Source organism: Phragmites australis, chromosome 13 (genome assembly GCF_958298935.1).
Source record: "Phragmites australis chromosome 13, lpPhrAust1.1, whole genome shotgun sequence".
Lineage (NCBI taxonomy): Eukaryota > Viridiplantae > Streptophyta > Magnoliopsida > Poales > Poaceae > Phragmites > Phragmites australis.
The window spans coordinates 20,039,249-20,161,815 of NC_084933.1; the positions used below are offsets into that span (position 1 = coordinate 20,039,249).

Consider the following 122,567-nt stretch of genomic DNA (forward strand, 5'->3'; position numbering starts at 1 on the left):
TTCCCTTCTTAAATATCATTCTAATGTTTTTACTTCTGCTGAGATTTTGAAGTGTGTTGGGTGATTAAATAAGAGAAAATTATTAGTTTTGAAATAAATTTGTTGAGACGTCTATTCACATCACTCCAATCGCCAATCTCGATCCTGCACTTGCCAATGTTAAATTTCCAAAAAAAAAAAGTGTTTTCTTACATGCACAACAGAACTATTTATCTGCATCTCCCATGAAAATTGAAGAATTTCATTCAAAGTAAATAAAATATAGTGATGGTGTTTGGATTTTATTAATGCTTTAAAGCAATTTCATAATATAAGATAGTCTCCTTTGCATTTTGAGAGTTCCAGTGCATTTTTTTTCTCATGTCTCTACTTTCTCTCTTGCTAGCAAATATTTCCTTCTAAAATTACCGTACTTCCCCCATGAACGTTCAAACATCTCTTATAATCGACCAACTCCTATAGAACTTTAAGTCATAATACATCCATTTCATGTGTTTTCCCCATTCTAGTGTTTTTTTTTTTGGGGCTTCAAAAGGACCTTGATACATTTAAACACAACTATTCCATGGTGGTGCGGTGCGTAGTGGTGTTTTTTAAAGGTGCAAAGAGGATGCACATTATTCACTCACTTCACATATACACCACACACACGCACATGTGTGTGTTCATACACACTGAGAAGTGATTAGAAGGCTTGAGTCTTCATGTGCATGAGAATGTGCATGAGAATGTGCATGAGGACTGAACGCACATGCATGTGTGAACCCTACTAGGAAAAAACCCCAACGAGGCAACCAAATCCGATCAAGAATCGAACCCAGTGGTAGCGTGCACAACTACACCACTACCACCGCGCTACACGCGTGTTCTCATGCATAGTGGTGTTTCCAAAATGAATCAAGATATTCTCCCTTGAAGGCGCATCTAGTTAAATAATAACTCAACAAAAACCTGAAAGAGCATGACCTTATTTTTCCCTTAATAATGTGATGTGTCTTTTTCAAGTCACTAATAATGGGATATGAATCCCCAAGCACCAACCAGTGTGGTCAAAACCGAGCATGGGCTTAGTAATTAGTGAAGGTGAGTGTACCTTCTATTTATCATAGATTAAATTTCAAATTTATTTCTTATATATCTTTTAGTAGTTGACGATGTACTTATCAATAGTGAGATGTATGTGATGACTTCATTAATATTTAAGTTTTATATTTTTATCTTCAGTAAGTACTATGTGAATATATATATGATAATATAAATATGTGTATATGTCATATAGTACGGGTTTCTTATAAAAGAAACATCTAGGAGGGAAAAATCAACAAAATGTTAATCATAGCCCATGGCCCCGCAGTGGACCCAAAGAAAGATTATAAACGCTGGGAGGGCGGGCCCACCCGCAATGATATTTTTTTTAGTCCCGCAATGAATTGGGACAATGAAAGGTCGTCCTCACCCGACCCAACGCCCCCCTTGCGTGGGAAAGCTCTCGCCGTTTTTTCCTCTCTTTCATCTGCTGCCTTCCCTTCTCTCGTCTCCTCCAACTGGCGTCAAAACGCATCGTTTCGAGCGGGTTTTGGCCTCGGAGGAACGAAGCCGTCCCGGTGCAAGGTGTTGAAAGACCTCCCCGGATCCGGCGCGCCGGATGTGGACGGGTAACCGCATCCACCGCGTGCGCGCGTTGCCGCTTCGCGTAGTGGTGGCCTCGGGTATGGGCCAAGGATTGTGGCCTGCTGCCATGTCTCGTCAGCTATGGTTGCTTGCCAGTAGGCCATGTCCTGGGCATCCTTGTACGATAAATGCCTAATTCGTCGAGCTAATTGCTCCTGGAAATTCGCGAAGTCTTTGTCAGGGGTGCTTGATTGTCATATATACTAGATCAAACCAGGTGACCTCGCTTGACTAGGCCTACTCTGTAGATTCACCTTTTTTTTTTTTAAAAAGGGCTTAGATTCAGCATGAGATGTCTAAGATAGTTCTAAAATCAGCATCTCCAGTGAACAAAATCAAACTGATCTACAATTTTAAAACGCTCAGTTTAACAAGTTAGAAGGTCAGTTTAACAAACTTGGGTTTGGAGCTGTTCATTATGGAGTAACAACAATCAACAAACTGCTGTCCGGACCACACTACAGAGAGAGCCGGCCGGGCTGGTTCAGAGAATCATAGTACATGCATGCAGGTGTTCACAGTACACTGATCAGATCAGACCACGAATTACAAGAGCAAATACAATGTATCGCCATTACCAGTCCACGTACAGAGTAGTAAGTGAGAAGCTACGAAATAAAATAATTAAAATTGCAACTGCTTAGCGACTCTTAAGACCGATTGCTTCGATCTTCTTCGTCCTGATGCCATAGGCTTTGAAACCGAAGGAGATGGTGCCCTCTTTTTTTAAGAGGGAGCATATATCCAAATGACTTTTGCCTTCTTTTCTGAAAGGGTGGAAACGGACGGGCGAGGACGGGGACAAGGCAGACCGGACCAGTGGGTAGCAGCGCCACCCCAGCTGCCTCGGCGGGATTCGTAGGAAGCGCTCGCCGGAGCTCGGGGGGGATTGCAGCCAAACGGTCCGACGTTGTCTCTTCGCCTTGTCAAGTGGGAGGCCGCGGTGACGTGCCAAACGATGTTTGGTTGTAGTTTCCTTAGACTCTAGGTTGACTGTCTTGGTATTTAGAGCATGTTTAGATTGTAATTATATTTATTACGTTTAAGTTTAGTTATGTGTGGTTTGATAAAAAAAAAGTATGGTTAATAAAGTTTTAGCTATAGATATGGCAAACTTAGTTAAAAAAATTAAGTATATGATATATGGGTTAAAAGACTAACAAAGTGTGATTTGATACGGTTGTCGCAGTTAATCAAATAGTTATCTAAAAATATATAATATAACTAAACTTAGACATTCAAGATTAAACTCAAACCAAATATACCCTTAATTTTTTTAAACACAAGTACAATTTATAGATACACACTTATATCATAACGTGTACGTACGGCTACTGAAAATTAAAGATGTAAATCATAGAGATTGACAAAATCACTATAGACGCTTTACTATCGATGAACAAGTTATCTACTACTGAAAGATTAGCAAAGTCATCGTAGACATTTCAAAGAGAGAAGACTTAACGGAAAAGAAAAAGGGATGGTAAGTCGCGAGGAGAGGGTTTCCTCTTATTTCCCGATCGTAGCAAGGATCACTGTTGTACTCGACCATGTCTTGGTAAATTTGAACTGTTAGAATGCCTCTAGCACCGTTTTATCTCAGAAGCAAGACTTAAGGAGTACAAATCACCTAAACTAATTTCTCGGAAAGTTTAACTTGAATTCAACCTAAAATGTCACCTATCATGCACGGATTATCTTGAATTCTGACATTCTGTATAGACCGAATAGCATATTATTATTACGATGAGAAAAAAAGAAGAAGAAAGATAACACCGGGACATCTTTTGTGTGGTGAAAAGTGGAATTGTGCTCGGGTTGATACCCAATTTACCCATCTATATATGCACTGCATCTACAAAAGAGCAGACCATCTCCTTTCCAGAACGTAACGGTCCAATTTTTTTTATAGTGTTGCTATTTATCGTATGTCTGAAATTTAGCTTTTGTTCAGTGATGAATATGAGCTCTAAGATCTTTATTCAACGGTATCCAAAGCACGCTACAGTTCTTTTTCTTCTCTATTGCCTCCCGCCTCTTCTTCTCCGATATGCTAGCGATACACTCCCTCACCTCCCGCTCTGTCTCCATCCATCTCTGAAGGTGTAGCGTCACCGCCACCACCATTTGTCTCGCTAACCTATCTCTACTCACCCCCACCCCACACCACCCAATAACCATCCTTTACCACCCACAATCAACATCTCGTCACTCCATTCTCACACCCACCTTCTCCATATAGTCGACCTTCCGCCCCAAACCTTCTCTAAACCTGGCAACCAAGAAAGTCCCCCAATCAACCCCGCTAAAAATTGTTCCTGCCTCGGAAAGATGCCGTCACCGAGCATGCCTCCTAAATTTTAGATGGGTTTTTTATTTTATTTAAGGGACGAAAACCGCAAGTCCGTTTCGCTTTCTGCCCCTGTGGTTGCGTGACGTGTGGCGCGCACTCGAGGTCGAGGAGAGCAGAGCAGAGCAGAGCAGAGTGCCTACACTGCTGCACCGTACACGTCAGTGAGTCGGATCGTGATCGACATGTCAGGCACGTCCGTTCCGTTTCTTCCTCAAATCTCGATGGCTCGAGAAGACGGCCCAAAATTGAATACAGCCCAACGATGACCGTCTATGCTTGGGCCCTTCCCGGCTCAAGAATCAGAATCAGAATCAGCAGTGCATTGGGAATTTCACAAGTACTTTGTGCGAACTTCACAGAAATCAATGTGAAACCCTCGTAGATCTTTTGAAATTTCCGCGTTCCAAGCATGAATATATCTTTGCGGACAACTCAGGAGCAAGATTAGGATGAACATCACAACAATGACACACTTGTTTTTCACCAGCAGCTACGCACTGCATGGACTGAATAGAGGCACCAAATGCTGTTGCTTAACAAGAGCTTTTGAAACTAACTGAGCATAAACAAGCAGATGCAGTGGTAATGATCACCTGAAGGAAGATGAAATGGTCGGGTGAAGAAACGGAAGAAAGAAGCAAGGAAAGGTGTTTGTTTCCACGGTATGCTTATCATCAACTCATCCTAATACGACTGACAATTAACTTACGAATCATGTAACCTTTTATTATCTACACCTGATGGCCCAGGGACAGCCTGCTGCGCATCAGCTGCTGGTACACGGACGCGGTTGCACCGGGGCCGTTGCCGCCGGCGCCGTGAGCCTCGCCCTTCACCTCCCCCTTGGGCACCACGAGCCCGGCGGGCTCCATCGTCTGCCGGTGCCTCAGGAACGGGTGCAGCGGCGGCGCCAGCATCGGGAGCTTCAGCCCCTCGACGGCCTCGAGCCCCGGGGGCATCGGCAGGCTCGGCAGCGACGCGGCCGCCGTGGGGCCGAGGGTGGAGTACGGGTAGTTGCCCATCGGCGCGAGCGGGTCCCTCGGCGGCAGGCCGAACGGCACGCCGCAGCCGCCCAGACGCATCAAGCAGTCCTGCACCGAGAGGTGCTCTGGCCTGCGCGCGCCGGCGTGGGCCTGGCCGGGCGCGGCCATCGCCGCGCCGGGCGCCGCGGAGCTCGGGTGGCCGCTGTTCCTCGCGGCGGGGACTTCGTGGTTGTGCTTGCCCTCGTACGTGGTGATCACGGACTCGAGGTCGTGCGACGCGCGCTCCACGTGCTTCCGCACCAAGCACCCCGGGTGCGTGCACTTGTAGTAGCTCCTGAACACGATCGATGCAAAGTGAGACAAGCAAGCAGAGAGCAAGAGCAATTCATGGAGCCCTGAAGAACTGTTCATGTTTCAGACAAACCTTGGGTTTGGGTTACCCTTGACGACCTTCTGCCCGTACTTGCGCCAGCGGTAGCCGTCGTCTAGGATGTCGACCTCGCTGGTCGTCTGGATCACGACTCGGGGCTCGCGGACAGCCCTCGATGCAGTGCTCATATCAATGGCATATGACTCCAGCTTCCTGAAACATTCAGAATAGACAAGTTTAGAGTGAGCACTGCTACTAAGCACGTACATCTGCAAGCTGAAATGCACACTTCCCCAGAGAGGGCCAACTACCAAGCTACTGACCTTCGTTTGGATTCCAGTTCGTCGCCCTCTGCGTCAGCACCGCCCTGGGACAAACTGCCATGAGTCACCCTGTCATCCCCGTCCACCTCGTCAGACACTGCAGACGTCACATCCACACCCTCCGGGGGCTCAAACCGGGCGCTGACCTGCATTGACGCCGACGAGTCACAGAGCTCACCCGGAACAGAGGGGGACGACGTCGCGTCCAGGCCGTCGCCACGCAAGTCCTGAACACTCGCATTGTTATGCCACAGCGGCCTCGCCTCCACTGCGTTTGGCTGTGATCCTGGGTTGTCGGTCCCGTCCGTTTGCGTGTCGCCGAAAGGGTGGACGGGCGGGACGCCCGGCCGGCGGCTCTGCGCAGGCTTCGGGTGGTTGTGCGTGCCCTTGTAGATGATCTCCGTGATGTGCCCCTCGTGCGAGCGCTCCACCTTCTTCTTGACCTGACAATTCGGATGCGTGCACTTGTAGTAGCTCCGCGGGTACTCGCTGTGCTTCACCTGCTTCTGCCCATACTTTCTCCAGCTGTAACCGTCCTCCGCCGGCGCGGCGGTGACCATTGCCGGATAGTCTCCCCTCGCGTCTCCTTCCTCCGTCGGCTGGCCGTGATCCGGAGGTGATGCGCGTTCATTGCCTGCAGCGGTGTCAGGTGCAAGACTACTGAGCTTGGAGTCTTGAGAACCATTCTTCACAGTGGTCTGACCATTGAGCTTCTGTTGGTTTACTTGGCCCAGCAAATTGGCCTCTTGTACCGTCTGAATCTTAGTTTCAGTCTTGACAGAAACATGCGTGCTTGGTATTGATGGACGTTGATTGTTGCATAGAAATTCCTGAAGGAACAAAGATGTATTAGCTCCAAGAAAAGGCAATTGAAGATGTTGTCGGATTGGAACAAAGAAAATAAGACGGCTCATTGACATTTTGAAAAAAAAAATGTCATCACTGCTTTTTTTCTAATCCTGATAGAACAGAGAACAAAGAAAAGCGGTTAAACAGCAAGGAGCAAAAACATCTACCGCAGAGCCACCGACTTAACCGTTTAGTTGAAAGGAATGAAAAACCATTTACATCGAACTTGTAAATTTATCTAGTTCCACCAGAATCTGGCTGGTCCCCCTGTTGTCTTACTCCATTTAGTATCAACAATAATGGGCAGGAGAGTAGTAACAGCATTACCAGCCACCTTGCTATATCAGGTGTTTCAAATGCTGACAAGAATCCACAAGATACAGTGCCCCAACCATTTCAAAATATTACACTCTGTGTGCCAATCTGTTACGTATGCAACCAATAAAAGACTTCCAGAACAAAATCAAAATTATTAAACCAAGCATTCATCTAAACTTGCAGCAAAATTTTGGAATTAGTCATCACTGCCAACCGCATGGTTATATGAATATTATTAAGTACAGAAATACTTTCATCATTAGCACAGAAGCAGAATGCAATTTTTTGGAATTAGTCACACTGCCAAATGCATCAGGAATCTCTCAAGCACAGAAATATTTTACAGGACTAACCTATAAACTACTCAAATAGCAACTGACCTTCTTTTCTTCAGCAGTGTAGTGTGAAGATTTCGTCTCCAAAGGCTTGAAAGAAAATGCATCAGGACCATAGCCGAGTAGAGGACCTTCAAATCTAATAGGATCAGTGTCATTTTTACCACCAAGCATGAGTAACTTCCCCGTGGTTGGCGACGCTTGGCCCTGAAACAATGCAAGGAAGAAAACCATTGTTGTCAGGTAAGTACTAGCTTCAGTACCATTTTTTAAATTAATCACCATGATGCATTATTATTTATATATAGTTGTGCCAGTCGATCTCTCTGAAGACAACATATGTTTAGTTCATTTATATATGAATAAGGACAGTAACACACAAATTTCCTATCTCAGCTTCGATAGCAGTAGCAACCATTATGTTGGGCTTCCAAGTAGGGACATAGGGGAAGAAAATTTGGCTCTGTAATGTGGGGTGTGCATTGCTAGATTACTATGAAATGATTGGAGATTGGACATACTATTTCTGCTTTCAAGAAAACTATGGAAAGATTTGGATGATATTATACTATTTTTTTTGCTTTTGAAAAAACAATTGCAGCATGCTTAGAAAGAAGAGAATATGGATGCTGGAAAACCAAGCAGCACTGATCGTGGAGCCGAAGTAGAATTTTCACAAACTTCCAAAGAGGTCAAAAGTTCAGTAAAGCAAACATTCTTGAACTGCCAATTTAGCATCCCATAGACGAAAGCAATAACATTTCTGGTGCGCCTTCACACTGAAATCGTAACCTAGAGAGAACAACACATACCATGGCATTGGAAAGGAAGACTGGTGACTCCAACAGTGTTGCCGGACTCAGGCCAGGCGGGATCGTGAGATAGGGTGATGGAGCTCCTGTCATTGAATTATCAGCTCCAACTGCTGTGTTGAACGGCATGCTGAGCTTCGGCACGCTGAATCCAGCTCTTGCTTGCATCCTCTCGGCGAGGCTGCTGCCGGCACCAGACTTCTGGCCAAACTGCGGGGTCATTGGCAGTGACTGCCCTTCCTCCAGGGGTGAGCTTGTGGCGACTGACAGACCATGCTTCTCAAATCCAGCCTTAGCATCCTCGTTGCCTTTTCCTCCTTTGGTGTCTGGTGGAAATGCTCCAGTCAGGACGCTCGGCATCAAGGATTCTGGGCCTGGTTTGAGATCCTTCCACTCCATGGCTACATGGCCATCCATCTTAGCTTTGATTGCTCAACCTGATGGTTGAGAAATAATTACATTTTACAGAGCTAGGCAACATCAGGAAGGACATATTCAATGACGACATTCAGGAATCTGCTAACGGTAGCGATCTTTGTTTTGATGAATAGATATGCAGAAACATTGTCAATTGAAACAAGACCAAAGGAAATTAGTGAACCGAATCAGTTAATCTCACAAAAGTCTTAGGAGCAAGCACCACAAGCCACATGCATCAAGAATTGGGCTTAAGGAGCGAAAGAGGTGCAACCGGACTGCCTGCAACAACGATTTTATAGGGGGGGAAAACTCAAGTTCAGTGAACGAGCCAATAAGCACCAGAACTTTCTCAAAGATGGCAACCATCTCCAACTGGAAATAAGAATTAGTTCCCCTGAAAGAATAACAACCCTACATTTTCTATCAAAAACACAAATTCGTCTTCTACATATAATCACATACTTTGAAACATGTCTTTACAACCCCAATTTTTCTCTCTAAAGCTGATTCCAAAACTGAAACCGTGTCCACGCCAAACGAAAGGTAAGGCTGATGCGACCGGCACAGTCTTCCACAAACAAATAGAAAATAAAAAAGAAATCAAAAATAAAAAGGGGACGTGCCTGTTCCATCCTACCCACTTCAAGTGCAGGAAACGAGAAGGTCGTGGACCCGAAAAATCAATTATGTTCCTGGCAACTCTTGTGCCTAGTATCCTGTCCGTCCAAGCCACATTGAGATTAGTTCCAGCTGAGTCCTGCCCTTTGTATTTTGGTTATATTGTTTTTTTTTGTTTTTAACTGTATCATGGCAAATACGATAGGACATAAAGTAAGTGAGCAGGTGGGGGAGTAGGTGGAGGCCGGCTTCTTGCCAGTATATTCAATGTATTTTTGAATTTTGAATCGCAGCCGCGTCCTAACATAGGGAACGAAGCGATGGAAGATGTGAACATGTTGCTTCACGCGTCTAAACCAAATCAAGGTACTAGGTAGTCCACTTTTGTATTTTGAATCACGGCCATGACAAGTCCTGTCATTCATGCCTTTATTGACATTTTTGCTCCACTAGTACTATCCAACCTATGATATAATACCATGTCCAATGTACTTTTATCATACAAATTATATAATCTTTTGAATTTTGAATCTTTTGCCGCCGGAGAGAGCTATTGTTAAGGTACAAAACCGTGCCATTGAACATGTCCAAGCTTGTGTTCAGGTACAGAATCGTGCTATTTAACATGTCCAAGCTTGTGTTCAGGTACAGAATCGTGTCATTGAACATGTACAAGCTTAAATTTAAAATGAGACGAACATGTATTGATCATGACCATAACAAACAAGATTATACATGTAACGAAGTTATCTGAACCTGAATGCTCAACAAACACAATATGTACCATAGAAAACTAAAAGCCTCGTTATTTCCATTAACACATAACCCTTTATTGATCTTTTTTTTGTCACATGAGTTTTTAAATGTAAGTCGTTCTGGTACATGATGCATGAAGTCTTGGTTTCACACATACACGGTACATGGCGCATAAAGACTTTGAATACATAATACTAATATGTCTTGCATTATTGAAATTTGAAGAAATAAGGTATGGAGCACCTATTAATATTTAAAGAAATGGGTCATGTACCACCTATATACCAGTTCCACCTAATTGTCCCTCTATTAATACTTATAAAAAATACAAAAACTTATTAAATCAGTGAATATCGAGGGCTTGTACCTCCTAGGTACCATTAGGAACAAGGTACACCTAACCCAAATCAAGCACTAACAAGGTACACCTAACCCAAATCTATAGCTTGCAGGAAGCTACGGTGGAACTCAACGGTCCACCTCATCCTAGGCTCCTTGGATCTGATGTAACGCCTCACACCGCCAATCCTACCATCGTTGCCCATCTCTGAACTAGCAAAGGACCTCGCCCTGAGGGCTAGAGCTCACCAGACCCAAGCAAGGAGAAGCTAGCAACGCAAAAGAAAGAAACAAAGTTTCACTTTTGTTCCCCTCTTCCAGGGCTCCTGGGTCCCTCCCGGCAAGTGGAGGCAGCCATGGTGGAGCAGCTTGCCATGCCGCAGGCCACCGCCATGGATCTAGTCGAAGTGGAACTAGCCGCCATAGATCTGGTCACCGTGGTGGAGCAGGTCGCCGTGGTGGAGGAGCTCGTCGTGGGGTAAATCGTTGTGGTGGATGATCTCTCCGTGGATCTCCTATCCCGCATAGATCCAGCGAGGAGGCAACTGATCCATCCCTCATGATGCCGTCTCGCACGGATCCGATGAGGGGAGGTGCAGATCCGACGACAGGAGGAGTGGATCCGTCCCTTGTGAGGTCGTCCTGCACGAATCCGGTGAGGGGACGGTAGGATCCAGTCGTCTTGAGGTTGTCCCGCACGGATCTGGTGAGGCACATCGCGAGGGGAGGGGCGGATCTGGCAGCTTGCACCAACGAGGCACACCGCCATTGCCGTCCGTCTGTTGCGCTGCTGTCGCATGGTTGGAGACAACCTCCCGGTCTCTACCATCGTGCATGGCCAAGGGCAGCTGTCGGTGTTTCAGGAACCGGAGGTCCTCGAATCCCGAGACCAAGCCAATAATCCGCCATGTGGCACCATTCCGCGAAGTCTCTCCCCAGGGGTGAAAGAGATTGAGTCCCGGGGAGAGAGTGCTCGGGGAGGTGTACGGCGACCCCCAAGCACCCTAGTCCCCCAGCGACCAGGAGAGCTAAGTGCCGGGAGGAGCGAGCCCGGGGTCACTAGCGGTGACCCCTGGGCACCCAGGAACCCCGAGGACCCGTCGAAGGAAATTCCGGGAGAGAGTGCTCGGGGCTGCGGGCAGCGGTCCCCGAGCACTCGGTTCCCAAGGATCCGTTCAGAAGTGCCCGGGAGAGAGTGCTCGGGGAGGTGAACAGTACCCCCGAGCACTCGGTCCCCCGAGGGCAAGAAAGGGCGTTCTCGGGAGAGAGTGCTCGGGGAGGTGAACAGTACCCTCGAGCACTCGGTCCCCCGAAGGCAAGAAAGGGCGTTCTCGGGAGAGAGTGCTCAGGGAGGTGAATAGTACCCCCGAGCCCTCGGTACCCCGACAACCCAGAAAGGCCCCCGAGGGGCCCACCGATAAGGTGTTAGCCAGTCAAAGGCCCGAGGCCGTATTTAAAGAGCGTGCGTGGCCTGTCACCTCCAACTGCTTCCGCCGCGCTCGGCGTCAGTTCCTGCCACGTTCTGGCAGAGAGGCGTGGGGTTATTAATTGCACGGGTCCCGTCCCGTGCCATCCGGCCCGTCTCAGGATAACGTCGTGAGGGCCGAGGCGTTCCGTTTGCCGCGCTGCTGTGGCAGGGGAACAAGACAGGGCGGGCATGCTGGGCCGCTCTGCGGCTGCCCGGTGGGCCCTCTCCACGGCGCTCGTTGCCAGGTCATTTATGGTGACGGATGACCGGACGTGTACTGCATTTTTCACCCCCGGTCACGTCGCCTAGAGGAAATGATGCCCATTCCATTTGTGGCGCCTTGGAGTTCGCGCCCTCTCGTGCGGGGCATATCGCCGTTGGCAGGTATTTGAAGGGGCCGGCGGCACAGCAGAAAAGAAGAGAAAAAGAAAGGAAAGAAGAGGCAACGGATAGAAAAAACAAGAGAAGGGAAGACCAGAGAAGGCTGAGCTCAATCCCAGCCGAAGAATAAGGAGCCCTAGGCTTTAGAATAGGAGACTCTCCTTGTAACCAGCAACATCCTTGAGGGACTTCCTCGAGACATTCATAGAGTTCATACAGGAATAGGGTGTTACGCCCCCGTGCGGTCCGAGCTTGTCTAAATTCCGGTGCATTTACTTCTTCTTGCACTAAGCCACATCACCACCACCGGCCGTTGCATTCATTCCCATTTATTTCTCCGACGAACAGACTCAGGATCATCCCCCCGGTCGAATCTCTAAAAAGGGGTCTCTCGGGATCCCTACGACTGGAGTTAATCCTCCGACATCAGCCTCCCGACCTCTGCTGCCACGCACGGTGTACCTCAGCCCCAGTGCGCCTCCTCTTGCATGGCTCTGTACCAGCTCACCAGCGGCGAGCTCAGCACCATGGAGAGGACAACGAGACCATAGAAGGAGGTGAGAGGGAGGAGAGAGACGGTGTGAAAAATGAGTCAGGAGAGAGGGCCTGTCCCTTTATTCGGTACCCGACCAATATATGTATGGTGGGTCATACGTATTAGTACAAGTTATTATGTATATTTGTTTCCTTCTAACATCTGGCTCACATCTCGATGCAACTTCGAACCGCCAGGATACTAACAACCCTAGTTGCCGGGACTATATAATCCTTATCCGTCGTGGACTCGGAGCTCAAGACGCATAACAACACGGAACTACTTTCCCTATGGACTGTTCAGAATTGCTAGTAGTTCTTTTTTTTTTTTTTTTTTTTTTGCAAGGATGCTAGTAGTTCTATTAACTGACGAAATTTTAGGTAAAATAAGAGGATCAGATTTTGTTAACAACGATGAACATCTACTCTAAGAGAAAGTAGGCATGGATAATAAGAACACCAGCTGTGGGGAAAAACAGATACATAAATATTCAAGAACGTGCCGATGACCCAAAACGGCGTAGAACAAAGAAAGATTGTTTTTTTTGTAGTCAAAACTGAATGGCTCAGCTCATACTTCTCCAGAACATTCATTTTGGAAGAAAAATGAAGGAATGTTTCGTTTTGGAATCTGCAGGAGATGGATGCATCAGTGATTACGCGAGAAACACGGAGCTGGAGGAAGAGGGACCAAACCAGAGATCGGAGAGGAAAGGGAAAAGCCAACATTCAATCTCATTTCCAACAGGTCGATCGGCGCACAGCTTCTGCCGGTATGGCGAAATGGAACGACGGGGAAGACAAGCCCTCGCGTTCAAAAAATAAGACAGGCCCGCATCAGGATTCAGGAACAACACACATTGCGAAGAGAGAAATGAACCGGCCAAGAACAATCCAACGACGCCGAATTCGGCCAAACCTTGTCTCGACAAACCCAAATGTCAAATTTCCTTTCCCCCAAATCAGGATAGAATGGCAGGATCTTTATCATAAGAACAGAAAAATTCAGATCACACACGAAATTCAGAGAGGACTCCGTAGGATACAATCGAATCCCATCACGACAGCAGGCCTGCATTTCCTCGCAGACGGCAGGATAATAACCGAAGAGTTTATTAGAGGAGCACTCGAGAGGAATGGGACAAGAACCTGTGATCGAAGGGCAATGGCAATGGAAGAGGATCGCAGGGGCCCAATGGCGAGGCTCCCCTTTCTGGCCTTCTCCCCCCTCCCGACGGCTCAGTCCACCAAGGACCAAGAAAAGCGCAACCGGAACGAAGCACAAGGATCCGGGACAATGATGAGCTGCAGCCGCAGGGAGTCAGGAAAAGAAGGTTCCTCCTGCCATTACGACTCGGCTCCCTCACCCTCTCTCTCTCTCTCTCTTCGGTTCCACGCAATTCTTTTATGCTAGAGAGAGAAGAACGGGGAAACAAAAGGAGCGGAGAAGAAACAGAAACATAGGAGAGAGAAGAGGATGGGCGGTTTGACCGAGAGAGGGTGGGAGATGTGCGGAAGGATCCGTTGGAAGTCGAGACGGATGAGAGGGAATTTTTTAATAATATTATTTTATTTAAAAATTGTAAAAATAATAGTTAAATTTAAAAAACTTAAGGATAGATATCGGTCGGCACGCGTAGTATCGATAATGAACCTATCAATATTTCGTATGCCGATAGCCTATATGACACTAGGTCTGGGGGCCTGTCAGCCCGTAGAATGCTGACAGGTTGCGGATCCAACTAAAAAGGTATGCTGCGTACGATGTTCATGCAGCGTATTGATTTGTTGTCATTCTGCGTACCAATAAGTGACGCGTTATGATCTGTCGGTACATAGAATAACGACAGATGGCACGTTAGTCCTATTAATATTTCGTGTGCCGATAGACCTTTATATAATCTACGGTCGTCGATTCCTCTCCCACTGGTCATCGCGGGCGGCGTGCAGCCGAGCGACAGAGGGCAGAGGTGTCCGACGGGTAGCGACGGACGGTGAGAGCAATGGTGGCTGTCACGCAGCTTCAAGCGATGAGCAGTGGGAAGAAGTGGTGTTTAGTAAGGGTTTTTTTTTCTTTTTTTTGAGTTAGAATTAGTTAGAAATTTATTAGTATTTAGAAAGTATATGTAGTTAGAAAAATTAGAATACTTAGAAAATTAGAAAAATTTAGAGTAGCTAAAATAGAGTAAGGAAAATTAGTACACAATAGTTAGAATAGAATAGGAAAAAACTTGAATAAAGTAGAAAAATTAGAAAAGTTAGGATACAAAATTTAGAATCGAGTAGATCTAGTTTAGAATTTTGCAATAGTTAGAAAATTAGTATAGTTAGGTAGAAAATTTAGTATAGCTTGAAAATTTAGGTTAGAATAGTTTGAGGTAGTTCAACAATATACAATATTTAGAAAAGTTTGAATATTTAGATAAGTTAATGTTAGAAATACTTAGAAAAATAATCAGAGAAATGCCGAGTAGAGTAGACTTCTTTTATATGATCCACATTGAATTCTAGCTGTGCCTCATTAAATACATAGCATTCTCCTAATTATTAATAAAAATTATTCAATAAATATATTATATTTTCTTAATTATTAATAAAAATTAATTAAAAAAGATTGTTGTCAGGCTATCGGCAAATTGAGTGCCAACATGCCTATTCGTATTTCATTTGCCGATAGCCCTATCGGCTATCCAGTACCATGACACCCTTGTCATGTCTACCCGGATGTCTATCACCATATGGAATGCTAACATGCTTTTGGTCCGTATTCTACGTGCCGACAGGCCTCTGGACCTAGTGTCACATAGCATGTTGGTATGCGGAATATCGATAGGTATCTGTTCTTGTAATTTTTTGAATTTAGCGATTATTTTTGCAATTTTTCAATAAAATAATATTATTTAAAAAATTCAGAAACATACGCTGATCGGTGATGACATGCTCGTCGTTTCTCTCTCTTGCAAAATGCCTTTCCTTGCCTCTCCCGTTTTGATTTTTCGATCTGGTTCGTGTTTTCGTTTTTGGAGTTTGGGTTTGTTTGTTTGGCGTGGAGCTTTTGTTGTTTTCGAATTTATGAATCTTATTTGAGGTACGTTTGTAGTACTCTTTATCGCAGGGAAATGACTTATGCATACAAGATAGTGCGGTAGATACTTAGAGCATGTATAACTAGTGTCCGGAGTAGGTGCTTCTTGAACAAAATCAGATTTTTTTTTTCTCAACTAGATTGGTACATGTGTTTAGGTTAAGAGTAATGTACTTACTTAAATACGATTGTTTATATTAGTACTAATAAGATAATTAATCATGTTTAAGTAACTACAGTCTTTATTTGTATTGGAAATTGTAATTTTTATGTAGTTACTTAACAATCTCTTTTCTTAAGCACTTAAGCATAAGCAACTACTATTGTTCATACATTATGCCATGCGCTTAGTGATTAACAGCTTGATTCAAGAGTTTACAACAACATTTGTTTTGAAAATTCAAATTTTCGTGCAATCTATTCGTGTATTTGGCGGCCCAGTCACGAATATAATTGTGCATGTTCCTTACACAAATCTTACCCCGGGGGGGGGGGGGGATCAATAGTAAGAAAAATCAAGGGAAACTTAGAATTTTGGATTAAAAACGTCTTACAAAACTACAGAACTTTAGTATTTCAATCTATTATTACAAGTGTTTAGGGACAACTGGAGGTATATTCTGGCTCATGCTCATTGTGTAAAATCATGGGGAAAATTCGATTGAAGAAAATCCGAGGGAGGACTATGATTTCCTGCTAAAGTTCGCTCAAAGCTTATGGATCTAACATTAGACCTGGGGGGGGGGGTACGGGAATCCTAAAAAAATAAGAGAATAAGACAGAAATAGTGTACACACCATGGTGATTCGCCCTAACAACATGCCCATCACAATTTCTCTCGAAGGGGTGACTTATATTAAAAAGATAGCATAATACATCCCCATTTTACAGTAAGAACCTTGAAGAAATATAAAATTACAAAGAAGTATACCAAGGTCTTGTTCACCTTCTTCTCTGATTGCCTGCGCCGTCGAAGAATGTCGTAACTAGAGCCAAATCCTCGCACCCAACCATCAAGGGGCTTCAAACCTTGGATCTATCGCAATATCCAGCACCCTAGACCACCTCTCACGATGCATATAAGCCACTTAATGAAGAGCATCGGCCACTACCTCGCCTAAAGAAGTGGAGAATCAAATATGGTGCTGGCTCGTTCGAAACCCGAAACAAACCGCCCAGAGATACCAATCCTGGCACCACCACCCATGAACTTGCCGTAGCTAGAAGCTCAAAAGACATGCCCGCTATTGTCATACCAAGATCTAGCAACTCAGACACAAAAACACACCACAAAAGGGATAAAAAAAAACATCCCACACCATCGCAAATAGGCAAACATACTCGTACCTTGCAAAGGTTTCGCTAGAGGGCGCGTTGAAGGTGACGACATCGCCGGAGATAACATTGAGGATCAAAAACCATCATGGAGTTGTCATCGATGATTCGATCGGAGACCTAAACTTACAGACCGAACCATCACGAGTTTGATTCCCCTCGCCCTATGGTGCCGGGGAGGCCACCAAAGGAGAGGGGAACTGACGGAGTGGCACGAGAATTGTAACACCCAGTTTTCAAAAAATTTGGATTTCAAAACAAATCCAAATAAAAAATCAAACCCTTTTCTTTTTCTCCTCTCCCTGGGCTCAAATCCGATCGGCCCGTTATTTTTCCTTCTCCCGTGGCCCAGCTCCTCTCCGAGTCGCTCTCTCCCTTCCTCTCTGCCTCTCCCGTGAGCCAACCCGGCCCAACCCATCAGCGTCATCATCTTCCTCCCCCTGCACGAGTTGCACGCGCACGCTCTCGCTTGAGTTCACCGGTCGCTAGACCCTACACGCCTGAGCCGACTACTACAACCGCCTCGACAGGATACCGTGGTGCCCTTGCCGCCCTAAATCCCATATCCTCTCTTTGTGAAGTCACCGCGCACAACACCAGTGACGAATACACAGCGCACTCATGGACCGCAGTGTACATGTCTCTACAAGTCACAGTCAACCAACGACCCCACCGTCCCGTCCGCTCCCTCTCTCCCACTCTCTCTGTACTAGCACGCGTGTAAGGACACCCATGCACTAGAACTCGTCGACGCTGACCCCACCTTTGCCAAAAGTCGCACGGCTTTCGTCATGTTTGTTGGCCGCGTGCTACAGCAATCTCCCCCCCCCCCTCCTATAAAAGGGTGTGCCCGAGCCTTGCCGCACTCCGTCGTAGCCCAATTGAGCCATAGGTGATCTTCTCTCTCTCTCTCTCTCTCTCTCTCTCTCTCTCTCTCTCTCTCCCTTCCACCGACAGCGCTCGCCATCGATCCACTAGTCGGAGTTGCCGTTGGCCAAGTGGACCTCATGACGAGCTCCACCCGACCACCCTCTACCCCCTAGCTCCTCGGCCTGACCTCTCCCTCTCCTGCCCAAGCTCTCACAGAGCCGCCATGGCTGTTGAAGCTCCATCTCTGTCACCGGCCACCGTTGATGGCCCACCGGCCAAACCAAGCACATCTAACCCTTCCCCACACCACACACATACTCCCAACGCCCAAAAACCCGAGCCAAATTGCCTCTACGTGGGTTTGTCCCATCGGCTGTGAAAGTGCCTAGAGGGGGGGGTGAATAGGCTTTTCTGAAATTTAAAACTAAAAACAGTGGATTAAACTGCCGGATACTCCGGTGAAGTCCGGATACTCCGGTATGGTCCGGAGTATCCGGTCTAGTCCGGAGTCTCCGGCCTGACAGGAAAACTTAGAATAAATTTGCACTGAGGATCACAGCTAGATTCTATGAGATGCACTAGGTCAAGAAGATGTTACTGAGCTAGAACAACAAATAAAACTAGCAAGATTGATACTATAGCAATTTAAATGACAAATGATTAAATGTGCACGATCAAGTGAGTTTCACAAAATAGAACACGAGAATATATCCCGGAGTTCGGCCACCTCACAAAGAAGTGCCTACGTCTCCGTTGAGGAGCTCACAAAGAGCCGGGTCTTCTCCAACCCTATCCTCTTCTAGCGACCACAAAGATCAAGCTAGAAATTCTTACTCAATATGAAGGTGCTTACAAACTTCCCGAGGCACACCACAAGTTTTGGGTGCTCTTCGGGTAACTCCTTTCCTTTTAGAAACCCAAAGCTTCAAAGGAAATGATCGCAGAAAATTGCTCGATGAAGAACTCAATGCTCAAGTGGCTTGAACTCTCTCCAAAACCACACTCTCAAATTTTTGCAAATTTGGCTCTAGAGATGATTGGAGAGGCTTTGAATGCTCTTAAAGTGCTCAAGAGGTCTCAAGGAAACCAGCCACAGCAAGCTCTAAATGCTATGGAGAGATGGGGCATTTATAGCACTCTCTCACAGACTAGCCGTTACTGTTTTTGTCAGAGCTTACCGGAGTATCCGGTGTACACCGGAGTCTCCGGTCCTAAATCCAAAAACGGCGTCAGAACGGTCACCGAACGTGTCAGAACTAGCCGTTACGGTTCTGTTTAATTGCCGGAGTCTCCGGTGAACACCGGAGTCTCCGGTCCTGACAGTTTTTCCAAAAAGATTAAGTCCGGAGACTAGCCGGACCCTCCGGCAACTCCAGGTACCGGAGTATCCGGTGAACACCGGAGACTCCGGTCTTTTCTATTAAATATCAAAAAGATTAAAAGCTAACCGAGAGCCTCTGCCGGAGTCTACCTCGGAGACTCCGACTGCAAACAAAACATTTTACCGGAGTATCCGGTGAACACCGGAGACTCCGGTCTTTTTCTTGGAAAGATTAACCCGAAGCCGAGACTCTCTGCCGGAGGCTAGCACGGAGACTCCGGCTGAGCGCTGAGTACCGGAGTATCCGGTGAACACCGGAGACTCCGGACTCAGAGAATTTTCAGAAAGAGTTTCGTGTCCGTGAGTGAATGTGTCTCTCAATTTGGTGATTCTAAAGGATCTCTTGAGCATTGAGACACTAATCAAGCAGAATAAATTCATCCATCTAGGAAAAAATCTATCCTAGACTCAATTGCAAAAGTAAAAAGAATTTAAGCCCTATTTAATATCCTTCGATGATTCTTCAATTGTTTCGACGGGCGACAAACGTTACTTGCCTTCACAACTAATGCTCATACATGTTCAATACTTACAAAGCACGTTAGTTCTTTAATCGTTTTGTCATCAATAAGCCAAAACCCACTTAGGGGGCCTAGATGCACTTTCAATCTCCCCCTTTTTGGTGATTGATGACAACCCGATTAAAGGATACACAAGGATATATGAAAAGGTTTTAAATTCTAGAAGATATGGTAAGCTCCCCCTAAATGTATGCATTGTTCTAAGCAAAGTTAAGCAACAATGCATTTATTTAGGAAGTGGAACACAAGAGCTCCCCCTATATCCTAGAATCCGTGGGAAGCAAAAGGTTATGAAAAGACATAGAGCACACAAAACTAATGAAAGAGCAACAATCATCATACTAACATAAAGGTCTTATGAAATTAAATAGCACAAGGTTCATCACAAACCAGAATCCAATTGTCCAACAGCGAAAGAGATTTAAAGGAGACCAAAACTAAAGAAACTAAGATAAAGGATAACTATCTCTCCCCCTTTGGCATCAAGCACCAAAAAGAGAGAGAAAGAGCCTACTCGCTGCTACCATCTTCCTCATCATCGTCTTCCTCGTCTTCACTTCCTTTGTTGCCGTCAGAAGAATCGTCTTGAGCTTGTTGTTGAGAACTTTCGGCTGCTGCTTGAGCTTCATCATACCATGCCCAAGGGTTCTCAACCTCAAAAGGTGCACTCTCCGCTTCATCTGACTCAATAGGAGAGCAAGGGGGTTGGAGATTCATGGATGTGTACATTTGTTTCTGACGATTCTCCATTTTCTTTAAGCGAGAAGCTTGATTCTTGATTTCAGTGGCATTGTGAGTGCAAATCTTGAAAATTGCTTTGAGAGCACTCTTGATGAAGGAAGACCCTCGAGGAGGAGCACGTCTAGAGGCAAACGGTCTTGAGCTAGGAGGAGCATGAGGAGGAGATGGAGAAGGAGATGGAGCTTGAATGTTCAAAGGCCTCATTCTGTATGGTTCATGCTTGATCTCCTTGACAAAAGTCTTTTTGGATATCCTTTCAATGATAAACATGAGATAAGGGGCATATCCACAACTTTTTATAGGCGACTTGGATGTAAAAACAATTTCCTCCCATAGAAAGTGAGCCACGCTGAACGGAGCATGATCATTTGACATGGCTGCAAGGAGATTTCTGGAGATACTTTGAACTGAAGTTGCATCCCCACTCTTGGGTGCCAAGGTGAGCCGGAATAGGGAGTTCAAACATCGATAGAAAGGCCTCATCCCTGTGAGTTTCCCAAACTCAACTCGTCCATGATTTAGATACATGAACCCAATTTCTTCTAGTGTCAGTTGATTCTCATTGTGAATCTGATCCCTGGAAGTATCTCTGACATCTAGATGGAAGCAGTGAGCGAAGCCTCTGAAACTGATCCTGTATTTGACTCCCTCTGTCATCCAGTGCATAATGGGATTTTCACATCCCTCAAACCACACTGTGGCATAGAATTGTGCAATAACCTCCTCGCACCAATCATATCTGAAAGCCATGATATCTTTCACCCTTTTGCTCTCACAGGCTGCAATCACTTCAGTGAACACTGGGTTGTGCTTCCTGGCCATATAATCCCAATCAATCCATTGCATGGGAGTAATAGGCTTCTTCTTGGCCAAAATTACCGTTTCATAAAAGTCTGCCTGAAAGTCATTCCAGAAACGATAATTGGCAACATTCTTCTCAAAATCATATGGGTTGTTTAACCTTTCACTAACAACCCTTGATACATTCTTCATGTAGTTTACTGTCCTTTTTGGAGCATCAACAACAGAAGCTGTTCTCCGAGGTCTGTGAAGCTTTAAGGGACCAATGACTTCATCAGCTTGTTCTTCTTCATTATCCTCGGATTCAGATGGGCTATCTTGTGCAACACCTTTGCCTCTTTCTTCAGTAGAAGGCATCGTTCCTCGACCTCTTCCTGCAGTTACTTTGGCTAGCCCCTTTCCCCTTGCAGACTCTCGGCCTCGCATAGCTTGAGATTTGGTTCGGCAGATGGTCACATGGTCCCTGTCACCACTTCCAGCAGCTATGCCTTCCTCGATGTGAATACCACCACTTGCGGCTATTTTGCGAACTCTTTCACCACTAGCATGGCCGCTTCCACTATCTTCTGATTGGGCAGGAGCACTTGATTCTTGAGCGCGGGGATCACTTCTTTGTTTCTTCTTCCTCTCAAAAGTGCGACCCTTCTCAAAACGGTCTCCGGCCATTGCAAGAGCACCTAGAAGCAATGGAATGAATAAACAATTTGAGGAATAAAAGATTGGACAGGAAAAGCTGAACTTTCGGGCGGACACCGGAGTATCCGGTGTACACCGGAGACTCCGGTCTGCCCCGACAGAAGTCCTAACAGGCTAGGGTTTTGAAGATATGGCCAACTAGAGATGAAACAAGTTTGGGAATGGGTTCTATAGGGAACTAGAAACTATTCTACCAAAGGAAAACAACTCTAGACAAGAGCATTGAGAGATCGGGAAGATTGATGAAAACGGTACCTTTGAGCTCAAATCCTCCGGGGATTTTTGAGAAATATAGATTTCCGGAGATTCCGACCTTGAATCCAAGAGAGAATCGTAGCAGGACTTGAAGATCCTTGAGTTCCTCTCAAAATCGCCGGAGAGAAGGTCGTTTGGAGAGAGGACAAGAGAATAGATGAGAAGAGGTAACTGTTCGGGCTGGGGAAATATATAGAATTCTGGAGACACCGGAGACTCCGGTGTAGACCGGAGACTCCGGTCCTGACACAAGTACCGGAGACTCCGGTGAACACCGGACTGTCCGGTAACTGGAAACAGAACGAAATAACGCTGAGTCTGTGAACAGTGTCAGGTCCGGATACTCCGGTGAACACCGGACATTCCGGGACCTGGAACTGTCACAGCAGATTTTAGAGCTGAATAACATTTAAAGGGATTTACTGGAAGGAAAAAGTTGGACAAGAGGATTAATTTGTCAAATGTGATCAGCCAATCAAGCATCATTACATAACTATGATCACAAGTTACAAATTATGATCGGAAGATCAAAAAATCCAAATAGTTTTGAGAAAAACACTCAAAATGCAGTTTTTGCAAACTCTTAACTAGAAAAGCTATAAATCTACAACAAGCAAGTGTATGCAACAGTTCAAGCCACGTTCCGAGAATCTAGGACATTTAATTCACTTCTCAACTCACAAAACCTTTGCTCATCAAGTGGTTTAGTGAGGATATCGGCTAATTGTTTTTCGGTTCTCACATGGCGAATGTCAATATCCCCTTTTGTTGCATGATCTCTCAAGAAATGATGTCTAATATCTATGTGCTTGGTTCTTGAGTGTTGTACGGGATTGTTGGCTATTTTGATGGCACTCTCATTATCACATAAAAGTGGGATTTTGGGAGTTTTGTGGCCATAGTCTCTTAGAGTTTGCTTCATCCATAGGAGTTGAGCACAACATGCTCCCGCGGCAACATATTCAGCTTCAGCAGTGGATAGAGCTACGGAGTTTTGTTTCTTGGATGACCATGACACTAAGGACCTACCCAAGAATTGGCAAGTACCCGAAGTACTCTTCCTATCCACCTTACAACCGGCATAATCGGAGTCCGAATAGCCGATAAGGTCAAAGGATGACCCTTTTGGATACCAAAGCCCAAGGTATGGAGTATGAACTAAATATCGAAGAATCCTCTTAACGGCCATCAAATGGCACTCTTTGGGAGCGGCTTGAAATCTTGCACACATGCACACACTAAGCATAATATCGGGCCTAGATGCACATAAATAAAGCAAAGATCCAATCATGGAACGATATACCTTTTGATCCACACTTTTACCTTCTGCATTGAGGTCAAGATGTCCATTAGCTTACATGGGCGTTTTGATTGGTTTGGCATTCTCCATGTCAAATTTCTTGAGCATATCTTTGATGTACTTGGTTTGGCAAATGAATGTTCCTTCTTTGAGTTGCTTGATTTGAAAACCGAGAAAGAACTTCAATTCTCCCATCATGGACATCTCAAACCTTCTTGTCATGATCCTACTAAAGTCTTCACAAAATTGTTGATTAGTAGAACCAAATATAATGTCATCGACATATATTTGACAAACAAATAAATCATTATCAATATTCTTAGTAAAGAGAGTGGAGTCGGCTTTGCCTATTTCAAAGCCCTTTTTGACAAGAAAATCCCTAAGGCATTCATACCATGCTCTAGGGGCTTGTTTTAGCCCATAAAGCGCCTTATGGAGTTTAAAGACATACTCGGGATGTTTGGGATCTTCAAAGCCGGGCGGTTGCTCCACATATACCAATTCGGGGATTGGTCCATTTAGAAATGCGCTCTTCACGTCCATTTGATATAACTTGAAATCATGGTGAGTAGCATAGGTTAATAAAATACGAATTGACTCTAGCCTAGCTACGGGAGCGTATGTCTCACCAAAATCCAAACCTTCGATTTGAGTGAATCCTTGAGCAACCAAACGAGCTTTGTTCCTTGTTACTATCCCATTTTCATCTTGTTTGTTGCGGAAGACCCATTTTGTCCCAATCACATTTTGTTTTGGCCTTTCCACCAAAGACCAAACTTCATTTCTTTTAAAGTTGTTCAATTCTTCTTGCATAGCCATTATCCAATCCAAATCTTCAAGCGCTTCTTCTACCTTCAAAGGTTCCAAAGAGGAAACAAAAGAGTAAAATTCACAAAAGTTTGCAATTCTTGAACGAGTAGTTACCCCCTTTTGTATGTCACCAAGGATGTTGTCCACGGGGTGATCTCTTTGGATACTTTGATGAACATGTGGATGTGGCATTTGAGATTGATGTTGGATGTCTTCCACTTCATTATTCAAGAAATTGTTCGGATCTTCATGGTCTTGATGTTGATCTTGTGATCTCTTGTCGTCTTGATCTTGGGTTGACATTGATGGTTCAACTTGCATTGAAGAAGATGGTTGATCCCTATCTATTTGAGCTTCTTGAGTCTTTTCTTGTTCTAGGGGCTTGATTTCGCCAATTGCCATCTTCTTGATTGCTTCGCTTGGTATTTCTTCATCACCTAAGACATTTGTATCGACTTGCTCCACTTGGGAGCCATTAGATTCATCGAATGTTACGTCTCTCGCAATTTCAACACATCCGGTGGTTTTGTTGAAAATGCGGTAGGCGTAAGCATTTGAACCATAACCAAGCATAAACCCTTCATCTACTTTTGGAGCAAATTTAGAACTTCTAGATTTCTTGTTTAGAATAAAGCATTTGCTACCAAAGACTTTAAAATAGGAAACATTTGGCTTGTTACCGGTTAGAAGCTCGTATGAGGTTTTGTTCAACAACTTGTGTAAATATAACCGGTTGATGGCATGGCATGCGGTGTTGATTGCTTCCGCCCAAAATTGATCCGATACTTTGTATTCATCAAGCATTGTTCTTGCGGATTCAATTAGAGTCATATTCTTCCTTTCGACCACTCCATTTTGTTGAGGGGAGTATGGAGCCGAGAACTCATGCTTGATTCCTTCTTCATCAAGAAACTCTTCAACTTGTATGTTCTTGAATTCGCTTCCATTGTCGCTTCTAACTCTCTTGATCTTTACTTCGAATTCATTTTGTGCTCTTCTCACAAACTTCTTGAGAATGGCTTGAGTTTCGCTTTTATCATGCAAGAAGAATACCCAAGTGAAACGTGAAAAATCATCAACAATAACTAAGCCATATTTGTTACCTCCGATGCTTATATAAGTGATTGGCCCAAATAAGTCCATGTGAAGAAGTTCCAATGGTCTTGAAGTGGTCATCACATTTTTCAAGGGATGAGATGCTCCAACTTGCTTTCCCGCTTGGCATGCACTACAAACTCTATTTTTCTCAAAGGTCACATTTGTTAGTCCTAGAATGTGTTCACCCCTTTGAAGTTTGGACAAATTCCTCATGCCAACATGAGCAAGTCGGCGATGCCAAAGCCAACCCATGCTAGACTTAGCCATCAAGCAAGTTTTGGGCATCACTCCATCCGTTGAAAAATCAACAAGATAGAGTTTACCCTTCAACTTGCCCGTGAAGACTATAGAGGCGTCCTCCCTTCTAGAGACGACCACACCCTCATTTGTAAAAAGACAATTGTAACCAATTTCACATAATTGAGATACGGATAATAAGTTGTAATTGAGTGATTTTACTAGCAAGACATTTGAAATGGAAGTATCATTTGAGATAGCAATTTTACCTAGTCCCATTACCTCTCCTTTTCCATTATCACCAAAAATGATGTTTTCATGAGGTCCTCCATTTTCTTCAAAGGAGAAGAACATACTCTTTTCTCCGGTCATATGATTGGTACAACCGCTATCAATGACCCAACTTGATCCGCCGGAGGAGTATGCCTACAAAACAAAGTTATGCCTTTATTTTAGGTACCCAAATTTGTTTGGGTCCTTTAGCGTTAGTCACAAGCACTTTTGGCACCCACACATTCCTTTTTACAATTCTATCTCTTGTGCGGGGACCAACATAGAGAGCAACCACTTTACCATGGTGGTCTCTCTTTAGCATGTATGAAGCATAAAAAGAACATTGGGGGGCATAAGCCTTCGATTGCCTTGTTTGAGTAGGTTGATCAACTTGTTTGCCTCATTTGACAAACTTGAGGCATTCCACTCCATTCAATACCACACGATCATTTGGCTTGCTTGTATATTGGTCAAAACCAAGACCTCTCTTTTGCTTATTGTCTTTGGCTTGGATAGTCTTGTAAAGTGCATCCTTTGACTTATAAGTTTTGATGCACCCATATTTGACCAAAGCATTTAGCCTCTCATTTTCCTTTTGTAATGCTTGCAAGGATTCAATATTAGTTGTACAAGCATTTATTTCAAGGTTAGAACAACGAGAACATCCATTGCTAGTAGATGCATTAGATAGTAAAATTGCTTCACTAGAGTTAGAAGAGCCTTTCTTAAGAATATCAATTTGTGTTTCAAGAGTTCTATAATTTTCATCTAAACAAGATAATTTCTCTAGAAGCACGAAATTGTTACTCTTAAGATCGGCAATTGAAGAATTGGCTAAATCACAATCTTTAGACAATTTCTCAACTTTTTCTTTCTCTTTAGCAAAGAGCTCCTCGAGTTCAAGGTTTCTCTCCTTTTCAAGGATGAGCAAGTCTTCTTGCCTCTCAAGGGTCTCTTCATGACTATCTATTGTATCCATTAGCTCCTTTATTTTAGCCATGACATTTTTATTCAAACCTTTGAACAAATTGTCACAATCACTATCATACTCACTATCACTATCTAGGAGCTTGGATTGAGATTTTACCTTGCGGTTCTTGGCCATGAAGCATTTTGGGGAGTCTCCATCATCGTCATCATCATCATCATCACTCATTAAGAGTGATTTTCTTGGTGTAAGCTCATGAATAGCAATGGTGGCGACTCCTTCATTATCGGAGTCCGAGTCGGAGTTGGAATCCCACTCTTCTCCAATATGTGCTTGACCCGAATATTTCTTCTTGTACATCTTGTTCTTGTCTTTCTTGTATGACTTGACTTTATTGTCTTCTTTGTCCTTTCCCTTCTTCTTGTTTGGACAATCGGCTATAAAGTGACCAATTTCGCCACATTCATAGCATGCCCTTCTTGATGTTCTTTTCTTGGGCATGTCTCTCTTGTACTTTGAATAGCCTCCTTTTCTCATGAATTTCTTGAACCTCTTCACAAAGAATGCCATTTCTTCATCTTCGGAGCTTTCATCATCACTTGTGCTTGATTCTTGAACTTGCTTGCTCTTGCTTGCCTTGAGTGCAATTTCTTTATGCCTTGAGGTTGAGCTTTGTCTAGCATGAATCTTCACTTCATTTGCTTCTTCTTCCATAAGCTCATGAGCAAGAATCCTTCCAAGCACATCACTTGGTGTGAGTCTCTTGTAATCTCTTCTCTCGCGGAGGAGCGTCACCAAAGTGGGATTTCTAGGAGCGAATGCCCTAAGAAGTCTCTTGACCACTTTGTGATCATCAATGTCCTCGCTTCTAAGTCCTCTTAGCTTGTTCACAAGCACCATCATCCGATCATACATTGCTTGAGGAGTTTCATGATCCTCCATCACAAATCTTCCTAGCTTTCCCTCAAGCAATTCTATTTTAGATTCTCTCACACTTGTAGTCCCTTCATGAGCAACTTGAAGTGTGTCCCAAATTTGCTTAGCTTCCTCAAGTCCATCTACTTTGTTGAATTCCTCCGGACTCAAGGCACTAAGCAACACACTTGTAGCTTGAGCATTGCGATGCATATTTTGTTCTTCACTTGAGGTGAGCTCTTGGTCTTCCTCCGGCAGCTCAAAACCTGTGCAAACAATCTTCCAAATACTTGGATGAAGAGAAATTAAGTGCATTTTCATTTTGTGCCTCCAAGCGGCATAATGTGTACCATCGAAAAATGGTGCACGTCCGGAAGGCACGGAAATGTAATTGCTAGAAGAATTCAAACGATCATAATTGAAAGGAACTTCACTTCCCTTTCCTTTACCATTACCATCATCACTTCTTGATGGATCATCTTTCGGACCCCTCGGACTTCCGAATGTCGACATGATAATTCCCTCCAAGCGGTGAAGCCTTGTAGGAGGTTAGGCTCTGATACCAATTGAAAGTGCCTAGAGGGGGGGGGTGAATAGGCTTTTCTGAAATTTAAAACTAAAAACAGTGGATTAAACTGCCGGATACTCCGGTGAAGTCCGGATACTCCGGTATGGTCCGGAGTATCCGGTCTAGTCCGGAGTCTCCGACCTGACAGGAAAACTTAGAATAAATTTGCACTGAGGATCACAGCTAGATTCTATGAGATGCACTAGGTCAAGAAGATGTTACTGAGCTAGAACAACAAATAAAACTAGCAAGATTGATACTATAGCAATTTAAATGACAAATGATTAAATGTGCACGATCAAGTGAGTTTCACAAAATAGAACACGAGAATATATCCCGGAGTTCGGCCACCTCACAAAGAAGTGCCTACGTCTCCGTTGAGGAGCTCACAAAGAGCCGGGTCTTCTCCAACCCTATCCTCTTCTAGCGACCACAAAGATCAAGCTAGAAATTCTTACTCAATATGAAGGTGCTTACAAACTTCCCGAGGCACACCACAAGTTTTGGGTGCTCTTCGGGCAACTCCTTTCCTTTTAGAAACCCAAAGCTTCAAAGGAAATGATCGCAGAAAATTGCTCGATGAAGAACTCAATGCTCAAGTGGCTTGAACTCTCTCCAAAACCACACTCTCAAATTTTTGCAAATTTGGCTCTAGAGATGATTGGAGAGGCTTTGAATGCTCTTAAAGTAAATAAATTCATCCATCTAGGAAAAAATCTATCCTAGACTCAATTGCAAAAGTAAAAAGAATTTAAGCCCTATTTAATATCCTTCGATGATTCTTCAATTGTTTCGACGGGCGACAAACGTTACTTGCCTTCACAACTAATGCTTATACCTGTTCAATACTTACAAAGCACGTTAGTTCTTTAATCGTTTTGTCATCAATAAGCCAAAACCCACTTAGGGGGCCTAGATGCACTTTCAGGCTGTAGCTGTTCCCAACTCGGGTGAGTCGCTGGCCCTGTTTCGGACGCTGTCCGCCATCGATATGCCCCTCACCGGATCCGTCGTGTTGAGCTGGTCCTCATGGACCATTTCTCGGCCCAAAACAAGGTTGGGAACCGCCGACGGTGAACTCTTCGACGAGCCCCATCACGGATCCCTTCAGCATCACTGTCTTTGTGCCGCCCCGGTGTCCACCTGCCCTATGCCACCGCGTTGCAGCCACCGCAGCCAACACTACTCCTTTAGCCACATCAGTCGCCACGTCAGCACGTCCATGCCCCCGGTCCACCGTAGACCCTAGACTTGTTTCCCCTCCGATCCACAAACCCATGAACAGAGTTCACAACACAGTAGCATTTTCTTTTCTTTTTTCCCAAAAATCCAATTTTTCGTGGAATATTTTAGAAAATATTCTCCCCTTTTCTTTTTCCTAATTTTAAATTATCGGTCAACTTTCAAAGCCCATATCTCCTCCGTTTCAACTCTGATTTCAACGATTCTTCCACTGATATTCATCTAAATTCAAATATTATCTTTTCATGTTAGTTTCTTATTTATTTCAAATTTATTTGTATTTTATTATGTGTTTGTGTGTCACATTTTAGAGACCAGAGAATTCGAGGAGGAGGAGGAGCCGAGAACGCAAGATTTCGAGCAGACCCTCGAGGACTTCAATCGGGGCAAGTTCTAATCCGTTTCTCTTGTTGATCATAATAAACCCAGATTTTGTCACACAATTTGTAGCAGTCGTTTTCCATCGAATAATTGCATTAAGTATTATTCATCGTTTTAATTTATACTATTGATCTAGTTATGACATATTGTAGATTAGCTGACCTAATTATCATCAACCTGAGTATAATCTTGGTAACCCTACGATATTTGTCTCGGTTCCTTTATTTGCGATAGATGATCGTCTTGTTACTAGTATGCTTAGAATTGTAATCGTTACTGTTAATTCATAAGTAATCACATTTAGTTTTACAAAATGTGTGAAACTTGGTGCTTGGTGTTGTGTGAGTTGTTGGGATGAGAAAGTTCACCGGGTAACGATAACACATGAGAACCTGTTAGAGCTGGGGCAGGGGTTGGGACTTGCTGAGTACGTTTGTATACCATATTCATGTAGTTATACCCTTTGATGTAGGGTGGGGGTTGGAACTTGTTGAGTACGTTTGTATTCATCCTTGCTCGTGTCTTCATAGGAAGATTCAGACTTCATCGACGCTGACGGTGAGGCTGATGAGTAGGTTCTAATCACGTTCGCACCTGAGTTACCTGTGGAGTGTCATAGTCACCATGCTGGCCCTCATGTGCACTCTGATGTCGTGGATTGTGTTTCTCATAGGCCTTAGTATAATATTTTATGTATTATTAGTTTGGTGTAGTTATTTCACCACACCCTTTATTGTATGACTATAGTTCTACCGGTTATAAGATTTGTATTTACTAACAATTGATATAGAGACTGATATAATAAAGTTTTAAGCATCGGAACGATCTAGGCGTTTCAAGAGTAGACCTATGCTTGAATCGCTTTCCTTTGGTCTCGCTCACTTTTGCCTTGTTGAGTTGCTATTGTTCATGACCTCAAATTCGAACTCCAAAACCAAGATTTGTAGCTAGTTTATGGGTTGCAAAAGGTGATCGAGTTTGCTGGTTAGTTTTTGCCACTAACCGTGGTTGACATGGTTGTGTCTTGATAGCTGTATGATGGAAGGTTTTAGTCGCATTTACTAGTTTTGTTGACACATACAACCTAGGCAACCAACGGAACATGTAAGTCTATTAGCTCATAAATTCTTCTGTATTTGAGGACCCGTACATGGTACCATGTAGGTGGTGTTTGGATCGGGAGGCTGCTCTAAAAGAATTCATATTTACAACTATTTTAATCCATATAGTCCACATATCCAAATAGGTTCTACTAGCTTTTTAGTTTGTGATGGTGCTCTGCAGTTTCAAGGCCGGAATATAAATGCAGTGATTAAGTTATACTAGTATGGAGCAGTAAGATTCATATCTGACTCAGAGAGACGAAGGGATGCAGAAGTAAAAGATGGAGTTCGCAGCCGGGCCTTTTCTTCTCTGCACGCGATGCAGACATGAATTGATAGAGCTGTCCCCGACGAGTAAAGGCAGCGATGGCTGTACGACATGCCTGTCATAACTCGAGAGCCTCCCGTACCGGCCGTACGCGCAACACCTCTTGCCAAGGATCCAAACGCGCCCTGTTCAAAAGAAGGTAGCTAGTCATTGGCAGGTTCGAAAATTTGCTGAAAACTGCTCAAATATCACGAATATTAGCCAATATAGTCTGCACCATATTTAGAAATAGACTAGTTTTCGAATTTAAATTCAAAAAATTCAAAAAATAAAAAAAATAAAAAAAATCATAAAAATTCTAAAAATACTAGAGACAATTCTAAAATCTTATGTAAAAAATTTAAAAATAATGTAGTTTGCATCATATTTTATGAAGAGGGGGTTTAAAAAAAGAAAAACACTGAAATGAGTTGTATGAACAGGATGATTTAGTCTATCACGTTAAGGATAAGCTTAATATGCAAACACATATTTTTTATGTATGATGTATTTTAAGATAATATTTAAAATTAGTTTCACTTCATTTAGAGCTTTATTAATTTCTCTATTATTTTTACAAAGTTTAGAAGCATAAAGTGAACATATTAAGAAACAACACAATAAATAACCTTTTCATGTCTACAATTATTATTTTTATATAAAGCATAGTATAAGTAAACTAATAAAAGTGATTTCATTAATTTTGAAGGTGTGATGGGTTAGTTATAAATTAATCTAGTTGCAACACATTTATATAATTATGCATGTTACAATAACTATTGATGAGTTCATGTATTTTTAAAAGACATAGTATCATGTAAGAAGACTAAAAAATCAGTTTCATGGTTTTTGGATTAGCAAAGAATTATCTATGCATTTAACTAGGTTTAGCAAATACATTTTCTCACAGAAAATATTCAATTTTTTATGAGTATAAATACTTTAACCATGTAGACCATGTTACATGGAAACTAACAAAATTTGTTTTACTTAATTTGAAGTACAGATGAATTAGTTATTGATTTTACAAGGTTGAGTTATTTTTTAGATTTTTTGTTGAACTTCACTGTAATTTGGAAAATATGCTCGGTAAATCGGTAAAACCAAACGATTTTCGACAAATTCGTTTGAAATGCATTCAATGCGGATAATGCGGCGGTTTTCGTGTAAAGCGGTTGGTTTTCGGTCCAAATCGAGTGGTTACCAAATATTGATTCGGTCGATTTTTCTCCGATTACAAATTTGACTGAGTGAATTCGATCAAATTCTCATCAAATTTTAAGCAGTTTTCGTAATATTCGTAAATTTTAAAAATTCTCTGGGGTCCAATTTCCAAATGTCAAACGAATTAGTGAACATTGGTCGGTACTCCTCCTACTTAAGTTTATGGCGGCTGGAACAAGAAAGCAAAGGATTCTGGGAATCAAAATCCATGGCAACTGTCGATTCGATCAGTGGCTGGCGCCCATTGAATGCGAGCGAGATCCCAAGTTGCATTGCATGCTCCAAATGCAGGGGGTACCGCACGTACCCGTTTTTAAAACCGAACCAACGACTCTCTCCAACGACACGTCCGGATCGCACGTACCGCCGGCTCCTGCACCGCGCGCCTTGGATCACCACTTCTCTCGATCTCGAAGACGACGGGCTGCAGAGTAGGAGCGGTAACTCTTTGCCGAGAGACGCAGCAAATCCTGCCGAGTTGAAAAAACTAAAGAGTGGCCGGCTGTTCTGTGGATAGACTCGAGACGCAGCCTCTATCGGATACGGACCTCTACATTAATAATGATTAATACAGAAACATTACGATTTGAACAGTAAATAAATCTATTTCTACTGTCCTCTACATTGCTGACGGCTCTAAGTGAGAATTAATTTAGAGAACTATTTATCCTCCGTATTGGCTTATCTACTGTAGCATTTTGCAGCACCCATGTATCGCATCACGTATCCAGTCCATCCGTACCTACGTCAGAATCTCGCATACCCAGGGAGAGAGCGAGGAGAGAGGGAAAGAAATTTTATAAGACGATCCTTCGTCTCACCAGTATCTATGCGGGGCCTCATAAAATTTCTTTCCAGAAGAGAGGGGCCTGGCCGTGCCTGACTGCACTGCCCCGCGCTCCTCTGAACTGAACGTGCCTGCAGCAGCCCTACACTGGACCATCCCTTGCTCCCCTTGGCCGGCAGCAGCAAACTGCACGTGATCTCCGCGGGGGCCACGAGGATATCTGGAGCCCTAGCAAAACCGCCACGGGCCCGGGGGGCTTGTTCGTGCTCATGCGTGCCGCATTTTTTGGAGCATCCCCTCCCCTCGCTGGCCTCTGCCCATGCCTCGGCTGCCGATCGGGTTCGTGGCAACAGCAAAGTGAGCCACTCCGGAGCCATTGATTTCGATATTAACCGTTCATATCTTCTGCTACAGTATTCATACAGTACCATGCTACAGTAGAGAGTACATATTACTGTATTACTGCATAGAGCGTACCGAGTGCTACAGTTGTTTGCATAAGCCTCAGCACCGGAGAGGATTCGAATTCCTCGGCTGCTGCTTCCTGCTTCAGATTTAAGCTCTGTAAATATGTAATAGCACCGCTCAAAAAAGGAAGTCGTATAAGTTCTGCAGTACATGCATTTGCGGTTGCTCTATAAAATTCCCGTCAGATCATGTGTTTCAAACATAACATAAACCACCGTTCTCCAGACTTAGTACTGCTACCATGGATTTAGGTCGTTGACAGGCGTGTCAGATGTAGTTGCAGGCGGCCGGTTCTTGCCGTCAAGGAATCCAATGTTAGGGAAGAGCCGATTTGAAACGTCCGTGCTGATCTTGCCAGTTAACGTCTTGTTCGAGACAAGGACTTGCTCGATGAGGAGATGTTCAAACCACCAATGCATGAGGTCGCCAATGAACTGGATCTCTTTCTTCTTGTGTGCAAATGCAATGCGGAGCAGACCTCTGCTTCTGGTGCACTACATATCACAGTATCGAGTCAGTCGCTCATTCTGAGTCAAACCATTTTGCTAATCTCGATCGCTTACTTCAGTTCACGGCCATGGATCACATAGAAAAACGTGGTGATCAAGGTTTTCCCTGCGCTAGCTTGGCGCTTTGCTTCCTAGGATTGAGGGGCGTGCAAGATTCGGGGAGATTAAACAATATTGACGCGGTGTCGGGTAAAAACAGACCAAACTTGCTTTGTGGATGGGGAAAGGGTAGGGAGCTAGCACTTGGATTCTTGATCGGTGCCCTCGTTGGTCTTGCCAATGATTAAAGCTGGTTCTCCCTGAAATCTGATTAGTGTTGATGGAGTTCTTCACCACCTAATCCCGTCATTTGGCAAGCTTGGGTATCTGTCGTGCGCACAAAACGAACTCCTCCCACAGCAACAAGCATTCACCGTACGTGCGCACGAACACAAAGAATTCGCCGTCTACATCATCAGAAACCCGAAAACCATGAGAGCCATGTAGCCGACAAAAACGCGCCCTGCACCGACCCGGCAGGACAAACTCTTGGCGCCATGCTCGGCAGCAGCCGGCGCGCCGTCTGTCGCATTGGCATTGCCCCCGTGCGCCGCCGGTGCGGGCGCTGGGGCTGGCACGGGCGCCACAGTCGGCTCGGTCGGGAACACCTGCTCCGGAAGCAGCACCCTGTCCAGCGAGTACACGGCGACCGGCGACGTCGAGTACGCGCTGCTGACGAGCTTCGCCCTGGCCCAGCTGGACACGACGTGGATCGTCCCGGCGGCGTCGGTGACGTTCACCGCGCACTGCCCGCCCGCGAACGTGGGAACGGGGCTCGACGCGGCCAGCGCCGAGAAGGCCGAGAGCGGGTAGAACCTGGGCATCGCGTGGCACAGCATGAGCGACCGAAGCTGGTCGGTGGTGAGGTTGGCCAGCGCGGCCCCGTCGACGGCCTTGAACGCCGAGTCCTCGGGCGCGAAGATGGTGACGCCCTGGTCGGTGACGTTGGCCTGGCTCTGGAAGGTCCGGATCACGTCGGTCCTGGTGAGGTGGTCCAGGAACGTGCCGTACGGGCCGGCGAGGGAGAGCAGGTCAGTGAGGTTGACATGCCGCGGCGCCGGCGTCTCAACCGGTGCCGTCGTCTTAGACAATGCGGCTTGGGGCAGTGCGAGGCACAGCATCGCAATGGCAAGAACGGCTGATGTGAGCTCCATTTCTGCGGAACACTGCGTACTACACCTGCATAGTGTACGCAAGATGGAGACTTTGTGAAATGCAGATGAAGTTCAGATAAGTATAAGAAATGATGAAAGTACATGGCGTGGCATTTGGTTGGCAGTCGGTAGGCAGTCAGTTGTCACCAACACTGGTCAGCCGAAGATCTGAACAATTTCATACGTGTTGGGAATGGGTCTATCGAGTCTTCGTTCCTCCAACATCTATCGAGTCCTTTATTAGCTGCTAAATAACTACTTGACTAATACAAAACGGGAGAAGAGATCAATACTGTAACTTCAGATCATTTCAATCAAGGCATTATTCCATATGGAGAAGACTAAAAGAACCGCTAATACTATATATGCACCGACAGGAAGCACCGAATTCTTTTTTAGGTCACGGGGAACTGATCCCGATTAAAACAAAGTGCCGTTGACGATTCGAAAACAGATTCAACGGCTGCTTACGTTAAAAAGAAGTACGATTTGAATTGATCCGTAGCACAACTCCGCCGGCCAACGTGCGCTTATGCTTCCCGCGCACAGGCGCAAACGGCGAAGTCTTCCTCTCGGCTGGGCGCCGGCCAGGGGACGTGCGCGCCCCGCCGCAAATATCTGGGCGACCACTTTCGGCGGTGTGCCTCGCCGCCGCCGACACTCGTATGGACATGGAACCGGGACGGCTAAAGAAAAGCACACGACGCCATACGTGCGCGTCACGGCGGATAAAATCAAGTGCTGCGAGTACCGTACCGCGGTGGCCATTCTCGCGAGCTCGGCGATGCACGACGCCGCGACGTGCGCAACACCGCAGCATCGCCTGCCTGGCCTGGTGTTATCTCCCGTTGGTGCGTGGCGTCTGCCATGAATGAATGGGGGAAAATGGAAGTGAGATTGAGACGAAGTGGTGGTCTCTGCCTCTGCACACGACGACGCTAGGAGAGTCCACACGAATTTTGGCAAAAGAAATAAGGCACGCTTCTTTCTATCCAAAAGCCAGACGCCACTTTCATAAACCAGCTCACCCGGCCCAACTTGATCGGGCCACTTTCATAAACCAGCTCACCCGGCCCAACTTGATCGGGCCACTTTCATAAACCAGCTCACTCGGCCCAACTTGATCGGGCCACCTTCATAAACCAGCTCACCCGGCCCAATGATACGCCCTTCAGAAAATCTACCTTTCCTTCTCCGTCTTTTTTAAAACTAAGTGCGTCAATGTTACAGTAAAAATATAAATATTAAATTTAATAGCATCAATTACAAACTCAAATGATGAAGATGTGAATGCGTCATAGAAGTGTCGTTGAACAAATACATCGAAAATAGTACCATAGTTTGATTTTAAAAGAGATTATCCGCTAATTTCGCTAATAATTTCTTTATTTCATATCTGTAGTTAGTAAAAGACTAGAGAAATTGGATAGACAGTAAAAATGAGTAATGATTTTATTAGATAGGAGGGTAGTAGAGGGAGGGGTGATATGGAAACCACTCGTGTATTATATATTAGAGATAATCTAATAGAATTATCCTGTCTCTGCCTTTCCTTCTCCGTCTACTCCAGCGAAGTGCAATGAACGAAGGAACCGTATGATGCATGGCGTTCCAGTGCTGCTGTACACACGTAGTCTACATGAACTGAGAGAAAATGGGAAGAAACATGGATGGCGAAGCATCCATCCACTTTGTCTGTGGGCCTTGGCAATGAACGGATCTTTTTCATGTGCTTGAGATATCTTCTTTGCGCTGAGAAGATTCCTACTAGATCATACTAACAGCCATGCTTTCCGCAACAAGATCTTCCCGAGACGAAACAGGGCGGGCGGCCCACAGCTGCACGTGCCCAGCGAATCATCATCTTTCCCCTCTGCAACTAGGATGATGTTGGGTTCCTCCCTTTGCCGTGCAATTTTAATTTAAGGCATATCTCACTTTTTAGAAGAAAAAAAATCAAGGTACACCGTGCCCTCTGAATCTTTGATCGAAAGAACCATGTCTTCATTCATCAGGAGTCATGGTCTTTCCTATCCAGAAACTTACACGAGAACCAAGGTTGGCTTAGATAGTCAATAAAGACAGTTGTGCTCTCTGCTCATCAGATATAAAACCACGTGTTTGCTTCTTACGTGTCTTATTATGATTTAATTTTTTTTATAGGTAACGTACGGATCGATAGCGAGATATTTATATTAACTTTATCAATTAGTTTTGTATCTTTTGTTTTTAGTAGGCGTTGTGTAAGTATATACGTATGTCTACGAGCTGTACTGATATTTTAAAAAAGAGTAAATTTTAAAAACATATCATTATTTTGATATATATTGCAAAAACTACAATTTCTAGTATCCATTTAAAAAACCTACAATTCTTTTAACACATGTTAAAAAAGCTATAACTTTCTCACTATAAACTCATATGTCATCCTCTATATTACGTAATATGAGGAATAATCGTGAGCACACTTGTTACCAAAGGATGACAGTTAAGTCTATGGTGAGTAAGTTGTAATTTTTTATAACATGTGTTAAAATAATTATAGTTTTTTAAATAAGCACTCGAAGTTGTAGCTTTTTTATAACATATGTCAGAATAGTGATAGATTTTTTAAATTTACTTTTTAAAAGAAAATTGCACTAACTCGTGCTATGGTAAAAATCCAAAATTAGGCAACATACATGAGCATATTTACTAAAATAGATAATATATTATCGTATTTATAATTTTAGTACTTGTATTTGGCACATCATTTACCGAAAATAGAATTTCGGAACATCATACGTCGAAAAACCGCAGGCTCAGTTATATTCGACACACTGTGTGCCAAATATAGCACTGTAGCACATATTTAGCACATCATGTATAGAATATCAACCGTACTCGGTACACCATATGCCGAATACGGGCTACAATGCCGTATTCGGTACACCATGTGCTGAATATGGCTTTGATTGCCGTGCGGTCATTAATTTAGCACACGGTCATATTTGTCATATCGTGTGGTGAATACGGCACTGTAGCCCATATTCGTCCTACCGTGTGCTAAATACCAACCGTATTCGGCACATGGTACGGTCAATACGGGCTACTGTGCCATATTTGCCACACGGTGTGCTGAATATGGTTTTTTCGACGTATGGGGTACCGAAAATCTATTTTCAGTAAATAATGTGCCGAATACAGATGCTAAATTTATAAATACAACATGTTGCTTATTTTGGCAAATAAGTTTATGTTGTTGTCTAAATTTGGATTTTTACCGGCCGATTTCGCGTGGTAAAGGAATGGATTGCATTGGCCCGTACTGTAGTTTGTAGCTCTAAACACCGTGGCGAAGCTCGGAGACTGCGCTGAACAATCTGAAGATAAACTTCCCGAAATTTACTGCTCCATGTGGAGGTCGATTACGGTTAAATACTTACTTCTCCAGTGCTAGGATCATCAAAAATTGCTAAACTTTCGGGAGACAGTTCCAAGAATGTCATGTATCATCCACTTCAGATGGACAAGGACGCCGGCCCATGCTATGATTGACACACGAACCAATCTCGCGCCATTCTCGGCACTGGAACCTAATGATTTCGTTACCGCGTTCCGGATTTTCTTTATAGACGGAGCATAGCTCTGCGACAGCCTAGCACAAGTTTCTCCACGCGAAAACATCTATGTGTTGACTCAAGGAAACATTGTGTATTGGTCTCATGGTCTGAAGTCTGAACTTACATTTGTATACAGTCAGATCCTTGGATTCATCTGATGGCATATCAAGTATTAAACCACTTCCAGTTCCACGCAAACCTTGCGCAGTTGTGCTACTCAAATATCATCTGAACGTTCAAGCCTTCAAATCTGTGTGGGGGTTAGGTAGTGGTGCTGATTTACCGATTTATAATACTCCATCAGATGATAAATACATATCGTTTTAAGAAAAATTCAATCAAATCTTTAAAATTTTAACTAATAATAACTTTTTAAATATTTAATTGGAAAATCTTAAAATCGTATGCGTAAACTTATCTTAAAAAAATACTTTCATAATATTACAAATTTAATATATTTTATAAATATTTTGATTAAAAATAGTGATCAAATCTATATATTAAAAATCATATTTTATCTAAAATGATATGTATTTATAAGTGGAGGGAGTATATATTACTAATCTCAACGACACAGTCGCCATCAGTCCATGCTCTCCATGATCGGCACATGCAATTGGCAGATTGGAGACGATCGGCCGAGCACTTTGGCTACGAATCGTTCTCCGGCACACGCTCCTCAAATAATTTACTTGGCTGGCCGCAGTTGGGTCAGACAGGACTCGGTGGCGAAACGCGTGTTTTTGCGTGCGTTGCAGGAGGATACCCTTCCACGGGGGAAGAGGGTGGTCAGAAACACGACGCGGGCAAACAGGATCGATCCAACTACCCGCGCTGTTGTTCTACCCGCGCTTGGGGGCTGGCCGGCGATCTTTTGTGATCGACGCTCGTCTTCATCACGGTGACCCTGCGTGCGCCGGTGAAAAAGGTGAAACAACTGGGCGACCCCATCGCCGAATGCATGTACGAACAAAGGGATTGTTAAATCCACCTGATCGCCAAGCATCGGGTCGACCGAGTAAGAAATCATCGTTTGACCCCGTGTCTCGTGACTTCGTGAGTCGTGAGAAACGTGCCTCCGACGAACCGGTTCGGCCGTGGGTCGCGAAGGAGCTCTACAATCGTTCAAAAGAGGAGAGGAGAGGAGAGGCAATCCGGTTATTCTTATTCCCCGTGGCTGGAGAGTGAATAATAAAATAAAAAGAATTAAAAGAGACTAAAATGGCAAAAAAAAATTTGACGTTTTGGCGAAGCCCACATCAAGTATGTCAGTTTGGAAAAGACTACTGTAGAGAGAGCAAAAAAATAAAATAAAAACTCTTTTTAGCCAGCATATAAACACTGCTAGTACCAAAAAGACGACTTCCCAATGGTCCCAAATCCCAGTGAGTCCATCTGGGATCGTGCTTCCGCGCATAAATGACCAGGAAAAATGGTAGAGTAATGAACAAACAGTCCTGGGGGCATCAATGGAGGCTGGACTCCGGTGTCTGGAGACAGGTGGTCTCATTATTTTACCACCACCACTCGACTCCCACCACCTACCCCGTTGCCACCTTCTTCTGCCGGCCTGGTCCCCTCTCTCCTCTCCCAGCGCAGCTCAAGCACCACCTCCCCCATCTCTATTTCCTCGCCTCTCTCGGGGCTTAAATCCAGCTCGTCCATCAGGGCTCAAGGATTTCGTGGTTCCTGCAATCTTGCTGCCTTCTCCGGGTTGGCATTCTCGCTTGGAGCGTTGTTTCGGAGCTCGTGCACGCGCTGAGGGCGGTGCTCTCCGGCGGCGGCGATGAGGGGCAGCAATGTCTGCTCCGTGCTTCCGTCGCTCGTGCTTCTGTGGGTGGGCGTCGCCGCTGCGCAGAAGGCCTCTTCTTGGAAGACACTGAGCGGTACATTCTACTGGCTCCCCTTCTGTGCATGTGTGCTCTGAGCCGTGTCGATTTATCCGTCAACCATTTCGGGTTGGACCTTAGATGCGTGGCCATTTTTGCTCAAGTTTAATTTTTTTCATCCATTTCGCCATCGTTGCAAGTTGCAAAAACTTAGCTACGGGCTTTAAATTTCGGATTATGAGATTGGGACCGACCAAGATGCCTTTTTCAGCTGTAGTCATGTTGGTAGGGATAGGGGCCTGGCAGCAGCTTTGGAGATTAAGGATTGTTAGCCTTTCGTAGTGGTCCGATGAAGCGTAGGGTATTGTGTCCTTTGAGAATTTACTCTAGCTGCATGTCCATTCCATTTTGCAGATCCTTTCCTTTTTATTTTGGTTTTTATGATGCTAGGATCCGACCATTTCAGGCATCCAGAAGGCTAACAATAAGCTCATTGTTTCAGGCGACGCTCCAGCAATCATAGCCAAGGGTGGATTTTCAGGCTTGTTCCCTGATTCAAGCGAATATGCGTATCGATTTGCACTGATTGCGAGCTCGCCAGATACAATCCTGTATTGTGATGTTCGGTTGACCAAGGATGGCCTTGGCATCTGCCTGCCGGACATAAAGATGGAAAATTGCACCAATATTCCAGATTTCTATGCACAGGGTAAGAAGAGCTACCTTGTTAATGGTGTGCCAATGACGGGATGGTTCTCCGTGGACTACAATGGTACCGAGCTCGGACAAGTGTCCCGTAAGTGCCATCATACTGTTCTAAGTTACCAAATACTGAAGTTTTTTTTGCATAATCATATTAGTATTAGACGAGAACAGGGGAAACACCTCTTCTTGTGACTTTCTATGATTTGAGTAACGTGGCTGGTTTACTTTTCTAACTCATCTCGGTATATATTTTGAGCAGTCAAGCAGTCAATCTATTCTCGAACGCCCAGGTTTGATCCAAGCTTCTTTCCAATACTTGCTGTTGAAGACGTGCAATCCAAATTTAAGCCTCCTGGAATTTGGCTCAATGTCCAGGTACAGTAAAGAGTTTTGTTCCATGTAGTTGATTATGCCGGACGCCATTCTGAATTTCTGACCTCTTCTTGCCATTTGCAGCACGACAGTTTCTACAGCCAGTTCAATCTGAGCATGATGAACTACATCATTTCTGTATCAAAACGTGTTGTTGCTAATTATATCTCATCACCTGAAGTGAGCTTCCTCACCAGCATACTTGGAAGAGTTAGCAACAAAACAAATCTTGTGTTCCGCTTTCTTGATGAGACCACCCTCGAACCTTCTACGAACCGGACATATGGTTCCATGTTGAAAAATCTGACATTCGTCAAAACATTTGCATCTGGGATACTTGTCCCGAAGCACTATATTTGGCCTGTTTCACCAGATAATTATCTGCAACCGTATACTTCAGTTGTTGATGATGCTCACAAAGCAGGGTTGGAAATTTACGCTGCTGATTTTGCAAATGACTTTACGCTCAGTTACAACCATAGTTATGATCCGTTAGCAGAATATCTGTCATTCATTGATAATGGTGCCTTCTCTGTTGATGGTGTATTGACTGATTTCCCTGTTACACCTTCAGAGGCAATTGGTGAGTCCTTATTCTCTACCTTTTCTTTTTTGCAACAACACATTTTTGTGATTCTATCTTTCATGCACTCATGATGTTGGAATCTATAGTCGGTTTCCTGAAAACAATGAATTTCGGTTAGACTACAGAATTGCTGAGAACTAAATACTCGTTTTATCTTATAAGCTTCGTAGCTACTAATATTCATAAATCGAACTGATAATGAGAAAGTGATTATCTGCTTTTCCTGAAGATTGTAACTCCACTTTGAGCAAAGCTTGTGTTGGGAATAGATCCTAATTGCTCATTAGCACTAGCCAAAGCTCTAAGTGCATTATTTGACCATCTGCCTAATACGGGAAACGAAATACAACTTGAAACTCCAATTTCTTTTCATTCCCATATCACAGTTCAGAATATGTGCTATCGCAGATTGCTTTTGGAAGATTCCATGATTCTTCTCTTATGTGATGTGAACTTTCAGACTGGGTCATATTTATCTTAGAGAAGATTCAAAAGATATTTACTGATAACAACTTCAAATATATATGATTCGCCCACATAATGTCCTACTTTTCTTTATTAGCATTCTTAATAAATCAAGTTAAAATGTCTGCAGCTATGATTGTTGAACATGGTGCATATTGAGAGTTTGATAGTGGTGCTTGCAGAAAAGGGATGGTAAAAGAGAAGACATATTTGTGGTGACAGAGATGGACTTGTTGGGGTTAATAATGGATTCGTAGAAATTCGTTCGTGTAAATTATAAGTGGTCACTCTGAGGCTTTGGTCCAGCTGAGTTTTGTAGTCCAGCCCTATCGTAATCCTTTATTGGGATTACAAAATTAGTGAAAGGAAGTGTTGAGGATTAATTCCTGACAACGTGTCCGGGTATACCGGTCGACAGGAGCGTGATCAACGTTTCCTATGAGTGTGTGTGTGTTTGTGTGGATGATGAACTTAAGAACACCAGAGGTTATCCAGGTTTAGACCTCTCGTGGGATAGCAGTCATATATCCTATGTATTTTTTTTTTATGATGGGGATAAACTTGATTACAGAAAGAGTTCCGTCCTTTACAGGCCTGTTCCTCCCTCCTTTATATAGTAGGAGGAGAGACGTATATACAAACAGTACATACCAGAACTATGACAGTCTCATTCCTATCAAAAACCCTTACTACGAGGTCATCATTATGGTGAGTGGGAACGCTTGGTTTGCCCAGTCGTCCCATGTGTCCTATCCTATCAGCCACACGTCGTGACGTCCACTTGCGAGACCGTCACACTCGCCTACAGGGCCATCCCGTAGCATTAATTGCTACAGGATGAGCCACTGCACCACTACGCTGGTCACGACTTCGCTCGTCGAAAGTAAGTGCCTGGGGAAGAAAAACACTTGAGTGAGTAGCACTAAATGAGATTAAACTGGTTAGATGAATATCTGCCCCACGACCGACTGGTCGTGGGTTTCCTTTCGCGATCAGGGGACTGGTCACGCAAGCTCTGCCAGACGTGCGTGCCGAAGTTAGTTTTTGATAATATCTACTGCCAGTGAGTTTTTGCTAGTGTGAGCCCACAGAACAGAGGACCCCCTTATTCTTTACATCGACATGAAGCATGTTTTGAGAATAAATTGGGTGATGACCCAGATATCAAATTACTGTTAAGAGATCACCTTGAACCTACCACTAAGTTTTGGCAAATGCTCAACCTTAGTATACGAAGTAGTATTTGACTAAAACTTGACTGGTAGACATGGATAACAAAGCACTATAACCTACCTACTCCTAAAAAAAATGAAAGCCAAAACTCCTTTGCTATTGCTGTTCTATTTCCTAAGGAAAAGGAATAGCATTTGCCACGAACATTAATCTAATTTTCAACTTTTTTGCATGCATGTTCCAAGCTTCTTTGTGTTTCTGTAGTTAGTTCATACAATTTATCTTATGGATGTAGTATGGGTCATAGCTTCTCATCTCACACTGTTTATATTTTGCCTGTGCAGGTTGTTTTACCAATTTAAACAAAAGCATCTCAGATCATGGTATGTATGGGTAGCTTCTTTGTTCATATTGTTTCATGATTCATGTTTATATTCTTACTGACAATCACTTTTCCCATTTGGAATGCAGGAAAGCCTCTAATTATTTCCCACAATGGTGCTAGTGGGGACTACCCAGGCTGCACTGATCTAGCTTATCAAAAAGCAGTTGACAACGGTGCGGATGTCATTGATTGCCCTGTTCAAGTGACCAAAGATGGAATACCAATATGCATGAGCTCCATTAACCTAATGGATGATACTACCGTTGCAAGATCACAATTCGCATCTCAGACAGCAGTGATAAAGGATATTCAGAGTGTGCTAGGAGTCTTTACTTTCAACCTCACTTGGGATGACATTGTAAAGAACCTAAGACGTAAGTTGAATCGAATATTTCTGAACATGAAATGAACGGAAACAGCATATATCAAATATGGGGGAGCTAACGTTTTAGATCTTAACTCACCTACTATCTGATATGGATTGGCTCATATCGCCTACTTGTATATTTTGTTAATTAGCTAAATAACTGTATTGCTCTTCTATCGTTTTACTTTATTGCTGTGGAGCATTTATTCTGGGACTAATTTATGTCCATCTTTATAGCCAAGATATCTACCCCATTCATCTCCTTCAAACTGGACAGAAATCCGAGATACAGGAATGCAGGAAATTTCATGAGATTATCAGATTTTCTGGACTTCACAAAAGATAAGGATATATCAGGAATCATGATCAGTGTGGAGGTGAGAAATTTATGTTAGGAACAAGTCTTTCAGCTCATTAACAGAAGCACAATTTTTGTACTTCTTTCACTGCTTTCCGATGATATTGGCCGTCTCTTTTACCTCTATAGAACCATTAGTTTGTTCTGTCAATCATTGAACATTTATTCCATATTTTCGTGCATAAGCATACTGATGCAAACCACCAGCCTGTAAAAGAATGTATTCCAGTAATAGCTTCATACTCTCAATTAACTTGGTACTTGTAATTTGCAGCATGCTGCTTTTGTGGCAGCGGAACTTGGATTCGACATGGTAGATGCAGTTGTCAAAGCCCTCGACATTGCTGGTTACAACAACCAAACCACCCAGAAAGTTATGATTCAGTCAACCAATAGCTCGGTTCTGGTGAAGTTCAAGCAGCAGACTAAGTATGACATTGTGTACATGGTCGATGAAGAAGTCAGGGACGCTGCACCTTCCTCCCTCGCTGACATTAAAAAGTTTGCTGATGCCGTTTCCGTCGATACCAGCTCCATTTTCCCTGAAAGTCGCCATTTCACAACCTACCAGACCGATCTTGTACAGTCCCTGCAGACTGCTGGTCTATCGGTCTATGTTTACACTCTCATGAATGAGTTTGTTGCTCAGCCATACGACTTTTTCTCAGATGCAACTGCACAGATCAATGCATATGTTAAGGGTGCTGGAGTGGATGGGATAATCACTGATTTCCCTGCGACAGCTCGGAGATACAAGTGTAAGTCTAGGTGGCCTTTTTTCTGCAGCGTGCATCCTAGATAGTACCTGGTTTAACAGAGCACCCAAACTACCTGCAGCTAAGTCTAATCTTCTCACATCATGCACACCAATTTTGCAGTGAACACTTGTATGAACATGGGGAACAACACGCCGAGCTTCATGGCCCCTGCTCATCCCGGTGATCTCTTGCAACTCATCAGCAAGCCTGCGCAGCCGCCAGCATTGGCCCCGATGCCGCTCCTGACAGGCTCAGACGTGGCGGAGCCACCCCTGCCTCCCGCCAGAACAAACAACGGTACCGCTCCAGCACACTCGCGCGCAAGCAGGACACATGCTCTTACAACTCATATCCCAATCCTGGTCACACTGGCAATGCTTTGTGCTTGCCGCCCCCTGTTCTGAGATTGCAATGCAACATGACACGCTCGTCGCTCGAGCTGGACGACCGTGCCAATCTGTTAATCAAATATTTTTCTTCACCTGTAGCAATAGTTCATTTGTTCAGTGATTTTTTGCACTGGGGGTTTGCTCGGAATGCGAATGACACTTCTTTGTGTGTTATCCCTACTGACTTTTCAATGCATACATGTGAGATGGGATATAGGACACCTATTCTATACTCCTAGGAGTATGTACTCCTACATGCAATATACCACCTAAACAAACACTTTATACTCTTTTATCATTTTTAGTATACTCTAATACTAATTCTAAGATACTCCAATATGAGTTGTATGAAAAAAAATTCAATGTTAGCCTTTCATTTTTGCTATATACTCTTTTTTATACATAAAAGAAGTATATACGTAAATTATGATAAAAATTATGGAATTTCATAAAAATTTTCGTGGGATTTGTATTGTAGTATCTTATAATTACTAATGAAGTATATTTAAAGTGATAAAGAAGTATAACACACGTGTAAAAGTAGTATATGAGAGGTGGGAGTACATACACCCAGGAGTACATACTAGTTTTCCATGAGATATATATATATATATATATATATATATATATATATATATATATATATATATATATATATATATATAGGACACCTATTCTATACTCCTAGGAGTATGTACTCCCACATGCAATATACCACCTAAACAAACACTTTATACTCTTTTATCATTTTTAGTATACTCTAATACTAATTCTAAGATACTCTAATATGAGTTGTATGAAAAAAAATTCAATGTTAGCCTTTCATTTTTGCTATATACTCTTTTTTATACATAAAAGAAGTATATACGCAAATTATGATAAAAATCATGGAATTTCATAAAAATTTTCGTGGGATTTGTATTGTAGTATCTTATAATTACTAATGAAGTATATTTAAAGTGATAAAGAAGTATAACACATGTGTAAAAGTGGTATATGAGAGGTGGAAGTATATATATATATATATATATATATATATATATATATATATATATATATATATATATATATATATATATATATATATTGTCCATTTCTTCTCTAGGCTCTGGATTAAGTCCTCTCAAAAAGAAAGAAAAAAAGATTGTGGATCAAGTGTCAGCAAATCAGATGGTACAGTTCTGTACAATGTGAGCCTGTGAGCGAGGCCTGATTGTGTTATGACCAAACCCAACAGAAAACTGGAAGCTAATTCTAACTCTGGGATGGCAAAAGGCTCAGGATGGCACTGCAATATCTGATGTCGATCACGACCTGTAAATCCGGATCCTATCTCATCAGTCATCACTACCCCCTATTCCTGTTCGTGGTAACTGATAAGCACAGTGACGACCGGTCACACTCACATGCAGATGTGTACACCAAAATAAAAAGTTACAGGTTTACGCCGATTAAGACATACAAATGGTAGCTATATAAGCAGCATTTTTTGTCAAGTTAAATGCAGGTTGTGCGAAATATATTGAGGTGGCAAAGGGCGACATCGATAAGAACCATGAGTCACATGTCTAGGCTAACCAAATGCCACGTACCGAGCTAGACGGCGCTGGCACCAGTCTGGCTGGCTGGGTCCCTGATACACAAAAGGGTGGCAGACCATTAGACATGGGGGATGGAACAAGAAAACATGAGTCATTTAATTTTTTGCTACTATAAAGAAGTGTCTTTTGTTGTTCTCACTAACATATGAGATTCGAGTATCTTCAACATATTTTAAAAATTTGGCATAGAGATGGAGAGAAAGTTAGGTACGACGAAATGATCACAAGCCATTAGAGGTCCCCGAGCTGCGTTCTTGAGGTCACCATTCTTTGGTTTGTTATCACATCACTGAGAAGATGCTTTGTCAAATGTTTGTTCCATTTGGATCGGTGGAACATATGGATGTGCATGTGCTTAGGAACTCCGATGAAGTGCAAGCTCGTGTTGTTTGCTCTATTTAGATCGGTGGAACATGTGGAGGTGCATGTGCTTAGTAGTAACTCCAATGAAGTGCTAGCTCCAGCTGTGTTCCAATCTATACATGAAGCTGTTGAAAGTTTTGGAGAATTGTATGGGCAGAATATCTACTTTGGTTGTTGTTAACTCTACATCCATTATAGCGTCCAGCGGTCCTCGACGTCGTCTCCACCACCCGCGGTGCCAGCTCCGAGGCTGTCTCGACCTCCGACGGCGACGGACCCGAAGCTGTCGTTGCCACCGCCTGCAGCGCCAGCACGAAAACCGACTCCGTCTCTGAGACCGGATCCAATGTCGTCTCCGCCCCGCTCAGCGCCGACATCGACCACAGCCACCACCCCCAACCAGACGCTATGTCCCGAGGCGCTCAAGCTCAACGACGACATTCCGCAAATGTCCGTGCTGCTGGACTCGACGCCGGGCAACTAGGCGGAGAAGGATGTGCCCTCGAACCCGAGCCTGCGCGGCTTCGAGGTTATCGCCAGCGCCAAGACGCGGCTGGAGCAGGTTTGCTTGGTGGAAACACGTACCATGTGCCAGCCGGGCGAAGAGACGACAACATCTCGGCGGCGCCGGCGCTCAAGTGGTGGCGACACCAGGAGGCACAGAGCCTGATAGCGCAGCAGCTGCGCGGGCTGAGCAGTTGCACGCCCATGGAGCCGACAACGGAGATCCTCCACGAGGCCACGAGGGCGCTCGAGGCCACCATGAATGTCACGCTGCTGTGCCGCGCCGCGGCGTTGGGAACCCCCTTGAACCTCCAGGACGTGCTCGGGGGTTCGCGTTCGACAACATTTACCGCGTCGCCGTCGACCATGACCCGCACCATCTTCCGGACGAAGGCGAGGACAGCTGCGACGCGTTCGCCGACCTCCTGCAGAATGTCGCAGAGACCGCCGGGGAGGCGCCGAAGCGGGTGCCGCGGAGCCAGGGGAGGCACTACGGCGGCGGCAAGCTGCGGCTGCCGTGCTACAGCCGCGCGCCGGGGTGCCGCAACAACATCAACCACCCGCGCGCGCGGCCGCTCAAGGACTTCCAGACGCTACAGGCGCACTACAAGCGTAAGCACGGACTGAATCCCTTCCTGTGCCGCAAGTGTGTCAAGGCCTTCGCTGTCAAGGGCGATTGTCGCAGCGACCTCGACGTCCTGGCCGCCGCGCTCCATGCGCACGTGGTGCGGCTAGACGAGGTGTACGCGTCAGGAGCGCTAACCCGCGCGTGGGCGCTTGTGGTACCACGACAGGCGGCCAGCGCCAGTGTGTCACACCCGTTTTCTCCCTCCACTCGTTGGTCTAAAAGGAAATTATATAGAATCAGGTCTTAAAAATACCTTCCTCATCACAATATGTATTCTCCTCTATTTCTCTTCTACACATATGAGCCGTTGAATCAGAAAGACGGTATAAATCAAAATCCCATAAAGATCTTTTGTAAAAAATCTTATAAAATTTTCTTCCTTTTTAGTCTCTCTTTCTCTCTCTGCCAGGTGGGTCTCGATTGTCATCTCTTCCCTCTCCCCACTGAATCCTCCCTTCCATGTATAGAGCAACCAACGCACCGATTCAAATCATGTTGTTTCCGCGCTCGAGTAAAGGAGTGAGGCCACATTTGCTTGGTAATCTACGCATCGCCACCAAGCAAGATCAATTTGCGAAGGAAACCGCGCGAATGAAAGGAAACCGATGTCTATTTTCTTGCCGCCTCATTAAGACCTAAATCGCCCGATTCAATCCGTCTTTCCCCTCTATAAAATTCAAATCAAACCCCCGGTCGAGACTCCTTTTACCACACCGTGCTCAAGCCCTCCAATCCCGTCGAGTTTGCGCCACTAGAACAACCTCACGACGTCACCATAGCTCTGTTGCACCCCGCCGCTGTCACCGTGTTCTTCCGCACCTCCCGATGTCATTCAAGCTCACACACATGCTCTTCGTCAGCATCTCGTCGTCCACCGTTGCTCGCCTTCGAGTTCCAACCGCCACACCAAGCTTCCTTCGCCGCCGGACCTCCACCGTTGAAGCTCGATGTCGCCAAACCTCCTCGAACTTCCTCGACACTCACAACCCCATCAAACGAGCTCACCATCATCGTTTGGTCGCGCTCCACTGTTTGCCGTCAACTCCCGAACATCTCATTGTCGTCTCCGCTCTTCTCTGGCCATCTTACGTCGTTTCCTAAGATGATTTGAATCAAGGAATTTGAATTTGAATTGGATTTGAGTCGAATAGAATCTTAGTGTAGATTTGAATTTGGCAGACGTTCAAATTCAAATCTCCACACAAAGAACCATAAAGATCTCAAACTAAAGCATATGAACCAATTTAAAGCAGGGATTAATTCAGAAATTGTCTTGGTGCTATTTGGAATACTTAGCCCAAATAATATATTCGAATATATACATACGAGTATATATACCTCAAATATATATTTCTTGGTTTTATATTGGTTTAAATAATTAGAATTTTTTAATTTGGATTGAAATTTGTAATAAATTACATGCTAAAACTCAGGATGTTACATCTTCACTCGCTCTTCACCACCACCTTGGTCCTTTGTCGTCAAGCCATTTGCTTGCTCTTCACCATCAGATGGTCTGTCATAACCGAGTTTTACTTACCGTTCACCGTCTTGCCATAGAAACTTTTTTGTATCCGATATCTTCAATAAAATTCACTTTGTCATATATAGAATTCAATCTTATTTTTTACTTTTGGCATATTGGACTTTGATTCAACTTATATCTTCTTATGTATTATAACACCAACTCACTCTTAAGCATAAATGACACGGTTTAGTTCATAAAACTCTATTGATAATATCATAACTTTAATTATTTGATCTCCACAGATAACTTAGTATTCATGCTTATCGCCAATCTTATATGAGCTTTTCTTTCTTCTTATGAGCATCACTAAAAGCCCATTCATCTTGATGTATATGTATCCTTTATGCATCATCTATGAAACAACTTACTAACAAACTTAACAACATTGTTAGTCTTTAGGTATTGTTATTAATTACCAAAATCACACATAGAGGCTATATACACTTTCACTTGTTACAATCTAGGATCACTCCTTGATCCTCTCTCTAGGTAGCAATCACTTAGCAACACTCCCTCTATAACTATAATCACTAATCACTCACTAATTTTATGCTTAATTACCTTAGATGATCACATTAAGCACCTTGGTGGCTTGGATGTTTTCTCAAATATCTCTATATTTCTCTAGACTCTAGCACCTTCAAATGACCGAGTGAGTGTGTATTTATAGTCTCAAACCTGCCAACTAGCCGTTGCTACAACGACTCAACTTTACTGTAAGCATCAGATGATCCGATAACAACAATAGTACTAACACCGAATCATCCGATGAGTATAACCTCACAAATAGCCGTTGGAACCCTACTCCAAATCTCTGTGAACACAGGATACTCCTATGTATCACCAGACTATCCAGTATATATACTTGAGCCAACCAAACCATTGCAACCTTCTCTAGAAAAAATGATCCGGTGTGAACATTTTTGTGAGTACCGGAACATCTGATGAGTATTAGACTTCACTCCAAACTTTCTGTGGACACCAGACTATTTTACTTTGTGAGCACTAGACTATTTTTGTTATAAGCACTGAAACATTCGGTGAGACAAATTTCAACAAAACAACATTATGTATTTTGGGTATAAATTTTCGCTCTAAACTCTGGTTTTGATGATTTTGGACTCTATAGAAAGCTTGTGAGGAGCTCTACATGATTGTATAGAAATTCATCTCATTTGATCACATCAAAATTCATGGAATAAGTCTAATTCATTCCTCTCTTGGTCCTAGCTTCTCTGTGTAAAATACTCCGGTGCAACTATCTTGTGTGTATACCCTCAATACCGAACTATCCGGTGAGTTGATCTACAATCTTCAATAGCTACAACCTTCTCTGGAGAAAATGATCCGGTGTAAGCATCCGCTGTGTACACTTTGAGCATTGGGATATCCGGTGAGGTAAAACTTTCTATGATTTTTCTAATTCAATCAAACTTTGTCCTAACTTCGGTAACTTATTTATGTATTGCATACCTGAGATTTACTAATATTGATAAACATGGTAGTCCTAATAACTATATTATCATTAATCACCAAAATCATAATCATGACCTAATAGGTCATATTTGCTACTATATTAATATGAGAACCAATGTTTTGTGCATGTTTAATTTTTTTATTCAAATTGAATTAAAAAGAGAATATCACATGAAATGATAAAAATGCCTATAAATAGAGTATTACAAAGGAACTCACTTTTTCACTAAATAAACTAGGGTCGAAATCATTTTTATAAATTAGTACATCACATTAGAAGAATATTAGTGATTTTTTCTAGATTTTGGAGAATTTATTTGGAACATTAAAAATTGCTAGAATTTATAAAAGTAGGCTTATTTGGATAATATTAATTCAATATTGGCTCGGTTTTTTTTTATCAAACTTATTAAAACGAGTTGCTAGTGAACTCTAATTTGCTCATAAAAATATTTAGAATTTTTAGACTAGTTTTGTACTTCCAAATAAAATCAAGAATTAAATGAAAAAATTAAATGCAAACGTACAATGGCTTTATCGGTGTACCAAGTAAAGGGGTACCCCGGCTAAACGGACTCACGAAGGGCACAAACGGTCAGGGGAACATCTCCTAAAAAAATCTAGTTAGTCGGTGAGCTACCCCGACCGGTGCAAAGCCTCCAGCGACCAACCTCGCCGCATCTTCACACATACCCACGACCAACCCCCCTGGTCGCAGGACTTGATTGGACACTTGCCTGAGCAATCCTCTTCACCGGTCACCAGCCCTGATGGATAAGGTCGTGGGCGGTGCAGGGGGGCGTGTCCCGTCCTGTAGCCTTAAAGGCTACGGTGTGAGACTCTACAGGCCAGCGTAGCGCTGGACGACAGATGAGATATTATCAGCCATTCATCAGAGGCAAGTGGGCGAGAACGGCGCACAGAGGCAAGTGGACGAGGACGACACGCAAAGGCAGGCAGACGGGGACAGTGCAGGAGTGCACCATTCCGTCCCGTTGCATTAAATGCAGCAGTATAAGGTTCTACAGGCTAGGCAAAGACAGCGTGCGGCTGCACGATGTATAATGTTGTTAGAGCAAAGTTATGTGCCTGGTACTCCGTAATAATGATCTGAGATAGATATTAGAATGAGCAGAGACCATCTGTGTAGAACCAACGTGTTAGTTCTCCTTCTCTCTGCTATATAAAGGGATGAAGACCCCGTTGTAAAGGCACGATAGATCAGTTCTGGCAATACTCTAGAACACCGCTGTAACTAAGTGAGATCTACTATAACACATAAAAGAACCAGGACGTAGGGTTGTTATCCTCCGGGAGACCCGAACCTGTATAACCCTCGGTATCCTAAAATCCTTTGTTTACACGAATAAGTACATTCTCTTCCTGAAATACCGTTCACGCACCCACCAACACACCCCGAAATCACTGTCAGGGATTTACCCTCAACAAGCTTCTTCTATCTTCTTTCTTCGATCGCGAGTGTGGCGCACAGCACAGGAGGTTGTATTGTACATGTGAGGTACCGAATATGGTATTGCACACCGAATTCGGCACCTCATATATCAAATATAGTCGTTTTTGACACATCATGTGCTGAATACAGCTGTTTTCGGCACCTGATGTACCAAGTACTGTGCGCAATATGGTATTAGATACTTGCGGTGTCGAAATCATGTTTTCAGTGAATAAGATGCTAAATATATATATTATTTATAAATACGTTAATATATTATCTATTTTGATAAATACAACCTTATATATTATCTATTTTTATATTTTAACAGTTTGTTCGAAAAGAACTGACGCACGTTGGCCAAGGGTCCAAATGAGCCAAGGACACACATCCATTGCAGTGGTACAAGTAGTAAGTATGAAGTATCCTACGCTACGCATATGCAGCAGATTACTACTGATCTGTACATTATGGGAGTATATACTCTACGACCTCGATTGATGAAGATACAAATTATCACGACACGACACGGCACATGGTTACATCTTACATGTAATCTTCTGTGCACGGCGAGCGAGCTCGCGCACACGCCTAGGCGTAGATGACGTAGCGCAGGCTCTCGCGCACCATGAGGTGCCTGACCTCGCCGTCCGCGCCGCTCGCCGCCCACGCTATTCACCGCTGCGTGACGTGCGCGTTCGGAAAGGAGATTCTTCTTCTTCTTTTTGAAAAACAGGAAAAGGGATTCTGAATTTGTGGACGCTGGTAAATTTGTCGTGGATTCCGAGAGTGCTCGCCACCAGCTAGGCTGCATTTGCCTGGACCCTGGAGATGAGTGGTACTACGAAATACTATGGTTAAGAAGGTGGATGGCAACAGAACGTGTTCTATTTATGTTGGCATGCTTGGATGGGCTGGGCCTGTGAACAGTTTGATCTGGATGGGCTGGGCCTGTGAAGCCTGAATCCAAGCCGTCGCTCATGGCTGGGCTTGTCTGATTGAGAATTGCATCGAATGCATGTCAAGGTTAGACCAGTGCCGGCCTGTGGCCTGGCCCGTAGGATTAGTTACAGTTGGACGGGCAAAACCCAACGCGAGCTGGTTCCACCAGAAACTCGAGGCTCCTCTCTACCCGCCGGGCCCCGAGCCCCAAGTCGCCGGCTCGGCCCGGTAAATCTCGGTCCCTGCACGAGTCGCTGTTCGTTTTTTTTGACAGACCAAGTCAAAATTTAATCAGAGACTAAATTAAGGTAGTGTTAAATTTTAACTGTTAAAATGGTGTTTGGTTTGAGATTAAATCAAAATTTAGCAGGCTAAAAATTTTGGTCGATAATTTGGCCGTCCGAAATTTAACTAGAAACGCTATAGAATTTTTTTAACCGGTTAAATTTATTCAAAATATGACTAAATTTTAACTTTAAATCAAACAAAAATTAAAAATTTAAGATACAACTAAAATTTAATTTGATTCGATTTAGCACCTAACCAAACAGCCTCCTAAACCGAACGCACCGATGACCAAACCGGCGCGGCCGCTGGTCCGCTGCCCTTCACGCGACGCGACCGCGCCGACCGTACGTCCGTACGTGCGCGGACTCGCAGTCCAGGGCCCCCAGGGAGAAAAAAAAGGAACGCAAGAACCCCGCAAATCACACACCCTCCCTTCGCACGCACGCGTCCCCCCCCCCCACACCCCCCGCGACGGTCCAGACCCGCCGCCGCTCGCGCTCGGGTGCCGCCCTCTCCCCCTCCCCTCCCCTCCCCGCCGCGGCCGCGCCCCCCGTCCTCTCCACGCCGCATCTGCCGGTCCGCCCGTTACCCCGCGCGCGGCCGTAGGCGCGGCCAGGGTCGCCGCCTGAACCGCAGGGGGACAGCGGCTGGGGCGGGAGGGGGGGCGGCATCATCTAGCTAGGGTTCCCCATGGACGGTGGCGAGAGGACGTTCAAGGCGAACTTCACCGGCGAAGGGGTGGCCCTGCTGCGGGACTGCGTCAAGGAGAAGCTCAGGGAGCTCATGGGCGACTACTCGGACGACACCCTCGCGGTGAGCATTCCACCTCCCGCACCGCGGTGCGATCTCCGATCCGCTGCCAAAACCCTAGCGTCACCGTCGGTAAAATGCAGTTCCGTAGTGGTGGCTGCGCCTGCGTGGCTATCTGAATTTCGCGGAATCGTGTGATGAGTTGGGATCGGTTTAGTTTAGGTTTGTGCGCATTGGCGTGTAATCCACACCGGGGTTTAGTGCGGTTCCTGTGCTTTGAGGATTGAGCTCGTACGATTTTTGCCCCATGCTTAGAACCTAGGTTGATAATGGGGCTGGCTGGCATTTGGCTGTGTATGTGATCATATCATGCATTCAATTTGAAGGAAGTGTGTTTTGGATTGTTTTTGTTTGTGTTAACTTCTTCCAGGATGGCTAGGGTGGAGGAGGATACATTAGTTGACTGAGCTCTTGAATTTCTGCTGCTGATCAGTATATGATGGATCCATATGATTGATATTAAGCGTGCTCTCTTCTCAGTTTGGCAAACCCACGAACTGTTGAGGCTGCTGATCTAACTATTTCGTGTTGTTCAGGAGTATGTTGTGGTTTTGCTCAGAAACGGGAGGCGCAAGGATGAGGCTGCAAAGGAGCTGCAGGTTTTTCTGGGCGATGACAATGACGCATTTGTATCCTGGTTATTTGCTTTGATCCATACTTTTCTACATCATTTTCTTTTGCTATCCCATGCATTTGTTCTGACAGCACCATGAATGTATGGTCATGCAGGTTATGGGATCACCTCTCCTCAAATTTGCACCATTATGTGCAACCTAATGCTGTCTCTACTAATGATGAAGCTAAAAGCAGTTACAGTACTGCTAGAGAACTGCCTGTTTGTAGTTTGACTAGCAGTATAAAGACTAATCCTGAACCTGAAACTGAAACCCAGAAGACATCAAGAACTCATCAGAAAAGAGAGTGGGGAGGAATTGTTCGAGAACAAACAGAAGCAGTTCCCCTTCGAAGTGTTGTAGCCAAAGTTTCGCATGCAGAGGAAAAAGCTTTTCATAAATCACATGAAGTGGGAAAAGCTTTTCATAAATCACATTCTGTAAGACGAGCCTGCTCACCTGACATGCATAACCACAGAAAGAGAAGCAGAGAGGAGGATGCTCGATTGACCAAGGTTTCTAACCCGCTTTTATGTCATACTGCCTATTTTGCAAAACCTAGCTACATTGACATTTTTTATTTTATTCTTTTAGTCCCTGAAAATCTACTTAATGAAACCGGTAATAGAGTAATAGGGTTTGTTGTGTATGCCTATATTAATGCCTACATAATAGAACTGTGTTTTCCCCTTCTTTACAACACGTTTAGTCTCTTAGGGTTCTTATAATTAGGACACTGTTGCTGTCTTCATCTCTGGGAAAATAAAATAAAATAAAATCTTGGTGCAAACTTAGCAGTCATTGTCTTTCTATTTAGTGGAGTTAATATTACCTGCATTTCTGGTGTTTCCGTGTGCACGCCACCAATATAATGTAAATGGATCTTTTTTACTCCCTCTGGTCACAAAAGAGTGTTGTTTTGAACATTGACATGGTCCTCAAAATGCATCTAACCTCTTATTTCTATTGTTATATATTTATAAAGTATTAATATTATCAATCTACTTTCAAGACAATGCTACTCATACCATTTAAAATGTTCAATTTAAATATGAGAGATGTTGGTGGACAACCCGAAACTTCACTTATTTGTGATTGGAGGGAGTACTAGGACTTGTACCTGTAATTTGATCTTTGAAAAATCTGGTTTTCATGCTACTTGCATTTGGACATCATGACCAGCTTTTTACCTTTTTCTGCAGACTTGTAAACTCTGGTGTATAGGTCTAATCCTGTTATTTGCATTATGTGAGCTTCTGGTGATTATTTTTTCCAGTGGCATAGAAGTATTGTGTATGGCCTCTCTGTTCCATTTTATAGCGTGTCTTGGAACCCTCTCAACTATCACAAAATCCTAGTTTTGCCCTCAGATATGCTACCGGATGTTTAAGTGTTTAACAGGCTCTACATTTGACACTGTATTAATTCCAACCCTATCAGTGGCGCCACTGGTTATTTTAGCCACATTACCATATTTTCTCCCTTTTTTTCCTTCTCTTTTGCTGCATCACTGTCAGATGCACTGGATTAGTAAGAGCTTGATCCCCTCTTCCTCTCGAATGGGTCACACTGGGTCGGAAAGTTTTTGTGTTCAAATATCTGGTTTTGTTGTTGAGGGTAATAGTTGAACTTCCTGTGCAGTTTGAGGTGGGTAGTGTGAACCTTTTTGTCCATTTTGATCAGTAACAAATATCAAGTTCTAAGCTTGGGAAATCCACAAAAAAGAGAATGATTGTAGTGCCCTACTGATTAAGTACTTTGGAACACCTGAAATATTAAATTGGTGGATCCTGTTGTTTTTTTGTGGTGTGCTTTATCCTTGTTTTATTTATCTCATTACCTTACATTATTCCTGAACTGGAGTAAGGTCTCTAAATTTGGAACTGCTTCCTTATCCCTCTTGCCCCTTTTTTTTTTCCATGTGATAACACTTGTATCATCTTTCCAGAGGGCATCCCACCAAGTGATTGGTGCACCGTGCCGGCTTCTTCAGTTTGCTGTTCGTGATGCTGTCAGAACTGTGCAGCCAGTGATCTCTAGATCAGAATCAGCTTCCAAGCGACTTCGTTCTGTGGTTTCTACCTTGGCATCAGATTCCGCATTTGATGTTACTCATGTTGGGTCTCAGAGAATAAATTCTGATATGAGAATATCAGGTGCCACAGCAGCATTAAGAGCTGCAGCTGAGGCTGCTGAGGATGTTCTTAAGGACAAATATTCTGCAAGCGTGTTTAACAGATTGGGCGGAATGCCTACATTGAATGCTACTGAAGAATCACTCACTTTTAGAGAACAAGATCCAGAAGATGGAGAGTACGAGAATATCAATAGTGTCCCAGCAGAAAATAAAGTTGAATTTCATGAAAGAAATCAGTATGGTGGCGGTGATGCTTACATCTATGATCGGGAAACAGCGGAAGCTGCTGGTTCTGCACCAGATATTGATGAGTATGATAACACTATTGCAGTTAGGTACAATGGTTTGGGTTCTTGCCGAAATACATTGCCTTCTAGTGGAGGCAAAGAGTCATTAGTAGTGGGATACACACGAGGAGCTGCTGAAGTAAGAAGCCGGAAGTTTATAGCGCAGGGGACACATGCTGGTTCAGGACCAAGACCATCCAAAAAGATCTTAAATACTTCTGCGAACATTAGTACACCGAAGCTTCCCAACCATGAAACAAGGGATGCTGCTCCATTTGAGCCTCAAGCGTCAATGGAGAAGAGAAGTGTTGATGCAAGAAAGTCAAATGTGACAATAGCACATGCTAACACTGCACCCATGACTGATAAGTCCAAAGTAAGCTTTTTGTCTGTCTTTTTCTAAGGGCTTGCCTCTGGTTCCTATTTAACCTTTATTTGTGCTTTTCCATGAAATTGACAGTCATTTGTCTTCATCACATGTTCAGTATGCCTAGAAATATAGTCTTCCTTAAATTTAGTGTTTTCCAAGTGAAAGCAACCAGCATCCACTGCATATCCTCAGATAAACTATGCATGCCAATTGATACAAAAGCATCAAAATACGTAGGTAAGAAAGTCCAAATACAAATCATGCATCTCGTTAAATTGGGGTTTTCTAAAATATGTGTAGGACAGCAAATCTCATCTGTTTGCCGGAACACATTACAGACATTTTTACATTTCCCTATTGGCAAGGATTACATCATTCTTTGCATTATTGGCTTCCTCGCATGTATCTTCTTCCAAGCTTTTGTCTCATATTTTCTGTCTAAGCCTTTTATGTATGTTTCTTTTGTGCTGATTCAGATAATATTGCATTTGGTGGATTATTTGTGATGCATCGCTCCCTTAAAATCCCCTTTTTTTAATTTTCCAGGATTTGATACATTCTAGTTCTATGGTGGAGGCACAGAAGGTGTCATCACTTGGTATGTTGAACTCTCTCTGCAATGAACTACATCTGCTTTAGTTGTTAGCTTAAAAAAATGTGTGGACGACGTTCTTTTTAGCCTATTAGAACTACGTTTCAGCTAGTGTTTCCTGGTGTGCTTTATATTAAGTAAAAAGGCCTTCCCTAGTAGGGACTTGGAAGGGCTACTGATGATATGACAGAAACTCTATTTTCCGATTTTTAACCATATTTATCTCTGTAAATTTACCTGCAATTCATTTTGACAGATATATGTTTTTTCATAAACTATCTTGTTTCGAGTGTAGATTATGGCAATATAGTTTATATAGTCTCATGCCTACTTAATTTCCTGATGTGTCAAGCTTTTATATTGGTGCGGAGAAATCGGTTTTTCTTTAACATCTCTATTGTACTATCATTTCATCTCTCCCTATCATTCCTCCATTGACTTTCTAACTCCAAGTTTGCCCTATCATTCCTCCATTGACTTTCTAACTCCAAGTTTACTTCCCTCATTTTACATGTTTCTTCTTTTATTTCAAATCTCAATGATTAAGAAAAGTTTTGTTTTTTGTTTCATTTAGCTGTTGGATCATACTCTACAGGTCAACCTGAAGGTGGCACTGACTCTAGAACTGTCTTCATTAGCAATGTAAGTATTTCTCTTCTTTTCCCCTTGTGTTTTTTGAGCTGACGTCTTGCATTTTTTTTACTAGAGATTGTTCTGCTGGATTTTTAGGTACATTTTGCTGCAACGAAAGATGCTCTTTCTCGTCATTTCAATAAGTTCGGGGCTATCCTGAAAACACTGATTATGACTGATGGTGTCACTGGTCAGCCAACAGGGTATGGATTCGTAGTGTTAATTCTGAAAAATCAGCTTTGGCAGGCAATATCCTTAGCTAGTTTTCCCCCGTTTTGATTTATCAGCTCAGCGTACATTGAGTTCATGCACAAAGAATCAGCAGAGCAGGCATTAACCCTTAATGGCACATCTTTCATGTCACGCATTTTGAAGGTAAAATTCCCTTAACCTAGTTTAAAAATTTTATTGTCAGATTTTTGAATCGCTATACATGAGCCAGCTGCTTTAGACAGATTTGCTATTGTTCTTTCAACACAAGAATATGGTATTAATTAGTTGAGCTCCTTCAATGTACACAAGAAAATTCAATTCTGAGTTGTGCCTACATGTTTCATGGGGTGTTGGCATAAGCTGTATCATTCCTTTATAGTAGCTTTGTTAGTGTTCTCCATATTGGTAAATTATGACAAGAAAATCTACTCCGGCAGTTACAGTTGATGTTGCACTGTTCGTGTGAATATATTCCCAATCCCAGCATAAAAATTCTTTAGTTAATAAATTGTTATGTATGCATGAGTCCCAGAAAATAATTATATTGTGCTGCAGGTTGTTCGAAAAAGCTCTATTGAAGTGCCCCAACTTTCTGGCAGGCCCCGTGCTTCTCGGGGATCACCATTTGCTTCAAGGCTCATTAGAACTGCATACCCAAGGCGGATGTTTTCTGGTGCTATTCGTGGGCGTCTACCACTCAGAGGTGGTGCTCGGAGTTTACAATGGAAGCGTGACACTGCTGATTCCACTGATGCTGGGAAACCCAGTCAAACGACACCTGCAACCCCTGGTAATCAGTTGGTAACCCAAACCGCACGAAGCTTCACCTACACACGCACTGAGCCAAAACCCAATGATGGTGCGATGGTTTGATTGCTCAGCCGCAGCATGCCACTGCTCTTGATGGATCTCGCAGAAATAGCTCATTGATGGCTGTTTCGTGGTTCAGCCTCTTTTGGTAAATATTAAGTAGATGCAGATCGTAGTTAGTAGCAGGCTGGTTTTTGTGGACCTCAAACTTTGAGCCATATTCTGTGAGGTTTTCTGTGCTTTTTTCCCATTCGTTGCGCGCTCATGCTGTGCTGGCTGGCTGGCTGTGTGAAGTTTGTGCACAGAAAATATATATAAAAAAAAGAGTAAAGGAAATGGCGAATGCAATAGGAACATTTCAACATTTGTTATTATTAGTAGATGATTATTCGGCCTCCACGGTTTCCTTGTCAAATGATGTGATCATGCCCAAATATGTAGTTTTAGTAACTTCTGCTTATTTAACTCGAGGATATCTTTTTCAGCCTTCTTGTGCCCTGTTTTATAAATAGAAACCCTGGTTATCATTTGTACATGATTCTGCTTATTTCTACTCCGTTTTTTTCCCGTCCTTCCAACCTGTCATTGTTTGTATATAGAAGCCCTGCCTGTAGCACCTGTGAAATCTGGGTTAAGCCTTATTGTTTCAAAGAAGAGTACATTTTAATTTGGAATCAGCGAAACTCACGGGTAGCTGAAATCCAGGGAATTGTTTATATTGAGTGGTGAAAGACAGGTGATTGGAAGATGAGGACAACCACATCTGTCGTAATCTTCATCTTACTGTCCCCCTAGCTGTTTATATCTAGCTGCAGATTTCATAGTCTACTATTTCTTCTTGTATGGATTTGTGGATGGAACAATGTCCTTGACGCTGGCAGCTGAGGATTAAAATATCAGGGCAGGGCATGGCAGATTGGTAACAGCAGCAGCAACAGCGGTTGCCCTTCCATCGTCAGAAGGCAAGAGATGCGGGGGTGGCGTGATGCTTGGTGTTGGTGTAGATGAATAATAGTTAGTCTAAATCCTTATTTTTATTTTTAATTGGAAACGAAAATAAATATGAAAATCTCGGATATGAAAACGAATACGGATAGTATTAGAAATAATATGGTGTGAATATGAATCGAATATAAATATAGATCTGGATATCTGCCAAATTATAAAGACCCTTAAATTGTATGTATAAAAATAATAAAACTAATAATATAGTATAATATCATATATAAAAAAAATAAATTATGTATATAAAAATAATAAAAATAATAATGTAGTCTTAGTAGTTAGGGGCGGAGTGGACTGTTGCCCTATTGATAATGGTGATAAGGCTTGTTTTTTAATAAGTCGGGTGAATATGATATTATCCGTATCCTTATTCGAATATTATCCATTTTCGCATCCGTATCTAACTAAAAAGCATTTCGTTTCTGTATCCTTATCCAGATAAGAATAATTCTTATCCAATCCAAAAATATCTATATCTATATCTTAGATAACATCATTCGTATCTATTTTTTAAATCTAAAACAGAAAATATCCGAACCATTTTTAAACCTACTCATGAACGTCCCATCGCCTCCAATACGTTGGACAAAGGCGCCACTCCAAAGTCCAGAAGTGACAGTGTCCCATTCTAGAGCATCATACGTGACTCCACCAAGCACAATGTACTACTATCTTGCAGCATTAATAGTCTGTAATGTCTTCAGTTATTTTGAATTGTCTGTTTATTCTTTTATGGCATATTTAACATTTATTGAACTTATGATTCATTTGGAAATATGAAAATTCATAAATAAAAATGAAAAGATATATAATAGCAAACTTGAGGACTCAACTAGTTTTGTGTTACCAGTTCAAATCTGAACTCTCACGATAGTAGCTCATTTTGGGTACATGCATTTTTGCATTCATCACTGCAGTGAACCTAACTCAGTGCTAATTACTCTAATCCTATTAACAATAGCTCATCAAAACCAGATGATTCAGATGCCTCCTCTTATATTTGCTCACTGATAAGAACACTGCTAAAGGAAAAGTAGCAATTTAAGTTCTTAACTGAAGGTCTGAAGTATATGAATTTGTACGAAACACTGCATGCAAATATAGTACATTCAGAATTTCCACAAGCATCTGAAATTGCATCTCCCTTATCTGCGCACTCGATCTTCACATGTTAACAGTATTAATCTGTGCACTCAATCCTCAAACTCAACGTCGACGTAGCCAAAGGCCATGCACCTATGGCGGAAATCAATTACCACAGACAACGTAGAATGAAAGCACGCAGGAGCACAAGCGCCGACGGCGACATACAAATCGCCTGACATGGTGGCGGGGGCATACATATGAGCGGCGCACATACCTCCACGGCGGCGAGCATGAGCTGCAGCCTCTCCATGGACGGTGGTAACACCTTAGGACGACGTGCAAGCCCACCGTCGTGAGTGTCAACGGGGCTTCGACCCTCTTCTCATATGTGCCTCCATGGGCAGTGGCAACAGCAGGGAACCTCACGTTGGTGCAGGCTCAGGGACCTCTCGTCGGGGAGGGAGGGGACGACCATCAGAGGATGGTCTTCGACAGCGGTGGAGCAGCGGCCACGCCTCCTCCGCCGTTTCATAGTACCTCGCCCAGTGGAGGGCCATCGTGTCAGCACCCGCACTGCGCCCGGATAGGAGCATGCACCGCGCGCCATTCGCGTCATCGGCGCTATCGAGGAGGGAGGGGATGGCACCTACGTGGGTATCCATGTCGGATCCGTGGTAGGGAGGGAGGGGATGGCCGTCGGAGGCTGGTCTTCGACGGCGGTGACAACTAGGGTTAGCGCTCGGGAGAGATGGGAGAGCGAGCATAGGGCCGCATGAGCGGCGTCGGGTGTAGGGCATCGAGGGTGCGAGTGTTAGGACACTGACCTCGAGTTCTCCTGTGCCTCCTATATCAGTCACTGGATCAAGTAGCTGATACACACAAAATTCAACATAATGAATCAAATACATAGTTCGAATAAGATAAAGTAAAATAATTATCTAAATGTCATGAAATATGGTTCGGTGGACAAGGATCCACAGTAGACTAGCCAAGAAGAAGAGCCTACTGCACAATGGAGCGAAACAAATGATGCATCCCAATGTCACATGCAACTCGGGTGCGGACACGACCTTAGATTTCTTCTCTTTGACTTTAACTGGGTTGAGTTTGATCTCCATCTCAACAATCTGAAAGTAGCAAGATTAAGTACGGAAGGTACTCAATAAGTCGTATACTACTTTAAGAGGGTTGATAGATGCATAATGGGTATTTTCAAGGATAAGGCTTTATAGGATAGTTTTAAGCGTAAAGCAGGTTTTATGCAGGTATCCAGTTATATTCTCTACTGCTAACCTTTTGAAACAAAGGTAACCTAGTAATAAAGCTTTTGAAATAGTTTAAAACAAGGTAACCTGATAATAAAGCTTTTGAAACAGTTTAAAACAAGGTAACCTGGTAACAAAGGTTTTGAAACTGTTTTAAATCTAGAAAATAGTAACAAGTTATATTTGGGGGGGGGGGGGTGTGGTCTTGGGAGGGGCTACGTCACACTCTGTAGTCCCCTTTATCACATCTAGTATACCTCTAATACCATACATATTTTGGCAGATTGAGCCAGCAACCTCATCACACGGATATCTAGTCGATACACTCACTCATCAAGACACATGCACCCAGAGTCTAGTCAAAACGGTTACTATTATCGCATGTCCATAATCGTTGACACGACTATTAGAATAGGTTTACACTCTGCAAAGATTGTACACTGTTTCCACACGATATGCTCAGCCTCCAACTGTTGCAAACAGAGGAGTGAATCATACCGAGACACTCCAATCATCTTTCATGTCGAGCTTTTCTACGAGATTTACCCTCAAGTACTAGTGATCTTGTACTAAACACCATGTTATCTTTTTAAGCATTTGTCGATCTCTGCATGCTCAAACAGAGGGCTACATAGTCATTTGACTACTCGCTGCTCTCAGCCTCCTAGTATGATGCCTAACTCAGTCTGTTGAAGGAGAGTCATGTCCTATCCATTCAAGACGTATGGTTGCACGAGGGTGGATAAGCATGATGACGTAATGACCCAGTCCTTAAATGGTAGGGACAGGTATCTTCTAGCAATGAACACCACAGAGGTGACTCAAGCTCTCAGGAGCATCCTCATCCAGAGTACTACTTCACCTACTCCCACCAAATAGTTTTCACTCATTTTTATACATCACCCACTATATCCCACACAACGTCAAGGATTTCACAATCATCACAGAATTCACAACCATCAAAGATTCATGGTGTATGAGCTATCATTGATAACAATAAATCTTATCTCCGAGGAGAAGTGTTTTAAAAGCAACGTCTCCAATGAGACGTATTCAGTTCTAAGCATGTTAGATATCAAGGCGTCGTCTTTCATTAATATAGGTAACAACAGGTAATCCTAGGGTGATATGTATTTTGGATGATAATATTTATGGCATGGCAAGTGTTTAATAGGATTAACTACTACAAGCAGTTTGTAAAAGCGCAATATATAGCACATGCGATATAAGTCCAATTTTAGTTGATCATGTAGATTAGTTGAAAACGTAGGTTCAATATGATCAAGGAGATAGGACTTGTCTTCTTCAAGATTTTCTTCAAAGTCTTGGTTGTAGTCAGGATCTTCGTCGCTCCTGACGTTTCATGCGCAGCACTCGCAGAATTCTAGCGGTTCTATAATTGCGACTACGATCACTAATGAGCTATACTAGAGAAGAACCAAATTAACACCAAATAGAAATTCAATGAGCCCTAATGGATATGATGAGTAGATCATGAATTTAGATGAATTTCGGTGAAAAAAATCACTAAAATTGGAGCCAGAATAGAGAAGTTATGACTCCTAGAGGATCTAATCCAAAATTAAATAGAAAAAATATGAAATTGCACTATTCATAGGGGGCATGGGTGAGACCCACTGAATAGTAGCTGGGACCCACATGAACAATACCATCTAGGTTGAGATGGGCTTGGATTGGGCCAGGTCTAGGCCTGGATGGGCTTGCTGGGCTTAGGCTACACAGTGCCAGACTACACAGTGTCAGCCTGCTTGGGTTTAGGCTGGTGGCTAGCGAGCTACAAAGCTAGGTCAGCCTATTGGGGCAAGGCCCGTTGCAGTCTAGGTTGGCCTGGTAGGAGCGGCGCATGGGCCAAGTTGTTCCAGGTCGAGCCACAGCCTATAGTCGGTCTAAGCGCGTGCGGGTGCGCTGGCGGAGTAGGGCGGTGATGGGGAAAAAACAGGTGGCAACAAGCGATTCACGGCGGCACGTTGCCATAGAGCTCGTCGGAGCAGGGTTTTCGCCGGAGTTTCACAAAAACTAAAGGGCGTTGGGCTTCTACATGATATGACGGATTCGGCTGGGAGCTCATCGATGACAACCGCGATGGAAATAGTACCATATGGCGACTGGAGGAGAGGGCAGTGGTGCATAAAATTTGGGTAGCATCTCCCTTAGGCTACTCGCACGCTCCCTGCATGAAAAAGTGGCCTAGGGCTCCTTGGACGTCACGACGCGATGGCCAGAGTACACACAAAGGCACAACACACCAGCGGCAACCACAGCACGATGGCGGAAGGACAAACACGTGGTTGTGTGTGGCTATGCGCGAGAAGAAGAATGGGGATGGCTACCAACTACCTAGGAGGAAGCGTAAGGGGACGAGAATGCTCACCAAGAGCAGGAATGGCGTTGGGCAGGGCGGTGGCCGGTGATGCATCAAAGAGGCGGTGACGGGCTGCTCGGTCTCCAACTCAGACGGCCTCCCTTTGGGTTCCTGGTCATCGGAGAGCAACACAAGGACAACGGTGAGGTCCTGGAGTTCCTTGACAACACGTGTTGACATATTGGTGACAACGTGTTGCAGTGGCGAAGAATGGCACGACGGTGGCGCTGTGGTGGTCGAAATGTGGAAACAGAGAGGGAGAGACACCGAGGCGCTCTATTTATAGAACGAGAAGGGAGTAGCGAGGTGGTGCGGTCGCTGCATCATGTAGTAGGCGGCGGCAGTGCAACAGTGAGGTGCGGGGTAGCGCCCCACCTTTTTTCCTAGGGCATAGATGCACTGTGCCAGCCATGTGTGGGGGGGGGAGGGCGAGGAAGTCGCGGTGCCAGATGGTATGGGTGGCGCGCGGGCATGGGCAAAGATAGAAGAGAGAGAGCGAGTGAGTAGAAGACGGTCGCCATGATATTTCCTCGAGGGGAATGACGATTGGCGTCACCGTGATGAGGTGGAGGAGAGGGAGAAGGCATGAGCGAGCGATGGATGCACGACACATGTACGGCGTACCTCGCACACGAGCGAGCGCGAGCGGGTAGGCCAGCGTGCGTGACCGGGAACGCGAGAGCTGGGCCCCGCAGGGGCTGGCGAGCGCGCAGGTGAGGTGGGACGGTAGCACAGTCGCGGCCAGCGCGGGGGAAGGATGGGGAGAAAGGTAAGGAAGGCTGGGCCGGCTTCCGTGGGCCGCACAAGGGAGAAGGAAGGGGAGATTGTGCTCAGGGGAAATGGAAGAAAAAAGAAAAACAAAAAGAGAAGGATTTTGGGTTTAAATTCAAATGAAAGATTTGAATTTGGATTTGACTTTGGATTAGGATCAAATCATATAGACACATTTGAGCTTTGATTTGACTTCTCTCTCTCTCTCTCTCTCTCTCTCTCTCTCTCTCTCTCTCTCTCTCTCTCATCCCCGTGACCTGACGTTGCTCTCTGCTTTGCACCGCGCCGCCAGTCCCATCACTGCCCGTCAAGAAGACTTGGGTAATACGTAACCTAAAGTCCGACTGGTGATATTGTTAAAACTATGTCAGAGTCTTGATTGCTGAGTGGTCCTTCCTGTGGAAATTTTAAGGCCTATGGTATTTTAGTGCCCTATGTATGGATATTGTGGCAGCATTGTGAGGACGTTACGTCTCATTATGATAGTTCCACCAGTTACTAAGGTTGGAGTCTGTGCATATATTATGGATAAAGTGTACAACCTCAGCAGAGTGTTAAACCTATCCGAATAACCATGTCTTCGGTCAAGGATATGCTATGGTTTGGTCATAATTCCGACGTGAGTACCTCCCTGGCGTGTGAGTGCGCAGTATGCCCGTGCTTTCAAACAGTGTTGGCTATGTGACTAGAGTGTCCCAGACTGTGTGTCCACTGGTAAAAGAAGTATGGAAACTGGCGAGATGAAAGTAGCCCAGGGCCAACAACCCTATAAACTTAACTTATGAGTTCCCTCAAAAATATTTTAAGATAATCTTTGTAAATTGAACCTTACATCGAAAGCTAGCTTTCTGCAAAACCTAAAGACTCTATAGCCTTATCCTTAATCTAACTTTATGCATCTAATGTCTCCCCTTAAGGTAGGGTTTGCTGAGTAACTTATGTACTCACTTTTACTATATATGTATTCAGATGATCCAGAGTTTCACTTCGTCGAAGGTGGAGATGAAAAATAGAAAAGTGAGATTTCGTTCGTATTCAAGCTGGTTGTAGGGTTTGGATCGCTTTTGTCTTATTTACGTTGTGCTGTGAGACTTTGTTTAAATATATGTATAAGTTGTTATTGTAATAAATTCTGTATTGTATCTAATATCGTACTTTAATCAATATATATCTGTAATGTCTATTTTTATTAAAAATATGTACATACTAGTTACTAATTAGAGATTGATATGAGTTACATTAGATGACCTAAATTACGGGATATGCTTCAACCAGACCAACCCGCTGCAGCTCTCGCGGTGCGTCTCGCTCATGTCCCTGAACCTCAGCGGCGCCTTCTGGGGCCTGCTCCCCGACCAGCTCGCCATGCTCACCTCGCTCGCGTCGCTCGACCTCAGCGGCAACATCATCGAAGGGCAGGTGCCCGCCGGCCTCGCCGCGCTGGGGAGCCAGCTCTCCGGCGTGCTCCACCCGGCGCTGTTCGGCAACCTCACCAGCCTGCACTTCCTTGACCTGTCCAGCAACCAGTTCTTGGAATCCGAGCTGTTCTTGCAGGGGTCAGGGTTCAGCGGCGTGATCCCTGAATCCTTTCTTGAGTTGGAGTAGCTGGAGGTTTTTGATCTGTCCATGAACAGCTTGACCGGAGCCTTGCCTCCTGGGTTCGGTCTCAAGTTTCAGAAGCTCATGTCCCTGGACTTGTCGCAGAACAGTCTCTCTGGGTTGGTGCACCTTCACCACGATCGTACTCCTCGCGTGCTGCATAGGGACCTGAAGTCGAGCAATGTGCTGCTCGCTGATGACTTTGAGCCCAGGGTTACGGATTTGGGACTGATCGTGTCGTCGGGGTGAACGCGTACCAGTTTCCCATAGCTTCTGATCTGAACTACTGAGTACAAGTGTTATGTTGCGCCAGGTAAGCATTTTGCAGTTCAATTGATGCAACTCGGATTGCAAGTGTTTGCTTGTGCAGTTCAGATATCAGAAGGATTTTGCGCACTAGCATCATCTCTTATGTGTTTTCAACTCATTTATTTATGTAATGTTTGGTTGTTTGAACTAGATGGTATATGTACGGGATGATTATGAATATGCATATGTCCCTGGGTTTGTTTGGCTAAACTGTATCATTTTATACAGGACAGAGTGATATAGATTTCTTTGAATATTCTTTCAATATCCTATACCACCCCATTTAGAAAAATTGATGGAACAATTCGTATAGTTTCTGTCAACTCCGCTAATCACTTGCGGTTAGAGATGATTATTGACTCTCAGTAGTTATTAAGGATTTTTAAGTTAAATATTAGTTACAATTACATGTTATTAACCATAACTAATTATTATTATAGGTATTTGGTGATAATTATTGATAACTTAAGTTAAGATTAATTAGAATTAGTAATAATTAGTACTAACTAGTATAGTTTATTGATAATAATAAATATAAAATTATTATTTTTATAAAATAATTAAGTTATACATAGATATAATACATGATTTTTAAATAACTAAACACGTTCTTATATCATCCAATCATCTAATTAAATATATTCCCATAACATCTCATAGTCAAACAAACTACTTGTAACATCTCATCTAACACCATCCCATCCATTCAAAACCATCCTATCTCATTCAGCTTTATTCAACTAACCATCCACTATCTTACTTTGACTGAACATCAGTACGAAAGAGAACAAGCGGTAATAGATTTCACTGAAGTTGCTCTGCTCTATTTCTGGAACCAGAGCAAAACTGCGCCATGAAACCAACGCACCTCATGGACGTCCACAGCTTCGGGGTCATCCTCCTGGAGCTGATCACCGGAAAACCAGCCGGCGACCGGCGTCCGACAACTCCGTGGACATCCTCCTGCAGATACTTGACCCCAGCATCTCCCTCAAGGCGCAGCAGAGGATGCAGGCAGCCCTTGAGCTCGCGATGCGCTGCACGTCGGTGATGCCTGACCAGAGACCGGCCATGGATGACGTCGTCCGGTTGCTGCAGCCACGGCGTTTATCCGCAGACGCTGCTGCCCAGTGAAACTGCTCTGGAACCTTGAATGCAGCAGCACGTCGAGGTCGTTTTGCTTCTGCCATTGGTTGCTCCGAGTTCAGAGTTGTTGTTACTATGTAACCCTTGCTTCTTGTACATAGCATGGCATTAGGAGGGTGAGTGTCCAAACAGAATAAAGAGAAATAAGGCATCAGCGCGATCTCAACCCGTATTAGATCACAAAAGGAACTCCGGGTTCCAGTGAAACTGATACAGCTATTCAGAACATTATCAACAACCAAAGATTACATTATCTTTTTTCTTATTTCAACACATCATGAAAATTTAGCATACAAAGACGACGGTAATTATTGGGTTACATGACATGACCATACCTATATTATAAAGGCTACAGACGAGCTAACAGGCCTAACAACATTATTTCAAGAAACAGAAATTAAAAAGACTATCAGCTACACCAAGCGATTCCTCAATACTTCACTCTGCAAGATTTTTTGCTTTGCTTTCAGATCGGGCTCTTCCTCTCAATTACAGCAAGCGGTTAGGCCAAACCAGATGATAAACTCGACCTCCACCCTGGTGGGGTTGGTGGTTATCACAATGTCGACAAGCAGTTTGTCAACGCATCATTCTTCGATATCCTGCATGAGATCTGCCCGAGCTCTTGCTCGGGTCTGATAAACTCTTCTTCCTCCGTTATTGTTGTTGCTACTGCTGTTGTTGCTCACTATATCGCTCAAGAAGTACCAGCAGATTGTGCTATGCGGATGCCCAGGTACAAAGCCAACCGGAGGAGACCGGCACGGTGTAGACCTCCCGGTTTCCATGTCAAAGACCATGCCCTGATCCCTACCACGGCCACCGATCCAGTACACACTGTTGCCCCTCAGTCCCGGCACACCCTCGGCATACATCGACACTGCATTGTTCCTTCCCACAAAAAGTGAGTAACCCCCCAAGTCCTTCACCACATCCCAGCAAGGCTGACGCCGGGGATAATACCTCAGAACTAAGATCTCATTCTCTGACACACGACGCTGGCCCCCTGCCGGCAGCTGCAGAGTAACAGTGCAGCTTGCATTCCTCCAGACTTGGTACAAATTACCCTCGCAGAACACCAAGTTCTTAGCACTAGTGAACACCGACACGGTGTCATACGGCGGAGCAAAGACAGTGGCAGGGTTGAACGGGAGGTTGGCCTCCGATAACAAGGGCTCAACCGTGGCCGGTGCATTAAGGTGCGGTCCTTGAGATTCAGGTGGAACCCTCCTGTATGGTATAAACGACTCTGCGCAGAATGTAATCCTCATTGGCAAGGTTGGACCGTGATCTATTAATCGGGCATGTACAAAACGCATCATGCGACAGTTGCGCTGTTGCCATCGCAGCGGCCGGAAATTAACCGTGCGTTCAGCAGCAGGTTGGAGTACAGAAAACTCAGGCTCTGAGGGCCCCGCCTCATCAGCGTTGGCAGGTTTCCGGCGGCGGCGCTCGGGGAGGCGGAGCACGTGCACGTCCCCGCACCTCGTGAGGCAGTAGACCTTACCTTTGTCGGTGTAGACGACGTCGGTGAGCTGGTCCCCGCAGGTGAGGTGGACGGGGTCCATGACGGCCCACCTCCTGGCCCCGGCGGTGACGTACGCGATTCTGTCGATGTCGCAGATGGCTGCGGCGGCAAAGTCGTCCTTGGCGGGGCTGGGGGTGAAGACGACCTTGGAGACCCACCGGCTCTCGTAGATCAGCATCGGGAGGACGATCTCCACGGCCGCGACGGGGTTGAGGAGCACGAAGACGGTCTGGCCGCCGGAGAGCGCGACGGAGAGCGCGAGCCAGCCGTTGCTGGAGCCAACGCATCGGCAGCCGGAGACGATGGCCGTGAGCTCGAATGACCTCCGCGTGGGCAGCGACGCGGCGTAGGGGCACCACCGGGCGTCGTCGACCACGACGAGGAGCGCCGGGCACGGCGACGAGAGCGCGCAGCGCCACGCCGTGCAGGCGCCCCGCGCGCTGGCGTACCACTTGAGGTCGAGGCAGTCTCCGATGCGGCAGAGCAGGTCGGGGGGCAGGTCCGCCCAGCGCCGGAACGGCGCCATGGCGACGGGCGGATTGCTAGGGTTTGAGGAGCAGTGCTGCGGGGGACTGCCCGATGGGGAAATTTTATGATCCATTATCCGGATGGGCGCTTTACGAACGAGCCATCTGAGTAGCTCTGCGTTTGCGCACCGGTCCAATCCTGGGCGCAGGCCGCCGTTCCCGCTCCAGGCCTGAGCGGTGGCCGGCCCACCGAGCTCGCAGTTTTCCCAGCACGCGGGAGACGACGAAGAACGAGTTTTTATTTTTATATTTTTTATATATAATATTTAAATAAATAGGCTCTTGATGATAAGATTTGTATAAATAGACGTCTACCATCCTCTAAAAGGGTTGCAGTCCTTTCAGAGACGGTAAGTATATCAAGCTGGCAGTGTCACCCCTTACCACCCTCTCAGAGGGTAGGTAAGACCCTCCCCGCGCCTGTCCTCTTACCGTACTCTAAGAGGGTGGTTAGTCCCCTTGCCCCCTTACTGTTATTGATGCAGTGAAATCTAGTCGTTGTCTCTTCGGAGGCAGTTCAAGGTTGTGAAGTCGAGCAAAAGTGAGTACGACGTCAAGAGTTTGGTGCCTAATTATCTGTGGCGGGTGCACACATTCAAGAAAAGTGGGTTGACTACTAGGAGTGCTCAGTAGTTAGAGAGTATAATTGTCATATTGAGAAAATAGAGTTCTCTCATCGAAACCTATCATCTATTTTTGTTGTCAATGTTATGTACGGAGAGATTACGGATAACCTAAAGTATGAGTCACGATCAACAATCCGTGCTATTAATGAAAGGTTATAATACACAATAAACTACGTCAAGGCATAGAGTGTGAAACAGAAGGCTATTGAGATGAGATTTGGGACATACGAACATTCCTATAACAACCTACCACGTGAACTGGCCATAGTATGTGTAAGAATCCCTGGAAGTTACTTTGACATCAAGCATTACCTCTCGACTGATGTGAAGTATAGCGGGAAGCGAGTATTGTAACGTGCTTTCTTTACATTTGTGGCAACCATCAAGGCATTTAGACACTGTTGACCCATCATTTGCTTGGACGGGACGTTCCTCACTAGGAAGTATAAAGGACAAATATTGTCTGCAATTAGGATAGATGGGAACAACCAAGTCATGCCACTGGGGTTTGCCTTCATGGAGAGTGAGAACGGGGAGAGCTGGTATTGGTTCTTTGAGCGGGTGAAGCATGCTATTGTCCTGGACCGGCCTGATGTATGTTTGATTCATGATAGACATGCAGGGTCGTTGCAGGCTTTGCTGGATATGCAATACGGCAGTGTTCAACGGGGTGTAAGAGCAGAGTGGCCCGATTTGAAGGACAGGTGGTGCATGAGGCATATGAGTGCAAACTTTTACAAACAATTCAAAAAACTAGCAGAGAAAGTTCAACGCCCTATAGGCAAGACTAGTCGAACTAACCACGAAACAGACAACTGAGCTAGGAAACACAAGAGATGACTTGATTGCTCTTGGACGCATCCCAACAGATACTCTCCAGATAATAAGGAGGTCAGGGTCAGCTGTTAAAAACTTTTCACAGTGGATACAAAATGAGCCAAGAGAGAAATGAGTATTGATGTACGATATTGGAGGGGCAATGTATGGGATAATGACAACTAATCTTGCTGAGATCTACAACTAGGTCATGCGGGGTATGAGGTACCTTCCACTTGTTGGAATTGTTGAAGGTATTATGCATGGGACTTACAGATATTTCATTGATCGCTATACAACTGCTTCAAAGGCAATAAAAGATAACCATATGTTGTATGGATCAATGCTATGTGAGTACATGGAGAAGGCCACAAAGAAGTCACATATGCAACGTGCCAATCAGGAGGGAACTGTAAAGCACAGGTTCAGTGTCTTGTACCGTGATAAGGGTCGTAGGGGTGGCAGATGTGAGCGCCATGTGCAATAGTGTGTGCTTAGGATTGGAACATACATCTGTACGAGCTAGAAGGCACAATTGCTACACAGACCGTGTACACATGTCATAGCTGCATGTGGGGAGCACAATATGCTACATAGACAATATGTTTCTCACTACTTTATGAAGGATCAGATACTGAACATATGTAACTATGAGCTTTATGGCTACAACATTGTTGATACGTTTACAAGTAATCCAGGTCCCTCACGAATCTATGTGCCAGACTTCGATAGGATTAAGTACACACCGGAACGTCAACACACTCGGCGGATTCAAAACGATATGGATGAATCCGAGCCAAGTCCAAAGGTGAAGCGATGCAGCAAGTGCGATAAAATAGGTCACACATACTAGTATTGTTCGAAAAATGCACCTGGTGTTTAGATGGGGTCATGACGGCGTTCAAGGGTGAATGTATTTAGCATATCTCGATGTTATATTTGTAAGGTTTTCGCCTTATATATGTACGTTTCATTTGGACCTTACATTTGTATTTGATTGTGTACCTATATGTTGTAATATGTTTATGTAACTTTGTGTACGTGTATGTTAAATGCTGTTCATGTAACTGTGTTTATATTTTCATGTAACAAACTATTTATATTTGGTTTCAATGCAGATATGATGCACCCATCGACACCGAGCTTCTTGACCCTATAGTGGACAAGAAGCACCACATCTTCTTGTCTGCCATTCACCAGACGGAATTAGGAGTTTTCCGACCATGTAGCCCTAAGGAGCTACTTACGATCGACTATCATTGGAAGCACTGGTATGTCGCTAATTAGCTACGTATGTGCCTGTTTATTTATTTATTGCATGCTCTACATTCACTTTATATTCCAAATGGTTCAGATTGGCAGCATCTGGACTCCTACCGCTGTGTCATTTGGTGAAGGCCCGAGCGACAGAGAACCCTAAGATAGCGGTGAGACGATTCTATTTTGACCGCTCGCTGATCGCTGCACTGGTCGACCGGTGGAGGCTTGAGACCCACACTTCCCACCTCCCTTGCGGCAAGATGGCTCCGACATTGCAGGACGTAGCCTACCTGTTAGGCTTACACTGCGTTGGAGCCACCATTGGAGTCGTCAACATGGATGCCAATTGGATGATCCTCATGCACCAGCGGTTTGCCCTAGTTCAGCGGATGGACGACGCACACGCCTACGTGCCCGAGTTCCTGTCTGATGCACGATGGCCCACAAAGAAGTGGATCCTCTAGTTTCATGTACCTTGCAATTTACCTTCCCATTTACTTTACGATTTCAAATATATTTTACTCATCATCATTTGCATTACTTCAAGCCTGCATACATCCACCCGGACGCCGGTGTGTACTCGGTCTCGAGGCACTTGGAGACCTACCTGCTTTAGTTGTTCAGCTAGGTTATTTTCACCAGCGGCTAAGGTCACCTAGTGTCGAGGACCCTTGTTCCGTAGGCGAGGTGGATCGCAGACGCGAAGCCTGATGATGTCCCCCAGTTGAGCTGGGCCTCCACTGTCCTGGCAGTGACGTATCAGACCTTGTGCGACACATGCACTAAAAAGGAGCCACAACCCATATTTGTTGCGTGTCCACTATTGCTGCAGTTGTGGTCATATGAGCAGTTCATGATTGGCTGGACCGTTGTGGACCAGTCCCCGTACCCTGAGGAATGGTACGACGAACCCGAGGAGGATAGGCCTACCATGGGCTCGTTGTGGTGTCGATGTTGAGTACGTATAAAATATAGCTATGCTTAACTTGCCACAAATTTTAATTCCGGTTTCTTACTATTTTTCTCCACAGCCACACTGGGCTCACGAGGAGGCCCACAACGAGTACGAGCTTTTTAGGTCGCAGTTCGACCATCTGCGTCCAGAGGACGTGGTCTGGATCCCCTACAACCACTTGTTGATACAAGACTGTGCGTCTGTCGGTCTGTCTCCATTGTGTAGCCACAACGAGGAATACTGGCTTACGAAGAAGCTGCTCGTCTTCGACATCTACGTCGAGGAGCACTCACCCCACCGCATGATAAGGTAGTTCGAACGCTTCCAGGCTTTCCTTCTCATCAACATTCGCACGATTTTGGGCCACGTTCACAGGTAACTAAAATCAAATATATAATCCATAGCATTCATCTCATTTATAGTCTATCTAACGTGGTTAACTTACATGTATACACGAAAGGGCCAACCGGGTGGCAACCTCTGGGCAGATCGCTTGGAGCCATACGTCTCGGTGTGGACCCATGCCCTTGAGGATGTCGTCGAGGAGCCTTGTCCTTTCGCCGAGCCTACCTTCGAGGAGTACCTGCGATGTTACATCCCGCGTACACGCACACGGGTCACCTACACCCCATATGCTATCCAGTAGCATGTTGCTTCAAATACGGAGGCCTACCAGGGCCATTAGGATGAGGACACAACATTAACAATATGTGTAATTAATGTCTCGTTTATTTATCATATAATCTCATAAGAACCACTATAAACTGAAATTATCATTTCATATTTGTTTCAACAGGCCAATATCATATACGATATCCATAGAGACGCGGCTGGAACCATGTACCTTCTCAGGCAAGGGATGCAGTTTAGTGCGGCGGATGTAGCAGGATTTGTCAAGCGAGTTTTCGAGAAGACCACGCGGGCCCTGAAGCTTACCACATGCCGATCCACCGCAGACGTCGTTGGTGCTCCTTCCAGGTCGAGTGGGGTCTACGGAGAGTCGTCCAGGAGGTCTGATGTGCAACGACCTCCATCGGGATCGACATCCACACTGCCACCTGGACCACGCCCTCCAGGCCCGAACACAATAGGTACGTATTTTTCATACGCACAGCGGTTAGCGATATTCTTTTGTTACTAATGCATTAATTTCAAAAAATATATTAGGTGCACCTACATACTTATCGACACTGACATCTAGACCATGCCCAGTGCTGACACCTTCACCGCTCGCAGGCCTCGCAGGTAATGGGAGCCAATACACTACCACATTCAATATATTCAATAGTATATCTAATATATTCCGTAGATTACTACGGTGATGAAGCCGAGATGTCTTCATCTGCACCTCGACCGTTCGCACCCTACTTCGGCACTCATGCCTGGCCATCTACTACTGCACCTGCATACCATACACGTACAACATTACATTTTATACTAATACATTTATTTGCACATTTACCGTATCTAATAAATTTATTCGTTCGCAGGCCCTCGAGTGATTATACATGTACGACGGTGGCACCATCGCAGTCGTCATACCTGAGTCAAGAGGATGAGCCTGGGTCAGACCCTCCGTTCAACCTCGTGAGGGACTTCTTAGGGCCACACCGGACTACGATGTCGTTACGCGATCCCAGTCACCCAGTGCTCCACTTCAGATGCAGAAGACCCAAGAGAGCGGCTCACTGTCCCCTGAGAGGGCGGCAAGGGGGCTAACCGTCCTCTCAGAGGGTGGTAAGGGGGGCAGGCATGGGGGAGGGCCCTACCCGCCTTTTGAGAGAGCGGTAAGGGGTGACGCTACCACCGTGACATTCTTACCGCTCTCTGAAAGAGCCCTTTCAGGGGCGGTAGACGTATATTTCTGCAAATCTTGCCATCAAGAGTCTATTTATTTAAATATTAGATATAAAAAATATAAAAATAAAAACTCACAAAGAATCAGGCCAAGGCGTCGCCCTTTTTTATTTTTATTATTAGTATAATACTCGTACCTTGCAACGGATTTTAAATCTTGTACTCTATGTTGCAATAGTTTTTAAATATCGCACATAATATTATTTTACTTTCCATACGAAGAAAACAAAACATTGATACTAAAGGTGATACTTAATTTATAAAGAAATAGTGCTATATGATATCTAAAATCCAGCATTAGGACAATGTCTTGACTGTTGATTTCTTGTCTTACATGAATATAGCAAAAATAGCATTGCTAACATATAAAAACAAATTACTTATAAGAGTACATAAATATAATTGGTTCATGGATATGAGTTCTATACAAAATAATAAAATATAACCGAAGCAGGAAACAGTAAAAGACCTTAAGCTCCAACATGATGTGGGTGACGGTATGGTGGGGACAATACACTGGGTGCTCGGGAGACAACAACGCTATAAATAGGGGTGAAAACGGATTAAATACGGACGGATAATGGTCGTTTTGTATTCTTATCCGTATTTTTAACCGAAAACGGAAACAAATATGAAAATCCTAGATACAGAAATGAATACGGATAGTATCAAAAATAAATACGATGTGAATACAGATAAAATACAAATACGGATCTGAATATCTGTCAAATGATAAAGACCCCTTAAATTGTGCGTATAAAAACAACAAAAATAATAATATAGTATAACTTCACACATAAAGGAAATAAATTATACGTATGAAAACAACAAAAATAACAATGTAGTATAACTTCACACATAAGAGAAATAAATTATGTGTATAAAAACAACAAAAATAATAATATAGTGTAACTTCACATATAAGGGAAATTCTAAGTAGTTAGGGTCGTGGTGGGCGGTTGTTGCCTTGTTGATTATGCTCATGGGCTTCAATGGGTCACATGAAAAACTGAAAATAAATATTATCCTTTTTTAATTTGATCGGATATCCCTTTCTGTATCCTTATATGGCACAAATATTGTTTCCGTTTTCTTATCTATATCTGGATAAAAAAATATATGTATTCATATTTGATCTAAAATTATCTATATCCGTATCCAGGTAAGACTATCCATATCTCTTTTTCTAGTTACGGAGCGAAAAATATCCGCTCCGTTTTCAACCCTAGGTGCAGAGGAACAATGAGAAAGGACAAGCTAATGCGATCGCCGACCTTAGATGTGGTTGACCAGTCACGGCAGGCCGATGGTGGAGGGAGGCTGTAAAGCACTGCTATCGCTAGTGGTGCGGATGGACAATCGATGTATCCCAATGGTGGAGGGGTTCGTCCTATACGGAGGAGTGCGTTTGTGCTCTCAAATTTATATACAACCTATTTTAATTGGATTCAACTAAAAAGTCTATGCAGAATTTAAACTAAAATTCTAACAAATTATTTTTATAAATTCTAGCAATTGTTAGGGGCTCAAATAAATCCTCAAAAATCTATAAAAATTCTCTAATATTTTTTTTATATGATAGACTAATTTTTAAAATTATTTACAACCCTAGGTTATATGGTTAAAAGTGAGTTTTTTTTCTATAATGTAGGTGGGTGAAATTTAGCCAGTAAGATTTAAGAAGTTAATTGAAGTACGTAGAGAAATAGAGATGATCTCTATATAAAGATATAGGAAATAAGATTTAGAAATTCAGTTGGCGATGCTCTCAATAGCTCCCCCGTTGGGTAGCTGCTCTGGCCTAGGTCGCGGTGCGAAGGAGCGGACCCAGGCCTGAAACGTACAAAAATATCTCTGGATCTCACGCCCTTCGGCCCGCCAGACGTGCACGCACAGCTCGGGCCGCCCTCTCTGTAGTAGCAGTAGGGCCGAGCAACCCCTGGTGATCCAACAGCCAGAGACTCTCCACCTCCGCACAGCCTGGGCAATGCGTCAAACAATTTTATTTTTATTTTTTAATACTTACAAAAGTACATGCAAATTTCAAAATATTACATATCCAGGCTACCATCACCTATTGATTGGATGTAAAGATGTCGTCCTTCCAACAAATGACATTTTAAAAAATAAAAAACACTATGTTTTATTGCTATCAAAATTCAAAAAACTATCAAAATAGTTATAACAATTCTAAAAAAGTATATTGTAGAGGATGCTATAATCCATCTCTCAAAAAATCAACTCAAAACAATACTTTTACAATAAAAAAAGACATATTTCATCGTACACAGAGATACTGTGCATAATAAAAGTTGTCTTTTTATTTCTTATTGTACACATCATATTTTTGTCGGAATTTTTTTCGCGCTAGATCATAGTATCCTCTACAACATATATTGTTTTAAAAAAAATCATGACTATGTCGATAGTATTTTGAATTTTGAGAACAATAAAACACAATGTTTTTTATTTTTTTTAAAGGTGTCACCTGGATGTGTAATATTTTGAAATGAGCATGTACTTTTGCAAATATTGAAAAGTAAAAATTTCTCTACTTATCTACTACTTAAAAAATACATAGTAGTTCTCGTAGCCTCCTGTGTCATGCTTCCCCGTCCTACGCTCTCCCATGCTCTGCCTCCACCATCTGCCCTCCCCTCTACACCATCGTTAAAAAATCCATCAGAAAAAAGGACTGCTCAGTCGCACCCATCACTTCCATAGCTGCTCCTGTGCGGCGCGACAATTGTCGCTCCTCCTCTTTCTCGGCATCCATGACTCGAAGACCATTGGAGAGCAAACTGTGTCGCCCTCCTCCTGACCAAATCTCGCGCCCAGATCCTTCCACAAACTCGGCTTCTACCATAACTCACCCCTGTTGTGGATCCCCAAATCCCACTTCCACCGCAACTCACCCCGGTCATGGGTCACAGTGCTCGGCGGCCACTTCGAATTCGTCGATCACTCAAAGTGATGCAGGGATGTGATCGTTAAGCCGCACCACTCGGGAGCGCAAATACACACCTCCGCGTAGGACTAACCCCTCCACCATTGGGATACATTGATTGTCCATCCGCGCCACCAGTGATCGCGGTGCTTTACAGCTTCCCTCCATTGTAGTCCTGCCGCGACTGGTCAACCACATCTAAGCTCGGCGACTGAGGGTGCATGCACGAGCCCATATGCTAGAAGGACCCTTCGCTGCCGGACTGCTGCTGCAGACGCCTTGCTTGCTAGTGATTTACATTAGAAGAATAGAGATTAGTGATTATCATGTTTTATTGAAAAAAGATTAGAACGATATGGTTATAAAGATTAACGGTTTGTATTCTTGATTGTCGGCAGTTGATAAATATATTTGTTTGAAACTCCCTTTTCTATACTATAATTCTGAGTACCTTTTAGTACCTCCAGTGTTTGCCCTATATTTGATAAAATATTGATCAACATATTTTTTCTGGACACATTGCATTTGTGCCATGCTTGATTCAAGCGCATCACAAACTAATAGTTTGCAAATGGTAGCGGTCATTGGATATCAGATGAGTACGATTCTGGATAGACATTATCATTATAAGTAATAATACATGGTGTTCACGTTTATCTAAAAAATCACTTGTACATCCAAGCTCCATTATGAAGCTACACTAAAATTTGAATAATAGTGAAACCACTGTAAAGGCTTCCTTTGCCACGTATCAATTTTATAGTAGGTTGGGTTACTTAAAAATTCATCGAATATCATTGTTTTTGCTTACTTTAGATAGAAGATTTACATTAAGCAGTTGATGATCAGTTCTTTGATTTTATATGGTATATTTTTTAACCAAGGGATGCCGTCTTGAGTTCTTCTAACTAGAATTTTTTTTTCATGTTCACTTAGCTTCTTGTGATCATTCTTTGTTTCTGTAATAGCTCTAACTAAATACAAGGTTGAATTGCCATTTGTAGTTGAACAAGGCCAATAGATGATAAAGGTTGTCCGTAGTGCTTACCTAGAGGAGTAATCAGAGGTATGCACTTGCAAAATGATAGTTCTCAATAAGGTCTGACACCTTTAGCTTCTTTTTTTTTTGCGCTTGAGCTAGCGAATTTAGCAGCGCACAGATTGTTACTCGATTTCATAAGTTTGTTTAAACTTGCTCCCTACTTGCACAAATGTTTTGCCTTTTGAATGTTGTTCTCTTGTGGTCAGAGCCTAGGAAGCAGTCAATATGCATTAGCTTGTCCTTTCTCATGGTTCCTCTGCACCTAGGGTTGAAAATGGAGCGGATATTTTTCGCTTCATAACCGAAAAAACAGATATTGATAGTCTTTCTGGATACAGATATAGATAATTTTAGACAAATAAGAATATAGATAGTTTTTATCCAGATATAGATAAGGAAATGGAAACGATATTTGGGCCATATAAAGATACAAAAATAGATATCCAATCAAATTCAAAATGGATACTATCCGTTTTCAGTTTTTCACGTGACCCATTGAAGAGCAAGCCCATGAGCATAACCAACAAGGCAACAACTGCCCACCACGACCCTAACTAGTTTGTAATGCTCCATTTATACCATTTTTATCATTTCATGTGATATTCTTCTTTTAATTTAATTTGAATTTAAACAAAATTCAACTATCTCATTATTGTTATCACGTTGACATGCTAACCTTTTAACTATATTTCTGTAGAATGGTGGGTGGTGGGTGGACTGGCGCGTCTCTTTAAAGGTGCAAGCAGTAGTTGCTTAAAGTATGATTATTTTATACTTTAAACAGTAACATGGTTTTCCAAATACAATTTAACTACTATTTTTAGTATAATATATTTATAAAAATATAATCACATCAGTTACGAAAGTAAATTTAATGACGAATCTATGCATAAATTGTTGTGTTTCTATTTGAATTTTTATAAATATAACAATATATAGTAAGTGTTAAATATTTGACTGCATACACATACGTCTAAAATGACACTGGAAATAGTCAAAACAAACAGCTCTTCCTACTTACATATTCTATAGAAATACCACGACTGTATTCTTAGCCGCTTAGACAAACATCAGGTGAGTAGTGACCACGACCATGAGCACCACCTCTGCAGCAATATCCATAGAGACGCTCCAAGTTCATGACCTCTTTGTGCGCCTCCTCGTCGTACTTGTTACCATTCTCCTCTTTAAGCAACTATTGCTTGCACCATTCAATAGACGCGCCAGTTCGCCCACCATTCTTCAAAAATGTAGTTAAAAGTTTAGCATGTCAACCGGATAAAAATAATGAGATAGTTGAATTTTGTTTAAATTCAAATTGAATTAAATGAATAATATCACATGAAATGATAAAAAAAAATATAAATGGAGCATTACAAAGGAACTTATTTTTTTATCATATAGCTTAGGACTGGAAATAATTTTAGAAATTAGTCCATCACATAAGAAGAATATTAGTGAATTTTTCTAATTTTTTAGGAATTTATTTGAGTCACTAACAATTGTTAGATGTTATAAAAGTAGTATTTTTTGCAAAATTTTAGTTTAAAATATAAAAAAGATTTTTGGATGAATCCTTAAAATATGTTGCATATGGACTTTAGAGTTTAGAGCATACAAAATCCCCAATTCCGCTACGAGCCCTAACCTAGTTCGGCTGATTGCCATCCTCCGAACTCCGAATCCAAGGTTGTAGCCATGGCGCCGTTCGGGCCTTGGGCGGACCTCCCACCCGGAGCTCCTTCTCTTCATTAGCGATGGCTTCGGCCTCCAGTTAGAATCCTACTGTCGCGTCCGGGGCGTCTGCACCACGTGGCGCGCCGCCCTCCCGCCGCCAATCCCTTCGCTCATCACCGTGGACATTCCCGACGCTCCTCGCCTTTGCCACGGCCCGCACACACTCGGCGTGTACCACTACCACACGACAGAGCGCCCGCCGAAGGTGTCCGCCTTATTCCTCCCGGCAGAGCGCTCCTTCCACCTCTTCACGTTGCCAGTAAGCGATCAATGCGTTGGCGCGAGCAATGGCTGGATCGCCGTCACCATCTACTAGTCAGGGATCTTCCTCCTGAACCCTCTCGCCGACGGCAAGCAGGTCCCTCTCCTTCCGCTGAGGAACGACAGCAAGCCGGTGCCCAGGATCGTGTTCACGCCGAACCAAACGCCCAACGACTACATTGCCGTGGCCATCTGCGACCTGCGCAGGCTCGCCTACACCAAGACACGGGACAAGAACCTTTTTCCTCTGTGACAGAAGCCTGTACGAAGTGTGGCGGAACACTACCAGCGCCGTCTCTTGGACGATGCCGGCCGGCGGCCGGTTCCGCATGGCCAAAGACGACCTCTTCGTCCTCAAGTACGGGCGTGAGGGCCAACTGCGTGTACTGGATCGACGAGCGGTCCAGGAATGAACCCATGGTGTTCGGCATCACCTCCGGGACCTCAATGCTTCATCCCTTCGCCGCCAAAGCACTGAATCCTGCATGCAAACTAGTCTGCTGATACTTCCTTGAACGACAAGATTACGAGCGTCGACGACAACGGAAGAAAACGAAGTATAAATGGAGAGGATTGCGGAAAAGTCTCAAAGACTCCAAGCGCAATGGCAACGGAAGAAAACTAATCCATGTCACTATACACTCCTAAGCATCGTGCATAAGGGCATGTTTGGTTCCCTTGCAATGTTAGTCGAGCATTTCTAGTTGACAACAAAATAATTGCTGGTTGTGAGCTAATTTGGTGCATGTTATGCATCTCTTACTCTCGAAAGCAACCAAAATCTTCAGTGGTTAAGATGAGGCAAGAGAGTCAGTCAAGCTTGTTATGTTCTCTACACTTCTAGACGTGTTCTTAGTTCGGGTAGACACTTTGTCCAGACACAAAATCCCACTTTTGGATTTGTAGCATCAGAAATTAAATAGATTGAACCAAAACAGCACATGTATGCGACATGAATCCCATCAGTAAAGAAGGCAGCAATACCAAATGACCATACAGGGGGGGTGCCAAAGTAAAACTTCCCTTTAAGGAGATGCCCCCCTATGCTCTGCATCGTCAGATCTGCTCTGAGATTCATGTCCTGATCTGCACGAATATCAGAGCAAATCTGAGACTCGTGTTTATTTTTCTATGGAGTTCGAGGTGTTGGAATGCATTTTCTAGGAATTTGGCAAGTCACTTATGTGTTCCATACCACTTTTAAGAATTAAAATTTTCATAAAATTCTTTGAATGCATATATTTGGAGATTTTGAGACAGGAGGGTACCACTTTCTCGGTGGAATTTAGAGCATGTTTGATAGAGCTCCATATCCAAAACTTCTTAGAGTTGGTCATCCCTAACTCTAAAAATTCTTGAAATTAGAGTTATAGACAAATTGAGGGTATTTGATTTAAACATCTTATTCTTATTTTGGACTGAAAATAAATATTTAAACTATTTTATTTTATCGTACAAACTTCAAATCTTGCAAGGATCTCAGAGGTAGAGCTATGCAAAACAGAGTCTTAGAGTAGCTAAATCATTTTTTCAGTGGCTCATGGCGTCATTCGGACCTTGGGTGGGCCTCCCCCCGAAGGCAAGGAGGTCGGTCTCCTCTTGTTGAGGAGTGACAATGAACCGGTGTCTAAGATCATCTCTGCGTCGAACCACAGGCCCGACGACTACACCTCTATGGTGATCTGCGGCTAGCGCGGGCTCACCTACACCAAGACGCTGGACATGAAGTGGGTGATCATCGACGTCGCCATGGAGGAGAGGGACCAGCTCGCCGACCTGGCCTACGACAGCGATGGCGGCAAGGTCTACTGCGTCACTATGTATGGAGACATGCACATCCTCCATGGGCGGCGGCGGATGAGGCCAAGAGCCCAACCCTTAAAAGCCAAGCACGTCGTCGGCCTATAGTTCGATCCTGCCGCCGTCTTTGCCTCACCCTACGACATCGCGTCCAAGTTCACAGTCGCCAAGAACATCTTCCTTTGTGACGGTAGTCTGTACCAAGCATGGTGGAACACTGCTAGGGCTGTCTCTAGGATGATGCTAGGTGGCGGCCTATTCAGCATGGCAAAAGACGACATCTTCGTCCTCAAGTACAACCCTCGAGCCTTGCGCCAGCCGTTCTATGACGCGGTGAACAATATGGGATGTTGCTCGGTGTTCATCAGCAAAAACAACCTTGTGGTATTGCGACTAGAGGATGCACCATGGGTGAGGGACAACTGTGTGTACTAGATCGATGAACAGTCGAGAGAAAATACAACTCCGCATGCTCTTGCTCATATTTTTTTTTTATCTACCCCTCTAATACAAATCTCAACGTGAATAAACAGCTCCGATAAACCACGTGTTTAATGTGTGAGCCTATGGTGTTCAACATGGTCACCAGAACCTCGTCGTATCATCCCTCTGCCGCCAAAGAACTAAGCCCTGCATGCAGACCAGTCTGCTGGTACTTCTTTAACAACAAGATCACGAACGTCGAAGACAATTAAAGAAGATGTGTATAAGTGGAGAGGATGGAGGACATGTCTCGAAAACTCCAAGAGCCACTGCTAAAGTGTGTAGATTACAAATTAATTCAAGGCACTCATCATGCATAAAGGCATGCATATTTGGTTCTCCTGCAACTTTAGTCTAGCATTCCGAGTTGACAACAAAATACTTGCGAGCGGAGGAAAGCCCATTTTCTTTTGAGAAAATCATCTGGTTTATATTAATAATAATGCAAGCAATGTAATAGTTGGATACTTATGTACTTGCTTGCATTGGAGATCCTAGATAAATAACCTGTTACCATCAAATCTTTTTGAGGCGATGAATGCGTTGAACTTCTTGATTTGAAGCTATGCACATTAGTCCAGCAATAACAGTATTGGATGTCCTAAGAAACCAATCATCAAACTTGCACCACAATTAGGTTATAATAATATGACTGAGGACATGTGGTGTGATTAACTGCCGGAGTATGCTAGATTCTAATTCTGACATATTATGGCTTAATCGCACGCTCGCTGCTACACCCAGCCCCACGGTGGCACTCTGTTAAGGCTTGTCCGACAATATCACAAGACCAGGGCGACAAGACGACCGAGCTTTGAAGGACATGAGTTTTTTTTATTTTTATATTATTTATCAGTCTATTTATTTAAATATTAATGGTAAAAATATAAAAATAAAAAACTCTGAAGGACGAGGTGCCAAAGGAAGCCCAATTCGCGTGTGAGAAGTGCGGAAGTGGGCCTAATAGCGGAAGTGGGCCTAATGCCTTGTAATCACTGGGATAAATAGGAGAGAGAGGATGATAATTATGACTTGCATGACGAACACTCTGAACTCCTAATGCCTCTGTTCTTCTTCCCGCCTACTAGCTGATTCTTCCCGCGTGCTGATTCTTGTCATGCCTGCCTAGCTACCCCCGATCCACTCAACTAGAGCGTCCCTAACAATGTAACACTAGATCACGAACAAAACTTAGAAACAGTAACTCATCTGCCCTGTCCTGTCGTGTTGTACAAAGATAAGAATCTTTTTGCTCGCCCCTGTTCTATTTGAAAACACTACAGGAAGAAGGCTCTTGTGTTATATATCTTATATGCTGACCGTCTAACTTTAGGAGTCTGGTTGGTTTGTGCTTTCAACGGGGCAAGTAAAAAATTGTTCATGCCAAAACCCACAACAATGCCCAATTCGAGGCAAGGAAAATAATGCATGTTTGGTTTGTAACCAATCCAAAATTTTGGCTAGCTAAAGTTTTACTCAAGTTCGCTAGACAGAAAATTTTTGGTTGATCAATTTTTTTGGAACACGGCCAATTTCGATCTAAACGAAGGCCAAATTTCTAGTCATAATCAAAAATTGATTTGGCACATCAGGGCTAGAACTTAGCAGTTTTGCGAGATTTAAGGTGACATGTACTCTACAAAACCTATAGAGGGATCAGGTCTAGAAGAGAGGTGTGAGTGGGTGTTGATTTGGTCGAATGGATCCTAAATTGAACGGCTCAGGAATCAGGATATATGACTTGCGGGTTTGCAAGTTTTAAACCACCTATAAGACACAACTGCGAATTAAACACGTCTTCAAGTCCCGCGCGATGCACGTGCAAGCGCAAAATGTCAGCAATTCAAATCGAGTAAAAATCAGATGGACGGATGGGCCCGCGTGTGCCTAGAAAATTTTCGCTCGTGGTTCAAAATTTTCAGCATCCCGCCCGTCTCCCCTCTTCTGTTTGGCTCTCTTCCCTTTCCCTATAGATCCCCCACCACCACAGACCGAACTACCCAAAAACCTAGAGATTTCCCCAAAGATTTATCACTCGATTAGATGTGGTAGCCGCATCAGGTGTTACAAGCTCCCGGATTGGATTACAAACCGAGCAGCGTGAGAATTTTTGGCCGATTTCAGAGCTGTTTATTCCCCCCACGTTTCCCACCCATTTCTTGGTGTTTTGATGCGTTTCTTGGGTCATGTTGTTGCAGATCTGGCGAAAGCGCTAGGATCAGTGGTCGGAACTGGAGCAGGGTCCAGACGAGGCAAGTGAGGATCGCGAGAAATTTCGGGGTTACTTTTCGATCCATTTCCAGATCTCTTGATGCGTTTATTGGGTTCTCAACAATTTGTCTCTCTCTTCTGCTGCGTGCTTCTTGCAAAGCTCCGAGATGCCTGAGTTCAAGGACGACAAGAGGGCGCTTCCCAACATCTCTGGTGGAGGTGGAAGCGGAGGGTTCTTTATCAGGAGGGTGGCGTCGCCGGGCGCCCTGGCGGTGAGGGGCGCTGCCGGGAAGCAGCTGGCGCGGCGGTTCATATCGCCCTCGAACAACAAGGAGAACCTGCCCCCGGTTTGGGCCGTGAGGGCCACGCCGCCGAAGAGGAGGAGCCCGCTTCCTGGATGGTACCCCAGGACGCCGCTCCGTGACATCACGGCGATAGCAAAGGTGATGGGCAGTTTATTATTGCTGTGATGTACTGGTGTGAGAAATTCAACCGTTCGAAGATTTGGTTGTTACGGTGCATATGTTCTTTAAGATGTGCTCTGTGTTGTTGAAGACTTAATGATAAGATCTTGCGATTGTAGTTGACCAGCTAATTCTAATTGGAGTACAATTGTTACCAAAGTGGACTTGTGGGATTTCATCAGACAGTTATCCCATGGCTTTAGTGAACTGTGGTGATGCGCTTTTACTAGTAAAGTTTACTAGGACATTTTAACTTGAACAATGCTGCTTAAAAGAGTTTGTGGCATTCTTCTTTTGTTATAGACATCACTTAAATCTTATCAGAATTAGTCCCCTATATGTATCAGAGTCCAGGCCCATTACTTATGTTTAGTGCCAGTTAGAGTAAAAAGGACGCTAGTAGTATATAATTTTAAGTTATTATGCTTGGCACAGCCAGATTTAGGGACTTCAGGTGATGAATGCTGTCATCAATCCTTTTGAAAACATTACTTTTGTTTTGTTTTATGTAGTAAGGTCCACCAACCATACAGTACTGACGGTAGCAAGCAATTAAATGAGATAAATCATACATGTAAATTCTGTAGTACAACTTTCTACTTTCTGCTATCCTTTAGTTTTTGGGATATTTGATGAATCCAATGAGAACATTTGACTCAATGAGCTGGCTGTTGCAGCAACATTCAAAATGGAGTGCAAGCTATACTTCACCATCTTGTGTTTTGTATTTTATTACTGTGCGATGTACAGTGTGCTGCCAAAATTGAAGTTCTTCTGAAGTATTATTCAAATAATAAGCTGGACTTACTCCCAACTATATTCTGAATGGTCATTTGTTGTGTGGACTGGTTTACTTTTGATAGTTGTGCTCAAACCTACCATGTTATTTTGCAAAATCAATGCATAGTATGTTTACTGGTGTATCTGCATTTTAGGTGCATATGCCATCTGTATTTAATAATTCCTTAGCTACATTGCCTTTGTTGCATAGATTTTATATTTTATCTATGTCATCAAGAAAGTTCAATTATTCACTTAGCCAACATTGCACTTTGTCAATATTTCAGTTTCCCCGCATCATTAGTTCGGCTGAACTATGCATTCAATGTATGTTTTTTTCTTGCTAGCTGCCATCCTATTCTGACTATGGCTTTCAGGCTATTCAGAGAAGCCGTTTAAGGATTGCTGCAGCTCAGCAGCAAAGCCAAAGGCCTGAGCAGTCTCCGCAATCTGTGAACGTGACTACTCCAGCACAAGCAGAGCAGGACAATCCTCATAGCACTGAAGCTTCCCTGACTGTTGCCTCTGGTTCAGGTTCAAATGAAAGAGAAACTGTTGCAAGCCCTGAAACTATCTTGGCTGATGACAATCTGAAGGTGTGTTCCCCGCCAGCGGGAAGCTCATTGAAGACTCCATTCAAACCAATCGATCCAGCCCTTGCTGATATAGTCGAGAAAAAACTGTCCAGCTCAATAGATCAGATAGAGAAGATGGTGAAAAAAAACATGAAGCGAACACCAAAGGCTGCTCAGCCTTCCAAGAGGGCCATCCAGAGGCGCAATCTCATGTCCATGCGATGAGTTGACTACTCTACTTCACAGTGGGGAGAGGAGAAAGTCCACCTCAGACTTGTCATCCTTCCCTTTGTCTGCTGCTTTCTTAGCCGCTAGCCCAACCTGCCAATAATGTGCCAATGCTGCTCTTCTTCCAACATTTGCCATGGCATGATGCCCAGCGGCATTCCTGGTTCTCTTCTTGAGGACCAAAATATGCAGCTTATTGGTTCTCTGCTTGATGGTCTAGGATTTGCAACTTATAGTGTGAGGTGTGATGTGGTTCATGCTACTGTTGTAGAAGTATGCAAACCTTTTTGTGTATCCCAGTCGGAGACCGAACAAATGAAATCTTAAAATTTCTTTTGTGATGCAATATTACCATAAACCACTAGTGCATGAATGTTTTCTGTTTTGCGTATAATGAATACTGGTACCTGTGGCAGCTTGTATAAGATTTGATTACTTAGGTGATACAAGAAAGATTGCATAGTACCTATGCAGGACAGAGGTGCTTCATCATGGTTTCTAAGCTTATAGTGTCGAATGTATTCTGTAATCTTGTTCTTCGGCCATAAGCCCATAACCGAAGTACAAACAGTGGTGTTCAGTCGAATTCATGTTCTTTGCTGTGTCCACATTGGTAAAATGGTATCCCACGAATGCATTTTTTCTTCTGTTTCTTAGTCTTTGTCATTATAAATATGTTTCTTCTCACTTTTCCTGTTCAGTGCTCCATATTTTCCTTGTTTTGCTGCGGCGGATCGTGGTGCTCGCACAACAAAAGCTCAATGACACCGGCGAGGAAATCTGACCAATAAATTTAGACTGTTGGTTGAAAAAAAAATAAAAAGAAAAAACAGATATGGTTTCGGTGGGATCAGCTCCCACCGGATCCCACCCCACTCTACCCGACCGCCCCCATCCGCCCACCTCTCATGCCCCCATCCTCTAACCCCTAGCTCGTTGCATTCCCGGCCGCCACACCTTGCCGCTGACGTCACCTGCCGGCTGACCAAGGCCAGCGGGACCGAAGGTATGGAGCAAAGGAAGAAAGAAAGAAAGGACGAAGAAAAGAAAGAAAGGGAAAGAAGAAAGAATAAAGAAAGAAAAGAAGAAAGAAAGAAGAAGAAGCAGGAAGAAGGAAGAAAGGAAGGGGGGAGAAGAGAAGAAAATGAGAGAAGAAGGAAAGAAGAGGGGCTTTCGCAGAAAATCGCTAAATCCGTTATCGATTCAAGTCCCTCGTCGCGAAGGTGACTTCTAATTAGTCCTTAGATCCTTATGGATAGTTGGGAAGAGACGTTTTCATCTTCGGATTAGTGTTCAATGAACCGCCTAGCGTACGACTTTTTTAAAAGTGGAAGTTGAGGTTTAACCGGGGTTTAATTTGATCGTATGGTTTTAATGAAAGTCATAGGTCCGGTGATGTGAAGTGAGTGCACTGGAGGCTTCATATGAGGATTTATTGCAGAGGCGATTCCAAGTGTCGAAGAATTGCTTCGGTGTATATCTTCCGCTGACCAATAGACTTTCCGGTGAGTTCAACTTCTTCTGTCCCAAGCCAAAATACTCTGATGATCACCTTCTTTATCAATATTGGACTATCCGGTGACTTCTTTAGGTCTGCTCTTCTCTGTAGATAGAGCTCTGGTGCTACACCTTACTGAGCACTAGACTATCCAGTGAGACTAACATCCTCTGAACACAATGCTTCAGTGAGTGCAAACTTCTCTGCACCGGGCTATCCGGTGAGGCAAATCTTAGTAGAATTTCTCCAATTCAACCAAATTTTGTCCCAGCTGCGATGACTTCTTTATGTATTACATTCATAATTTTGTCCCGGCTGCGATGACTTCTTTATGTATTACATTCATGAGACCTACTAACATATATTCTTGACAAATATGTTAGTGTTAGTCCCAATGACTATGTTATCATTAATCACCAAAATCACAATCATGACCTAATAGAGCCATTTTCATCATAGATAGTGTTGCCATGGTGAATCGTAGCTAGTGAATGATAGTATGTGGTTGTTGTGGTATTGTCAGGCTTAGTTATATTTTCTTCATATATTATTAACATGTTTAGCTCATTATCTTTATTAAGATGAATGTTAACTCAATTGTAGCTAAATAGTTTGTTAAAGCAATTCACTTGATAAGATGTTCGAATCTCACCCTTGCTATCTCTCCAGATACATCTCGAGGTGATAACGCATGTGGGATGTGTAGTTGCACGTTGTTTGCACAATCACTATTAACTTTTGTTAAGTCTTGTTATATTGTCAGATGGTGACACTTAACCCTACTGTGTATGTTTTGGTCCGTGGTGGCTTGCATGTTTGATCGAGGCATGCTCCTCGTTTGCTAGATTTATATGTTGCTAGTGTGTGGATACATAAATTGTTTTCTCTCTGCGTGGTGATTAATCAGTTATACCTTTAGTTATAGGCGAGGTGCTGATAAAAATTATCTTGCTCGGCGGGCCATAGATAGGTTTTTGTGGCACTTCGAGCTTGTGGTGGTTTTGAGGGTGTTACATACACCCTAGCTGCTCGCCATCTAGCACTACGTGATAATTATGTTCATGCCTGATTTTGTCGCTGAGTAAAGAAATATACAGGGGTATTTTTTAACAAGAGGAAGCATGCAACCCTTGGTAAAGCAAGCATATTTAATTCAGGGCAATGAGCAAAATGAGAACAAAAGAAGGCCTTGGATGAAATATCAAGATATAATCAAGAAACCAAGGGAACAACAAAGTTAAATGACCATGAGACCGCATTAGTTTTCTGAAAATCCAATTCTGAAGGAAGTAGTAGTCCCTACATTGACTTGGGATTTGGCCAACAGGAGTGAACAAAAGGTAAATGCGATAAGCCCATAATACTATTTCATTGCCACTGGTCAATCTACTTAAATTGCAACGAGGAGAATAAAGCTCCAGTGAGGGAAAAAAAGGAACTTCTTTGGTTAAAGCAAACCAGGCTCCAAAAGCCTCTGAATTGCTTTTGCTTTCAAGACAAATACACACTTTGCCCTTTTCTCTTGGTTCGCCCATGTAATTAAGTATGTAAGAAAGCGTTTCTTGATAACAGAACGAGTGTTTTGCTTACATTGTATTTTCTAGAAAGAACAAGAAGCACCTTTTGGCCTGCGACTCCTGAGCATCAATTTATGAGACCAATTTTTATGAGCAGCAAATTCTTATGTCAGTAGTCAGTACATATATATATTCGAGCTTACTCTGCAAGCCAACTGAATACTTCAGCTCCAAACTTGACATTGTTTATTACATTTGATAATTGCCACATTAAGTCTTCCGGAGAAAAAAGAACACGTATAGTCATAGGATGTATTTTGAATGATTATGTCAACTTCTATCAATACTACCATGAGTCTTCTGACAGAAAATGACCTTAAACAACATGGCTTAGAATCAAGTATGTACAGTGACCAGCTGACTACAATCTACTACTGGGAGCAGCCAGAATAACACAAATCCATGTCTTCAGAATCTTGATATACTTATAAAATATCTGAAACATGTAATATAAGACATGAGCCAGATACCGGTTCCCTCTGAAGTTCAGGATACATATGCAGTTTCCTAAGAATGATCTCAGCACATACAGGCAGTTTCCGAAGTCCTATTCAAATCTGAACATAAGCATCCCCACCAACTCACCGTGATGTACCACGACCCGCATCACATGATCTCATCTTTACTCTCTCCATCCCCCGTATCTATCAAACTTTTTAACATCAGAACCCGTATCCACAATTGCTTCAAGCTTCTGCAACAAAGCGATTGTACAGTCCATTGTTTCATGCCACCTTGCATGCCATCCCTTGCCGGTGACGGGGAAGCCAACCGCTGAACCAACGACACAAGGGCACGTTGAGAGCGAAAGCCCCGTGTCGCCGTTTTTGCAGGCCTCGCCGATCATGGCGTATCCGTATGTCTTCCGTGCACAGGCGCCACCAGTGAGAGTGGAGGATCACAAGGCCAAGGACGCCGTGCCACAGGCCAGAGAGCAGTGGCCGGCCGGTGGCATCAGCACCCCGCGTGGACGTGGCTCCGAAGCTGGGTGGTTGGGTCTCGGCTCCGGGGAGAGGCTGGCGAGCGCCTACGACCTCGTGGAGACGATGCATTACCTCTACGTGCGCGTCGTCAAGGCGCGCGGGCTCCCGGCGGGCTTAGCCCCTACGTCGAGGTGCGTGTCGGCAACTATCGCGGCACGACGCGGCATTTCGAGAGGAAGGCCGGCCCCGAGTGGAACCAGGTTTTCGCCTTCTCCCGGGCCGAACGGCCGCTGCGTCGGGAGGTCGTGGAGTACATGCTCGACGCGGACTCGCACGTCTGGAGCATCCGGCGGAGCTAGGCTAACATCACCCGCGTCACAGCGTTACTATCCGGTGCGGCCAGCAGGGCGCTGTGCCTCGGCGACGTTTGCCGTTGGAAGAACCCCGCGACGACGATCCTCGTCCATATACTCTTCGTCACTCTCATGTGCTTCCCGGAGCTCATCCTGCTCACCATGTTCCTGTACAAGTCCATGGCTGGCCTCTGGAACTACCGGCGGCGCCCGCGCCGGCCGCAGCACATGGACGCGAGGCTCTCGTGCGCCGAGATGATCCACCCCGACGAGCTCGACGAGGAGCTGGACACGTTCCCGACGTCGAGGTCCAACGCCCTGGTGCGCATGCGGTACGACCGGCTGCGGAGCGTGGCTGGGCGGATCCAGACGGTGGTCGTGGACGTTGCCACGCAGGGCGAGCGGGTGCGGTCGCTGCTCGCGTGGAGGGATCCGAGGGCCACGGCGCTGTTCACGACGTTCTGCCTCGTCGCCGCCGTCGTGTTCTACGTCACGCCAATCCGGGTCGTGGCGCTAGTCGCCGGGCGGTACGTGCTCCGCCACCCACGGTTCCGGAGCCGGGTGCAATCGGTTGTCCGCAACTTCTTCAAGAGGCTGCCGTCGAGGGCGGAAACTATGCTGTAGCCTGCATTTCATAGCGATGTGTGCACGCTGCGCTGCATCTGGACTGTTCGGGTATGGTGTTTAGCTACAGATATGAAATTTGCTACGAACACCACAGGGCCTTATTGCCATGATGCAAGTTAAGATGGCACATCATACACGATACTGTATCGTGCGTTCACAAGTGACATACGTTTCGGCGTGAACAATTGCATCATCTAAATAGTGCTGTATCACAATGTTCATAATATCATCATTCTGACATTATGATTATAATACAGCAATCCACAGCTAAACAGGGAATTCAGTGAAACCAAAATACCATTCTCATAGGTTCCAAGATTTGATACAGGTCGTATTTCTTCAACACAAAATTGAAGGCTGGAAAAGAACGCACAAATATCAGCACATAACCTCGGTAAAAATTGCTTATATATATAGTATTGTGCAAAACATCACTAAATTAAATAGCAGTGTATGACTTCACGAAAGATTTGACAGTGGTTCAAATGGAAAAAAGGTTCGCCAGTCAGATACAAAATTCAAGAGGGCGCTCAGACCAGGCAAAGTGACTTAAGAGGTAGTACCTAGCGCCAACTACTCTAGAAAACCATCTCGTGGGGCTTGTCCCCATCCCTGAGAGAGAACCGTGCACCAAGGTAGGTTTTCAGATCCGGCACAGCCTCAATAGCTTTGATCAGCTCGGCATCCAAGGTCTTCTGGTCGTCCTTCTTGAACTGTGGCAGGTCCTTGGTCGCCTGAAAGATACAGACAGGAACCATCTAAGTAATGGAATGCAAGATTGTATGAGAAAACAAGGTTCAAATTATATATAGAAATGTACCTCCTTCTCTGTCTCGAAAAGTTCACCCTCAGTCTTCTTCGCCTTCATCTTCTTGCTCCTTGCGAAGTACTTGTCATCGAACTTCTCCACATTAACACCAGAGATATCAACCTTTGTGGAGGTTGCAATGACGTAGGTCTGGTTCACACGGCGGATTGGGACTCCGTTGATCTTAAAAGGTCCTGATAGAGATGGAATTTTTAGTTCACGTACCACAGATACATAATAAAAATATGATAAAAACATACAATATACAGTCCAGAGCATGATATAGCTTAGTGAACTAAGCAAAGTAGTGTCTTCAAATAGAGGAGTTGACAACCAGCTCGCAGATGATGCTACAATGGTGGTTGGTACTAGCATGCCAGAAAAAAAAATCACAAGCATATACTGATCATACTTAACATATACGATCGATAGAGCAGCTGAAAAACACATTTTGCTGTACACATATCAAATAGAACTGAAAATTTTGCATGAGGAAACCAAATTTTAATATTTTGCACTAAGATTCAAGTCTAGGGGGATATCCACCTGTAAATTAGGGAATTCAAGAAAGTCTGAAATGCAGAACGATTGTACAGATTCTTGAGATAAGAACGGAACACTTATCGCACCATGTATACCATCCATTTAGGATTTGTCACGAGATAGTTGGAAATATGGAGGCATTTAACCTATCCTTGTAAAAATGCAGGCAAAAGATCATGATAACTGAAAGAGGAAATTATTGCAATACATCTAGAAACTACCAAACAGCAAAAATCGTCCCAAGCTATTCCCACTAAATGGGTCATGTGATAAGGGAGGAACTAAATTTGAGCTAATACTTTACACTGGTGAACCATTTCAGCCATTACTGACCAGAGTAACAGTGCGACCAAATTAACATCTTTCATTTGCACATAAAACAAGTCATGAAACTACTGTCACTGCAATAACTCCAAACAATCAGGAAATACTGTCACTGCAATAACTCCAAACAATCAGGAAATACTAAAATCATCATGCCAAAAGAGATCTCAGAAATTTCACACTCACACGAAGCATGAAACTGAAATATAACAACATACTCAATTTCCAGCAAGCAATGCAAGTGGTTACTCCATCAAAATACAGTACAATTAACAAACGGATAGCATATGCGGTACAGATTTATACAGCAGACAGCAAATGGCAAGGCAATAATACATTGGAAGATCAAGCGTGCCAAATCCAAGACTACTAAACTAACCAGTGCACAATCTACAGCATTCCAGTGTAAAATAACGGAAGATAAATGCACATGGATACTAGTTAGTGTAGTCAATCCGTACAAATAATGGAATGTTAGCACTCTACATCCACCACATATTCAACAATCAATAACATTAATCATATAATACCCAACAGCACGATGCAATAAAAAATTACACTAAACTGCGAATGACGAGCATCGTGGGCATACCAGTGACAAGGAGGAGGCCAGATTTGAGCTGCTTGAGGAACACAACTCTCTTCCCCATGAACCTCCCGGCGACCAGGATCAGCACGGTCCCCGGAGTGACGGACGACCTGCATCAGAGGCCATCAGGACTCAAACTCGCAACAAACGAATCGAACTAACAGATGATGCTGCTGTCGCTGCTGCAGGGACCTGAGCTTGGTGGGCTTCGGCTTGCGGGTGCTAGGCTGGCGGGGCTTCACGTCATCGGCGGGGTAGAACTTGGGCTCCGTGGCTGCGGCGGGCTTCTCGGCCTTGGGGAAGGAGCCGCCGTGCTTGGCCTTGATCGCCCACAGCCCGCGGCGGTGGTACATGTGGGACCGCGAGGCCTTCTTGATGCCAAGTGACAGCTTCGACGTCGGCGCCATCGGATCGGCTCGCGGCGGCGACAGTGGCGCCAGGGAGTGGAGGCGGAGGTGGAAGAGTGGCGGGCGGGGGTTAGGGCTCGCCTTTATACCTCGCGGCGGTGGGGGACTTGTGAGGTGGTAAGCCCTAGCTTTCATGTCGAGCGTGATGGGCCTGCTATCTGGGCCGTTCGGCCCATCTTATGTACTTGTTAGTGGGCCGGTGGTTTGTACACTTCTATAGATGGAACCTTTATAGATTGCACCTCGCTGCACTTCAATTTCCCTTTCTTTTCAGATCTGTCTTACATTTTTCCTATTTCTTTCAAGATTTTGGGAACCCCAATCCTTTTTTTCGAAAGAGAGAGCTTTATTAAAAATCAAATAATATCATTGTAGACTAAGACACTGACATACTCTAGAACACTAGAAAAAGACAAACAACTATGATTCAACCTAATAGCTAACTGCGCAAGCTCATGTACAACTTTATTATGCTCTCTTCGTACCTTAATGACTTCAACACTCTGCAGCTATCGGGATTCATGTAGGGCTTCTTGAATAATCAGCGCCACCAAGGAAAGATCAAGCGAGTTTGCTTTACTATTGTCAAGCAGTCAGACTCGAGGATCATCGTCTGGTTAGACCAAGGGGCTGCAAACCGAATCCCTTCTTAGGCACGCTGCAGCTTCAGAACTCGCTGTACTGGATTTGTCATTTCGTTTAATTTTTTTTGACGTGGTTTCGCCAGTGCAAGTGTAACTTTTGCTCTGCCAGCACTATCCATGCAATAATTACAATTTTTTTCTTCTGGAACGGATCCTTGACGAAATTCAAGCCTTGCAGTGGTCATTCAACAAAAGGCAAATCCAGCACAATGCCATGCTTTGCTTAACAAATTCAAGTCATCAAGCATTCTAGTTTGATTCTTGAGCACACCAGCAAAAACCCATAGCTATTGACCCGTTCCTTCTTCAGGCCTTACGAAATCTGACGACCCCCATACAGTTCCATTTAGAGGAAGCATTATAGATCAAGCAACATCTGACACAATCACTGATTGCAATCAATTTGAATAGTGCAAAATGCACACCTGCCTACACTTCAGGGCATACTTGAAACTGCATTTAGTTAAATTATAGAAAAACGATGACGAAGAACATATGCATTAGTTGCTGTAACAAGAGCAATTGAAGATGTTGCAAGAGCAAAAATGCTGGCAGACCAGGGTAGACCAATTCACCAATCTAGAAAATGGACTCTTTTTTAGCTTTGAACCAAGCTGCACCTTGACCCAGCACACATTCATCCCAGACAACTGGGCATGCACTCTCTCCCTGCCCTAACACAGAACTGAACAAGGTTGCTTTCTTCCTGGAATGGATAAAGGAACGGAAGTTCTTGCTTCCTACACCCCAATCTAAGCTTGAACAATTAATCAGGCATCAACATCAAAGATGCTTAAAACAGCAACAAGCTGCCCATTCATAAATCAAAACCACCAAATTTCACCCCCAAGAAAAAGGCAAAGAAATAATTAGCAACAAAGCAGATTAGTAAGATTATGAGAGGAAGAACAACTAAAATGCCATCCGTTGTACAATTATTATGAACTGTATTCCCTTTCCCTAACTTGGTATGCAAAAACAAAGTTTTGATGATAGCTCTGATACTGTCTCCCCTACAACAACAATAGAATCAAAACACAAAGTGCATCATCGATCACAGATTCCATAACGAAAAAAGGACACAACCGTCATCGTGGAATCCGGTTCACGTCCAACTGATCAAGATCAACACCATGAAGCGAAGATCCTCCGCTGCTGCCGGGCGCGCGCGATCACGGCGACTGGCGCCTGGGCCCCCGGCCGTGGTGGTGGATCGGGTCCGGGCCGGTGGGCACCTCCCTCTCGGACTCCGCGCCGAACCCCGTCGTGCTCAAGTCCTCCTCCGCGCCCTGCGCGCCGGAGAAAACCCCAGCCGAGAGCGAAACCATAAGAAAGAGCCACCTTTTTTTATCCTAAGCCACAGCACGGCGAGACGGGTGCCGTTCTTTTACCTTGGTCACGTCCGCCTTCTCCCGCAGGCTCTGCGCGGTGTCCATGGCCGCCATCTCCAGCCGTCGCAATGCCGGTGCTGCGCCACCGGCGAGGCAGGGGGAAGCGTCAGGTTTCGGGTGGCGGAAGAACCAAGAAACGTGGTTTACGATGTGGTGCAGCGTTACGTACCTGCCCGGGAAGACGAGGCGGCGGCGGGCGGCAAGCAGGCCAGGAGGACGGCGACGGCGAGCACGGCGACGGCGGCCGCATGAGCCATCCAGCCAGCCCCGGCCTCAACCTCACGCAAACGCCGCGCACAAGGAAGCAAAGTGTGCGAGAAAGAAACGGAGGCTTTCTTCCCCTGTTCCAAAACCTTCTCTGTCCTCCGCCGCAGCTGCAGAGTTGGTTTCGCGTCCGGTGGGGCTCAAACGGGAAACCGAGAGGCGCAGCGCGCAGGTGCGACCCTCCGTACCACGGTCACTTGCCGCGGGGACACGTGGCAAGTGCCATGTGTGGGCCCTCGTTGCAGTGAGAGAGCGGCTTGGTGCGCCCGGGGATTTCTCGCCTTGGCGGGCTTGACGGCGAGCGGCGTCCCCTCGCTGACATCACGGACAGCTGGTGAAGACCGGGGTGTGTTCTTGGGCAAAGGGCGGAGTCGTTGGAAGATTCTACAGCTTTGCCACTGCTGGGATTCCTTTTCTCTTTTGCTTGGAATGGTAGGGAGACAAAAAAAAAAAGGTTTGAACTTCAAAAATATCTTCAACTTTTTACCCTCACCCAAAGTGAAAATCTCGTGTGCTTTGGAAATGAACATTTTTTCCGAACAAATGGAAATGACCGTTAACAGGTAAATACAGCTTCCTATATTAGCATTACACATTCAGGTCAGGATTAACAAGGTCACAAACGTACACGAGTATATGCAATCTCAAATGATGTGGAAGAGCGGGTTCTAGAGGTACAATAGTTGGAAAAAGTTCAGGCTGAGAGCAATGAACAACCTGAAGATTCAGAACGATCAACCGAGAGACATGTCGCTGTACCCTCCTCAACTCCTCCACCAATTCATTCTTGTGCTTCCACATCTTCTCTAGGATGGTGGCGGCAAGTGGCAACCTTCTCAAATTCTCATCACCAGCAACCAAAATGATGTCAAACAGAATGCCATCCTGAATGATATCAGGAGAAGTACTTTGTAGTTTTTGAAAGACTAGGAGTGCAATACAGGCCCGAGCTTTTTCAGCGTGGCAGGTGGCAGCTGGTTCCAAGTTTTGAACAGTGAAGGACAAAGACAAGCTGGAATCCTGGAAGAACGCATGTTCCATGAACACATGAACACAAAAGATCGATCCTGAAGAGAACAAGCAGCTTTCACGTAAAAGGATATTGGAAAAAGTACGAGCACTGGTAAAAGAAGTAATCCCTTTTGTCATAAATATTTATCATTTTGATCCAGATTCGATCAAATTTTTAAGAATTTAATCGTCAATAGTTTTTAAAATATTTAGTTTAGAAATATAAAAAATCAGATGTAGATATTTATTTTTAAAAAATGCTTTCATAATATTATATTTTTATTAGATATTATAACTATATTCTAATAAAAAAATTATGATCAAAATTGCATATAAAAACAGTAAAAATAAAAAAACAATAAGTATTTATAACAAAAAGAGTACTATACCTTGCTTTCCTGCTAATACTGGAGAGGAAAATGGTCTACCGCTCAAACACAAACTACCAACACGCATATGGGTGGTTACCTGTACGAGAGGAACCTGATCCGCTGGATACATGTAATATCAAGAAGAAACTTATTCGATTGTCTGTATATACTATTTTAATATAGTCCGATAGATGCAAATATATACACACAGTCTGATCTGAGAGGGAAGCTCAATTCATAGCCTAATCCGGCGGATGCAAGGTTCTGCATCCACTCATACAGATGGATTTATTTATCTGTGTCAAAAAACATCTTCATATGAGCAACTAATTACAATATCGACTCTTACCATATAATCTCAAATTTAATCAACCAAATATTTTTTTCAATAAATACAATTCCCCTCCGCTTGTATATCCTGTGTATACGAGAAGGATTCGCACGGCCAATCGCGCCCATAGTCAAGGGACACTGCTACTCACTGTAAGCAACCATTCAAAAAAAAACACTATGATCTTGCAATCAGGGGCGGAGCTTCCTTGTGGCTAAAGGTGGCTATGCCCTCTGCTTTCCGGCTATTCTATCCAGATGCGGTGCTTGCCCCTGTTTTCCGGCTATTCTATCCAGATACTGCACAATCAATATATGCATGCTTGCCCCTCTACAATCTTTTTATTTAGCTTGGCCCTCCCTGCAATCCTCGTCAAACTCCGCCACTGCTTGCAATATGGATCTCATCTGAGCAAACAGCTATACTTTGATTCCTTGTTCTTTTTGTTTACAAAAAAGACGCATTTTGATAGTTTCATCAACTGCCTTGCAAATCCAAGGGAATAAATACAGGATTTTGCAGTACGAACAGGAAAAGAAGTGCATGCACGCAACGGTAAGCTCACAAGAAGGCAGTGACCAAGATAATGGTCGGTTAATTGACTTCATATTTAAATTAAATGGCACTCTAGGATACAACAGGTAGCCTGCTTACACTCGATTTATTCTTCTTTCAGCAGCCACTTATTTATCACACCATTCATTACTACTATCCCACGTGAACAAGTAACAGAGAGCACAACTATAAGCAGCACAGCAGCAGCGCTGCAGTTCAAAGCAAAACGAGAGAGGAACAAGACAGATGCTTCACCAATGCTAATGGCGAGGCCTCACCTTTTCTCCGTTGCACCCACTGTCCTCCTACATCTAGTTCCTGACGACCTCCTCCTTCATGGCCAGCCACAGGGCGCCGAGGCAGCCACCGTCCTCGACCCTGACGCCCGGCATCGCCACTGCGCGGCTGCCAACGAACCCGTCCTCCCCGACGTGGACCCTGCTGAACTTCACCTTCCCGCCCTCGCCCTCGTACACGTGGCCGAAGAGCAGCGCGTCCCGCCCCACGCTCGCGCCTCGCTCCAGGTGCACCATCTCCGGGTTCAGCAGGGCGCCCATGGAGTCCACGTACACGCCGTCGGCGACGGCCACGCAAGCGCCCATCAGCCTCATCCACGCCGCGAACAGCACGGACCCGGACGTCACGGCCGGCGCCCAGATGTGCACTGTGCCGCCGTCGGCCCTGCCGCCGACTGATCCACTTCGCCGCGGCACATGTGGCGCAGAAGACTGGCAGAGGCCAGTAAAGTGGCATCCCAGCTGCGGACATCGCAAGGAGGCCCCGGAGGGGAAGCAAGATGACTAGGCCCATGGCGAGGTATGGCACGAACGTCTGCGGCAGTGGCTGGCAGAGCTTGGCCCAGAGCGCCTGGTGCCATGTCCTAGCCAGAGTCACCTTTGGTGGCATCACGAACATTTGAACTTGAGCGTGTCGCGGCGATGACTGGGCAGCCCGACAAGTCGATCTTGGTGTCTGACTGCTCGAGGAAAGCCCGCCATGAGGGGGCAGCGGCTCGCCGTTCCGGTGGAGTTGGCAGATCTCATAAACCAGTGAGCGCCCGTGGTCGATGGACGCGCTCTGCGTGCAGGACGTCACCAGGATGACATCCACCTCTGGGCACCGGAGGAACGGGTTGAACTCGAGCCTCCCCGTCTCTGCTGTCGGGACATTGCGGTCAATGTTTATTTCTCCTACTTCGATGTACGGCAACTCGTCCGACGGAGCCGCCGACGAGGACGCATACGTCGTACTGTTCCGCCTCTGCGTGTGGCGCCACGCGGCGGAGCCCAGGATGCGCTCGTGCGCGCACACGGACGAGCACCACGCGTGGTTCGGCCTCCGCCTCAGGAACGCCATGTTCTGTACGCTCGTCAGGTTCGGGGAGATGTGACACGCGTGGAGGGTGTTCGCAAAAAAAACCCGAACGGGACGTCTCCTCCTGGAACGTCATGGTGTGCGGGTACGGGAAGGGCGGCTTCCTACGGAGCGCTGTATTTGTATTATAGGATACGACCGAGCTGGAGCCGGCAGAATATGAGGTCCGCGACCACTACTACGTCGGGTCCACGGGTTTACAACGTAGGGCTGATGGGAGGCGCGACTTCCACAGGGTTGAGCACCGGCGTGGCGCGTCGCTGGCGTGCAACCGCCGCTGCCAGGCCCTTCTCCAGCTGCAATGAACAACGCCAACGCCGCTCATCCCCGTGGCCTAGCTAACCACTGCACCTGCATGCAGCCCTTATTTTGGTTAGCCTTGTGGTGAGTTTCGTATTGCATTCTAGTAGCCAGTTAATAGTCCACTAGGCCATTAGATGCATAATTAAGACAAAGCTCGATTAGTCAGTGGATCAAGAACTAGGCTTATGTTGAAGTGTTACTGAAATGCTGGTTGCACACTCGGTTCATCGAGAACTAAATGTTAAGTACTTCACATCTAATACATGACATAGTAACTAGTAAACTAGTTAAGCTAGCTAAAACTCTAACTAATATATGTTAAGCCTAGCGAGATGCATAAGATCCGTGTAAGGCACATCAACCTCACTTTTCAGCTTGTGTGCATTCCAATTTAAACGTTTCTTTTTGCAAAATTCATCTAAAGTCTCTATCGACCATTTTTTTATGAAATATGAAATATGACTACTGTGATTGTGGATTTGTTGGATTTTCGTATTTGCGTCTCTTCTCTTGGTGTTTATCAATCAAGTATTTGGCGTGTACATAAGTACGATCAGTGATGAATTAAATGATAGATATCAGAAATATCACAGAGGTGAGAAGCAAGCAATCTCTCGATCATTTTGGGCCCAATGTTCAAATTTATTTTATACATTGATTATGAAAAATTATTATTCACGCGTATATGTTTTATAAAACTGCTAATTGGGATAGTAGTCATGACCTAATTGAATCAATGTCAACTCTCTTTGAACCTGTTAACCTTACCATTGTTACTCTAGGCTATGAGTTGACATGATAATGTCACTTGGGTAGAATCGGACTAAGGTGTGATGGAAATGATTAGCCCCACTGTTTACCGGTAATTTATTTAGTTATCACACTATCACTTGGGACATGAAAAGATTTGTTAAAATAGTCAAGATATTGTTATTAAGAAACTTAAGTTGTTGTTCAGACAGGGTGGGTTTTTGTCAATATGAGTCAGAAGGTGAGCGTTATCTCACAAAAGAATATATATACCTGCTTGTGTTGTATAAGGACCGGTACTACCGGAACTAAGGGATCAGTACAACCACATGTGCTGGTATGGATGACGGCCATAGCTTATTAACCTGGTTAGTTCTACCCTTACTTCTTGGAGTTGAGTCTGTATGTGTGGGTAATCCACGAGGTGGGTGTATTCGAATGGACTCTCATGGCTATACACGTGGGACCAAAGTCTGCCGACACAACGATTAATACCCTCTAGACTAGTGGGACCCAACATACATGAGGGCTAGCCTCTGAAGTACTTAGTTTAAAAAGTAAAGGAGTGAATAATATTAATCAGGAGGAGTAAGGGTTATGATTAAATGGTGTAACAGCTTTGTCATGACACCATATGTGCACCCAACGTGTAGAGTGTACTGTATCGACAGGTACCACCAAAGGAAAGATCATGTCTTGTGGGTAAAGTGTATAAACTTTGCATAGTAATAAATCTATTCGAATAGCTGAGTTTGTGGTTATGAGTCCCTTAGGAATGGCTGCATGGTTTAGATTATTTATTTTAGAATATCGGGTTTCACTTGTAGGCACTAGTGTAAGCATTGTATATGTTTAGATGGAGAAACAATCTTCATGGTCTGTGATATACATACATCTGTTATTTTTCATTTATTTCTTTTGTTATTTGCTTTGTGCTCTTTACAATTACGTTGCAAATCTATTATTATGAGTATTCCAAATTGTCATTGCATTTATGCAAAAGTTATATATATGTTGGATATCTTCCAATTCAACCTTCATTTATTGTATCATTGCAATACATATAGCTTGCCTCCTGAAGTTGATTATTCAGAATAATGCTTGGAAATCAGAAAAATCATGATACCAAGTTTTTCTAGGATTCAACTCCCAGTCGATTACCTGTGGACGGGTTTGAGGCACACCTGCTGGATATTTGAATCTATATAGTTGTATTTTCCTGTTGCATATTCACACCAGTCGGTTGCCTGTCGGAGGAACTTTATTTGGATGACGGATAGTGCAGACAACATGAAGCGAAAATCTTTTGGTACCCCTAGCGGCACTGGCGCTAAACAACGAGCTAGTTCTAAACACGAAGTCTAAACAACGGGCAAGTTCTTGTGTGCACAAAGGATTTTCTTGTGCATGCTCCATCGCACAACCGTATCCAGGCCATTATTTAAAGCTCCATGTTGTGGCACAAAACAATATGAAAGTTAAGATACATAAGGGATACGCGCGACAGCGAAAGAACACTTGCCAAAAAAAAAAAAAAACACGAGCGCTTTATTCGATTTATTTCTTATTGGCACTCTTGCTGCTCAGTGTCGTCGTCCACGACTATTTCTTGAGGAACTCCCTGAACCAGTGGGCAGACTTCTTGGGGTACCGCTTCAGTCCATCGCTGTAGTCCACGAAGTTTATCCCGAACCGGACCGTGTAGCCGTTCGCCCACTCGAAGTTGTCCAGCAGCGACCACGCGAAGTAGCCTTTCACGTTTGCTCCGTCCCTGCCAAGAATTCAGACAGCAAGCTCCATCGACCGGCGTATTGAAGTTTCCTGGCATTACTGCGTGCTGTTGCATGAATTAGAGCTCTGACCTTATAGCGCTTTGCAGGGCAAGGAGGTGCGTGTAATAGTACTCGATCCTGGTGTCATCCTTGAGGGCTTCCTGGAGCGACAGGCTTTTGTTGTTGAATTCGTCGACGCCTAAAAATGCAGAATGATATTTTCAGTCCGGTTCTTCCATTCTTTATCTTTTTCACGAAAAAGTTTTTTCTTTCAAATAGCGAGGAGAGGAGAACAACGTGAGTTACTGACTGCAAGAGAAGCATATGACATTGCAAGGTACTATCGAACGGAAGTTAATTACCATTTTCAGTGATATAGACTGTAGGATTGCCATAGTTGTCCTTGACGTAAAGCAGCAGCTCACGGAAGCCTCGAGGGTATATGTAGAGCCAAGATGAAGCAGCCTACATATATACCATTCATGGAAATGAATCATTACACGTAAAATGGGAGACGAGATTACGGGTGACTAGTTAGTTACCTGAGGACCTATAGGGATACCGTTTCGAACGCCTAATAAATAGGACGAGGTTAGTATATATGAACAGAAGATGTACTATAAATACATGTAATTCCAAACCGAATCGGAAATATTGATGATGAATAATCTTCAAGTAAATGACTGGATGCAGCAGATATTACAGTAGATATAATTGATTGCATGCTTGTCGGATGCTACAGTACTGCTGTACGAGAGGTTTTTTTTTTTTGTTTCAGAGTTTTGCCATATATATTTATTTCACAATTGTGGAGGAATTCAGGCACTCTTCACTAATATAAAACTGATAAATGAGCAAAAGTGGACTGATCCTTGACTTTGGTGACTCACCCGTAAGATTAGCTCGGGCGTCGCTGTTATAGCTAATGTTGAGGCCATTTGATGGAGGAAGGTTGTCAGCGTAGTTTGCTGTGTAGTAGTTTAGCCCAATGAAGTCGAATGAACCCTTGACCAACTCTGATTGTTCCTTTGTGAACTGTGGCAAGCGATTTCCGACCAACGCTCGCATGCTTAGCGGGTAGTCTCCTCTAATAAGGGGGTCCATGAACCTAGAAAGGCATTATTCCTAGTGAGATTCCTTTTTGTTTTCTTCTGGATTTCGATGATGAAATTCTCTGAGGGTCACAAAGAATGTACCAGCCAAGCATGAAGTCTATGGCGCGCCTTGCTGCATCATCGTTAGATTTGGAACGGGAAAATGGAACAAACCAGTGTGAGACTAATGTTATTCCAATCTCCCCCTTTTGCACAGCCTGCATTTGACGCCCAATATATGATGCCAGTGTGAGTGATGAACCGAGATCATGTTTGGAACGGAGTCATTTGGCAAATAGAGCAGATTCTCCTAACCTTGCTCCTCCACGTGTAATATGTTCTGAATGCATGCATTCATGCTTGGGAATTTATATATCCCCACAAGGCCATAACTAACTAATAAATATCTACAGACATAATGTTAGATCAACTTTCCAATTTATATATCCTATTAAACTGTACATCTTCTGAATAGATTCATAGACTAAGAGATGAGCATGATCTAAAATAGCTAGCTGCAGTTATTATGGTTAATGTATCAACTACTGCGAAGACAAGTTTGTTCTGACTTCTGATAAAGTCACCAACCAAACTATATACACCGCTTGCACATATTCTCAAAATGTTGCAATCTGGGGGTTTCAAAAAGGTTGACAGCATTTTCCCACCGTACACCAGAACTGAACTGAAACAAACTTCCAGGTGAGAAGTACTGAAGTATCAAGCTTAAATTCGCATACTGCCAATTGATTTATCATTTATTAATGAATTGCATCTACATGGAGAGTTTATCACTGACCTGATACTTCTGTTTATACAACCGAACTGTTTCTGCATGGGCGAGAAGTTGATGATGACATGCAGTGTAAGGCTCCGTTCCTGAATCCCCAGCGTTGCACCTGCCCTGCTCCCATGGCGAGCACCGGCCTGGTGCAGAGGTGCCAGATGCATACCCCCCTGAGCAGAAGCTCCAGGGCTCGTTGAACGTGATCCAGTGCTTCACTCGATCACCGAATGCTTTGAAGCAGACCTCAGCATAGTCCGTGTAGTCATTGCTGCAACAGTTACAGTTTTTGTTTGTGATGGCAGTGTCAATGGGCAAGAGTTGTTCTTCTGAGGACTAAATTAGTTCATGCATGCCTTGTGAACTAGTCTCTCCAAACTTACCTTTCACCAGTTCTAGTAAACAATTTATTCGACAGAAAAATAGGTAGAAGAACTCTACAAGTTATTGACAATTGAAATTGAGGATATTTTAAATCTGTACCCTTGACCATGTTGATAATATTTTTAGTCGAAGTAAATAGTACGGTCCTATTATAAATAACCAGCCAGTTTCTAGTAGTTTGAGTATAAGTAAACTATCCTCTCGTACTCAATTAGTGTTTCTTAATCTGGCGGCCGGTCCCTTTCCAGTTTAACATATGCAAGTTAGGCTAGCGGTATTCTTAAGCTGGAAAAAGGAATGAAAAATCGTGACTTACACGATATTTGGGCTGAGGAACCCTCCATATTTATCTTCTAATGCCTGAGGCGAGTCCCAGTGAAAAATGGTCACGAATGGTTGCACCCCTGCAGATATATATACATTTCATAGCTTCATGAGGATACAAAATCATCTGGTGGAGCAAAGATATGAGCTAATTAGGGTCCTTGTGCATGGCATACCTTTCGACCGGAGCTCATCAATCAAACTGTTGTAGTATCGTACGCCTTCTCTGTTGATTCCACCGCTCAGACTTCCATCTGCATTCGAATCAGACGTTTAAATTTGGTTGATGAATTTGGACTTTGGAAGATATGCAAGACAGGGCATTGCAGGTCACACTTGGAAGAATTCTACTCCAGGAGATGGAGAACCTATAGGCATCCATCCCCATATCCTTCATGATGCGCACATCTTCCTGCATTTTTTGAAAAATCTCTATGGATCAGTGACGTACTAACGTTATTTTGGCAGTTTGAATTTAAATTTTAAAATCGTGATTAAAGACCCTTACACAACTTGGAGTATATTTTTATTGAGATTCTCGCAAAAATGATACTCCTACATATTTTATTTTCTAAAAAAGTACTGAATTCCTACCTTGTAGAGATGGTAGGAATCCACCGCCACATCCCCATTGCTTCCATCAGCGATTTTGTCTGCCAATAAGTTCAAAAAAAAATATTTCGTGTCAGTTAAATGCAATAATACACACGAGTTGCTCCTGGTCTGTTAATTGCCCCTTTGGACAATGTCAAAGCTTCCCTGCCACAAGGAAGATCAATAATTCTACAGCTTGCTTCATATTCCGTGTTCAACAAACCAATCTACGGAGAAAATGGAACTGAACAGGTAGTGACAGGCCGATGGACACTGACTTTTCATGATGTGAATCGGAATTGTGACTTTATGACAGTGTCACATCGGACTGCGGGTCAAGATAATGGACAGCGATCCTCTGAGTGTGGAGAAGCCAATGCATTTACTGTAGTAGCTGGAACATTAAAATGTGAGTACACGAACAGCGCTTTGCAGTTATACTGTAGACAAAACACTGTAGCAGCAGTCATCCTTTACGCTGCAGCGACGGTTTCCACTGTTCATCGGTACTGTAGCACCTGATCTGATCCGTTGGCTGCTACGAAGTTCTAATGCACTTTACTGTAGCCTTTTGCAGTTGCTAGATCCCGATCGCAAGATAATCGCTAGGATCTTTGGTGCAAACAAACACAAACTGCAAACATTGAACGTGCTTGAACGTGCTTCTAGGGGTGTGCATTATACGGTTCTTCCTTTCAATATAAAGTTACTTAGCTATCCTGTGTATTCGTAAAAAAAATATTAACAATCATCCGTTAAATCCTCATTCGAGGTTACGATTGATTCCATCATTCCACCAGTGGAGTAGTTATTTCACGATATTTTATAGCTATACAAAGATTTATGCAAATTAATCCCTCCACCAGTAGAATGGTAGGGTTAATCGTAGGCTTCGGAGATCGGACGGACAACATTCGTTGTTTGCACGTTTACATCCATTTGTTTTTTTGCACTAAAGATTTCCTCAAAGATTTAGTAAATATTGATTAGGCTGTGACGAATGGATAGACAGGCTGGGATGGCATATCTTTCTCCAGGAGGACGTTTTTACTTTTTAGGCCTCTGTCCATCTTAGTTTCAATTTTTCATAAGTTCTTAACTTTGATGCTGTGTATTCCAGCGAGTACTGGGACTTGAACCTCTGTTTATCCATCGGCTATCTTGGCTGTGCCTTTCAATAAGTCGGATTGCCCCCTCCCCTTTAGAGAGAGAGAGAGAGAGAGAGAGAGAGAGAGAGAGAGAGAGAGAGACATGCCTGAGTGCTGGTGAGTGAAGGTGTCCCAGATGCTCGGTCCTCTGCCCCCCTCCATTGCACCACCCTCGTACTGCATGAATTGAACATCAAGCCAAATCGTAACGGCGCAGTGTTGCGAAACACTACTCCACTAGTCAATCAATTGTCCAGTGATTACCCGGATAAAATCATCGATCTGTATGCGCCAATGTCAGTAGCAACTATTGAATCTATTGGTTGCATTTGGCAACTAGCCAACTACATGTTTCGGGTGAACGTTAGGTGCAGTTCTGTGACAGTTTAGCTAGGTTGCGGTTTGTTATACACAGCTTACCTACTTGTCATCTGAAGCTTTCCCAAATTAGCTAAAACTTGTGTAGCTGATGGCCAAAGGGGTCGAACTCAAACGATCTCATTGTTCTGAACGAAAAGGCAAAGAGCCGATCCCATGCACGAATGACAGACAGAACTCTCACCTGATAGGCGGACGAGGCCGTCCCGAAGATGAACCCCTCAGGGAAGCCTCTCCGGCTGATCGGCGGCGCGCCGGCTGCGACGTAGGCGCCGGACGCAACAGCTAGGAGTAAGAGAAACGGAAGGGTCAGGCGAGTAGGCATGGCAGCTACCTTCACAGCCATGCGACGTGTGGAACCGTGTGGAGAGTGGAGCTTGGCAGCTCCTGCGACAGGCGCTCCGTTTAGCACCCCAATGCCTCCGTATATAGGGCAGGCTAGCGCACGCCCAGAACGCAAACGTTGTTTCGACTCTTCACAAGTGGCGGTCACCGCATGGGAGGGACACACGCACGCGTCACTAAGCTAGCCTCTTGTCGCAAAGTCCGAGCTGGACAGAACTGTTCGGTTCGAAGACAAATGGAAGCTTGTGCCTGCATGCTTGCAGCCGGCGCATCTCTGTCGTGTCAGAAAACGAAAGAGAACCTACCTAGGTAACTGTCATGACCTTTGAGAAAAGGAAAGAGAACCTACCTAGGCAAGAGACGTAATTCTATTTATTAGAATAGATAATATATTGATGTATTTGTAAATTTAATATCTATATTTGATATTTTAAATATTGAAAAATCTATTCCAGTATTCGACATATGAGGTGCCGAATACGACACTGTTCACCAAATGAGGTGTTGAATACGGTGAACATTGCTGTATTCGGTATTTCAGTGCTGAATACAGATCGGCCCAAAGTGATGGTTGCGTCAGTTGGTGCTTTCAGCGCGGCAGGTCACGTCATATCGCGTCGTTTCGCTTTTGCCGTCTTTTTGAACTCGCATGCTACTGTGTTTCGCTATAAGGAGCCGCATCGCGACTAGAGAGCAAACAAGCAGCATGAGCAAGGGAGGAGCGGAGAGGAGAAGCAGCAGCGCAGCGCAACGTGTGGAGAGGAGAAGCAATGTGAGGTGAGGAGTAGCAATAGCGCGAGGAGAGGAGAATCAGTCTGAGACGAGAAGGAGCAGTAGCACGAGTTATAGTAAGTACTTTAATTATATATTTAATTAATACTTGCATCAATAATAGTAATTAGAGTAAGCAGATTATTTAATTTAATTTAATTACATCTATATAATTATTTGCTTAGTTTGATTATTTGCTTAGTCAGTGTAACAGTAATTAGTGTAAATTTGTATAATAATAATTAACGTAAATTTGTATAATAGTAATTATTTATTTAATCAGAGTAAGTAGATTGTATAATAGTAATTAGTGTGAATTTAATTAATCAGTGTAATTAGATTATTTAATTAGTTTATAATAACATGATGATCTAGTGGTGGCACTTTGTGCTAGTGATGGCGTAGGGTGGTGGCCTAGTGCATGTATGCTCTCTATAGGTGGAAGTAGGGTGTATGTGCAATGAGAGGAAAGAGAGAAAAAGAAAGAAAAAAGAGAGGGTAAAGGATAAAAAGTAATTTTTAGGAAGATGAAAAAAACTTAAGGTCGGACAGAAAGATTTGATAAAAATCATAATACACAACAAAATTATCAAATTGACTTTTTTATTAATAGTGGTGTGTGCATGTTTAATTAGTATTTTAATTTAATCTATTAAAATAGTGATGCGCATAAGAACTCTGGCCCTTAGTTAAAGAAAAGAAGCAGCTATGAAGTCAAATAGAGCAATGTTTTCAGTGTCTTCTACTTACCGTGGACTAGTCTATTTCTCTCTTCAGCTCACTCAGTATAAAGAAATATATGAATATGTTAATAGTGTATTTTTAATGTGAGCGTTCAAATTTTGCTAGAAACTATAGGCATAATAGTATTCATCGTGAAAAGGAGATGATCACCTGGGTTGAGGGCGGCATGCTGATGCTTCTGACTTCTGGAAGAATAAATGTAGTATAAAGAAAGCTAGCAAAACGAGCTTTCAAAATAGTTTTGAAGTCAATTTATAATGATATTGAATATTTAGTCCATATAACTTTCATATTAGTTTAATTAATATTTTAATTTAGTATTAATTATTAATTATTTTATTTGAATTTAACATTGATGATTTAATTTGCATTGTTAATTTATTTATTATTTATTGAGGGGCGTAATTAGTTAGGCATCGTATATATATCTAAGTAATTATTTTATTAGATGTACTTTGTTTAGTATATACAATATGACTTTCCATATTTATTACGAAGAACGTCTTGTAGTTTTGCACAGGAGGCTCGTAACAGTTCAAAACTGCTAGCACATAGATAATTCGATTATGATACCTAATGACCTGGATGGCCTGAAATCACATGTTATGAGCCTTTTGCGTGTGAACCAGTAATTTCATACTATTGTTCTGGAGGGTGTGCAACCACAACTTATTCCAAACAGCTCAATCATTGTCCATACGTTGTTCGAGATGAGAAAGAACACGAGCTTTGTACTCACACAAAGTATTGGAGGAGAACTTTGATATGGGGTGTATGTAAACATAGTGCCACGACTGGTGCAAGGTGATGCAGTAACTATCGTGGAAGGATTAGGCCAGCAAGTGATGAATGAAGAGGATGGAGGGCATGTCAGGGAGGGCAGTTATGGTAGAGAGTGAGCTAGAGTGAAACCTTCTGAGGTAGATGCATGATGCATGGATGATGAAGCCATTGGTAGTGAGGATGAAGAAGCTGCTGACAAGGGTGCCCTCTACTACTCATCTAGAAAATGACGAGGATGATGATTTCATACCTCCAATGCCTCGACGTTCCAGCAGCAATTCATGAGAAGGTTAAATGATCACTGCAAGAGGACGTTCGCGCACCACATCGAGATGGCGTACAACCGATAAGGAAATAAGACGTGATACTATCTTGATAACTCAATATGACGACGATTTCATGACACAAAAACCCCTCTCTCCGAGGTCTCTATCTTCGGAGGACATTGATGACCCTGAAAATGATAGTGAATTTGCTGGTATCAATCCTTACAACTTCATATTACCACCTTAGAGACAACCATCTTACCTTGATAGCATTGACTGGCACAGCTGGTATTCTTCCACTAATTTGCATCATTACTTTCCTCCGTCATCTTGACATGATCTAGGTATTCAACATCTATGCACTAAGAACTAAGCAAATGGCATATATAACTATTTATTTTGTTTACGAACTATTTGTGAACTATTTGTCTAATCAATGTGATGGCAAGTTTATTATATTAACGTACTATCAAGCACAATTCTATCCAACATATGAAAGGTATTTGTGAACTCAAGCTTTAGACACTAATGTATTACTAGCATCTCGGGGACTAACATTAATTGTAACTCTAAAATCGATAATGTGATTGTATGAACCGTTCAACCTTAGACTGTGCTTGCTTTAGAATGAATGCTTAAAGCAGGCTTCGACTTTAGATTAAGATCAAAGGGATAGACGCTACTTCTACACCCACTCAAAATCAACAGCTTTCATAGGGAATGCTTTCATAGGATTATATACCTCCATGTAGAGACAATAGTAACTCATTGCTAAACTTTTACAGAATGAAATGAGCACACCAAGAAACAACTTTTACAGAGAATATCTACCAAGTATCAACACCATAACTTTTTCAGCTTTCACAGAGAATCCTATGCTCTAGCCCCAGCCAAGTCCATGCACTTAGTCCAAGCACCAGCCCCTATCCAACATAAATAGCCCCACCCTTATTCATAGATAGATCACTCATTCCTCAGATCTCTCAATTGCAATGTCTTCCTCAGCTCTACCAAGCCCACCTAAGAAACATTGGAGGATTTTGATTCCCAGCGGGTCGAATCGCTGATGTGCTTATGTGGCAACCATTGTAGGTTTTGCGGGTCCTAGGACATCTCCTACATCTATGGCCTGCGCTTCTTCATCTGTGCCAACTACTAGTATGACGAGTCTCAATATGAACCGTACGAGTACCCACTGGTATAACGACATATATCACTAATGTGGTACTTTTCGTACGATTTCATGCACTGTCTTACTAATATACCTTGTTGTTTCATTTGTTCAGTCTCCTCCACCTATCTGTGACTTCATGGAATAGCTGGACATGGAGCAAAATACGCACCAGAAGCGGTGGGTCGACATGGGCATGCGGTGGAGGAGGGAAGCATACGAACGCTGGGAGTATGAGCAACAACAGGAGGAACTACGACTCAAGCGTCAGGAGGAGGAACGTATAAGGAAGGCAGCCAAGGAGCACACCGCGGCTGAGGTACGCGAAATAGAGAGGGAAAGGAAGCGGGAGAGGGTTCCTCACGATAACGCAGAGGGCCCAGATGCCCTGCGAAAGGTCAAATATCCTATGTGCACTCAGTAGAGGGCATCTATTGTAACTCAGTCTAATTTCATTCTCTAAGACATGTTTGGTTTAGCAGCGGCATTGTCGGTGTATTTAGAACCAGGGGTCCCTAAGTCCCGAGGCCAAACCGGCCGCCCACCACATATCACCACCCTGCAAGGTAAAAGCAGAGACTCGGGAGAGGGTGCTCGGGGCTGCGCGTGGCAGCCCCCGAGGACTCGGTGCCCCGAAGGTCCCTCTCAAGTACTCGGGAGAGGGTGCTCGGGGCTGCACGTGGCAGCCCGCGAGGACTCGGTGCCCCGAAGGTCTCACTCAAGTACTCGGGAGAGGGTGCTCGGGGCTGCGCGTGGCAGCCCCCGAGGACTCGGTGCCCCGAAGGTCCCTCTAAAGTGCTCGGGAGAGGGTGCTCGGGGCTGCACGTGGCAGCCCGCGAGGACTCGGTGCCCCGAAGGTCTCACTCAAGTACTCGGGAGAGGGTGCTCGGGGCTGCGCGTGGCAGCCCCCGAGGACTCGGTGCCCCGAAGGTCCCTCTAAAGTGCTCGGGAGAGGGTGCTCGGGGCTGCACGTGGCAGCCCGCGAGGACTCGGTGCCCCGAAGGTCTCACTCAAGTACTCGGGAGAGGGTGCTCGGGGCTGCGCGTGGCAGCCCCCGAGGACTCGGTGCCCCGAAGGTCCCTCTATAGTGCTCGGGAGAGGGTGCTCGGGGCTGCACGTGGCAGCCCGCGGGGACTCGGTCCCCAGAAGGTTCGCGCAAGATCGTTCAAAGACTCAAAGGGCCCCGTCGCCAGAGTGTCATCCAGTCAAGGGCCCGATGCCGCATTTACTAGGCGCGCGTGGCCTGGCATTCTGACATCCTGACATTCTCGGCTGCCCACGCCCCAGTGTCAGACCCGGCCATGCCCTGGCTGGGGGGCGTGGGTTCATTAAATGCACGGGTCCCGTCCCGTTTCCACTTGCGCACCTCGGGATAACGTTACCAGAATCGAAGCACTCGGCCTGCCACCCTGCCCTGGCAGGAGAACAAGACAGAGTGGGCGCACCGGGCACCTCTGAGGCTGTCCGGTGGGCCTTTTTTTTGTGGCACCCCGAAGCTTCCGCAGCGGCTAGTGGTCGAATGCGCGCCGCCTTCCTCCACCGCCCCTGTCACTTCGCCAAAATGAGATGATTAGGCCTTTCTCCGTGGCACCTGGGCATTGGCATCCCCTCTTTCCCATTCAGGATATGTCGAGGTCGGCGCATCTATAAAAGGAAAGGAAGGAGGACGCTAGAGAGGACGAAGAGACGAACAACGAAAAAGAGGAGGACAAGAGAAAAACAAGAGGTCAGTCAAAGAACAAGAAATCACCACCCCCGATCACAAGACAATCAAGAAACCAGCCAGCTAGAACATAAGAGCCTCCCGCTCTTTGTAAACAGCTCTCCCTCGAGAACCAGATATACCCTTGAAGGATCTCCTTCAAGGATAGATATAACACTCATACAGGAGTAGGGTGTTACGCCTCCGCGCGGCCCGAACCTGTCCAAAAACCCGGTGTCCCCGCAAGCCATCGCATTTTATTTCCTTTTCCGCTCATTTCCCGTGCAAGCTTTTCTAGGATCATCCCCCCGGCCGAATCTCTAAAAAGGGGTCTCTCGGGATCCCTGCGACAGGAGTTCACTCTCCGACAGGCATGCTATTAAATTAGTCTTTAGGCGTACCGTACATGCCAACGTTTGTTGTCGTCATCTATTTATGGTTAGAGTCCATTCGCGCAGCAACAAAAACCTTATATTGCATGTAATGTTTATCAGCATATGTAACATCTATACCGAGTTATAAGATAATCGTACTTCATAACTATTATTGTTCAACAAATTAGATTTTGTATCCTCCTGATGTTACTTCTCTAAAAAGTTACCTACACAAATACATTAAATGAATAATCCAGTCATCCAGTTCACAACTATTATTGTTCGACAACATTACGACACACTCAGTCATCCAGTTCCTTTCTTTATTTATTTGCTCATGCCCTGATAAAACTAAATTATACTACAAAACCACTGCTCGTATTTTATAGTGAAACACGACAACATGTGGGTTGGCCTATATTCGGCACCTCAGGTGCCAAAAACTATCGCTTTGGGCTGGCCTGTATTCGGCACCTCAGGTGCCGAAAACTCCCTGTATTTGGCACCTGAGGTGCAGAATATGGTGAACAGTCCTATATTCGGCACCTCAGAAGCTGAATACAAGAGTTTTCAGTACCTCAAGTACCAAAATCAATTTTTTTGATGTTTGGGGTACCGAATACAGGTGCTAAATTTGTAAATACGTCGATATGTTGTCTATTTTAGCAAAAATGATTACGTCTCTTGCCTATTTTTAGATTTTTGCCTATCTTGTTCACGTCATCTTTTATATGTACATGCTTCCTAGAGTTCAGACATCTGAAATCTCTTAAGAGTTTAGGTGACCATGTGAATGCGATGGTTGTTGGCGAGTTTAGGGGAGGAGGTCAGGGTCTGGAGTTTCGAGGGTTTACTGGCGACCTTAGGGGTTAGATGGAGGCTTGGGGAGATGATCAGACCAGTGCTGGGAGGGGTTGGCGATGGAGGTGAGGAAAATGGAGTGGTTAGCGTAGCGACGGATGGTGAGCATGGATTGAACGGCGGTAGAGGTACCACAGACAACCGAAGGTGGGCGAGGCAGGAGAGAGTGTCACGACATCGCGGGGAGAAAGAAGCATTTGGAGAAAGAATGAAGGAAGAAGATGACTAGGGTTATATTACGGTCGTGCGTCGTCGCATAAAAAAATGTCTGTCTGAAGGTTAGCACGATTGTTTCTCGCCACCTAATGAAGCCACGTTGGCAAAAAGCTTGGAGTATCGAATCAAGCCATCGAGGGAGGAGAGCCGTCCAATCGTGGACTGTGATCCTCTTCGTGAGTCTTCCCATAGGACGTTTCTCGTGATCCTTTCTTCCCTAGCTACACCACTCCTTCGTCCTCTCCTTTGCCTCCTCCTCCGCCGCCCGTGCCAGTCCACCGATGACCAATGTTGTGGCTGCACCCACCCAGGTCCCCCGTGTGTATGACCGCGAGACCGCTGCCGATGTGCACCCCAGCCCATGCAGTGCCACTGAGGCAAACCCTTTCACCCGTCCCTCCTCCGCGGCCGACCTACCTAGTCCCCTTTGGCTAGCTCCCATCCATGCGCCCTATCAGCATCATCGCCTTTCGTCACACTTCTTTGTGCCACTTGAGGCCCCTCGCTGACTGCTTGCCTCCCTCCTCACCCCTACCGTAGTGTGGTGGGCGAGATCCCAGGCATAAGTGAGGTTAATGAAGAAGACGATGCCCAGGTGATGTATTCACCGTCGTGTGCGAAACTTCTACTCCAGATCTGAGAAATGCAGACTGAGATGCCTCTCACGATGTTGTCATTGCTGCTAGGTACTTGAGGAGATTCGGAAGGAGCGTTGGTACAAGCCTAGGTTGCTCTGGTACGTCAACCTTATTACAGTGCTTGCAAGCAAAGGTTTGCGGTACAAGGTTGACAAAGCATGTTCATATCTGAAGAGGGAACAGTTGGAGCCCGACATTGATGGTTTCAATCTGCTTCTGAAGACACTCCTAGATGCTAGGTTCACACAATTAACAATGGACTATTTCCGTCTGTTGAAACTATGGGACAGTGATCCTGACAGGATAACATACAGAACATTGATCAAATGTCTTGAATCCCCAGAAAAGATGGACCTATCTGCTGATGTACGGTTGGAGGCAGAAAATGAGTATGGTTCCTTGGACTTCCTCGATGAAGTGGAAACCCACAAGACTTGCATAAGTAGTTCTTTTCTATCCAACCAGCTGGAGTTACAGTTGCAAAGTTCTGAATGATCATATGGCAACTTGGCAATGAAATCATTGCCAGATATTATGCACTGTTTAGAAATTATAACATCAGAATTGGTTGCAGCAACGACTGTTGACTACTTATACCTAGCTGATTATTCAGAAACGTTTAAGACAGGCTACCTGCAGCTTTGTTAGCCCATGTTTTCTTTTGTAACTTGTCTAGATTTTTGTTTGAAAAGTTCTCTGTATCTAATCATACTGTTGCTGCCTAATGTATAGTCACATTGTTGTTTTCTCTTAGCATAATTAGGCTATCTCCAATGCCGGTGCCTGGTACGGTGCCCCAATAAAAAAACTGGGTTTTTTTGTCACATAGGATTAGATGAGTGCATGTTTGCCAGCTCTGTTGCTTGACAAAGCATCAATGTTTTGCATTCGCTTGTAACATAAGCGACCCTTTTTGAACCCGACGCTGAGGTGTAGCTGGACAAATCTTTGACTAATCTGATTTTTCATCACATATATGGATTGTGTTGACCTGCATACATGCTGTTGGGTTGTTGGGTCCGCATGCAAGGTTGTTGACACTTTCAATTTTCCATCACATGCATGGATTATGTAGACCTGCTTGCAACCCGTTGGGTTGTTGCATCCGCATGCAAGGTTGTTGGCACTTCCAATTTTCCATTGGCACCCAGCCCATGCATGGGTCAATAATTTGTAACATTGGATTTTAGTTCAAACATTAGTTTTTATTTAGAATTTACATTGATAGCTTCTTTTCGAGTATTTAAATTGTAACAAAATGCTGCTTTCGGATAATGTTTCTCCGAGTGATTGATATTTCAATTTCAATTTGAAATGTCTTTCATTCAGCTCACAAGTTCTCGACTATTATGTGGTACATAAAGATTTTCATCATTTTTGTTTTCTCGAACTTGTATACTACCTCTAAGACCATGATTATCATTACCGAGAGAGAGTATGTAGTATTTTAAACAATAAGGATGTTTTTTGACTTTTGCATGATATTTTTACTTATATTTTACGGTTCTAGACCTTTTCATTTGAGAGCATAGGTGCCTAGGTGAGTGTCTGAGATGATTTAAGCACCTATATAAAGGTGCTTGCCCAGAAGGAGATAATATTTATATGGGTTCTTGCTGACATGTTAACATTCTTTTTCATGAGGCACCTTTAAAGTAAGTTGTCAAGTCCTAAATCCATAATCACGTAATTAAGTATAATCATACTTTTTAAGTATTATGCTTAATTTTGTGTAATTTTATTTTTGAACACTGGAGCACTTCACTTTGAGTCAAATGGATGAGAGAGAAAAATCAGGAGAGAAAAGAATTAAATTCACAGTTAAAACAGACTTCGGCCCTGTTTGGGGGAGCTGGAGCTTATGGACTTTTTCTGAAAAGCTGCTTTTCTGAAAAACTGCTTATAGCTTCTGAGATAAGCGGTTTGGCTTATGGGCTTAATTTTTAGCTTCTCAGCATACCAGCTTTTCAGAAAAGCTACCCTCAACCAGCTTTTCAGCTTTTAGTTCATTTCACCAGAAACCAGCTTTTGCTTCTCAGAAAAGCTCCTCAGCAATCAGCCTGTTTGGGGGAGCTTCTCAGCTTCTCAGCTTTTCTGAGAAGCAAAAGCTGCCAGAAG

The 122,567-nt window shown here is 44.1% G+C and overlaps 9 protein-coding genes and 1 pseudogene across 11 annotated transcripts; 4 read left to right on the forward strand and 6 right to left on the reverse strand.

The window, feature by feature from the left end:
- Window positions 1-4,534: 4,534 nt before the first annotated feature.
- Window positions 4,535-14,001, reverse strand: LOC133887864 (probable WRKY transcription factor 34). The gene is made up of 6 exons (XM_062327856.1): window positions 13,680-14,001; window positions 8,015-8,451; window positions 7,248-7,409; window positions 5,701-6,530; window positions 5,432-5,590; window positions 4,535-5,341 (listed from the first exon to the last, which is right to left on the reverse strand). The coding sequence occupies exons 2-6, from the start codon at window positions 8,429-8,431 to the stop codon at window positions 4,756-4,758; spliced, it is 2,154 nt and encodes a 717-aa protein (XP_062183840.1). The 5' UTR covers window positions 8,432-8,451; window positions 13,680-14,001; the 3' UTR covers window positions 4,535-4,755.
- A 20,421-nt stretch (window positions 14,002-34,422) lies between these two features.
- On the reverse strand, window positions 34,423-35,628 carry LOC133889226 (fasciclin-like arabinogalactan protein 7). The gene has a single exon (XM_062329718.1). It carries the CDS (start codon window positions 35,556-35,558, stop codon window positions 34,812-34,814), a length of 747 nt encoding a protein of 248 aa, XP_062185702.1. The 5' UTR covers window positions 35,559-35,628; the 3' UTR covers window positions 34,423-34,811.
- Window positions 35,629-40,559: 4,931 nt separating this feature from the next.
- On the forward strand, window positions 40,560-46,645 carry LOC133889190 (glycerophosphodiester phosphodiesterase GDPDL3-like). Its single transcript, XM_062329668.1, has 9 exons — window positions 40,560-41,046; window positions 41,492-41,785; window positions 41,954-42,069; window positions 42,151-42,649; window positions 44,635-44,673; window positions 44,762-45,049; window positions 45,280-45,419; window positions 45,675-46,158; window positions 46,279-46,645. Exons 1-9 carry the CDS (start codon window positions 40,947-40,949, stop codon window positions 46,560-46,562), a joined length of 2,244 nt encoding a protein of 747 aa, XP_062185652.1. The 5' UTR covers window positions 40,560-40,946; the 3' UTR covers window positions 46,563-46,645.
- A 9,153-nt stretch (window positions 46,646-55,798) lies between these two features.
- On the forward strand, window positions 55,799-62,280 carry LOC133888590 (uncharacterized). 2 transcript variants are annotated; one of them, XM_062328888.1, is made up of 9 exons: window positions 55,799-56,143; window positions 56,677-56,777; window positions 56,870-57,269; window positions 58,703-59,554; window positions 60,095-60,146; window positions 60,715-60,782; window positions 60,870-60,976; window positions 61,061-61,148; window positions 61,542-62,280. In XM_062328888.1, exons 1-9 carry the CDS (start codon window positions 56,021-56,023, stop codon window positions 61,857-61,859), a joined length of 2,109 nt encoding a protein of 702 aa, XP_062184872.1. In that variant the 5' UTR covers window positions 55,799-56,020; the 3' UTR covers window positions 61,860-62,280. The 2 variants fall into 2 exon arrangements, with proteins under 2 accessions (XP_062184872.1, XP_062184873.1); XM_062328889.1 differs by having other exon boundaries at window positions 60,736-60,782.
- A 9,325-nt stretch (window positions 62,281-71,605) lies between these two features.
- On the reverse strand, window positions 71,606-73,521 carry LOC133888911 (uncharacterized). The gene has a single exon (XM_062329305.1). The coding sequence runs from the start codon at window positions 73,487-73,489 to the stop codon at window positions 71,948-71,950; it is 1,542 nt and encodes a 513-aa protein (XP_062185289.1). The 5' UTR covers window positions 73,490-73,521; the 3' UTR covers window positions 71,606-71,947.
- A 15,518-nt stretch (window positions 73,522-89,039) lies between these two features.
- On the forward strand, window positions 89,040-91,924 carry LOC133887752 (protein POLYCHOME-like). 2 transcript variants are annotated; one of them, XM_062327727.1, is made up of 4 exons: window positions 89,040-89,299; window positions 89,398-89,455; window positions 89,571-89,853; window positions 91,032-91,924. In XM_062327727.1, the coding sequence occupies exons 3-4, from the start codon at window positions 89,578-89,580 to the stop codon at window positions 91,452-91,454; spliced, it is 699 nt and encodes a 232-aa protein (XP_062183711.1). In that variant the 5' UTR covers window positions 89,040-89,299; window positions 89,398-89,455; window positions 89,571-89,577; the 3' UTR covers window positions 91,455-91,924. The 2 variants fall into 2 exon arrangements, with proteins under 2 accessions (XP_062183711.1, XP_062183710.1); XM_062327726.1 differs by having other exon boundaries at window positions 89,398-89,451.
- A 3,453-nt stretch (window positions 91,925-95,377) lies between these two features.
- On the forward strand, window positions 95,378-96,432 carry LOC133889510 (FT-interacting protein 1-like; annotated as a pseudogene).
- A 381-nt stretch (window positions 96,433-96,813) lies between these two features.
- On the reverse strand, window positions 96,814-99,256 carry LOC133889210 (large ribosomal subunit protein eL6x-like). The gene is made up of 4 exons (XM_062329698.1): window positions 98,892-99,256; window positions 98,703-98,809; window positions 97,256-97,437; window positions 96,814-97,169 (listed from the first exon to the last, which is right to left on the reverse strand). The coding sequence occupies exons 1-4, from the start codon at window positions 99,239-99,241 to the stop codon at window positions 97,014-97,016; spliced, it is 795 nt and encodes a 264-aa protein (XP_062185682.1). The 5' UTR covers window positions 99,242-99,256; the 3' UTR covers window positions 96,814-97,013.
- A 1,254-nt stretch (window positions 99,257-100,510) lies between these two features.
- LOC133889847 (uncharacterized) lies at window positions 100,511-101,488 on the reverse strand. The gene is made up of 3 exons (XM_062330329.1): window positions 101,311-101,488; window positions 101,142-101,218; window positions 100,511-101,039 (listed from the first exon to the last, which is right to left on the reverse strand). Exons 1-3 carry the CDS (start codon window positions 101,396-101,398, stop codon window positions 100,923-100,925), a joined length of 282 nt encoding a protein of 93 aa, XP_062186313.1. The 5' UTR covers window positions 101,399-101,488; the 3' UTR covers window positions 100,511-100,922.
- Window positions 101,489-107,496: 6,008 nt separating this feature from the next.
- LOC133888229 (beta-glucosidase 12) lies at window positions 107,497-113,000 on the reverse strand. Its single transcript, XM_062328390.1, has 13 exons — window positions 112,763-113,000; window positions 112,308-112,377; window positions 111,053-111,111; window positions 110,795-110,870; window positions 110,635-110,712; window positions 110,451-110,538; window positions 109,766-110,021; window positions 109,069-109,184; window positions 108,763-108,980; window positions 108,415-108,446; window positions 108,235-108,337; window positions 107,963-108,071; window positions 107,497-107,871 (listed from the first exon to the last, which is right to left on the reverse strand). The coding sequence occupies exons 1-13, from the start codon at window positions 112,922-112,924 to the stop codon at window positions 107,703-107,705; spliced, it is 1,536 nt and encodes a 511-aa protein (XP_062184374.1). The 5' UTR covers window positions 112,925-113,000; the 3' UTR covers window positions 107,497-107,702.
- Between the last annotated feature and the right edge of the window lie 9,567 nt (window positions 113,001-122,567).

Coding starts and splice junctions, on each gene's coding strand:
- LOC133887752 (XM_062327727.1), top strand. CDS start 89,578: ATGCCTGAGTTCAAGGACGACAAGAGGGCGCTTCCCAACATCTCTGGT. Junction 89,854..91,031: donor ACATCACGGCGATAGCAAAG/GTGATGGGCAGT, acceptor TATGGCTTTCAG/GCTATTCAGAGAAGCCGTTT.
- LOC133889190 (XM_062329668.1), top strand. CDS start 40,947: ATGAGGGGCAGCAATGTCTGCTCCGTGCTTCCGTCGCTCGTGCTTCTG. Junction 42,070..42,150: donor GAATTTGGCTCAATGTCCAG/GTACAGTAAAGA, acceptor TGCCATTTGCAG/CACGACAGTTTCTACAGCCA. Junction 45,050..45,279: donor CATTGTAAAGAACCTAAGAC/GTAAGTTGAATC, acceptor CCATCTTTATAG/CCAAGATATCTACCCCATTC.
- LOC133888590 (XM_062328888.1), top strand. CDS start 56,021: ATGGACGGTGGCGAGAGGACGTTCAAGGCGAACTTCACCGGCGAAGGG. Junction 60,147..60,714: donor ACAGAAGGTGTCATCACTTG/GTATGTTGAACT, acceptor TGTTTCATTTAG/CTGTTGGATCATACTCTACA. Junction 61,149..61,541: donor TCATGTCACGCATTTTGAAG/GTAAAATTCCCT, acceptor ATTGTGCTGCAG/GTTGTTCGAAAAAGCTCTAT.
- LOC133889226 (XM_062329718.1), bottom strand. CDS start 35,558: ATGGAGCTCACATCAGCCGTTCTTGCCATTGCGATGCTGTGCCTCGCA.
- LOC133889847 (XM_062330329.1), bottom strand. CDS start 101,398: ATGGCTCATGCGGCCGCCGTCGCCGTGCTCGCCGTCGCCGTCCTCCTG. Junction 101,219..101,310: donor CGCCTCGTCTTCCCGGGCAG/GTACGTAACGCT, acceptor CCGGTGGCGCAG/CACCGGCATTGCGACGGCTG. Junction 101,040..101,141: donor AGAAGGCGGACGTGACCAAG/GTAAAAGAACGG, acceptor TCCGGCGCGCAG/GGCGCGGAGGAGGACTTGAG.
- LOC133889210 (XM_062329698.1), bottom strand. CDS start 99,241: ATGAAAGCTAGGGCTTACCACCTCACAAGTCCCCCACCGCCGCGAGGT. Junction 98,810..98,891: donor CCGAAGCCCACCAAGCTCAG/GTCCCTGCAGCA, acceptor CCTCTGATGCAG/GTCGTCCGTCACTCCGGGGA. Junction 97,438..98,702: donor TGGCCTCCTCCTTGTCACTG/GTATGCCCACGA, acceptor CATCTCTATCAG/GACCTTTTAAGATCAACGGA.
- LOC133887864 (XM_062327856.1), bottom strand. CDS start 8,431: ATGGATGGCCATGTAGCCATGGAGTGGAAGGATCTCAAACCAGGCCCA. Junction 7,410..8,014: donor TCTTCCTTTCCAATGCCATG/GTATGTGTTGTT, acceptor GCATTGTTTCAG/GGCCAAGCGTCGCCAACCAC. Junction 6,531..7,247: donor ACACTGCTGAAGAAAAGAAG/GTCAGTTGCTAT, acceptor TTGTTCCTTCAG/GAATTTCTATGCAACAATCA.
- LOC133888229 (XM_062328390.1), bottom strand. CDS start 112,924: ATGGCTGTGAAGGTAGCTGCCATGCCTACTCGCCTGACCCTTCCGTTT. Junction 110,022..110,450: donor TTCCTCAGCCCAAATATCGT/GTAAGTCACGAT, acceptor TAACTGTTGCAG/CAATGACTACACGGACTATG. Junction 108,447..108,762: donor CGCCCGAGCTAATCTTACGG/GTGAGTCACCAA, acceptor CCTATTTATTAG/GCGTTCGAAACGGTATCCCT.
- LOC133888911 (XM_062329305.1), bottom strand. CDS start 73,489: ATGGATCATAAAATTTCCCCATCGGGCAGTCCCCCGCAGCACTGCTCC.